Here is a 101,087-nt window from a genome sequence, read left to right as displayed (position 1 = left end):
CAGGAAGCAGTCCTACGTGCTCTGTCCGCCAGGAAGCTCCATGAGACCAGCCTTACGTGGTCTGTCCGCCACGAAGCCTCCATAAAACCAGCCTTACATGGTCTGTTTACCAGAGAACCTCCATAAACCAATTGTATGTGGTCTGTCCACCAGACAACTAGACTCACTGGCAGTTTTTCAGAGGATGCTGCACACCATACGTCGTGCATTTTCTTCGATAGCTAATAATGAATACAGTCGGGGAATCGCCCTTATAGACCATGCTGTGACTATGAATCATACAACTTGTCCGAGGTTGGACCACCAGGGTAAGGGGAACTTTCGCAATACTTATGATTATATAAAGGGAATATAAGTTATGATATTACATTATTGCGTGTCATGTTTCAAAGTTATTTATGAAAAAGCACGTTACTACATGCCAGAAACACTACAACTGATTTGCTGAACCCCTGTCTGCTATACTCTAGGAAAACTAAGTAAAACAAATATTTTGTTATCAATAGATACCCGTATTAGAGCATGTTCAAGTATATCTCCGTGTCAAAGTACGACTTTACGTCGTGTCATATCTTATATATACATGAGAGAAGATTTTAACATAGTTAAGATGCTGTGTAGATTATCTAACCGGGTACACCATGACACTTGATAGCGGAGATTGTGGGGGGCAGTGTATATTGATAAAATACCGCAGTATGGTACAAGATAACACATCAGAAAACTAGATGCACCCATGTATACAAAAGTATATATATATATAGGAAGCATAAGCAATCTTAAAATACAAAGAATTGTTTTATCAAGAAATCTCGGATAAGCTCGCACTTTTGAAATGTATCCATGCTATAACTGTTCACTTTAGCATGCATATAAAATCGCTAAAAATAAAAAAAAATCAGTTTTGGTCATTTTGTAATTATATATAATGTGCAATCTTAGTTACGATATGAATGTTAACAGACCCATTATTTAAATCTAACAGGTAATACACCTTTAAACTTTTACCTTTAATAGTCGTATCACTAGGTTGCTAAGGTATTTTTAGAACACGGTGAAAACCTGTATTTCGACATTTTCGAAGTTTGAAGGTCATAAATGGTTAATAGGCTAAGCTATATTTAAAAATTGGCTGAAGCTATATTGTTGCATTATTTTTTGAAACACGAACGTAGCAAGATTAAACATAAATGAAATAAGTTACACAGTTTCAAATATAAATTCAGGTGCTATGTGATTTCGCTTATTTATTCCACATTACTGGCACAACTGAGAAATTAGCTTAAACATAGCTTTGGTAAAGACCCTAAAGCGCTTCACGTGAAAGGATAATTTAAAAAAATAAATGAACGACCAACATTGTTAAAGGCGAGCACGGTGAGGATGATAGTAATAATCATAGTTTAGGTTAAGGGCCTTTTTTTCAAAATGTTCTGTTATACATATACATATTGATTTTTTTTCATAGGGTCGTTCTATTACAATACATTTGGTTTGAAATTATTTTTGAAAAGTACATATTTATTTATAATATTAAAACATCAAAGTGTTAGAGTCAAATTTGAGAAATTGTAAATCAAAATTTGCATTATATGTCCTCTCTCCAAAACGTATGATTTTACGAAATTCGCATGATATGGTTATTTTGCACAACCTATAACACTTGTTTTTGTATCAATTTTACAAGTTAATATGCCTGAATGACTTGCCTGAATGACTTGATTCAGACTAAACTGAAATATCTTTAAATACACAAGGTGCACAACCCTGGCGCCATCTTTTCATGAATTATGCTCCCTTTTACTTAGAATTTAAGGTTAATATGATGCATTTTCACTATATCTCAGTTATTACGAAATGGACTTGATTCAAACTTGAAGTAGTTGTTCCACGTCATCACCCACATCATATGACACAAGGTGCATAACTCTGCACCAATATTTTATGAATTATCCCCCCTTTTTGCTTAGAATTATACTTATGTAGTGTTTTGATACACTTTATCTGTACCTCTCTTATTACTTAATATTTTTGACACATACTCAACTACTAGTATTGTGCGATATCTTCATCCACCATTGGAGTCATTAAACACTCCAGTGACAGCTAGAGTTTCCTCAAATGTGCCCAGTTTCACTATCCAGCATCGAAATTGTCGAGCGCGCTGTCCCCTGTGACAGCTCTTGTTATAACTGCCCTTGACGTCTTTCCTTGAGAACTTTATATTATACCCGTATGACCTGTTACAAAATGATTGAATTATATATAAATGAAAGAATTGTTTCATCTAATTAATATGTACGTTACCTAATATGTTGTCTTTAAATGGAATAGACAGTACCTCCTCAGTACTGGAAGTAATGTCATTGTTTAACTTACTAATATTAATGAATATGAAGATATAAAAGGGGACTATAATTTCAAAATCAAAAGGTTACGTTACTACTACTACTTATTATTATTATTATTATTATTATTATTATTATTATCCAGCTGGCTTACGGAAAGTCGGTGGTTCTACCCAGGTGTCCGCTCGTGATGAAATAATGCACGGAGGGGCACCTGGGGTCTTCCTCCACCATTAACGCTGGGAAGTCGCCATATGACCTATCATGTGTCGGTGCGACGTTAAAAAAATATATTATTATTATATTGTTAATCTAAATAAAGTTACACGAGATACTTTTGTTGTTGTCTTCAGGTCGTGCCGATGTATGTCCATGGAAAATAAAATATGAAGCATTTTTATGGTGGAGGTAAAGAAGACGAGGTATAATAAGATAGTGATGATGGTGATGATGGAAAATGACAAAGGTGTTGACGAGGAGTAGGAAAATTACAATGGAAATGACAGTGATATTGATGAAAATTATTTTCTAACATATCGTTAAACAAAACAGCTTACGTTTTTTTTTTTTCAAAAAAGGGAGTACCTTGAAACAATTAAAATTGATAATATTTTCATACCTTTTCTGAGCCTATAACCAAAACTTACCGCTGTAAGTGATATGTACACCCTGACCTTATAATAGGGAAGTCGTCACCACTAGAATACGTGATATGTACACCCTGACCTTATAGTAGGGAAATCTTCACCACTAGAATACGCGATATGTACACCCTGACCTTATAGTAGGGAAGTCATCACCACTAAAATACGTGATATGTTCACCCTGACCTTATAGTAGGGAAATCATCACCACTAAAATACGTGATATGTATACACTGACCTTACAGTAGGGAAGTGATATGTACACCCTGGCCTTACAGTAAGGAAATCATCACCACTAGAATACGTGGTATGTTCACCCCGACCTTATAGTAGGGAAATCATCACCACTAGAGTACGTGATATGTGCACCCTGACCTTATAGTAGGGAAATCGTCACCACTAGAATACGTGATATGTTCACCCTGTCCTTATAGTAGGGGAAGTCGTCACCACTAGATTACGTGATATGTACACCCTGGCCTTATAGTAGGGAAATCATCACCACTAGAATACGTGATATGTACACCCTAACCTTATAGTAGGGAAGTCATCACCACAAGAATACGTGATATGTGCACCCTGACCTTATTAGTAGGGAAGTCATCACCACTAGATTACGTGATATGTTCACCCTGACCTTATAGCAGGGAAATCATTACCACTAAAATACGTGATATGTTCACCCTGACCTTATAGTAGGGAAGTCATCACCACTAGAATACGTGATATGTGCACCCTGACCTTATAGTAGGGAAGTCATCACCACTAAAATACGTGATATGTGCACCCTGACCTTATAGTAGGGAAATCATCACCACTAGAATACGTGATATGTACACCCTGACCTTATAGTAGGGAAATCATCACCATTAGAATACGTGATATGTGCACCCTGACCTTACAGTAGGGAAGTGATATGTACACCCTGGCCTTATAGTAAGGAAATCATCACCACTAGAATACTTGATATGTTCACCCTGACCTTATAGTAGGGAAACCATCACCATCTAGAATACGTGATATGTCACCTGACCTTACAGTAGGGAAGTTCACCGTATAATACTAATGTACACCCTGACCTTATAGTAGGAATCATCACCACTAGAATACGTGATATGTTCACACTGACTTACTGAAAGATATGTCACCCTGACCTTAGTAGGAAATCATCACCACTAGAATACGTGATATGTACACCCTGGCCTTATAGTAGGAAAGTCATCACCACTAGAATACGGTGATATGTATACATACCTACTGGTGTCACTACTATAGTGGAAGTCATCACCACTAGAATACGTGATATGTACACCCTGACCTTATAGTAGGGAAATCATCACCACTAGAATACGTGATATGTACACCCTGACCTTATAGTAGGGAAATCATCACCACTAGAATACGTGATATGTTCACCCTGACTTTATTAGTAGGGAAGTCATCACCACTAGATTACGTGATATGTTCACCCTGACCTTATAGTAGGGAAGTCATCACCACTAAAATACGTGATATGTTCACCCTGACCTTATAGTAGGGAAGTCATCACCACTAGAATACGTGATATGTGCACCCTGACCTTATAGTAGGGAAGTCATCACCACTAAAATACGTGATATGTTCACCCTGACCTTATAGTAAGGAAGTCATCATCACTAGAATACGTGATATGTACACCCTGACCTTATAGTAGGGAAGTCATCACCACTAGAATACGGTGATATGTATACACTGACCTTACAGTAGGGAAGTGATATATACACCCTGACCTTACAGTAGGGAAGTCATCACCACTAGAATACGTGATATGTACACCCTGACCAAACAGTTGAAAAGTCGTCACCACTAGAAAACGTGATATGTACACCCTGACCCCACAGTTGAGAAGTCATCACCACTAGAATACGTGATATGTACAACCTGACCTTTTATTGGTAGTAAGGAAGTCGTCACCACTAGAATACCTAATATGTACACCCTGACCTTATATGAGTGAAGTCATCACCACTAGAATACGGTAAGTATGTCAACTTTGAAAGAGTACGTAAGGTATATATACCCTGAGACTATAGTCAACTCGTTTCTGTTAGAGTACGTAAGGCATGTAAACTAGATCTCGAGTACTTAGGTCTGTGCATCTATAGGAGACTGTAGTTAGACACTGCTTCTGGAAAATACGCTCTCACGTCAGTACTTATAGTTTAGACATTTTGCTACTTGATAATACGTTTTCACGTCAGTACGTATAGGATATACACGCTGACTGTAGAAAACACATTATCACGTCAGTACGTGTAGGACATACACGCTGACTCTGGAAAACAACGTTTTCACGTCAGTACGTGTAGGATATACACACTGACTCTAGAAAACACGTTATCACGTCAGTACTTATAGTATAAACACACAGTACGTGCAGGATATACACGCTGACTCTAGAAAACACGTTTTCACGTCAGTATTTATAGTATAAACACACAGTACGTGCAGTATATACACGCTGACTCTGGAAAACACGTTATCACGTCAGTACGTGCATGATATATACGCTGACTCTAGATTTGTTTGTTTTGGGTTTAACGCCGTTTTTCAACAGTATTTCAGTCATGTAACGGCGGGCAGATAACCTAACCAGTATTCCTGGATTCTGTACCAGTACAAACCTGATCTCCGCAAGTAACTGCCAACTTCCCCACATTAATCAGAGGTGGAGAACTAATGATTTCAGACACAATGTCGTTTATCAAATAGTCACGGAGAACATACGCCCCGCCCGAGGATCGGACTCGCGACCCCGAGATCCGTAGACCAACGCTCTTACCTACTGAGCTAAGCGGGCGGGCTCGCTGACTCTAGAAAACACGTCATCACGTAAGTACGTGCAAGATATACACGCTGACTCTAGAAAACACGTTATCACGTCAGTACATGCAGGATATAAACGCTGACTCTAGAAACACGTTATCACGTCAGTACGTGCAGGATATAAACGCTGACTCTAGAAAACACGTTATCACGTCAGTACGTGCAGGATATACACGCTGACTCTAGAAAACACGTGATCACGTCAGTACGTGCAGGATATAAACGCTGACTCTAGAAAACACGTTATCACGTCAGTACTTGAAGGATATACACGCTGACTCTAGAAAACACGTTATCACGTCAGTACGTGCAGGATATACACGCTGACTCTAGAAAACACGTTATCACGTCAGTACGTGCAGGATATAAACGCTGACTCTAGAAAACACGTTATCACGTCAGTACTTGAAGGATATACACGCTGACTCTAGAAAACACGTTATCACGTCAGTACGTGCATGATATACACGCTGACTCTAGAAAACACGTTATCACGTCAGTACGTGCAGGATATAAACGCTGACTCTAGAAAACACGTTATCACGTCAGTACTTGAAGGATATACACGCTGACTCTAGAAAACACGTTATCACGTCAGTACTTGAAGGATATACACGCTGACTCTAGAAAACACGTTATCACGTCAGTACGTGCATGATATACACGCTGACTCTAGAAAACACATTATCACGTCAGTACTTGAAGGATATACAAGCTGACTCTAGAAAACACGTTATCACGTCAGTACGTGCAGGATATACACGCTGACTCTAGAAAACACATTATCACGTCAGTACGTGCAGGATATACACGCTGACTCTAGAAAACACGTTATCACGTCAGTACGTGCAGGATATACACGCTGACTCTAGAAAACACGTTATCACGTCAGTACTTGAAGGATATACACGCTGACTCTAGAAAACACGTTATCACGTCAGTACGTGAAGGATGTACACGCTGACTCTAGAAAACACATTATCACGTCAGTACTTGAAGGATATACACGCTGACTCTAGAAACACGTTATCACGTCAGTACGTGCAGGATATAAACGCTGACTCTAGAAAACACGTTATCACGTCAGTACTTGAAGGATATACACGCTGACTCTAGAAAACACGTTATCACGTCAGTACGTGCAGGATATACACGCTGACTCTAGAAAACACGTTATCACGTCAGTACGTGCAGGATATAAACGCTGACTCTAGAAAACACGTTATCACGTCAGTACGTGCATGATATACACGCTGACTCTAGAAAACACGTTATCACGTCAGTACGTGCAGGATATACACGCTGACTCTAGAAAACACGTTATCACGTCAGTACTTGAAGGATATACACGCTGACTCTAGAAAACACGTTATCACGTCAGTACGTGAAGGATGTACACGCTGACTCTAGAAAACACGTTATCACATCAGTACGCGAAGGATATACAAGCTCTCTCTATAAAATACGTTATCACATCCGTACGTGAAGGATATAAATGCTGACTCCAGAAAACAAGTTATGACGCAAGGATATTCACGATGCCTCTAGAAATCAGTTTATGAAGTATATATACACGCTGACCCTAGAAATCACGTTATCACGTCAGAACGTAGTGTATACACGCTACATCTAGGAAATATAAACGTTACGTGAAGAATATGCACGAGAGTCCATGAAAATATGCACGATCAGATTTTAGATTTAGATTCAGTGTATAAATATGTACCGTTAGACTATATCAAACTGTCTGATGAAAGTCCTGTTAATCTCTTTATAGCAAACTGTCTCGAGAGAGTTCGTGAAAAACACTAGATAACCAATTATCTCAGGAACAGTCCATGAAGGAAAAAAGTAAGATATCATTAGTATACCTGTGTTTTCTTTCATTCAAGTAATTGTTTGTTAACGTAAGGTCTAAACTAGAGTTCTTGTAAATACATTGTACATAATTTATAACTGAACTCTAGGAATCCCGATTTGAAGAAAGTTTTAATGTTGAACTTAGCCTGTTAGCGACGAGAAGTCCCAAAAGTAATTGCAAAAAGCAGCAATTTAGCTCGAAGAAACACTTTTTCGAATTGTGTTAAAATTCAATCTTTCTTACCGATCACTTGCAGCATAGCCTTACATGTAAAGTGATCTAAAAATGGAATGAGAACACAATTAAATTAAATTAAATTTGCAAGCATCGTTCTTCTCCTGCGGTTAAAAATCAGCCAATTAAGAAGTTTTCATTTGTCTTTCGTATTACCTCAAGCTGTGTAGATACATGTATTAAATTACTGTCACTGAAACATTGTCGCATTTGAATTTTCCTGACTCCTTTCCTTTATCAGTAAAAACAGAATGTTTAAAAGATTTAAACAAGTATGGCGTACCGTTAGGGTCGAAAATGCCGATTTAGCTTTAAGACAATTCGATTTAGTACGACCCAGGGTCGGACATATTCCAATTAGTATGACCCTGGTTGAGAATTAGCTTAAAGCTATTTCATTTAGTACGACCCTGGGTCAGACAATTTCAATTTGTATGATACTAAATCGAATTAGTACGACCCTGAATTAAGACAAATCTATTTAGCTTTAAGACAAATCGAATTAGTACGACCCTGGGTCGGACATATTCCAATTAGTGTGACCCTGGGTCAGACATATTCCAATTAGCTTTAAGCTAATTCCGAAATAGTATGACCCTGAATTAAGATAAATCTATTTAGCTTTAAGACAATTCGAATTAGTACGACCCTGGGTCAGACATATTCCAATTAGTATGACCCTGGTTCAGACATATTCCAGTTAGCTTTAAGACAATTCGGAATTAGTATGACCCTGAATTAAGATAAATCTATTTAGCTTTAAGACAATTCGAATTAGTACGACCCTGGGTCGGACATATTCCAATTAGTATGACCCTGGGTCAGACATATTCAAATTAGATTTAAGACAATTCGGAATTAGTATGACCCTGAATTAAGATAAATCCATTTAGCTTTAAGACAATTCGAATTAGTACGACCCTGGGTCGGACATATTCCAATTAGTATGACCCTGGGTCGGACATGTTCCAATTAGCTTTAAGCTAATTCCGAAATAGTATGACCCTCAATTACGGCAGCCATCTTTAGTACGACCCTGGGTCGGACATAGTTACAATGAGTATGACCCTGGGTCGGACATATTCCGATATGTCTGACCCTGGGTCGTACTAAATATGAAATAGCTTTAAGCTAATTCCGAACCTGAGTCATACTAAATATGATATGTCCGACCCTGGGTCGTACTAAATGAAATAGCTTTAAGCTAATTCTCAACCAGGGTCATACTAATTGGAATATGTCCGACCCTGGGTCATACTAAATCGAATTGTCTTAAAGCTAAATCGGCATTTTCGACCCTAACGGTACGCCATAAACAAGTTATATTATGACAATATTGAAAGTTATTCTTTACTATACATGCTATCGCCAATAAGTTTTCACAGCATAATCCCTATATGAAACAGTATGTATCAATACACACCCGGTGTGCAAGATTTGACGTAGCCCCAACACATGCCATGAATATACTACCACTTTAGATTTCATACAGTTTGCCGGGTTGTAGTGATGAATATAGCCAGTCTATCCCTCTGGCCCGTGACATTCCGTGCAGAAATACATGTACACTACTGACTAGTGTACAAATTAAACCAACTACAGCTAATGCGGTCTCAACAAATCGAGTCTGCAAAATTCACTATTAGCTTTGTCATCAGTGCTTCCGAGTGATCTACTTTTCAGATTTTGTTTATATATTATGTTTAACTTATTATTAAGTTAATAAGTATATATATATTTCAAGAATTTTACAAAGCAGTTGATAATTTTAGGTTTTATTTATCAATAACATCCTTACATCTTTTAACGATGTTTCAGCAAAAAACTTTTTAGTTACAATACAGTATGTTCTTTGATTTTTATGCCTCGAAGGTGGGTATATTGAACTCGCCTTGTCCGTCCGTCTGACCGACCGTAACTTTGTAAATTCTTATCCGGGCTGTAACTCTGCCATCCATGAAGGAATTTTGAAATAGTTAATTGGCATAAACATTAACCTAAATGAGACGACGTTTCGTGTTCAATACTCGAACTCCAAGCTGCAAGTTCATGGTCACACTTAAGTTAAACGTTAATAGGCTCTGTTTCGTGTCGGGTTCGTAACTTTGCCATTCATCAAGAGGTTTTGAAATTACTTAGCATAAATGTTTATCTTAATGAGACGACGTGCCATGGGCAAGAACCAGACCCTAGCTCCAAGGTCAAGGTCAGACTTAGAGTTCAAATGCTAACAGGATCTGTTTTTGTGTCCGCCCATATTTCTACCATCGTTGAAGGGATTTTGAAATATCTTAGTATAAATGGTAACCATAATCAGACAATGTGTCATGCGCAAGACCCAGATCCCTTGCTCCAAGGTCAAGGTCATAGTTAGAAGTCATAGGTTAATAGGATCCTTTTCGTGTCCGGTATATAACTCTGTTATCCGTGAAGGGATTTTGAAACAACTTTGCATAAATGTTTACCATAATGAGGCAATGTGTTACGCTCAAGACCCAGAGCCCCAGCTCCAAGATCAAGTTTACACTTAGAAGTCAAGTCAAAGTTGAATAGGGTCTGTTTCATGTACGGTTCGTAACTTTGTCATTCATCAAGGAATTTCGAAATTACTTGGCATAAATATTCCCCATAACGAGAAAATGTGTCATACATAACAAACAGACCACTAGCTCTAAGGTCAAGGTCACATTTAGAGGTTAACAGTTTACATGATGTGTTTCTTGTCCGTTCAATAACTCTTTCATCGATTAAGAGATTTTAAAATTACATGGCATAAACGTTCCCTATATTGAACTGACGTGTCAGACAGACGCCCAAAACACCTAGCTTCAAGGTCAAAGTCACACTTAGACTTAACATTGTATCTTTCTTGTGCGGTTAATTACTCTGCCATTCATCAGAAATTACTCGTCACAATTCTTCCGTATGATGAGCTGGTGTGTCGTGCTCAAAACCCTGACCCTATCCCCAAGGTCAATGATACCTTCGGAGAACTTGTTTAATCTGGTCGCAAAATGAGTCATACCTAAACTATTCTGGCATATTTTGCGCAGACGACTGTATCATTTTTGGGCACACTTCGGGAGCGTTTGTCACTAATAGTGCCAGCTCTTATTTGAGCTTCAATTCTAAATACTTAGTATATTTTGAGAGTTATATATACTTGTATTTTTCCCTATAAAATGTCAAGGTCAGTAGTGGCTGTTGTTAAGTTACTTTAAAGACACACCACAAAATCACTGTAATCTTTTGTATTTCCATGATGGTAATTATACATTTATTTTTGTATGGAGAAATGAGAAATAACAAGTATCTAGTTACAATTTGACAGTAACAGATATAGGGTTAAGACAATGTATTTGATGTATAAATATATTCTTCAATTAATGTACTAGTATGCACGATTATTTGCACCAAGTTCATGTGAGAGGAAGAAGTAGACTACTAGGTATTGGTTGGTCTTTAACACTTCTAATTTCTTGAATACCGATGGATAAAAATAAATGCTATAGCCTATAATTAACGGTTAATGCGAATACGATAATGTTACACACCGATAGCCACACGAGAACTACATGCAGATATAGACTTGCCATAGTTCGCTTCTGCGAAAATATAAAGTGGTAATATTGGACTGGGAATTCATAGCATGCGAACAAGTAAGACCTCTGTGTGCAAGGGTTTTTTTAACAAAGTTCTAAGACGGAAAACGTATAAAACGACTGATATCTGGTGTGCAAGATTTGGCATAGTGTCGATACGAACCAGTATACAACGATGTACATGAAGGTTTCACATAGTGTCGATACGAACCAGTATAAAACGATGTACATGTAGGTTTCACTTAGTGTCGATACGAACCAGTATATTACGATGTACGTGTAGGTTTGACATAGCCCCAAGACGAAACAGAGCAAACGATAGATCTCTGTTGTGCAAGGTTCCACATAGTCCTAAGATGAAACAGTACACTAAACGATAGAGCTCTGGTGTGCAAGGTTTCACATAGTGTCGATACGAACCAGTATACAACGAGGTACCTGTGGTGCGCAGGGTTTGACATAGCCCCAAGGCGAAACAGAGCAAACGATAGATCTCTGGTGTGTAAGGTTCCACATACTCCTAGGATGAAACAGTACACTAAACGATAGAGCTCTGGTGTGCACGGTTTCACATAGTCCAAGGATGAAACAGTAAAAAACGATAGGTCTCTGGTGTGCAAGGTTCCACATAGTCCTAGGATGAAAAAGTACAAAACGATAGATCTCTGGTGTGCAAGGGTTGACACAGTCCTAAAATGAAACAGTACAAAACGATGGCGCTCTGGTGTGTAAGGTTTCACATAGTCCTTGGATGAAACAGTTTGAAACGATAGACCTCTAGTGTGCAAGGTTTCATATATCCCTAGGATGAAACAGTAAAAAACGATAGATCTCTGGTGTGCAAGGTTTCATATAGCCCTAGGATGAAACAGTAAAAAACGATAGATCTCTAGTGTGCAAGGTTCATATAGCCTAGGATGAAACAGTAAAAACAGATGGCTCTGGTGTGAAGGTTCACATAGTCCTTGGATGAAACAGTTTAAACGATAGAGCTCTGGTGTGTAAGGTTTCACATAGTCCTAGGATGAAACAGTAAAAAACGATAGATCTCTGGTGTGCAAGGTTTCATATAGCCCTAGGATGAAACAGTAAAAAACGATAGATCTCTGGTGTGCAAGGTTCCACATAGTCCTAGGATGAAACAGTACAAAACGACAGAGCTCTGTTGTGCAAGGTTCCACATAGTCCTAGGATGAAACAGTACACTAAACGATAGAGCTCTGGTGTGCAAGGTTTCACATAGTTCTAGGATGCACAGTACAAAATGATTGAGTCCTCTGGATGTGTAAGGTTTCACATAGTCTAGAGAAACAGTACACTAAACGATGACTCTGGTGCAAGGTAATTAAAACGATGATATCTTGATGTGTAAAGGGTTCAATAGTCTAGGATGAAACTAAGACACTAAACCGGTAGATCTCTAATGTTTAAGGTTTCACGTAGTATCGATACGAGCCAGTATAAAATGATGGACCTCTGGTGCGCAAGGTTTGACATAGTCTCAAGAAGAAACAGTGAAAATGACAGATCTCTGGTGCACTAGGATTGAAATAGTCGCCAGGCAAAACAGCACACATCATAGATCTGTGGTATGCAAAGTTTGATATTGCACCCCCCCCCCAACCCCAACCCAACACACACGACAAAAGTACAAACCAGTATACCTCTGGTGTGAAAAGTTTGACATAGTCTCAATACGAACCAGCATAGAACGATAGACCTCTGGTGTGCAACCCAAACAAAACAGTACAAATGATAGATCTGTGGTGTGCAAGATTTGAAATAGTCCCCCAACCATAACAGTATAAACGATAGATCTAGGGTGTGCAAAGTTTGAAAAAAGTCCCTGGACCAAACAGTACAAACGATAGACATCTTGACTTGGGTGCACATTTGGACCTAGCCTTCATGAGAACCATCATAGAAAGATAGACCTCTGCTACGCAAGATTTGAAATAGTCCCAAGACGAAACAGTACAAACCATAGACCTCTGGTATGCAAGATTTGAAATAGTCCCCAGTCATAACAGTACACACGGTATACTTCTGGTGATCAAGATTTGAAAAACAGTGCAAGATCTCTGTTGATCAAAGTTCGGCATTGTCCCAAGACGAAACCGTGATAAACGATAGACCTCTAATGTACAAGGGTTGACAATTGTACAAAACGGTTAATCTCCAATGTGCAAGGTTTGACATAGTCTCCATTCGAATCATTATACAACGATATAACTCTGGTGTGAACCGTTTGACATAGCCCTCAGACGACCAAGTATACAGCGATACTTTCTGGTGTGCAAAGTTTGACATAGCCGCCACACGACCCAGTATACGGCGATACTTTCTGGTGTGCAAAGTTTGACATAGCCGCCACACGACCCAGTATACGGCGATACTTTCTGGTGTGCAAAGTTTGACATAGCCGCCACACGACCCAGTAGACAGCGATACTTTCAGGTGTGCAAAGTTTGACATAGCCGCCACACGACCCAGTAGACAGGGATATTTTCAGGTGTGCAAGTTTGACAGTCCTCTGACGGCCCAGTATACAGAGATACTTTCTGGTATAATTAGTTAAAGTATAAACATTTGAAGTAAATACAGTATGTTAAGATTAAATATTTTACTGAAATACGGGGAATGGATCTCTTCAAATTACGATTAAAAAGTTATTCTTCTTCGCATACTTTCAAACTTTGGAAGCATTGAATGCGTTAAGCCGGTATAGTAACAACCTTAACTATTGATAAAATGAGAAAAGTCAATTTTACAGATGATCCTCCCATTTCTGGTAATTCGAGTAATTAAAGTTCTACAAAACTTTTCACAGAAAAAAACTCTTATGTTTGATGTAGACAAGGATTTCCTTGGCATTTTCAGGAGTCAGGTTTTTCTTGAACGAATCGATATTTGACAAATTTACCAGCGCCGAAAACATGGAAAATTCTATCTTTCCTTATCAATTATTCACAAAGCAATTTTGGTGACACAAACCGCTATCGTTGCTAACGACAAAGTGTCGGTTACTTTTAAGATATATGCATGCAACGCCTGCAGCAGACGAGAGGAATATTGTGTGGCGGGAATAAAGACGCGTGACAGTTCTACCTGCTGACGGCGGCCACTGATCTAATATCGGCAAGGCCAAGTCTATACTGGTAAGGCTAGTATACAGAGATGGTGGGAGTTTGGACAGGGCTACTAAAACGGAGGCATTTTTCTGTTAGGCAGCGTCTCCTCTTGTCATCTTTGGTATGCATTTCCGCGGTTACTTCATCTAGCTGACCAAAACAGCACATAGATAAAGGTCTTTACAAAACAGGTACACATATACATGGACATGGCATGATTAGAATTAAATATATACAAATATATAGGTTTGAAAAGAAACAGGTAACATGATATGAAAAGAAACTAGTATATATGTACGTGATATGATCAGGTATATGGTATCGAAAGGAACAGGTTAGATAGTATGAAAAGAAATACGTTTGCAGTTTTATTAAACACTAATTATTTTGCTGGAAAAAAACTCGCCAATTAAAGAGTGGTATCGACAAAACTGATGGTAGTAGCACAGTTTCATATTAAACCATTATAACGTTTTACACTGTTAATTTTTTTATGATATTTGACAGAAATAATTAGTTAATCGATTCCCCTTGTTTCATTTCTTCTCACTATTTTAAGTTATCTAAAAATTAAAGCTACGTTGTAGTCTTCTCCGCTATTTTTTGGAATCCAGAAAGCGCACTGCTCGCCATTCCTGTAAATTATTCATGTAGTCAATTTAGAAATACCCCATAGACCTCTAAAACAGTATGAGAGAAGAAATATATTTCAATAAAGAACGGTTACCATGGTAGCGTCCGGGCCAATATTAGCTTCCTCAATCATTCACGGAGTTAATTCGGATAATAATAGAGAAATATTGCCGCGAAATTGAGTCAACATGGAAAACGGGTGTTATATTTTAGTGATCTAATACCAAAAGGTTTTCATCTCCTTTGTACACGTGTGTAGTACTTATGTTTAGTAGTCAGGGGCGGATCTAGACACCAAAAAATTAACATGACAATAATTTCGTTTTTCTGCGAGATTTTAGTGATACACACTATGAACCGCACAGTAATTTAATAAACTTTACACGTATTACAATGTATTATTTTTTTTAGTATTCTCTTTCAATATATTAGAGAAATTGAAAAATGAACTTTCAAACCAAAGATACTCAAAATAATGAGAAATTGCCAGAATAAAAATAAATACACAGAAATACAAAAGACGCCGCATGCGCGGTTTTAATTGGGAAAAGTATGCAGCTGTTATAGCTTGTCATCATAATCATCTGAGGTACTGACAAGCAGTACCGTGTTATAGGTACTGGCCAGCAGTACCATGTTATATGTACTGGCCAGCAGTACCATGTTATAAGTACTGGTCAGCAGTACATGTTATAAGTACTGGCCAGCAGTACCATGTTATATGTACTGGCCAGCAGTACAATGTTATATGCACTGGCCAGCAGTATCATGTTATAAGTACTGGCCAGCAGTACATGTTATAAGTACTGGCCAGCAGTACCATGTTATTTGTACTGGCCAGCAGTACCATGTTATATATACTGGCCAGCAGTATCATGTTATATATACTGGCCAGCAGTATCCTGTTATGTGTACTGGCCAGCAGTATCATGTTATATGTACTGGCCAGCAGTACCATGTTATATACTGGCCAGCAGTACCATGTTATAAGTACTGGTCAGTAGTACCATGTTATAAGTACTGACCAGCAGTACAATGTTATATGTACTGGCCAGCAGTATCATGTTATAAGTACTGGCCAGCAGTACCATGTTATAAGTACTGGCCAGCAGTACCGTGTTATATGTACCGGCCAGCAGTATCCTGTTATATGTACTGGCCAGCAGTATCATGTTAGGTATCGAAAGGCAGTGGCATGTTAGGTACCGGCCACCATTGCCATGTTAGATATCGAGGACAGTGACATGTTAGGTATCGCCTGCGGTATCATGTTAGATATCGACCAGGAGTGTCAAGTTAGATATCCACCAGTAGTATCATGTTAAATATTGACCAACATTATCATGTAAGGTATTAACAGGCAGTGCCATTTCTAGTAGACGCCAGCAGCATCAGGTTCGGTAACAACAGGCAGTTTAAGTATCGACCAGCAGTATCATGTTAACTTTGGGCCAACAGTGTCATGTTAGATGTCGACCAGTAGTATCATGTTTAATATTGACCATATTTATCCTGTAAGGTATCGACAGGCAGTGTCCTGTCTGTTATCAGCCAGCAGTATCGTGTTGGTAACGACAATCAGTGTCATGTTAGGTATTGGCCAGCAGAACCATGATAGATATCGACAGACAGTGTCATGCACGATATCGGACATCAATATCATGTTTGATATTGGCCAGCAGTTTCATGTTAGGTATCGGACAGCAGTGTCATGTTAGGTTCAGCAGTATCATGTTAGGTAACGACAGACAGTATCATGTTTGGTATTGGCTAGCAGTATCATGTTAGGTAACGACAGACAGTATCATGTTTGTTATTGGCCAGCTGAATCATGTTAGGTATCGGCCAGTAGTATCATATTAGGTTTAGCAGTATCGTGTTAGGTAACGACAATCAGTGTCATGTTAGGTATTGACCAGCAGAATCATGATAGATATCCGACAGCAGTATCATGTTTGGTATTGGCCAGCTGAATCATGTTAGGTATCGGCCAGCAGTATCATGTTAGGTTCAGCAGTATCATGTTAGGTAACGACAGGCAGTATCATGTTAGGTATCGGACAACAGTGTCATGTTTGGTATTGGCCAGCAGTATCATGTTAGGTAATGGCAGGCAGTATATTATATTAGGTATCGGACAACTGTGTCATGTTTGGTATTGGCCAGCAGTATCATGTTAGGTAATGGCAGCTAGGCAGTATATTATGTTAGGTATCGGACAACTGTGTCATGTTTGGTATTAACCAGCAGTATCATGTTAGGTAATGGCGGGCAGTATATTATGTAAGGTATCGGACAACTGTGTCATGTTTGGTATTAACCAGCAGTATCATGTTAGGTAATGGCAGGCAGTATATTATGTTAGGTACCGGACAGCAGTATCATGTTTGGTATTGGCCAGCAGTATCATGTAAGGTTCAGCAGTATCATGTTAGGTAACGATAGGCAGTATCATGTTAGGTATCGGACAACAGTGTCATGTTTGTTATTGGCCAGCAGTATCATGTTAGGTATGGCAGGCAGTATATTATGTTAGGTATCGGACAACAGTGTCATGTTTGGTATTGGCCAGCAGTATCATGCAAGGTTCAGCAGTATCATGTTAGGTAACGATAGGCAGTATCATGTTTGGTATTGGCCAGCAGTATCATGTAAGGCTCAACGGTATCATGTTAGGTAACGACAGGCAGTATCATGTTAGGTATCGGACAACGGTGTCATGTTTAGTATTGGCCAGCAGTATCATGTTAGGTTCATCAGTATCATGTTAGGTAACAATAAACAGTATCATGTTAGGTACCGGACAACAGTGTCATATTTGGTATCGGCCAACAGTATCATTTTAGGTATCGGACAACAGTGTCATGTTAGATATTGGCCAGCAGTATTATGATAGGTATCGACAGGCAGTGTCACTTTAGGAATCGAGCAGGATTTAAAAGGAAATAATTATTTAACCCATTTTTAAAAGAAAGGATAACATCTGTTTTTGAGAAACGTATATGTGAAGAAATGAGATTGATTACAGCTAATTACTGTCAATGAAAATTTGGTCTGTGTGCACGTTCTATATGAAGGCCCTAGCTGTCTTAGACAGCGAAGTTGATCATTCTGTTAAAACTGTGAAACAAGTGTAATCATTCGGGAAAAATCTTACTCGCCATTATCACATCAGTCTGCGTCCATCATTGCTTAAATTGGTGTTCTGAGACCGATTGTCATCGTCTCTCAATACGGCATACTGAAAGTGTCTCGGCATAAAGTGTTGTTTTTTTTTTTCACTGCTATTATTTGAATATTTTCCAGTATACGCAACCTCTTCAATGACTCCAGGAATTCTTGAATCAATGTTGGATTGAACCAAACCAGAAGCCTCGATCCGTCTGTGTTGTAAATAAATCTTTGAATTCATCATTAATAAGAAACTTGCAAAAGTATTTCCACCCTTAAAGTATAAAAGTTTCTAGCATCAGTATTTAAATGACATTTTGGTAAGGCTTTTTTTGTGTTTAACACCGTCTTTCAACAGTATTCAGTTATGTAACGACAGGCAGTTTAGCTAACCACTGTTCCAGGATTCTGTACCAGTACAAACCTGTTCTCCGCAAGTAACTGCCAACTTCCCCACAGCAGTGAAGGAAGAATGATTTCAGACACAATGTCTTCATCATATCGTCACGGAGAACAGGATGGAACTCTCGACCTCCGTAGATGTGCGCTCTCCATATTTAACTAAGCTGGCGGGCGGTAAGGCTGTTTATCCTGCTAAATGATTTAACAGTAAATATATCAGGTTCTGTTTTACACTTGCCTGCTAGAATCCTCTCATACCTTCCGCCATACGGCGGACAACTTGTAAAAGGAACAAGAACAACACGTAAGTTTCATCAGTCATTTTATTATCAAAAGTCCAAAATCTAGCACTGCTTATCAATTACATTTCACATTAAGCCAAGCTACTGAAACAACACATCAACTCATAGATACTGAATGTAAAACAACCAACCAACATAGATAGATTACCTCCCATTTCAGATTCTAACATAGCCAAACATAATCCATATTTCATTTCCCCCCACAAATTATACTTAATTTCAAATCATGAATTAAATTCACTTAAAGTGAAATAAAAATTTGGTATTAACTTATAATCAAATATTCTATTACCTGAATTTTCTACTGAAAACATCATCGGGAGTTTTTTTTATTGGGACGTTGTAGGGGTGGGGGGGGGGGGGGGATACTGTCCAGGTGGAGATTTTTTAGACATGAAAAAGAAGTGAAGCAAAAATTTGTCTTCCAATTTTCTATTATCTCAAGAATGCCATTATCACATCAGAGAGAAATTATGGTCAAGAACTGTTTGTAAATATACTGTAAACCCCATGATGGCCTGTCCTAGTTATAGTCCCAAGATCACTTTGACCATTGGCTTACTGACCCCTAAATCAATATGGACTGCCTAGTGACTGTACAATCAATCACCCTATGAAGTTTGTGGACTGCTGGCCAAAGCATTCTGTAGTTACTGAGCTGAAACCGTTTTTAGTCTCAGAGTCACTGTGACTTCAATATTTGACCAACTGTCCCCAAAAAAAACAATAGAGACAGACAATAATACTATGTAGTTTGAAGAAAATTGGCCAATAGGTTCTTAAGTTACTGAGCGATAACCATTTTCAGTCTTGATATCGTGATTTTGACCTTTGACGTACTGACTCCTGGAACAGTAGGGAGCATTTACTGACCACAAATCACCCTATGAAGTTTGACATCTAGGTAAAAGCATTTTTGACTCACTGAATGGAAACCATTTCCAGTGACGAGGCGGCTGTGATCATAACCTTGACCTGTTTATTCCAGAAACAATAGGGGTCATTTACTGAACACAGTCATCACGTTAAGTCTGAAGACTGTAGTCTAAAGTTGCATTTTGCTTACAGAGAGGAAACCGTTTTCATCCCAACGTCACTGTTACCCCGACCTTTGATCTACTGACTCACAAAACAACAGAACCCATCTATTGACTACAGGCCATCATCCTACAAAGTTTAATTATCGTGAGACAAAGTGTTCTCTCTCCTTAATAAAACCAAATGGTCTATCAATCGTCGAAATGACAATGAGCAAAACAAGATATTCCCTGTTCCCTGAAGCAGGCATAAAAATATGATCAGAGCATGTAAATTTTTTATTAACCCATGTACAGTCGTTTGGACTGATGTCTTAAAAACGTAATTCATTGAATTAAAGTTCCGACAGCAAAGCAGGGCTTACATAGACAGTCACAATGATCAGGTAAGTTGAACTGTTACATGAAGCAATATCAAAGCTAATGCCTTTAGCAGTTGCACACCCCAATTCGACTACAGCTTCAAACATAGTTTAAATGGAGCAACTTACAGACATTGTATTAGGCAACTAAATGATACTTATGTAACATTTCTTAGCCTTTTATGGGTTAATCCAGGAGGAAAAAGAGACATATTGTTGAACTTATAACAATTTATGTAATCATGTACAGATAAATTCATGTATCATTATCAACTGAATCAGGTATTTCATAAATCACTTTGATAGGACACAGTCAAACTGTGCTACAGCTCAATTCTTTGAGACCACCTGATATTACAGACTATTATCTTTATTCAGATGTAAACATTTACAGTGGGGTTTAACTGTGTGTAAAGAGATAACAGGGCTGCATCAGGCTGTTGGTCTGCAGAATAAAGCTGCCTCAGTTAAAATACAATGTATTTCTACAACACCTGCAGCTACCAACATTTAAACTAAAACAAATTAATTTATCTCAATCGAAAAAGGAAAGATTCAGCTGAGTCAAGGTGTCTGTATTACTCTGGGGAAATCAATTTGTTACCAGTTATAGAACCTTAATTTTCAGCGTTTCCCTTCAAAAAACATGTCCACTCTGTTTAGTTACCAGTTACCAGACCCATTATGTTGAAACAAGGCATATAAAGATTATGTTTTTGTCTCTTCTAAAGGTTGTCCCTATAAACAGGTTTTAGTGAATATATATACATGCAGTACTCTATAGTTACAGCAATGATTTAAGCTGACAGCTAATTCTACACAAGTCTGAAATAAAATCTGATCATACCATTAACATTGATAACAATAATAAATAGTCTTAACATGTAAGAGTTGACTTAAACATTTCTACACATACTGTTAAAATCTACACCAATAAATAGGAAGTTAATAAATAGAATAAATAGTAGTAAAATTCACAACAACATGAACACATAAAAACAGAACCAGACTTTTAATTCTCAACATAAAAACAACTTTATGTATATTTCTGAAACCCAAAACAAGCTCACTCTAAATGAATACATATTGCTAGATTGCAGGAATCATTTCTGAATTCTTTCAAGTTATAAAGTGTTAAGCAAGCAGTTTATTTGAGGAAACCATCGGTCAAACTTAGTTTAGTCTACAGTGATGGGAAATATTCCTATATAAAAATAATGTTAAAACTTTCTTGTGTTTCCTTGTATTTACTTCCTGGAAACAATCAACTGTATTATGTAGATGTTAAGAAGATGTGAACATTAAAACATTCGTACAGATGGACGAACGAATGAACAGACGGACAGGACAATCACTATATGCCTCCCGCATCAGTAGATGCCGGGGGTCATAAAAAGTTATAACAAATACTGTACAGGGGCATTCTCTAACTTGAAGTGTGTTGAAAACATGAATGATGATCTCAGGAAAAATGTTATATGTTATCATTTTAAACTTGACCTATCTGTATGTTAACATCATTTTAAAACTTGACCCATCTGTATGCTAACATCATTTTAAAACTTGACCTATCTGTATGTTAACATCATTTTAAAACTTGACCTATCTGTGTGTTAACATCATTTTAAAACTTGACCTATCTGTATGTTAACATTTTAAAACTTAACCTATCTGTGTGTTAACATCATTTTAAAACTTGACCTAACTGTATGTTAACATTTTAAAACTTAACCTATCTGTATGTTAACATCATTTTAAAACTTGACCTATCTGTATGTTAACATCATTTTAACAATTGACCTATCTGTATGTTTACATGAAATATTCAAAAGGTGTTTTGCAGCAAAAGTAATAGTCTCAATAATAAACAATTATTTTGAGTAATATTTACAATTCTTTGATAACAAATATCCAACATATTTTCCCTGGAACTTAAAATATGCCTCTATGTAAACAAATCTGGATAAAATCATTGATCTAAGAGTTTAGCTAATACTATGACAGCTTTAGACATATACTAAACACCATTTTATGGTATATAAAACACAAACACGACACTGAACAAGTTTACAAAAATCAGAATTTGTTCATAACGGCAGTTTACAACATTGTGAACACAACAATAAAATACAATATGCATCTGTGGTGCAGTCACATCTTTTTAAATACTTGCTCTGAATGTAGGTATACACTGGTTATACACCTTAGTTCATCAACTATCAAAAATCATCATATACACAATGAAAATCACTGTTCAATTTGTTAAACCAGTGTGTATTGCTCTGCAATTATACACACACATATATATAATATACACAACAACTGTGTACCTTAAGTGGCATATAACATTTCCTGAAATTTAAATCTGTAAAGTCTGCAAAGGTTCATTTCATTTTTTTACACTTAGAAAGTCTATAAACTTATATATTCCTGGAAAGGTCTTTTAATCTCTAAACAGATAAAACAGAACTGATCACAGTGTTGACTATAGAAGACTGAGGACACCGAATAAATATCTTGCCTTTTGTTTGCTTATTTTGTGTTTTGCTGTTTTTCAACAAATTTTCAGTCATGTAACAGCTGACAGTTAACATAACCAGTGTTCCTGGATTCTAACCCAGTATTCACATGTTCTCTGCAATTAAATTCCAACTTCTTCACATGAATCAGAGGTGGAAGACGAAATGACTTCTGATACACTGTCTTCTTTCTTATTATAATGGGAGAACATACACCTCACTTTGGGATCAAATTCTAGACCGCCTATTGAGCTAAATGGGTGGGCTTAAATCTCTTACCCAGCATCAAGTTTTGAACAAGGCTGACAACCCTGACAGTACACAGAAGCTTTATTGTTGTACAGTTTTCCCTGCTTGTTGGAACCATGTCACAGATCTTTCATACCCATTCTCAACTTAAGATTATGCCTGACAAAAGTTTATATGATCAATTTTGTTTTATCTGTCTAGATATTTAAAATACCGTTCCAAAACACTGAATGTTTATATTCTCTTTAAATACAGTTGCATAATAAAAAAGATACAAACCTTTTAAGATTTAAGCAAATTAAATTTTACAACGGACTACAAGTCATCACACATTAAACACAAGTTCTTTGTAAATGTCCTCAAGTTGGCCTGTCCAAGGTAGATGGATGAGTAATTCTCAGTCAGTTTGGTATGACACAAAGACGTGCAATCAAGTTTCACAGTCAAAGACCCAGGCATTCTCCAGATACTGATAACAATTAATTTATGAAGTTTGTCTACTGCAGGCCAAGGTATTCTTATTGAATGGGAACTGTTTTCAGTCTCAAGGTCACTGTGACCTTAACCTTTGACATACCGATCTGGAAAACTATACGGCCAACTACTGAACACAGGCAATCACCCTTTGAATTGACAACTGTGAGACCAAGCATTTTCTAGTTGTTATCGAAAACCAAATGGTCTAAGGACCGACCAAAAATTATCAAAACAACATATCCAATCTTTTTTAAAGGGGTGCTTAAAAATGTTGATGCAATCAAATTCTAAATCATGTCTAAAAATCAACTTGATTTGTGGATTATTTATATTATTACTAAGCAAATACCTCAAAAATAATTCACACACTATATTATATTTGATGATATAATAGACAATTTTTCATTTTGCTATAATGTCATCAAAACTGTGAATATCGCACAAGCGTATGGAAACTTGCCCTGTAGAATTATATTTGATCAAAACATGCAGAACTAACTTGATTTCAGAGTTGATATCACCCTACACCTTATCTATTCCAGTAATCTCTACACCAACATAACCAGATCTGCATTGAAAACACAGGTGCTAGTTATATAATTAACCATTTTTGAGCCACACCTTTTGTCTTTCAAAATAATGTTAGTACACAAAAATATAAATTGTTGTATCAAAATGTACATGTACAGTGTAGTCATAGAAACATTAACTGATGTTCAATTTGTATATAAACGCAACTTAAAAGACATTTCTGTGACTAAATCTGAATCAATAAATAACAACAAAAATTTACACGTAAGAGAAATTTACAGAAACTTATCCTTAAAAATTCTCTAAACTTCTGAACTGCACAGCAATCCAAACAAAAAACTTATAAATCTAAAAGGAAAAACATCATAAAAGTGTAACACTGACCTCTCCAAATACCGAGAAAATAAAACAATTAACAATTTATCAAGGGATGCATTATTCTGACTTTATTCATTATACCTTATCAGACATTAGTTGTGTCTGAACAATAAGCTCTCATAAAGGTTCTCCCTTATTCCACCACTTTATAATGTTCTTACATATAACATCAAATCTGTTCACAACAAATCAAGCTTAACACTTAACACATACATTCAAAGTAACTTCTCTACTAAAAATACATTATAATATATAGATTAAGTTACTGTTCCTAACATCCCCCTCACTGTTTCCTATGGCAACCACATCCCATCTAGCCTGTTTAACATATCAAAAAAGACCTTCTTAACTTTCTAAATTGTTTCCCCATCCCTCTTGTCAATCAAAATCCACAAGATCTCCAGTAGATTCTCATGGTAACCCTTATCATCCATCTTATCAGTAAAACATTAAAAACTTCCAGTTTTCAAGTAATGATTCCCATGGAAACCTGATGTCATTTAGCAATTCAGTTAAAATCTCCCTGTATGATGTATCTCCACAATTCTAATGGTGACACTATATCGTCTACTGTTTGATTCACCTAATGTGTGACAGTTTTTCACAAATTGTAGCTTTATTTTCCAAGATCAAGATATTAACTACATACCATTCTAAATGTTTCAAAGGGTGGTAGTAAAATCTTCTTGAATTTTTTTTTAATTTTACATTTTTTGGCATGGAGATGTTACTCTTATGCTAGTTTCATAACAATCAATCAAAGAATAAAGCCAAAATTTAAGTTTAAACAAGGCAGTCTGAAGGACAGCTATATCCCCCGCCGCTGTTATGGATGGTGAAAGAGTTGATGGCATTGGGCGAAAGCATCAATGTTGTTAAGTATATTTTATAGTCCATGTATGACGACATCAATGAATTTGAAAATCCTTCATGGGGTTTAGGAGATACAGAGCGGACACAAAATGGAAGGCTCAAACCTTTGACCTTGCACTGTGACCTTGACCTTGAGCCAACATGGCTAATTCATGAGTTCTGCAAATCGTCTTGATGAGGTGATCATTTGACCCAAGTTTCATGAAAATCCTTCAAGGAGTTTAGGAGATACTGAGCTCAAATCTTGGCCCTTGAGCGGACATGGCTGACTCATGAGTTCTGCACATCGTCTTGATGAGGTGATCATTTGACCCAAGTTTCATGAAAATCCTTCAAGGAGTTTAGGAGATACTGAGCTCAAACCTTGGCCATTGAGCGGACATGGCTGACTCATGAGTTCTGCACATCGTCTTGATGAGGTGATCATTTGACCCAAGTTTCATGAAAATCCTTCAAGGGGTTTAGAAGAAACAGAGTGGACATAAAATAGAAGGCTAAAACCTTTGACCTCGAGTTGTGACCTTGACCTTTAGCCGACATGGCTGACACATGAGTTCTGCACATCGTCTTGATGGGATGATCATTTGACCTAAGTTTCATGAAAATCCTTCAAGGGGTTTAGGAGATACAGAGCGGACACAAAGTGTTACAGACGGAAGGACGGAGACCATTCCTATAACCCCCCCCCCATCACTTGTGGCGGGGGATTAAAAAAGCTGATTTTTTTTTTTTTTTTAAGATAAATGGAAATTTGATCAAGTCAGTTTGAAAATTTAAACAGTTCATACTACCAGCCTGATAGCTCTAGTTTTACTTACGTATAATATTAATAGATTTTTCTTACACATAAACAGAAATCAAGACAACACTTTGTTACAGTAAAGGAGGATCAAACAGTAACTGGGCACCATGTTAAAATCTCCCAAATTAATCTGAATCTACAGTAATGATTCTCTGAGTTTCCCTACGTCATCTAACAATTCAGTTAAGGTCTCCAGTAATAATTCTAATAGTGACACTACATCATCTAACATTTCAGTTAAACATGTAAAAATCTTTCAGATCTCCCCTAATCTCCCATAGAATTCTAATGGTGACACTGTAATTATCATCTACCAGTTAAAACATGTTAAAATCTCCGAAGTCTCCCTCAATCTCCCTTAACGATTCCCAAGGTAACCCTATGTCATCTATCAGTTCTTGCTGTGAAATTTCCTCTGATTTGTTTTGTCCATTTTCAACAACCATTTCAAGTTCTTCATTCGCTAATTTCCCTTCAATTAACAGGTTTTTTAAAGTACTTGTATTTTCACCTCTGTTAAAAGCACCATTGTTATTAAACAGCCCCATTTCTGTACTAGTCACTTGAAATCTTTGAGTTTCATTAAAATCACTTGTGGGGAGGGAAAAGTCTGGTTTGTTCAAAAGCTGGCTGCTTTCATTTAAATTTAAATTTGCTGACTGATGATTATGTAAAGATGACAAAGCCTTTTCCTGATTGGCTGTTCCAAAATGGGATGATGCATGAAAGGACGGATCTATATTTAGCACAGTGTCTGATACAGGATTTGAAATGAGCATGGAATGTTCAGGATAGGTGTTTGAAAGCACACTTTTATGAACACGATTTTGTTTCAGCACACAGTTTGTTTGTCTCTGATCAAACAAGTTCTTTTTCATTAACTGATTATTTGCATACATGTTCACATCTCCGCTGAAATTAAAATCTACTGTAGCACCATTGTGATCAATGTCTGAAGTGGAGATATTTGACTGGCAATTATTAACAGTAGCGGACACATTACTGAGATCAGTTTCAACAGGAATCATCTCACTTCCTGCATTTGTTACCAGGGAAACTTGATTAGCTGAACTTAAAATTTCACTTCTGAACAATGTTCTTAAACCTTTACCACCACCCTGTGTCTGCTGAGACAGTTTCATAAGTTTTTGTGCAAAAGGTCCCAAACTGTCGGATGTTTGTTCATTTCCCATGTTTGCCAACAACGACTGCTGCTGGTCAAGTTGAGGAATTTGTTCTTGAATTGGATCAATTTTGTTCAACATTTCGGACGAATGACTTTGGTTTATTGTTCCATCCTTTGGAGGAGAGGATTTCTTCAAGTGTTTAATAGCTACTTCATAAGATGGTGGATCAGCTGATCTTGGAGAGATCATAGTGATATCTGCACCAGCAATTGGTTGATTAGCATCTACAAACAGAGCACCAGTACTGTCTTTACTTCCTGGACTCTGTTCCACACTATTATTTGGTAGAGTTACCACTGGTTTTATTGGGGTAACATATCGAACATCATGATGAGATCCTTGAATTGGAATAAATGCACTATGAATTGAAGACCTAAGCTGATTTGGATTCATGCCAAGGTTATTCATCTGACTTGTTGCTATGGAAACATTCTGTTGATGTACAGTCAATTGTGGCCTGTTTGGAGACTGTTGAGGAGACAGCTGTTGAACTGGACTAGTATAGTCTGTAACCATAGTGATTGGTGACTCAGCAATAGATGGCTTATATGTCATATGACCTCTTCCTTGACCATACACAAGGTCAGAGTGATCTGCAACTGACACTGGTGTTGAATTCAATATAGGACTAGGACCACTGCTATGATAACCAGAGTCGGAAAATGGTGTTTTTGAGACAAAACGGTCATCTGCATCGATGGATGATTCCCTGCTCCTATTCTGCAGAATACTTTTGCCTCCAGCAAGTGGATGTTTACCGAAGGAAGTATCTTGTGGACTGATAACATCATGTGGTGTATCAACAGGCTTCTGCAGTGAATGCTGGATACTAGCAAGATATGTACCTTGTTTAGACTCTCTGTGACCTGCATCTCGCATTTCCCTTCTTCTTACAGGGGAGAGTATTCCAAATGAAGTTGGTGAGAGCATCTCTGCACTCTGATCTGTAACCTGCGCTCTTGGTGACATAGATGAAGCTCTTTGGTTGCTATGGATATGACCTACTGGTGGTGCCATTGGTGATACGGGGCTCTGCACTGGTGAGGCAAAAATTGGCAAAGACTGACATCTCTGACTAACAGATGATATCTCTGTGTTAAGTCGCAAGGTATCTTTTAAGCGAGTGTTTGAGACAGGAGGTGCCTTAGGGACAGTGAAGTTACTGTCGTCATTTGAAAGATCACGTAAAGTCTTAGAATTTGAAATTTCTTTTGCATTTTTACTTTGACTTCGAGAAGTAACACTGGTTTTATTTCCGCTTTGAATGGAATTGTCAACTTCAAATTTAAAGTTCAGCAATTTTGGATTTCTATCTGCTTTCATTGACTGGTAATTTCTAAATTCTGGTTCAGACATTACAGACTGGTTTTCTTTCTGTCTCTTTTCTATAGTTTCATTGATCCAGTCTGCAACTTCACTAGGCAAACCTGACGGCTCAATCTCCTGGTTTGAACTTCTGCTGCTAACTGTAGCTACACTGGATGGCCTCTGGTAGGGTTTTCCTCTGTCTGTTACTACAAATGATTCTGCTTTCAGACTGGCTTTGCTTCCTGGTGAAATCTGACCAGTCTTTTGCTCATCTGTAGTTTTTGTGACTGATTCATTACTTTCAATTTCAACTGCAAAGCTTGGCTCTGCTTGTGTCAGGAGAAAGTTTTTCACTCTTTCATCAAGATACTGCTGTTGCTTAATCAACTTTTGCTGGGACTGTCTCAGTGTCTTTGCACTTACCCCAACAGAACTGGACTGGTTCTTGTGCGACTTGTGTTGTGGTTTCATGGCATACAAACTGTTAGGGAATGATTCAATCAAAGCTTCTCGCTCTAGACTGTGTATATCTGGACTCTGTAACCCTGGTAAAAGAGATCCGCCTCCTGCCTTCAATGGCTGCTGCTGTTGCTGAACCTGTTGTTGATGGATCTGTTGAGGATGATACTTGACCTTAGTCTCGGAGTCAAGTTCAACAGTACAAGACTGTGTTCTTCTAGGATTCATACTGACAGATGGCTCACTGTCTGGACTAAGGACAAATGATACATTATGAGAGTCTTCATTCTCCTCTCCAGTCGAATTCAAACGCTTGAAATTCTGTCTTGCATGAAAATCAGATGACTTCCTTTTCCTTGCTCCTGATGGAGTTTCCCTTCCATAAGAACCAGCACTTTCTGGTCTGTTTAGACTGAGATCTGGTGGTTGTGAAATTCTAACAGGTGTTTCTCGACCTAATAACACCATACTGTCCTCTTGAAAAGGTGACGTTATGTTCAATTTTTGTATTTTTCTTGGTGTTTCAAGCCACATTTGATCAACTATATCAGTTGTAATATTCACATTCTTATTTGCATCCATTTCACTAACCTTACTTTGATTATTTCTATCAGTCTTATTTAAGTCTGCTGCAGATCTGGTCAAATTTTCACTCAAATCATTACTATCATCTTCCTCACAAAGAATAGGAGTTATGTCCCTGTCTTCACTCATTGGAGAGAATTCTTTAACTTCAGTAGAACCTTTATCTGCAAGTCCAAATTCATTATCTTCTTTACCATTTTTTGAGTCACTAAATGATATGTAAGTCATATTAGAATTCTGAGACTGATTCATTAAGTTTTCAGAAGGAGCAGTGTTCATTCCTGAGGAAGTTTTAGCTTTATCAATTTGATTCATTCCCATACTGTCAGCTGTTGAATTTCTATGATCCTTATCAGATATACTCATTTTACTTGTAAGAGACGGATTATCAGCTACACATTGTTGACCAACAACTTGCTGGAGCTTAACTTGCTGATTATTCACAATGATCACAACTTCACTAGCTGGTATGTTACTTGACCCTGCCTTTATTCCTTGGAGAGTGCTCAACGTCTGTCCACTTAGTGATATGTTTTGTTGATATGGTAATCGTATGCTGGATTGAAATTTCGCTATAGCTTCTGCTTGCTCTTTTGCTCGCTTTTCTTTTAAAATTGCAGAAACTGGTCGCTTATCTTTATCATAGGTAGGAATGTCTGCTTTTGTTTCTTTCTGTGGTTGTGCTTTATTTGGAGATGCTTTTGGGCGAATTGGGGTAAACTTTGTGCGCAACTGTTTAGGAAGATTCTGCATACCTTGGGCAACAGATACGATACATTCACTTCCTGTTGTTTTGGACATTACAGATGATACAGTCACATTTGTACCATCTCTTGCCTGATTTAGAATGTTTATAGTAGACCTAGAGGAATCAATGGTCGATGTTTTAAATGTTAACTCTGTACTTCCTGTACTACTCGCTTGCTTAAATATGGCAGATGCAGGTACGATATTAAACAATGACTCATTGTTTATCATTTCTGATGGATTCTTTGTTGGACTGGTTTGCATATCTGTTGGCAATGCAATCATTGTAATGCTTGCAGACTGTGACACAGTCTGACTTGTCTGAGTCTGTGCTGCAGAAGGAATTATTATAGGTATTGCCATAGCAACTGACTGATTAATGCCGGAACCTTCTTTCCTGCACAAGGACTGAACCTGTGAAAAGGGAACAAAAGCACTTCTCCCAGGGACGGTTGACTGGTTTACAAACAAAGCAGTTTTGGATTTTCCTAAATGTCCCAAGGACTTGTTCAAACCAGACGGATCTTCTGATTTATTCTCTAACATTTTCTTTAGACTGAGATATCCAGTTGATTTTGACAGTTTATCAGCAGAAGATTCAGTCACATCTGTTGAAACACTGCTTTTTGTATTGTCATTGTTCACTTTTTCTGACACTGTGTTTATGTTATACTGGGACTTGTTGTCACCACTATGTTGTGCAACTAAATCATCAAAGTCAATTTTTCGTACATGAGTCAATTCAGACTGATCTGTTTCCATGCAATTCTCCGGTGTCTTAGCTTCACAAATACTCTCTGTGCTCATTGGTTTATATCCATCAAAGTCCTCATCACATTCTTCTTCCTTTTCATTTACTAAACTCACACTCTCTCTTTCCTTTGATAACTGACTTCTTGCCAAAGGCTTCTCTACATTTTGCTGTTGATCGTTTTTCCAACCATCATGGGATTTCATCGTATAAGCACTCTTGGCATTTCTTACATTAGCAACATCATGCACTGTTACACACACACTAACTTCATTTTCTACATTTGACTGAGAAACAGTAACAGAACCCTTGCCATGACTTTCAATTGTCTTTTGTTGTTGCCATGGTGACACAGATTTTCTTGGTGACTGAAATTTCTGTGGAGATGGTGCAGGACTAGAGAGTGGGCCTGGATTTCTGGGAGACTTGAGTTGTACTGCAGATCCTGATGTAGACAATGGAGTAGCAGATTTTCTCTGACTGGATACTGGAGTTTTAGATCCAGGCATGTTACTGCTGTTGTTACCATGACTAACTATCTGTTGCTGAATCTCTTCTCTTAATGCCTGAAAACAGAAATAGAGAAACATTATTACACAAAATGTCTTTTCTCCCATTCTCATGTTAAGGTTTTTGTCTCTATATAACCTACAGGCTTTTGAAGTTTTTCCTCAGTAAGTCTATGTAAAAAAGTGACCCCCATAGATGGACCCAATTTTGATCCGAGGGGCATGGTCTAAATAAACTTGGTAGAGGACCACAAGACCATGCTACATACCAAGTTCTAACCTTGGGATATTGCAGATTTTTCAAGTTATTCTAATCTACCCGGTATGTGTAAAGTAAGTGAACCACAGGGCAGGCCCATTTCTGAGGGTTTAATCCGGTCATGGTTTAAATACACACAGGTAGAGGTACACTACACAATGTCACATGCCAAATATCTATGTTTTGGGCTTTTCAGTATTTGAGCCTTTCTTACATAAATCTATGTAAAATAAATGAACCCCCAATTTTGACCCAGGGACATGATTAGAACAAATTTAGAAAGGGGCCACTACAAAACTCTACAAGGCAAATATTTAAGCTTTTAATCTTACAGTTTTTGAGAAGAAGATTAAAAAAAATAATTGTATGTCTTTGTAAAACATAATCCCTTGGTGGGTAAATTTTGACACCAGCTTCATAATTTGAATAAACTTGGTAGAGGACCACAACAAAATGCTAAAAGTCAAATATTTAAGGGGTTGGTCAAATGGTTATAGAGAAGAAGAATTCTAAAGTTTTTTCATGTAAGTCTATGTAAAGTAAATAAACTCCAAGGAGAGGCCTTGGTACATCAGACAATGATACAAACCAAAATATTTAAACTTTGGGCCTTGAAGTTTTTCGAGTAGAAGACTGTAAAGTTTTCTTTTGGTTGCCACTGCAACAAGTATTTCTGCATGGAATGGAATGGAACAATTGTGGTAGCTTAAACATTAATATTCATGGTGGATAGGGGGAAAGATGCCTATTTTTCATGGATTTCAAGACTGTGTTAATCAATGGAATTTAATTCTTACAAATAACTAATATTTCAAGTAACTTTTTCTTTAGAATTTTAAATCTATGAACATTGGATCAATGTTTGAGTCATGAGACCACATCAATCATTAAACAAGAGGACCATGATGGTCCTGAATCACTCACCTCTTCCCACATGACCCAGTTTTGACTATGACATCGTTTTTTCTATTATTTGACATAGTGACCTAGTTTTTGAGCTCATGTGACCCAGTTTCGAACTTGACCTAAATATTATCAAAATAAAAATTCTGACCAATTTTCATGAAGATCCATTGAAAAATATGGTCTCTAGAGAGGTCACAAGGTTTTTCTATTATTTGACCTATTGACCTAGTTTTCGAAGGTACGTGACCCTGTTTTGAACTTTGCCTAGATATCATCAAGGTGAACAGTCTCACTAATTTTCATGAAGATCTCATGAAAAATATGGCCTCTAGAGAGGTCATAAGGTTTTTCTATTTTTATACCTACTGGCCTAGTTTTTGATTGCATGTGACCCAGTTTCGAAAATGACCTAGATATCATCGAGGTGAACATTCAGATCAATTTTCATGAAGATCCATTGAAAAATATGGCCTCTAGAAAGGTCAAAAGATTTTAATAATTTTAGACCTACTGACCTAGTTTTTGACCGCAGTTGACCCAGTTTCAAACTTGAACTAGATATCATCATGATGAACATTCAGACCAACTTTCATACAGATCCCATGAAAAGTATGGCCTCTAGAGAGGTCACAAGGTATTTTTATTATTTGACCTACTGTCCTAGTTTTTGATGGCACTTGACCCAGTTTCAAACTTGACCTAGATATCATCAAGGTGAACTTTCTGACCAATTTTTATGGAGATCCATTCACAAGTATGGCCTCTAGAGAGGTCACAAGGTTTTTCTATTTTTAGACCTACTGACCTAGTTTTTGACCGCACATGACCCTGTTTCAAACTTGACCTAGATATCATCAAGATGAACATTCAGACCAATTTTCATACAGATCCCATGAAAAATATGGCCTTTAGAGAGGTCACAATGTTTTTTCTATTATTTGACCTACTGACCTAGTTTTTGATGGCACATGACCCAGTTTCGAACTTCACCTAGATATCATCAAGATGAACATTCAGACCAACTTTCATACAGATCCCATGAAAAATATGGCCTCTAGAAAGGTCACAAGGTTTTTCTATTATTTGACCTACTGACCTAGTTTTTGATGGCACATGACCCACTTTCGAACTTGACCTAGATATCATCAAGGTGAACATTCTGACCAATTTTCATGAAGATCTCATGAAATATATCATTATGGCCTCTAGAGAGGTCACAATTTTTTTCTATTTTTAGACCTACTGCCCTAGTTTTTGACCGCACGTGACCCAGTTTCGAACCTAACCTAGATATCATCAAGATGAACATTCAGACCAACTTTCATACAGATCCCATGAAAAATATGGCCTTTAGAGAGGTCACAAGGTTTTTCTATTTTTAGACCTACTGACCTAGTTTTTGATGGCACGTGACCCAGTTTCGAACTTGACCTAGATATCATCAAGGTGAATGTTCTGACCAATTTTCATGAAGATCTTGTGAAATATATGGCCTCTAGAGAGGTCACAAGGTTTTTCTATTTTTAGACCTACTGACCTAGTTTTTGAAGGCACGTGACCCACTTTCGAACTTGACCTAGATATCATCAAGGTGAACATTCTGATTAATTTCCATGAAGATCTTGTGAAATATATGGCCTCTAGAGAGGTCACAAGGTTTTTCTATTTTTAGACCTACTGACCTAGTTTTTGATGGCACGTGACCCAGTTTCGAACTTGACCTAGATATCATCAAGGTGAACATTCTGACCAATTTTCATGAAGATCTTGTGAAATATATGGCCTCTAGAGAGGTCACAAGGTTTTTCTATTTTTAGACCTACTGACCTAGTTTTTGATGGCACGTGACCCAGTTTCGAACTTGACCTAGATATCATCAAGATGAACATTCTGACCAACTTTCATAAAGATCCCATGAAAAATGTGACCTCTAGAGTGGTCACAAGCAAAAGTTTATGGACGGACGCACGGACGGACGGACGGACGACGGACACCGCACGATCACAAAAGCTCACCTTGTCACTTTGTGACAGGTGAGCTAAAAAAGCAAATACAAGACTTAAGTTTCTGTACAGAAAGCAAAATGTTTTATCTTTGTACACTAAGAAAATGCGGAACATGTTCTTGATCCAATATCACTCTGACTATGCCTGATCTGTATGGTACTATGGTATTTCTCAGAGTCTTAAGAACAGGCTCCAGGTTACTCAGAACAAGATCATTAGGTTTGTCCTTAGACTTGATCAAAGAAGTCACATTAATACAGAGCACTTCTTACAGTTGGGCAGGTTACCTGTGTTTTTAAAATACATTCAAGTTCTGCCCCTTCTTACATGAATGAGTATTTTACTCTAGCCAGTTCTGTACATAGTCGTAATACCAGGTTTAGCAATGGGTCGTGCTTCAGTATTCCTAAAGTCAAAGGATTTGGTAAAAAGACATTCTTCTAAAATGGTTATTCTTTGTGGATTACATTGCCACATGATGTTAAGAATTCTGAAAACATGCAGCAGTTCAAGGTTTCAGTTAAAACCATATTTTGCATAGCTTCTAGTTTGCAATTATTGGTATTCTATGTTAGTAATGATTCTTAATTGTCTTTCAATATGTTTAAATTCCCAGTCACTGTATATGTGATATTTGAAACTCTTTAATTTGTGTTGTACCATACCATATATTTGATATACTGAAAAAAATCAATCAGTCATGTCCTCACAGAATAGTCATTCTGGCAAAAAGCCTGAAATTTTATAAGAAGGAAATAAAATGATTGTAGAGTCTGACAGAGAGACAGAGCATCAGGTGGGCATGTTGCCTACTTCTATGTCTGTCTGACAAATTGCAACTAGAAATAACCGACTACAGAGCTTTCAATCTTGGAAATTAATCTAACTTTTGAGACTAAACAATGATATAATACCCTGATGTTTGTATCTGGTTACAAATCTATTAAGTCACAGTTCTTATGTCAAGTATACTCTTCACATAAATCAGGCTTTCTTTGAAAAATATTTGTAAGCTAAGAGAGACTTTTTGTTTTTGTTCAGTTGCTAAATACTCATAGTATTTCAGTTACATATGGATTTTGTGTTAACCTGATTCTCTAACTTGTACAAGGGTTGAACAAGATGCAATGTCACTGCATCCATGGGGCATTACTTTATAGTGGTATCATTATGAAGGTCATATCAAGTTGCATGATATTTCAATTCAGATTACACAGGTATATACTGTTTTCTAGGATTGTATTGTTTCAAATACTTTAGTACATCAAAATTCCAAGCAAACCTCTGACACTATTTTGATGCACGCTAAAAAAATGTTATTTCATAGACAGAAAAAAAAAAGACAATCGCCAATTACCATCCAACTATGAAATCATAATAATGTCTCATCAAGTCTTTCTGTCATATATCAATAAAAATTTGGTGACATAATCACAGGTTAAAGTTCACTAACACCTGTAACTACTAAATGCCAACTTCTGATGTCAATAATATCAGTGCCATTACCATGCTTTCTGTGAATGTCTGTAATTCGAGAAATATACAATGTACATTTTTATGACACTTTAAAAAAAAATAATGATGAAAGATCAAGGTATCTGTGTATGAACTGTTTTCGTTAATTTACTATACACATTTTTGTCTCACCAGTGACAGTACGTCTTGATCAACCCTGGTATTATCCTGTATCCACAAATAAATGGCAACTTCCCTACACACTAGACATACTGTTTTCAATCAGTCGTCATGAAGAAAATATGCTTCACCTGAGACTCAGTCCTATCAACTTCTCACTGCAAGTGTCTACTTATTAAGGAAACTGACAGACACAAAAATAACTGGCAGGATTTGGGAAGACATTTGGAAGGCATTCCAATGGCTCAAGAAAGGTTTAACTCATTTCTTTTCAATATTACTCTACTTGAAATTCATTTTGAATAAAGAACAATAAGTTTAATCACCATAGCAACACTGTTATCACCATAGCAATATTTTCTATTTTCAGATTCAAAGTTAAACAATTATACATAAAGAATAATCAAGTTTCTAGAATTTCAAGTTGCCTACAGCCATTCCACAAGTATTAAAATCTATATTAGAGAGATTAATTCTGTTCATATCAGTTTGCCGGGAGCTTGCGAAGAAAATTAAACTTCAAATATTCAATTCTTACTAAAATTTTACTTTTACTTATTCAATTTCATGTAGTAAATAGTAGTATGTTTTAACTCGGCTAATAGGGCACTCTGATATTGCAGAAACTCTATACAGAACAGTATTTTCCTAGTGTGATGAAGATCCATCAAGTGGTTCATGGAAGAAGCTGCTTTAAATTTTTCTATGCTTTGATGGCACCTATCTCCAGTCAAGTGGAACTACTGAATAAAACTGAGAAAGGTTCATCCAATGATGCTCCGAACCAAGTTTAGCAAAGACAAAGAACTTATTACTTTCTGCTCTGGCAACCATTAAACAGGGTTACACAGAATCATTTAAACAAATTTGAGAGATACTGCAGAACAAACTTGCTGAAGAACCAACAAAATGCTCATGAGAAGTTTTTTAAAACCTTTTTTTCTACGTTTTTGTATAACAAGGACCCCAACCCCATAAGCAGTGCCAATTCTGACCCCAGTAACATGGTCTGAAGACTTGGTAAAAGACCACTAAACAATGCTACATGCCAAATATATAAGCTCAGGGTATTACAGTTTTAGACAATGTTTTTAAAAAGTTTTTCCTGTACAAGTCAATGCAAGACAATTGAAGCCCAGATCAGAACCTAAGAATATATGACTCCAGAGGCATGATTTGAATAAATTTGGTACAAAACAAACTTGGTGCAGAACCACTACACAATACTATTTACCAGACATCTATGCTCAAGGCATTACAGTTTAAGACAAACAAATTTTTTAAGTTTGTCAGATATAAGTCTATTTAAAGGTCCAATACTAAGGAAAGTGAACATTTTAATTTCTTTTAAAAAGCACAGAAACTATTTCATTTTATTGGAAAATGAAAGTTGGTATGTAGAAATTCGAAATAAATTGCAGTATATGTACAATTATTTTTCTATGAAGTATGAAGAAAGTTAAAAAGACCTGGGGGGTCATTCTGTCGATTCATTGAATTTTTCACATAATACACATACATTTCTTTGAGTTCCAAAGACCTTCTGTAAATTTTGACCTGCCAATCTTCATTATTTAGTGTCTTGCAGAAGTCTATGCACTGGCTATGAAAAAAAGTCTCACTTTCCCTTAGTAATGGACCTTTAAAACAAGTAAACCCCTGGACGAGGCCAATTTTGACATCAGTGACACGATTTGATCAAATATGGTACAGGACCACCTCACAATACATCTTGCGCGGAAACAGTTTTTAAGGTTCAGGCCCTTGTAACCTTGACCTTTCATCCCAACTAGAAATTGTGTCCAAAAGACATGGATGCCCCAACTTACTGTGCAATTCTCTATATAAAGAAAACTATCAGAAGGGCCATAACTGCAGTAAAATTATTTGCAGAAAAAAATCCTTCCTATATGGTCATATGCACATCAAGATTGTTCATCTGTGAAAGTTTGGAGCAAATCCGGCTAATAGTGTGGGAGGAATTGGACACAAAAGATATACTCCATATAGCAAAAACTATCAAAGGGCCATAACTGTAGTAATCCTTCCTTTATGGTCAACTACACATCAAGCTTGTTGATCTGTGAAAATTTAAAGCAAATCAGGCTAATAGTGTGGGAAAAGTTGGACACACAAGATTTTGGGACATACATACGTATGTAAAGATACACTATATGCCCCCCCCCAATAAATGTGTGGAGGCATAAAAAACAATACAGGTCATCTTTCTCATAATCCAAACCATACTACCAAGTTTGAAAGTTCTGGATCAAGTGGCTTTCAAGTTATTGTGCAGAAACTGTTTTCAAGGTTCAGGTCTGTGACCTTGAACTTTGACCTACTGACCCCAAAAACTACCAGGGTCATCTACTTCATAAGCCTAGTCATGCTATCAAGTTCAAAGGTTTTGGGTGAAGTGGTTCTCAACTTTTTGGGCAGAAAGCATTTTCAAGGTTCAAGGCCCCTGTGACCTTTTACTTTGACCTACTGGCCCCAAAACTATAAGATTCACCTTCTTCATGAGCCAAATCATACTACAAAGTTTGAAGGTTCTGGGTCAAGAGATTCTCAAGATATTGGGTGGAACTAGTTTTTAGTGTCAAAGACTCTCTGACCTTGACCTTTGACCTACTGACACAAAAAAACTACTTTATAAGCCTAATCATGCCACCATGTGTGAAGATTTTTGGGTAAAGTGCTTCTCAAGTTACTGGGTATTATCAAGTAAATTTTATAAGACAACTAGAGGATCCCAACTGTTTTCGAGGTCAATAGGTCAAGTTTACTGTGACATTGAGACTGAAAATGCTTTCTAGATTATAAGTCATAAAACAGGAAAGCTTTGCCTTTCAAACATAACATAAGTACTACTAGAGGAAGATTCGCATTAATTTTGGGGGTCAGTTGCTCAAAGGTCAAGGTCACAACAACCTGACTTAATTTCTGGTTTATGTCTCATTTCCAGGCTCTAAAAACCATAAAACAGCTATAGCTTTCAAATTCTAACTGACTTAGCACCACCTGAGGAGGACCTTTACTGCGTTTGGGGTCATTTGTCAAAGGTCATAGTAACTCTGACACTGAAAATGCTTTCCAAACCACAAGTCATATAGTATAACAGCTACACCTTTCAAACTTCACAAAAATAGTTAGCACCACTAGAGGAAGATCTTATAGATTTTGGTGTCAGCTATTTAAAGGTTAAGTTCACAGGGACCTAACTATTTCTGGTACTTTTTTTGTTACTGGACTCTGAGCCAGAAAGTATAATAGTTACTGCTTACAAACTTTATATGATGGGTTAACACCACTTGAGGAAGATCCTTTTTACTCTTTGGGGTAAGTGATAACCACACCCTACCCTGCTTTGTTTCACAATCAGTTCAGTTACTGTATTTTAGTTTCCCTCATCCATATCCTGCATCCTCAACATTCCCCTCTCTTCCCCTGTTGTTTACTTTCATTTCAGCTTCTTAATATTGTATTTTAGTTTCCCTCATCCATATCCTGCATCCTCAACATTCCCCTCTCTTCCCCTGTTGTTTACTTTCATTTCAGCTTCTTAATATTGTATTTTAGTTTCCCTCATCCATATCCTGCATCCTCAACATTACCCTCTCTTCCCCTGTTGTTTACTTTCATTTCAGCTTCTTAATATTGTATTTTAGTTTCCCTCATCCATATCCTGCATCCTCAACATTACCCTCTCTTCCCCTGTTGTTTACTTTCATTTCAGCTTCTTAATATTGTACTTTAGTTGACCTACTGCCCTTTTCCATTCTACTTGCAAACCGGCATGTTATGCCCTATTATTTAGATGCAAAGGAAGGGAGACAACATCATATATTAACTCCTTTCAAACTAGTAACAAGTTAGCTCCCCTTTTATTTGATTTTGAACCGTTTTAGAAATGAGCAAAAGGAGGTCCATGTGTCCTTCTTATTTTATAAGACTTAAATGGGGATTAACAAAATTTTGAAAGGTCAGCAATTAGAAAACTTTTTTAAAATATAAACAAAAGTAAAAAATTATGAAAATATTAAGTTATAATCCTTCTTAAGTATGGATAGTATTTCTTGCACTATCCTTTTAGAGTTTCCCATATAGCTATGTACTGAAAACTGGTCCTGACCCCTGACTGCTTTTCTTTACTAAAAGCAACCTCCGCGCAGTAATAAAAAAACTAATATTGTCAAAACAATCATCCCTGCCTCCAAGCAAATCATGTGACGATGGTAGAACCATGTGATACTAAAATTGTTTGTTTGTTTGTTTGTTTGTTTTAGGTTTAACGCCGTTTTTCAACAGTATTTCAGTCATGTAATGGCGGGCAGTTAACCTAACCGGTATTCCTGGATTCTGTACCAGTACAAACCTGTTCTCTGCAAGTAACTGCCAACTTCCCCACATGAATCAGAGGTGGAGGACTAATGATTTCAGACACAATGTCGTTTATCAAATAGTCACGGAGAACATACGCTCTGTCCGAGGATCGAACTCACGACCCCGAGATCCGTAGACCAACCGTCTACCTACTGAGCTAACCGGGCGGACATGATACTAAAATTGTGATACACTTGACAACACCTGGTAAATCAAATCTATACATTGCCATAATCTACAGGCAAATTGTCAATTAAGTCACAATGTTTAAGAAAATAATGAAAGTATTTAATGTATCTATATTTTACAGTATACCATTCATCATATTCTCTTACTACTCAAAATACCGTCAAATAATTTCATTGTTTACACTTTAGTTTACCAATTATTTTCATATAATGTGGCTGGATAACACCTACGTAGGCATTTCGTGAAGATGTAACTTTTATGTGTTATATGTAAGGTATATGATATAAGCAGTTCATTGATGCCGGTAGTCACGATCCTAAAGTCAAATTAAGGCCAAGAAATTAGGTCAAAGGTCATTAAGTGCAGTTTTTACAAATTTCACTTATATGGCATCATATCTTCGCCATTTGATGAAAAAACTGAGCAAAAATGGTATTTAATTGAAGCCAATGTATTTAACTAAGAAATAAAATCACTATATGCAAATTAGCTCATTTGCATATTAATTAATATTAATGAAAGCGACAAAATCGTACCAAATAACGATAAAAATTGGCATGCAGATGTACAATATTTATTGTTTTATATATAATTTTCATGATTTGAAAAACAGAAAGGTAACAAATGATATGTGGGATACTTATCTATTGATAAACGCAACTGTTTATATCGCCATCATATGTGTTTTATGTGTAGATACTGGATGGAGTGGGTGGGGTGAGTTGACTTCTGACCAACAGTTATCTTTAGCACAATTGTGTATTTGTTTTCACAAAAGCAAGGCATTTTTTTTGTATTAGGTACATATCTGCCGGCTATTTCAAAATGTGAACCTATGTCACACAGCCAATATGGCTGCCATTTTTTCGAAATGGCGACCAAGATGACCACCAAAGGTAAGTATGCATATATATCAGCATTTACATATGTTTAATGTAATTTATTGCAGTATTAAGATTGATAGATACAATTGATAATAAGACCATACGCCATGTAGGCAACCTCACATAACCAATATGGCGCTCATTTTTCAAAATGGCTGCCAAAAGACAATATGTTAAGGTTTCTTTGTATACATTATAGAGTTTACATAGTTGTTTTATGTAGTTTAGTATAGTTTTGTGATTGAAAAAACGTTACTATTTTAAATCAGGTTGACACAATCTCAGACATCCAAAAAGACAGTCACTTTTCACAATGGCCGTCAAGAAGTCAGTATGTTCAGTTTTTCTAATATATCAGGTTTTGCAGTATTTTGACGGATAATTAAACAATATACTATTTAAAACATATATTGGGTTTACAGACAGGATAGCCTAAATTGGTATCAATAGTATTCTTGGTATAACGACTGGGCACCCATTGTATCTAGAGGTATAGAGAAGGCAACTATGGATATCTTCGGTATATCGGCAGGCAAACTTGGCTTTTCATACAGGCCACTATGGATATTCTTAGGATACAGACAGGCAAACTGTGTATCAGTGATATATAGTCAGGCCATTTTTGCTATCATTTGTTTACAGACATGCCATCTGGGCTAAATATTAATGCCACTATCAGTATCGAGGGTATACAGACATGCCACTCTGGATATCTTGTGTATACAGACTGGCCCTTTTTGCTATACATACAGTCATCTAGGAAAAAATCTGGCTAAACATATAGGCATCAATAGGTAGCCTGGTAGAGACATAAAATGGGTATCCTAGTTATACAGGAAATTATCCTGGGTATACATACATGTACATTCCACTATGGGTTGCACGCCCGCTTAGCTCAGTAGGGAGAGCGTTTGTCTACAGATCGCGGGGTCGCGAGTTCGATCCCCGGGCGGGGCGTATGCTCTTCGTGACGATTTGATAAAAGACATTGTGTCTGAAATCACTCATCCTCCACCTCTGATAATTCATGTGAGGAAGTTGGCAGTTACTTGCGGAGAACAGGTTTGTACTGGTACAGAATCCAGGAACACTTGTAAGGTTAACTGCCTGCCGTTACATGACTGAAATACTGTTGAAAAACTGCGTTAAACCCAAAACTAAAAACATATCTACTACGGGTTTTTTTAGTTATACAATCATTCATTCTGCGTGTTTTGTGCATACATTTATAGCCACTCTGGCTCTGGCTATACATACAGTCCACTAAGGGTAACTTGGCTATACATACAGGTCACTATGGGTATCATGGGTATACAGAAAGGCCTATCGGGGTATTCTGTGTATACAGACAGGTCATATTGGCTACACATGTATACATACTGGCAAATACTGGTATACTGTATATATAGACAGGCAATTCTGGGTATTCTGGACATACAGAAGGGCCAACAGAGTTTCCTTGCAACTCTGGATATTCTAGGTATACAGGCGTATCATCCTGGCTATACAGTTGTATATATAGGCTACTAAGGGTATCTTTGATTTACATAAACACCATTGTAGGTATCTTGGGTATATAGACATGCCATCATGGCTATACATTCAGGTCACTTTGGATGACATTGTTATACAGACAGGTTACCTATGTATCCAAGGTATAGGGCCATGCCACTCTGTGTACTCTGGATATACAAACATGTCATCGTGGCCATATATACTGGCCATTTTGGATATCCCGGTTTTACATATTAGCCTTTCTGGGTAAAAACACCTGGGTATAAAGGCAGACCATCGTTGCTATACACTAGGCCAGTGTATGCTTTGAGTATGCTTGGTATATAGACAGGTCAGCTGAGTGCATCCTAGGTAGGCCACCTTGAGTATCCTAGGTATACAAACAGGCAATCCTGATCGTTTTCTTAATGTCACCACTATGAATATCCTGGGTATAAATACATGCCACCGATGTACCTTAGGTATAGAGGCAGGTCTATCTGGGTATCCTTGGTATACTGTCAGGTCTTCTTGGCTATAAATACAGGCCACTATTGGATCCTGGGTACCGCTATTTGTAAACTTGCTATACATAAAGACAACACTGGGTATACTGAATATATAGGTCTTCCTGGTTATATATACAGAAAGCTATGGGTATCCTAGGTGTACAAACAGGCCTCTCATGGTATCCATTGTATACATACAGGCTATGAGGGCTATATATGTATGCCAATAAGGATATCCTTGGTATACAGAAAGACCGCCAATGTATCCGAGGCATACAGGTCACTCTGGGTATCCCAGATATACAAACCTGTCAGGTTAGTGATACATACAAATACACTAGGAGTGTCCGTGGCATACAAAGAGGCAACTATCGGTACCTTAAGTATAGATGCAGGCCATTTTGGGTATCAGGGTTATACAGACCTACCACGTGTGCATCCTGTGTATACAGACAGACCATCATAGCTATACATATATGCCAGTTTGGACATATACTAATTACGCTTCACAACTTTGCATCGATAGCGTAAAATAATGGATCTAAGTTTGCATGCATACAAAGGATACCACGGGTGACATGTATGACTGTATTCCTATAATACCCGAAGTAACATATCATATACTAATGTGGATTGCAAGACGAAATGTGACAGTTCAATGTGCAATTTCTACCGATCCAACAATGTTTACATGTTTGAATGTGCATGCGAGGCTATTTATATACCAACTGTAGAAATGTACATGGCAACGAGGACAATAAAGTTGTGACATTTTTAAAACAATGTCCTATGGTATTGCAAGATTGAACTGTGTTAACAATTCCTATAGTTTTTTTCCTTTCATAGAATTTTTTTAAATTCACATATATATGATATGAAATTTTGTGCTGAAAACAATGAACAAATAAAAACAATAGGTCACCAGGCTCGTTTTTGTGAAAAATTGTTTTGAACACACCCACTGTTGCTGAAACTGCCAGCAATTTTTCAACATTTTCATAATTTTCTGCTTTTTTATAAATACCAACCAAAATATACATCAAGACAGCACAATAAGGTTTTTTTCTTTTTACAAATTTATTATATACTTATTTGATATTATAGCCATATTTGTAATACTCTATCCTTACAGTAATTGGTACAAATGAAAAAAATATTGTTTCATATTTACTTTTGTGAACTTTTTTCAATGAAAAATACCCATAGTGAAGAATATTTTTTTAAATTTTGAAAAAACTCTTTCATAGAATTTTTTCTGTTTTTCTTGTGTATAGATAATTGTATTGTGAACATAACAAGAGCTGTCCGTAAGACAGCCAAGCTCGACTATTCGAAATATTGTCCCAGAGGCAAGAAAATATTACCTAAAAAGGTTAAATATCAAAAGAGATTTAAGTTCAAAAGGGGGTATAATTTGACCAAAATGCATATCAGTTATGGGACTTGCCGCTATCAACTAGTTTTATAACCCCTAAGGCACATGTGAAGTTTCAATTCAATAACTGCATTAGTTTTGGAGATAGAAACTCGCATGTAAAACTTTAACCAGAATTTTCAAAGTCCAAAAGGGGGCATAATTTGCCCAAAATACATGTCAGAGTTATGGAACTTGATCCAGTGAGGTTAGTAATTGATCTAGAAAAAGAAAAAATAAGTTTCAAATCTATATGCCTTTTAGTAATAGCTGTATGTACTTGCACGCAAAACTTTAACCAGAATTTGCTAAGTCCAAATGGGGGCATAATTTGGTCAAAATGAAGGTCAGAGTTATGGAACTTGACCCAGTGAGGTTGGCAATTGATCTGGAAAAAGAAAATATAAGTTTAAAATCTATATGCCTTTTAGAAATAGCTGTATGTACTTGCATGCAAAACTTTAACCAGAATTTTCTAAGTCCAAAAGGGGGCATAATTTGGCCAAAATGAAAGTCAGAGTTATGGGACTTGCTGCTATCAACTAGTTTTATAACCCCGAAGACACATGTGAAGTTTCAAATCAATATCTGCATTAGTTTTGGAGATAATAACTTGCATGTAAAACTTTAACCAAAATTTTCTAAGCCTAAAAGGGGGCATAATTTGCTCAAAATACATGTCAGAGTTATGGGTCTTGACCCAGTGAGGTTGGTAATTGATCTAGAAAAAAAAAAAATAAGTTTCAAATCTATATGCCTTTTAGAAATAGCTGTATGTACTTGCACGCAAAACTTTAACCAGAATTTTCTAAGTCCAAAAGGGGGCATAATTTGGCCAAAATGAAAGTCAGAGTTATGGGACTTGCTGCTATCAACTAGTTTTATAACCCCGAAGACACATGTGAAGTTTCAAATCAATATCTGCATTAGTTTTGGAGATAGTAACTTGCATGTAAAACTTTAACCAAAATTTTCTAAGTCCAAAAGGGGGCATAATTTGCTCAAAATACATGTCAGAGTTATGGGACTTGATCCAGAGAGGTTGGTAATTGACCTAGAAAAAGAAAAAATAAGTTTCAAAGCTATATGCCTTTAATTGATGGCTGTATGTACTTGCATGCAAAAACTTAACCAAGGTGTGACGCCGACGACGACGCCAGGGTGAGTAGAATAGCTAGACTATTCTTTGAATAGTCGAGCTAAAAATGGCTAAAAATGTATGGGTCACCAGGCTAAATTTTATGTTAAGACCGCTAGAATACAACACCTGTTAGGACGGAAAGTGGCGCGAACCTGGCCAAATTGATTACATGTATGTGCGCTAGAAGTTAAAAAAAAGTTTTAAAAATTCTTAATTCTTTCTATAATTGAATACTAAATAATCTGAAAGGTGATATTGACTTATCAGTACTAAGTCAATTATCTTACATTATATGAACAACACTGTCTTTGTACTAAAATGCGATGTGAAACACAACCACAAAAATAGCAAGATATCTGTCAGGCATGATACTTGTCAATACAACATAAACCAGTATCAACATTTGATTACTGATAAAACTTATCAAAAAATGTTATTTCATTCAAGAAACCTCATATCTAAGATTGTCTGTAACATGTTTCGACAAATGTTGACTTCAGTTCAGTTTTCCATAGAAAGTGTCGGCTGCGCAGAAAGATGCGCATAAAAAACCATAGGAATTCCCTTTAACTACGTTGTGCAGTATTTGAATAAGTGTTTTAAAAATACTAATTATATTCTTAATGCATGGCATATTTACAAGCTTTATTTGGACATTTATAAAACTGATAAAATTATTATCAGTGGTTAATAACAGATATATGTGTACTAATCGAACGTTTTAAATGCATATTTGATACATTTTAATTAATATTCATGAGTATGCAAATGAGCTGAAAAACTCTTAATTAAAATTTATGAAGAACATTAATCCAAAACCAAAACATCTTACTATCCCAAAATATGGTTTATATGTGAGTTATGTAAATAGTGTCAGTGTTTTTAATATTTGTTTTTTTTTTAATGATTAAAATACCCCACCCACTTTTGACAGTATTTACTCTTGCAAATAATAAATAATGCTACAAATAGATATATATTTATATAAAGTAATGTTTCAAATGTAATTCTGCTTATTTTTGTCCATTTATAAACACAAATAGTGAAGATTTGATCTTTGTATTATTTGAAAATATCATTTTTAACGAATTATCTGCCCATTTTTTAAGATTTCATGAATTTTCACAAGTATGTAAATGAGAATTTTTTTAATTAAGTGTTTGTTAATAAATGTACAAAGTCCTGGCTTCATTTTGATACTATTGTTGTTATTCTACACCGATAAATGACCAAGATACAAGATATTTTATGTGACACACATGAAAATATGCACCGAATGACCTTTGACCTCGTTTATTGCACTATAAAGGGCCTCTCAAGGGTGACTACCGGGCAAGTCTTTCTTGTGGCACCTAGTAGATAACGTATAACATGGTAGTCGTCCATCTTCAGAGAATGCCTACGCAAGTCACAATTTTGAAAACTCTAGGTATACTATTTTTAGCAGGTGTGCGTCCCAACACCAACACCAGAAAAAGAATTAGTTTTAGTATTAGCAGTGTCTACTGTACCAGTGAGGGGAAGTAACACTGTGTTGGTGTTTGTCCTAAAAGAAGTAAGTCAATTTGCATGGGCTAGTTCTCCAGAAAAAAAAACATTTTTAATATATGAGAAATGTAAGAAACAGAAGATGCCTCAATTTCACTTGTGTGTATACAGCAATGTGCCAAAATATATCGTCAATCCAAAATATCTTATAAGCAAGAATTTTCGAAAAAGCTACCTCTGGTAAAAGTAGGCATTCCCAAATCAAAAACACTGTTTTCCCAATTCTGAACTAAAAATTCCCATATAATTGTAAGCTTGAAGGGTTTTCTGTTGCTACTTTGTAAGCTTTATTCTAACACGATCTGGAGCAATTGCTATATAAACATATAGCGAAATCGCCTATACATGAATCTACGATAAAATATGGTTGGCTGTTACATTTCACCCTCTATGATTGTGGCATAAGAGATTCTACTTCAGTTCCATTACATACAAATTATTTCAGGGCCAAACGGTTGAAAACAGCATTTCAAAAACATAAATATGATAAAAAGTCATACTGACGTATGTGTAGGACCGTAAAACACGTTTCGATCTCTACGAGCGAATTCAATTAGCTTAATTAAGATTCAGCGGTGACGTCATAAATGTATGACATAAAGTATGACGTCATAATGATGTGACGTCATATAAACTTAAGCTTGTAACTTGTAACACAGGGTCAACTCCCCTAATTTGATGATTCTCTTCATAATTAGTTTGCGAGCTGTTTAGATTACTAAATTATAAATACATCTCAAAATTCTGATAAAAAGAACCAAATATCTATACATTCCATTGGCTATGCAACTCTTTCTAACCATAGGGGGTAAATTGTAACAGCATATGACCCGAATGACGTATTACGCTGAAAATGTAGTACTGTAAAATGCGAATTATTTGCATTGTTAGAATCGAAATAATAAATATGTTCCAATAATTTTATCAATTAATAAAACATGGGCAGTCGTTCGGATGCGAATGATTAAATCACTCGTGCTACGCACTCGTGTTTTAATTATTACGCATTCAAACTCCTGCCCATATTTTATTAACTGATAAAATATAGGAACAGATTTATTATTTCTTAAATAATGTGTAATTAGACTGAGTTAACAACAGTTTACAAATATCCAAACAAGAGGGTCATGATGACCCTGGATCACTCACCTGAGTAATATGAGCTACATGTTTCAAATGTCAAACTGATGATAAAATATTTAGAAAGTCAGTAGGTCACATTCATGGTCAATGAAATTCAGTTTTACGATTTGTGTGCAAAACTGTATAAGTCATCAAAATTTCAAGGCTGTATCTTAAAAAACAAAGAAGTAGGTCAGTAGGTCAAGGTTACAGTCAAGTGACATCATATTACTTGGGGTCATCAGGTAATTATAATCAAACAATCTTGGAAATAGGATCAGATAATTTTTTAAGTATTTTTCCTATATAACTCACATAGTGACCCTAGGGTGGGGCCTCTTTTAATCCCAGGGGCATAATTTAATCAATTTTGGTAGAGGACTACTAGACAATGCATCAAACCAAATATCAAAAGCCTAGGTCGTATGGTTTCAGACAAGAAGATTTTTAAAGCTTTTTCCTGTATAAGTCTCTATAAAACTTGGGACCCCCAGGACAGGGCCTCTTTTATCCCAAGGGGTACAATTTGAACAATGGACCATAAGACAATGCTACAAACCAAATATCAAAGGTTAAAGTGTTGTGGTTTCAGACAAAAAGATTTTTAATCCTCGGGGCAGAGCCATATTTGACCCCAGGGGATAATTTGAACAATCTTGGTAGAGGACCACTAGATGATGCTACATACCAAATATCAAAGCCCTAGGCCATGTGGGTTTGTACCAGAAGATTTTCAAAGTTTTCCCTATATAAACCATGTGACCCCCGGGTGGGGCCATATTTGATCCTAGGGGGATAATTTGAATAATCTTGGTAGAGGACCACTAGATGATGCTACATACCAAATATCAAAGCCCTAGGCCATGTGGTTTTGTACAAGAATATTTTCAAAGTTTACCCTATATAAGTCTATATAAACCATGTGATCCCCGGGGCGGGGCCATATTTGACCCTAGGGGGATAATTTGAAAAATTTTGGTAGAGGACCACTAAATGATGCTACACACCAGATATCAAAGCCCTAGGCCCTGTGGTTTTGGACAAGAAGACTTTTAAAGTTTTTTCCTTTCGGTTGCCATGACAACCAGAGTTCTGAATGGAATTCAATTCTTTGAACAATTTTGAAAGGGGGCCACCCAAGGATCATTCCCGTGAAGTTTGGTGTAATTCTGCCCAGTGGTTTTCAAGATTTTTTTAGAAATTGTTGACGGACGACGGATGACGGACTACGCATGACGGACATCAAGCAGTCACAATAGCTCACCTGTCACAAAGTGTATCTTTATATAGTTTGTGCTAAGTTTCAATTTTCCCAATTTAATGACATTTTCCTAATTCAACAAGTGTTGGTGACATTTCCAAACTGATGTAAAGATGGCTTTTGGAACTGAAACCAGCCCAGTGAGAGAATGGGAAAAAGCCCTGTCAAATTGCAGAAGCTATGCCTGGTACTTCTAACAGACTGTCATTTCAGGTAAGCAGTATAGGAGGATCAAACCTGCAACTCTTGCTCCGTAGCAGACTCACAACTTAACCACTGAGATCTTAAGATTAAGGTCAACAGTTTTCTGCTGGACAGCATGCATGTAATGTAATCTGATTGAACTCACCTGAGCCTTTACTTTCTGCTTTTGTATTTCCTTGTTTTGTTGTAACTTTCTCTGTAACAGTATATTCGTTTCCTTGTGTTTGTCTCCACCAGAGTTTGGCTGACTGCTGAATAATGCTGAATCTGAAAATATACATCAGTAATACATATTCCAAATGCACTCAGTCTGACAATACACCACTGTAATACAAAACCACAGTGCCTCCTCTGTGCTTGGTTGACTACTGAATATAATTTTTAGTCTGATAAAACACAATACCACAGGAATTCAGAATCAACATGGTATCCACCAGTGCTTGGCTGACTGCTGAATAATGCTGAGTCTGAAAATATACAACTGAAAAACACAACCAAGTGTCTCCTTTGTGCTTGGCTGACTGCTGAATAATGCAGATCTTATACAAGAGGCCCAAAAAAATGAACCTAAGTCGCTCGCATGAAGAGGACCTTGATCATCTGATCTTGCTTCTGACCAAGTTTGGTGAACATCCTTAAACAAGTTCATTAAAATAAAAGTTATTCAAAGCTTTTTTTCATATATTTTGCTGTGGTGGCCTACAAATGTGTTACCATTAGAATAAACTTTAGGATAAGTTGTTTTTTTCTTCTCTTTTTAGTTCTGGTGTCCCCTAAAAGGAACCATGCAGATTTGAACAAATTTGGAAGAGGACTTTACAATCGTTACAGACTTATGGCTGTTGGCCGACATACACACTTAATAATGATAAACAGGTCTGCAAAGTTTCAAGTGCTCTTACAGTATTGAAGTAAAGCGGACAAAAACAAAAATTTTAACCAAGAAATTAAATTTTGAAAGTAAAAGAGAGCCATAATTCTGACAAAATGCATGTTAGAGTTATGGTTCTTGGTCTACTTATTCACCTAATGATGATAAACTATTGTGCAAAGTTTCAGTACTTTTTGGGAAAAAATGGACCTAAACAAAAATTTTAACGAAGAAAATAAAATTTTCTACGTATAAAAATGGCCATAATTCTGACAAAATGCTTTCAAAGTTATTGCTTTTGGCCTATTTAGTCACCTAATAATGATAAACAAGTGTGCAAAGTTTCAAAGCTATAGATGTTATAATTTTTGAGAAAAGGTGGACCTGAACAAAAATTTTTACCAACGCGAACGAACAAGTCACAACAATACCTCTTACATTTTTTTCAAAAAAAAAACTAAGTTCTGTATAAGTGAGATTTACTGTAAATGTGTGATGTATACTGTACCTTTAAGGTTATATTTTCCACTCTCTTGCATTGCTGCTATCAGAGTAAATGCTGCCACAGACTTGGTATTGACAAATGCTTTCACAATCAGATGTTCAGCAATTTCCTGGATACCCGAGAATTTCATATCAAGAAGTTTGTCCGCCCATTCACAAACAAGCTGACAAGATGACTTAAACATCTCACTGTCAATGGTGTTAGAATCAATCTAAAATATACAAAATCTATATATATGTATCACCATCTGAGAATGATAAATTATACATGTAGGTTTTTTATGAGAGTTTAAGATTTTTATACAATGTCAGGTAAACTAGAACTGTCACAGGAGTGACGAATACCCCCACAATACGGTCTTGTCACAGAAGAATGGCAACCATAAGAAAGACATGGCCACAAGAAGGTGCAATTTAAATCGAACTTGACCTGTATTTTATGATCTTACACCTGTATACCAAAAGCATTTAAATCTGTCAAGATCTGTCACTGGAGTGTTTAATGACTCCAATGGTAGATGAATATTTCACAACAGCTTTAAAAGTCTGTGTTAAAAAATATCAAATAATAGGAGAGGTACAGATAAAGTGTATCAAAACTTCAACCTGAAATTCTAAAAGGGGGGCATAATTTATGAAATATTGGTGCAAGAGTTATGCACCTTATCTCATATGATGTGAGTGATGATGTGGAACAAATATTTCAAATTTGAAACAAATGCATTTCGTAATAACTGAGATATAGTGACGTAATAACTGAGATATAGTGAAAATGTATCCAAATTAACCTTAAATTCTAAGTAAAAGGGGGCATAATTCATTAAAAACTGATGTCAGAGTTATGCACCTTGTGTAACATAATGTGGGTGATAAGGTGGAACATCTATTTTAAGTCTGAATCAAATCCATTTAGTAATAACTGAGATAGAGTGAAAGTGTATCAAAACTTTAACATGAAATTCTAAGTAAAATGGGGGGCATAATTTACGAAATATTGCTGCAAGAGTTACGCATCTTGTGTTATATGATATGGGTGATGATGTTGAACAACTATTTTAAGTTTGAATCAAATCCATTTAGTAATAAAACCCTTCCAGGCACATAGGTTATGGAGCAAAAACCAAATATCTAACCTTTGACCATGAATTGTGACCTTGACCTTTGACCATCAGGCATAGGTGATGTGTTCTACACGTCCTCTGGTCTTCAGCAATAATAATGTGAAGTTAAATTAAAATCCTTCCAGGCATATAGATTTCGGGACGCCACACAACGGGACATGCCAAACTAACTCCTATATAGCCCCCCCTCAAACGTTTGGTGGCGTTATAAAAATCTTAAGTGAAACAAAATAATCTGAGGTAGAAAAAATAAGCAAATAGTTACATTATCTATGTTGGTTCACTTCATTTCCACCTACAGTATATGCATCTGTGTAATCCCTTTGCTTTTACACTTCCTAAATACTAAAACTAACCAAAGACCATAACCTTAAAACTGTGAGTCATGATAACATTTTATTGAGCATCAACTAGGAAAGTTCAGTCTTTGTACATTTGTAGTAAAACAGGACACATGCCATTGTTCAGTGTAACAGATTGCTGAATATTTTACTGCAAACTAATCATTCTTGATTTATTATTGCTTTTGCTAGCACACTGTGAAATAATTCAATTTCGTGAGTACAAAATTTCGTGGTTTTGATTGAAATTGCTGGTTTGTGGGGAAATCAATTCGCAGATTTCAACTTTCAAAGGTAAAAATAACAGGGATTTTTCTGTTTTGTTGCCTACTTGGGATTTAATTTTTTGGGTTAAAACAACCACAAAATCTGCAAAAATGAGTTCCTTATTAATGTTATTGATTTCACAGTATCTTAAGTATTATCTCATTTGTTTACCAGTTGCATACCTCAATAGTTTTTGTAGTAATCTCTAACTCTGGCAAGGTGGGTGGAGCATGCTCTATCTTCTTTCTCAATCCTCCATAGAAATACGTAAATCATTGTTAAGGAATAAGTCAATATGTGAATTTATTTAATATTTAAACTGCATGTGATATATTCTTTTCAAATTCAATGGTTTTAAAGCGACTGGCCTCCAGATCGTTCGACAACAAAAAATAATTTTTTTTAGATATCTTGAAATAAATGCTATATTTCTTAAGAAGGCTTTAAAACTTAATTACTGACAAACTTTATGTTACGGGAACACATGAGAATTTGCTGTTTTTACTACTTTTTACAATGAAAATCAAAAAGCGTTTGTCAGACTTTTACTCCAGGTAAACTGTCTCAGTTATAAATATCTATATTTTGAAGTCATTATTCACTACTTCAGCTATTAGTTAAGACGATGGGAAAATGTCCTTATTGCTGCGGCGGTCCAGGGTTTGATTTCCGATGCGGTCATCTTTTTTTCTTGATTTGGAATTTTAGAAACAAAAATTCATATTCTAATGTTCATAATATGACCAAAGTTCAATTTGAAAGAAAGATTATTTTTAGCCAAATCTGGAGGTCAGTGCCTTTAAGTACCATCACAAGGCCTGTTTTAATGTTTTGTCCAATTCCACTTCAGGCAATATACCTTTATGTTCTTTAATACCCAACATCCTGATTGTTCTATTTAAACAATTATTTGTACTGTGCAATAACACAACAATACTGAACATATAACTGTCAATTTATACATGTACAGTTTTCTCTATGAAAGGATATTTGGATTGCCCCCTTTGTCCAAGTCTCCTGGTGTTAATGTCTGGGAACACTTGTTTCATCATCTTTCCAAAGTCTGCATTACATAATGGACGTAAGTCATGATGTTCACAATATTGCCTGAAACACAACATAGTCTGAATTACACAGTGAACGTAGGTCATGATGTTCACAATATTGCCTGAAACACAACATAGTCTGAATTACACAGTGGACGTAGGTCATGATGTTCACAATATTGCCTGAAACACAACAAAGTCTGAATTACACAGTGGACGTAGGTCATGATGTTCACAATATTGCCTGAAACACAACAAAGTCTAAATTACACAGTGGACGTAGGTCATGATGTTCACAATATTGCCTGAAACACAACAAAGTCTAAATTACACAGTGGACGTAAATCATGATGTTCACAATATTGCCTGAAACACAACAAAGTCTGAATTACACAGTGGACGTAAATCATGATGTTCACAATATTGCCTGAAACACAACAAAGTCTGAATTACACAGTGGACGTAGGTCATGATGTTCACAATATTGCCTGAAACACAACAAAGTCTGAATTACACAGTGGCCGTAGGTCATGATGTTCACAATATTGCCTGAAACACAACAAAGTCTGAATTACACAGTGGCCGTAGGTCATGATGTTCACAATATTGCCTGAAACACAACAAAGTCTGAATTACACAGTGGCCGTAGGTCATGATGTTCACAATATTGCCTGAAACACAACAAAGTCTGAATTCCACAGTGGACGTAGGTCACAATGTTCACAATATTGCCTGAACAATAATCATGTCAACATTGTAAAAACATTATGCCCCCTAAGAATGCTTGGTAGAATAATAAAGAAAGTCCAAAAAGGGGCATAACTCCAAAATAATCTAACATAAAAGTGTGCATATGTACATTTCATGTTGATGTACATCAAGTTTCATTTCAGTTGGACAGAAACTGTAGGTGAAGTTGAATAACAATATTCTGATGTAGCTGTAACATTTCAAAGATCAACAAGAGCTGTCCGTAAGACAGCCAAGCTCGACTATTCGAAATATTGTCCCAGAAGCAGGAAAATATTACCCAAAAAGGTTAAATATCAAAAGAGTTTTAAGTTCAAAAGGGGGAATAATTTGACCAAAATGCACATCAGTTATGGGACTTGCTGCTATCAACTAGTTTTATAACCCCGAAGGCACATGTGAAGTTTTAATTCAATATCTGCATTAGTTTTGGAGATAGAAACTTGCATGTAAAACTTTAACCAGAGTTTTCGAAGTCCAAAAGGGGGATAATTTGCCCAAAATACATGCCAGAGTTATGGGACTTGATCCAGTGAGGTTAGTAATTGATCTAGAAAAAGAAAAAATAAGTTTCAAATCTATATGCCTTTTAGAAATAGCTGTATGTACTTGCACGCAAAACTTTAACCAGAATTTGCTAAGTCCAAAAGGGGGCATAATTTGGCCAAAATGAAGGTCAGAGTTATGGGACTTGCTGCTATCAACTAGTTTTATAACCCCGAAGACACATGTGAAGTTTCAAATCAATATCTGCATTAGTTTTGGAAATAATAACTTGCATGTAAAACTTTAACTAAAATTTTCTAAGTCTAAAAGGGGACATAATTTGCTCAAAAAACATGTCAGAGTTATGGGTCTTGACCCAGTGAGGTTGGTAATTGATCTAGAAAAAGAAAAAGTAAGTTTCAAATCTATATGCCTTTTAGAAATAGCTGTATGTACTTGCATGCGAAACTTTAACCAGAATTTTCTAAGTCCAAAAGTGGGCATAATTTGGCCAAAATGAAAGTCAGAGTTATGGGACTTGCTGCTATCAACTAGTTTTATAACCCCGAAGACACATGTGAAGTTTCAAATCAATATCTGCATTAGTTTTGGAGATAGTAACTTGCATGTAAAACTTTAACCAAAATTTTCTAAGTCCAAAAGGGGGCATAATTTGCTCAAAATACATGTCAGAGTTATGGGACTTGACCCAGAGAGGTTGGTAATTGACCTAGAAAAAGAAAAAATAAGTTTCAAATCTATATGCCTTTAATTGATGGCTGAATGTACTTGCATGCAAAAACTTAACCAAGGTGTGACGCCAACGCCGATGCCAGGGTGAGTAGAATAGCTAGACTATTCTTTGAATAGTCGAGCTAAAAATAGGCCATAACTCCAAAATATAACTAGAGCTATCACTAAAGGTGATGAATGTACCCCCCCCCCCCCCCTCCCCCGCATGCACTGACACAGTACATTGCAATTTGACGCACACAAGATTGCATAATTATGTGGACTGTATATATATAGACTGTATATATACAGTATAGTAACAAAAAACAAAGTCCCATAACTATGCAGAATATTTATCTAAAAGAATGTAACATGCACCATGGGGATGAGGAGAGATGGTGCGCACAAGATTGTGTCTATGTATATAGTATAGTAACAAAAAAACAAAGTCTCATAAATATGCAGATTTTTTTTCTGAAAGAACGGAACATGCCCCATGCACAACTACTGTTGGTACTGATCACTTGTGTGAAGTTTCATTAAATTGTGTCAAGGGGATGAGGAGAGATGGTGCGCACAAGATTGTGTCTATGTATATAGTATAGTAACAAAAAAACAAAGTCTCATAAATATGCAGATTTTTTTTCTGAAAGAACGGAACATGCCCCATGCACAACTACTGTTGTTACTGATCACTTGTGTGAAGTTTCATTAAATTGTGTCAAGGGGATGAGGAGAGATGGTGCGCACAAGATTGTGTCTATGTATATAGTATAGTAACAAAAAAAACAAAGTCCCATAACTCTTCAAATTTTTTTTCTAAAAGAACCTAACATGCCCCATGCACAACTACTGTTGGTACTGATCACTTGTGTGAAGTTTCATTAAATTGTGTCAAGGGGATGAGGAGAGATGGTGCGCACAAGATTGTGTCTATGTATATAGTATAGTAACAAAAAAAAACAAAGTCCCATAACTCTGCAAATTTTTTTTCTAAAAGAACCTAACATGCCCCATGCACAACTACTGTTGGTACTGATCACTTGTGTGAAGTTTCATTAAATTGTGTCAAGGGGATGAGGAGAGATGGTGCGCACAAGATTGTGTCTATGTATATAGTATAGTAACAAAAAAAACAAAGTCCCATAACTCTGCAAACTTTTTTTCTAAAAGAACCTAACATGCCCCATGCACAACTGCTGTTGGTACTGATCACTTTGTGAAGTTTCATTAAATTGTGTCAAGGGGATGAGAAGAGATGGTGCACACAAGATTGTGTCTATGTATATAGTATAGTAACAAAAAAAAACAAAGTCCCATAACTCTGCAATTTTTTTTTCTAAAAGAACCTAACATGCCCCATGCACAACTACTGTTGGTACTGATCACTTGTGTGAAGTTTCATTAAATTCTGTCAAGGGGATAAGGAGAGATGGTGCGCACAAGATTGCATCTACGGACAGACGGACAGACAGACAGACAGACAACCTGAAACCAGTATACCCCCCCTTAAAACTTTGTTGTCGGGGGGTACAATAATGAGACATGAAAATCTCAACAAAATGTATATAACCACTCCATGTTGATGATGGATACCAAGTTTCATTTAAACTGATCAAGTAGTTAAAGATTCTTATATGAAAAGTCCATGCACATTTCTATTAAAACTAAATTTGATGTTATGTCCACAATGTCAAATGGACCTACTATATTTGGCATCATACATGCACCCTGAAATAGTACTTCCCCATTTCATCTACTTGTTTACATGAAATACAAATCAAAATCGAAATAATATATAGCAGAACTATGTTTTAACACAATGCCACAATACGAATTGGTTACAGACTGCATGCAGAATTCACTTGGACTATGCCCTAGTGAATTTATTCTGCAAGTGTATAACCTAATGGTATTGTTTTGATATGTTAAAACAAGATTCCACTATATATTATTTCTTAATTCTCTTAAAAGACAATGTTTATATTATGACTTTCAGATGCTATTTTCTGATATGACACAATCTTTCATTTATTTTTTTTGTTAACAGAATTTGGGAAATACTTCCTTCCATTTGGGGAAAAACAAATTTCTTCAGCTGAGGGGACAGACTACGTTTTCAGAGACAGTTTATGACTGAAAAAATTTCTGCATCATTTGTGCCAGTATTTTAATGTTAACCTTTATTCATCAAATAGTTATCCTTATCAAACAGTTATCATTTGTATGCTGACGTTAACCTGTATTCATCAGACAGTTATCATTTGTATGTTGACGTTGACCTTTATTCATCAGACAGTTATCATTTGTATGTTGACGTTAACCTTTATTCATCAGACAGTTATCATTTGTATGTTGACGTTAACCTGTATTCATCAGACAGTTATCATTTGTATGTTGAGGTTATCATTTGTATGTTGACGTTAACCTGTATTCATCAGACAGTTATCATTTGTATGTTGACGTTAACCTGTATTCATCAGACAGTTATCATTTGTATGTTGACGTTAACCTGTATTCATCAGACAGTTATCATTTGTATGTTGACGTTAACCTGTATTCATCAGACAGTTATCATTTGTATGTTGACGTTAACCTGTATTCATCAAACAGTTATCATTTGTATGTTTGCATTTACCTGCACATTAGTCATCTAGGTATTGTTTTGTATGATGGCATTACATGTCCATCATCAGGCATCACTTGTATGTTAACATTTACCTGTACACATAATCCTATGCATAAATTGTATGTTGACATTAACCTGTATATGATCATACACTTTGGTATCATTTGTATTCGGACATTTACCTGTATTCATCATACACCTCTGCTTTAGGCATACAAACATCTCCATGTTCTTCAAGGTGGCTCTTTATCCAAGTGAAAGCCTCTCCCTGCTCTTTCCTGTTTGACGTTGGCAGGCATGATGGTGGTGTTCTGTAGTTAAGATTACTTATAAATCATACATTGTATTCCAATACAATTTCTTAACCCTTATCATGCTGGACACCATTGATTCTGCCTTTGCAACCAGTGCAGATCAAGATCAACCTGCACATACATTTGATCATGATCTGCACTGTTCGCCATTCAGTCAGTATCCTTTTGGTATGCACCACTTTTAACAGTTAATGGTACTGTCCAAATTGACAGATGGACAAGTTCATTATAGAAATTTGGCAGGGAAAGGATTGATAATGTATTTCCTACATTGCCTCATGTTTTTATTTCGATGTAAATGAGGTGTGGAACCAAAATTTGTAGTCCTGTTTGGCGCCATATAACCTATACTGTGTTGGTGCGCCAAATAAATACATTGCATTTAGCTTACAAGTAGTGCAAGGACAAACTGGTGGTATCTTTATAGGTCTCATGTATGTACATGTAAACCTTAAAGTGAATGTATTTTCTAAGTCATTCTCAAAAGAAGTATTCTGCAACAAAAACTTAGAAAAATATTTTCATAGGTCACCTCCAGATATCCATGTCATGTGTTTGTATTCCTACATGTTTTATTTTACTATGCATCGATTTATGATCTTAACTATACTTTCAATCATTTTGATTTTTAACCTTTACCCTGCTAATTTCTAAAATGGACTGGTTCATCATTCAATTTAACAGCATCACTTATTATTCAAATGGGTGTTCACTGAAAATTTACTGAATAGCGAACAGTACAGACCATGATCAGCCTGCATGGATGTGCCGGCTGATCTTGGTCTGCACTGGTCGCAAAGGCAAAATCACTTGCTGCTAACAGGCTAATGATTAAAAGCACACTGCAGAATATCAACATATGGGTAAAAATCTCTTTTTGTACTAAGATTTTGTAAATTCCTTAAACAATTCAGTTAAACAATTCAGTAATCACTTTTTTATTTTCGCTTTAACCTAAAATTTAAAACTGCTCTTTAAATGCAAATTATCCTGTTAATACTATATTCTTTTATCAGCAAAATGCCTGTATATCTTTGTTATGTAATTATGACTTGTATAAATTAGCATAATATTATGTTCCTGGCATACTCACAGTCTACTTTGGTCTTCCTGGACAACCCCTGTTGGTAACTTAAGGTATAGCAACAACTTCTCCACATCTGTCAAACTGTGAATCTCACCCTGTCATTACATATATATCAAGTAAGATAAAATAATATTTATGTCACACTGACTCATACAAAATCCTTTAACTGAAAATTAAGGAGACTAAACAGTGTTAGCTTCCTAGCACAGAGGCCAAAAGTTAGAATTCTGATAAGCTGATTGTTACACCAGTTCCATCTCATCAGGGTTCGCCGAATTTTTTGAAAGCAACTCGTCCTGCAGGATGAGCTGCCTAGAATTTTCTCTTCCTGCAATTCACTATTATATATGATAAAAAAAATATTTTTTACAGACAGCATCTTTTTCAAAGTCTGTTGAAATGGTAAATACCAGAATCTACTTCTAGACTATTGAACATCTAGATCTTGTATGATTATTATGTTGTACCTTAACAGTGCAGGATAGATGTTAAAAAATAGAGTTTCGAACAACAAAATCAACTTCTGTTTAAGATCATTAAGCTATCTGGATCCTTCACAACTCTGTTTTAGTTGGATGTATTATATATTTTTGTTAAAAAATTACATTAAACCTGCAGGACGAGTGCTACAGCAAGATCCACTTGCCCTGAGTCAAAGTCTACTTGTATACTATGTACGAGCGGACAAGTGGATTTGTCAAGCTCTGCTTACATGGCTTATGATTTGTAAATGTCAGATATCCAGGAAGTAGTAATCAAACAAAGAGTGTGATTTTCTTTGGATTATACTGCGAGTGTTTAAGTATGTTTATTTAAATATTATGTAACTATTCTACTAAAACTTCAACCAAATGCTTACCAATACCCTTGTTATCCTAGCTCTGCCCTCAACACTGAAAACACAAAAATATTCTTTGAAACATCAACTATAAGGAACACTGATATAATTCATAAAGATTTTAACATATTTTTTGTTCCTATTTAATTGCCCAAATGTCAGATGGTGATGTACGCAGCTGGATGTACGGTCATGAGAAATATTGTAAATGCTGTATACTTACAAAAACGGTAGTATATGTTTCTTGTGATCTTTCATATACTTTACAAGTTTGCCTGACTGACAACTAAGTACAATTTTTAGCTTGCTAGCACTCCACTTTTACCTGCCCAGGGCAAGTCCTTAAGGGTGAGCCCTGTATTGTAGCAAAACCAGTAACCAGACACCTAGTCCTCTTAGGGTTTTCTTACATAACTCCAGCAAGAATGCAGGCATGCGTAAATATATGGAAGCCAGTATTTAAGACGTTCATTTTGCATTTGTGAAATTCTTTTTGTAATTAATTTATTGTGAAAATTAAGGGTTTAAAATTTCTAAAAATTTGCAAAAATGCACTCGTCTGCAACCACCTGGAAACTTTGGCTTGCCTGAAACAACGACGAAGAATGTTAATACGCTATATGATCTTTAAATGCTCACCTAATAGACGACTCTAACCCATCTTGAATTTTTCCGTATCTTTTACTGCCTTCATCACGTGCTGATGTAAAGCCGCTGGAGTCTCTAGATGGTACAATAATTTGCTGAGAATGGCTATGCAAGGTTCCATACATTATGACGTCATTTTTATTTCATTTGAATTAAAACAGTCCAGCTCGAATGATGATTCTCCTACATTTTTGTTTTTATTTCAATAGCATGTTTTAAACCAATGTGAATTGTGATTTAAGCGCAGACATTCATGGTTGTTCCTCTTTACCATAAACATTCTACGACCTATTTTTGTATTCATAGAAATCAGTGTTGTAAGAAAACAATTGTTCTGTATGCACTTAAATGTTATACTCCCAAGCTAAAATTCTGTCACATGTTTAATTTCATCTCCATCTTTGTAGGACATTTAAACATGATTCATAATGAATATATTTTTATGTTCATGATCATGATGATGTCTGTGGCATGAACATATCCATTATTTTTTCTTTGAACGCTGAACATTCTCAAACAACTTCAACTGGTCAACGTTTGTAAATAATGCATGGACATATATACTACATTAATGGATTGATCTTTCTGTCGACCTTTCGATGATTACCACAAAAAATCTGAATTCGTCGTTAATGTAAATAACATTTCTCTAAAAATGCTCAAAAATGTCTATTTATAACCATCTGCGCATGCGTAATGTCAAGACTCACTTGCGTATGTCGTAAATGTACACAAAAGGGATTTCGCTAGTAAGAGGCTCAATTATGAATTATGCGGTACCAAATACGTCCCTATTCAGTAAATTCCTGATGACAGCGACTACCACTACGATCATATATTTATGAAAAAACGGCCGTAAGTGCTTATCGACCGACAGACCTACCTAATGAGGTTACCTTTCCCTACCCTACCCCACTATGCTCTAACATTTCCTACCTACCCGCCTACCTATACCTACCTAACTTCGCTTTTCAGGGACGTAGACGTTTCAGTTTGCGTCAAGCTACGAAGATTATTGGTATAAAAAAATTGACGCAACAAAAAGTGAGAGGGGACGTGTTAATGATTAAATGATAAAACCAGATGTGAAGACCAGTAATGGTAAGACATGCAGTCAGCAAATTTAAACTGCTCAAGAGTTTGGAGATAGGACTATAGCCCTACATGAGCCCTATAGTAATTATAATATTTGAACATTCACCAGGTTGCATATATAAACCTGTAGGACAGTGGATAGTAATGGCAGGATTTTCTAGTTAGAGGGTAAAATGTCCTTCAGTAGGGATAAGATAACAGTTTAATATTAACTAGCTAATAGAAGCTATTTTCCAACAAAACAAGACTATATCCCTTACCATTCAAGCAAACATTCTATAGAGAACGCAAATTAATAAATATATGATAATAAAGTTAAAAAGCATTAGCACATATAATGATCCCATTCACAAAGAGTCGTACGACTGAGACTAATTGTGTATTTACAAACATATTAAAAGGTGCGGGAACAATGGTAATCAAGACCGACGGTCTAAAATCAAATTAAAGAAAAAGATGAATTAAGAAAAAAGGATGGCAACCTGCATGATCATTTGAAATTATGTCACAGTATAGTGACTTGATTTCGGAAGGTGAGGAAATTATTGAGTAATTCCAGGGCCTAAACGTGTGACCCTTCACATAAAGGGCGAGAGCTCTACCGAGAAGTATTATCAGTATTATGCAGGTAGTATTGTGAGAGAATAGAATCTTTCTTTCTTGTGACGTGTATACTGTGACTGGACATTCGGAGGTCCATTACCCACTTTTCTAATGTTTTAAGATTATTTTGGGTTTTTTATTGTTTGACAGAGACAGGTGACATAATATATTGAAAATTTTAATGTCACCTCCAAGTAAGCGGACTTTGGACTGAAAATTTCGCGAGAGGTTGTTTATATATGAAAGGAAGAACAGACACTTAAGCACGGAGCCTTCCGGAACTTCTGAAGAGAGAGATATGGGTTCTCAATTGAAACTTTCTATTTCTACGAGAATACTCTCAAAAATCAATTTCTGATAAATGTTGGGAGGTAACCATATTAAAGTCGGTTGTCCAAGAAGAATTTTACAACTTAACACGGAAGGCGCATAGTAAAATTTGTAAAGTTATATGAAGCGAATACATTTACATACACTTTCATGTGCGGTACTTTTCGGGTATCCAGCTTGTAACTACCTGAACAAGGGTCAAAACCTAACATAGTGTCTGCGTATGTCGAGGAGTGACAGTGAGTGTTCTTGGTACATATATACAACGATGCACTTAGAACTATTTCGCTTTAATCCCTCAATACCTTGTTACAAACCACCATGATTCGGCCCTGGTAATGTGAGAGGATGTGGTGACGTGTCAGAAGCTGGCAAACCCATATACTTATATCGTGCTTAACTAGTAGAGATGGCCTTTTACAAAGACAGATCACACAAATTACAGAACATCCTATATTCGAGTATCTGTCTTGCTCCATAGAGGCGTCCGTAATTTATACGGCGTTCTTTAGGCGTAAAAAAAAATTGTTTGTTTCCGGTATCCCGACCTACCCTAAATTTTTGGCCCGACCCTACATGTTTTTATGGCCTTGGAGAATATTTTTTTCAACTTTTTAGCAAAAAGATGCAAAACTGCACTTTTAATGCTTTAAACATGGCCAGTGGTGTTAGAAATCAACTTACTGATGCTCTAAAGGCATAACCCCCTAATTTGTAATCATTTTTTGACAAAAAAAAAAATAATTTCCGAAAAGTCTCCCTTAATAAAAAAAATTTCCAAAAAAAAAAAAAAATCCGACCTACCTACCCTAAATTTTTCGAGCATGTTACCGGAAACAAAGAATTTTTTTTTTAGGCCTTATAGAGATCTTATTTGAGTCAGTGACCAGTGTTTCGTATGAACAGTTATAAAGTACAAATCAAATACAAGATATTGCAGTCTGATTTTAAAATATTCCAACATTAAAAATACGCTTAATTGAAAGTCAAGTAGGTTTTGTACCAAATTCGTACATCGCTGTTTGGTGCCATGGTTACATACGCCAGAAAGCTGATATTGTAAAGCTTACTACACTCGAACATTCCCAATTTAAGCTATTTAAACTAATTTGAAGAAAACAAAGAAGAATAGTTCGGAAAGATCAGTTTTGTATGCGCCAAGAAATGTACGAAGAAGCATAATTTATTTTATAGGGTAGGGACAGAATTTATGAAAAAAATAACTGCATATAATTTGTATTGTGCCCCCCCCCCCCCCCCCCCCCCCCCCCCCCCCCCTTATATCGATCCAGTTCATAGCAGCTACAATGCCAGTGGACCCATTTAAGTAAAACGTATCATAAATAGTAACTTTAGAACACCAAGAAATATCAGTTGCTTTGATTTTATTTGAAATTACATTTTCTTTCAAATTACCTCATTACACGTCACTTATTATATGCAGTGCAGAGGGAACTGCTGACTACCTTAGTACATATACACTATAGCGCTCATGAAAAACTGCTGGCTACCTTAGTACATATACACTATAGCGCTCATGAAAAATTGCTGACTACCCCAGTATACATACAATATAAAGCGTAGAGGAGACTTTTGACTACACCGGTTTAGATACAATAAGGTACAGGGGAAACTGCTGACTGCTTTGGTACACATACACTATAGCGCTGACGGAACTGCTGACTACCTCAATATATATACAATATATAGCGTAGAGGAGACCAATGACTGCACCGGTATAGATACAATAAGGCACAGAGGGAACTGCTGACTACCCCAGTATACATAAAATATATAGGGTAGAGGAAACTTCTGACTACATTGGCATAGATACAATAAGGCACAGAGGGAACTGCTGACTACCCCAGTATACATAAAATATATAGGGTAGAGGAAACTTCTGACTACATTGGTATAGATACAATAAGGTACAGAGGGAACTGCTGACTACCCCAGTATACATACAATATATGGGGTAGAGGAGACCACTGTCTACACCGGTAAAGATACAATAAGGTACAGGGGGAACTGCTGACTACCCCAGTATACATGCATTATATAGGGTAGAGGAGACCTCTGACTACACCGGTATAGATACAATAAGGTACAGAGGGAACTGCTGACTACCCCAGTATACATACACTATATAGCGAAGAGGAGACCACTGACTACACCGGTATAGGTACAATAAGGTACAGAGGGAACTGCTGACTACCCCAGTATACATACACTATATAGCGAAGAGGAGACCACTGACTACACCGGTATAGATACAATAAGGTACAGAGGGAACTGCTGACTACCCATGTATACATACAATATATAGCGTAGAGGAGACCACTGACTACATCGGTATAGATACAATAAGGTACAGAAGGAACTGCTGACTACCCATGTATACATACACTATATAGCATAGAGGAGACCACTGACTACACCGGTATAGATACAATAAGGTACAGAGGGAACTGCTGACTACCCATGTATACATACACTATATAGCATAGAGGAGACCACTGACTACACCGGTATAGATACAATAAGGTACAGAGGGAACTGCTGACTACCCATGTATACATACACTATATAGCGTAGAGGAGACCACTGACTACACCGGTATAGATACAATAAGGTACAGAGAGAACTGCTGACTACCCCAGTATACATACAATATATATGGTAGAGGAGACCTCTGACTACACCGGTATAGATACAATAAGGTACAGAGGGAACTGCTGACTACCCCAGTATACATACAATATATAGCGTAGAGGAGACCTCCGACTACACCGGTATAGATACAATAAGGTACAGACTACCCCAGTATACATACAATATATAGGGTAGAGGAGACCTCTGACTACACCGGTATAGATACAATAAGGTACAGAGGGAACTGCTGACTACCCCAGTATACATACAATATATCGCGAAGAGGAGACCTCTGACTACACCGGTATAGATACAATAAGGCACAGAGGGAACTGTTGACTACCCCAGTATACATACAATATATAGGGTAGAGGAGACCTCTGACTTCACCGGTATAGATACAATAAGGTACAGAGGGAACTGCTGACTACCCCAGTATACATACAATATATAGGGTAGAGGAGACCTCTGACTACACCGGTATAGATACAATAAGGCACAGAGGGAACTGTTGACTACCTCAATATACATAGAATATATAGCGTAGAGGAGACCTCTGACTACACTAGTATAGATACAATAAGATAGAGAGGGAACAGCTGTCTATCCCAGTATACATACACTATAGCGCAGACGGATCTGTGCTTTTTTAGTTCGACTATAAGAAGACTATGAAGAGCTACTGCATTTACCCATTTACAAGCGTCCGAATAAGTTGCGAAACGTAAAGGTACATCAGCCCCATAACGCATTATTAAAAGTAGCCTCTTATCGACATAATATTTATTTGATTTAGCTCCTTTTCTCGTTTAATGCCAGAATAGCGTTAACACATGCTTGTTTCATATTTTATCGTAAGAAAATTCGTTGGGAACGGTCTGTGTTAAGCCGTAATGGACTTGTACATCAAACAATCTTTCGCAATTTTGCCAACGCTCGCATACACAAGGCACATAGAACCAACGCTCGCATACACAAGGCACATAGAACCAACGCTCGCATACACAAGGCACATAGAACCAACGCTCGCATACACAAGGCACATAGAACCAACGCTCGCATACACAAGGCACATAGAACCAACGCTCGCATACACAAGTCACATAGAACCAACGCTCGCATACACAAGGCACATAGAACCAACGCTCGCATACACAAGTCACACAGAAACCAACGCTCGCATACACAAGGCACACAGAACGCTCATACAGCATAGAGCATCAACAAGGCACAGAACCAACGCTCGCATACACAAGGCACACAGAACCAACGCTCGCATACACAAGTCACACAGAACCAACGCTCGCATACACAAGTCACATAGAGCCAACGCTCGCATACACATGTCACATAGAGCCAACGCTCGCATACACAAGGCACATAGAACCAACGCTCGCATACACAATGCACATAGAGCCAACACTCGCATACACGCTCACCTGCACAGTGCATGTAGAGCAACCGTTCACATACACAAGGCACATAGAACCAACGCTCACATACATAGCGCACATGAAGCCAATTCTCACATACACAGCGCGTATAGAGCCTACGCTCAGACACATAGCGCACACGATACCAACACTCACATATACATATTATTAAGAGCCAACACTCACATACATAGCGCACATAAAGCCAACGCTCACATACATAGCACACATGAAGCCAATGCTCACATACACAGCGTGTATAGAGCCTACGCTCAGACACATAGCGCACATGATGCCAACGCTCACATTCATAGCACACATCAAGCCAATGCTCACATACACAGCGCGTATAGAGCCTACGCTCAGACACATAGCGCACATGATGCCAACACTCACATACATAGCACACATCAAGCCAATGCTCACATACACAGCGTGTATAGAGCCTACGCTCAGACACATAGCGCACATGATGCCAACGCTCACATATATAGCACACATGAAGCCAATGCTCACATACACAGCGTGTATAGAGCCTACGCTCACATACATAGTGCACATAATGCCAACACTCATGTACACATTTTACTAAGAGCTAACGCTCACATACACAGCACGCATGATGCCAACTCTCACATACATAGCGCACATTATGCCAACACTCGCATACATAGCGCACATACAGCCAACACTCAAATACACATCGCACAAAGAGCTGATGCTCACATACACAGCGCGTATAGAGCTAATGCTCACATTACCTAAGCACATGTTGCCAGTGCTTACATACAAAGCACACATAGAGTCAACACTAACATACACATCGCTGAAAGAGCCACTGCTCACATAAACAACGTGTATAGAGCTAATGCGCACATATACAAAGTGCACAATGATATGATTCTAATACTCACATTCAATACGAAAATAAAGCCAACGCTCACATACACAAGGCACACAGAGTCAACGCAGACATACGCCGTTGCACACACTGTGCAAATACAGTCAACGTTTACGTACATAGGACACAGAAAGTCAACGCTCATAATCCTTGACAAAACGCAAATAGGACTTACGCTTACATACACATCGCACTCAGAGCCAACGCTCACATAAATAACGCACATGCAACAAACACTCATATGAACAGCGCACATATAGCTTACGCTCACATACATAGCGCACTTTTATCCAGATACACAACACTAACATAGAGCGAACGTCCACATACACAGCACTAACAGAACCAACGCTCCAATACTGAGCGCACATAGAACTAACACTTACATATACAGCGCACATAGAGCTAATGCTCACAAACATAGCGCACATAGAGCTAACAGTGCACTTTGAACTGACGCTCACATATACAGCACACATACAGCTAACGGAGCTCGTTGAGCTAACGCTCACATACACAGCGCACATAGAGCTAGCAACGCACACAGAGCTAATGCTCACACACATGGCGCACATACAGCTAACAGTGCACTTTGAACTGACGCTCACATATACAGCACACATACAGCTAACGGAGCTCGTTGAGCTAACGCTCACATACACAGCGCACATAGAGCTAACAACGCACATAGAGCTAATGCTCACACACATGGCGCACATACAGCTAACAGTGCACTTTGAACTGACGCTCACATATACAGCACACATACAGCTAACAGAGCTCGTTGAGCTAACGCTCACATACACAGCGCACATAGAGCTAACAACGCACATAGAGCTAATGCTCACAAACATGGCGCACATAGAGCTAACAGTGCACTTTGAACTAACGCTCACATATACAGCACACATACAGCTAACAGTGCTCACATACACAGCGCATATAGAGCTAACGGCGCGCTTGAGCTAACGCTCACATACACAGCGCACATAGAGCTAACAGGACACTTTTAGCTAACGCTCACATACACAACGCACGTAGAGCTAACAGTGAAACTTTAACATTCCTCGGTATTAAACATCAATTTAAAATTATGTGTCGAACATGCATCAAGTATAGAAATAGTCAAATTTCTTTTGATTTTCAGAACAGTTGCGCTTATTAACGCCGCTTGTTGGCGAACAATGAAAATAAAGTAGGGATAGTTGGTGACAATCTAAAATTAACATAACTCTATACAGACGGATATTTGCAATGCGGTATAAATCTCTGTTAAAGAGCACTTAAGATTCATTCAAATGGCGGCTCACAAGAAAAATTATTGTCGAACAAACAGATGTCTTTCTAAATTTTGCGCCCAGCAGCTGAGTGCCATGGTTTTCTACCAGAATGCATCTCACAGCCATAGCTCAAAAGTGCTGGTGTTTAACATTGTTCATATATACATATCACGTTTAGTTCACAGATGGTAGTACTTTTATGAGTGAAAATATCTCGAGTATATCAGAACTTGACAATAGGTTATTAAATCACATACTTATCTTCAAAATAGTGATATAATATGTTTCTGATTTGTACAACTGATAATTGTAAAGAGAAAGCGGATCAGTTCTTATTGTTGCATACAGTTAATACATGACTTAATGTGGTAACATCGTCAAAGATAAAACAGTTCCTGCAGAACTTCCTTCCAGCAAAATTTATGTCTTAAAAATAAGGATAGAGCATATAATTTTATTAGTACGAGCTCCAATTTCTAATGTTTTATAAGTCAGGGAGGTTAATAACTGAACTTTCTGAATAAATGTTCAAGTTTTCTTACAAAATACGGACGATTTTAACTGACAAACTGACACAATATGTGCAACTCTAAAAAGTCTTGTCAGGCGAATTATCAAAAGTCATATTTTATTATCATATCTGGTTAAATTTAAAAAAAATCTAACAGATGACATCATTTTATTTAAACTGCAATTCAGTTAATTTTAGAACTACAGTAATCAACGATACATCTTTCTCATTATCGACAATAAAAAGGCGCTCGACCGTTATAATGACGTTTTCTCTCGATACGATCTTCCTCCAGCTAATCGAATTGCTTGGTCTGTCACGTGACATACTACTGCTACTGAGGCAAACGACAGCTTCAACTGTATGGAAGTCAAAGACAAATGTTTCTGGCAGAACAAATAATTCTAAAATGCAGTTATATCGTGAGTAATGATTTATAAACATGAGGAGTTGACAGATGACGAGAAGAGTAACCGCTAAAACAGTTGACATGTGTGCTGTCAAAAAACGGTGTTTTATATGTAATATAACCTTAATATAATCAATAAAAGCACATAGAAAACATTAACAGTAATTATACATATAATAATTAATATCGGGAGAGTTATAGCGATGTCTGGACTAACTGTCATATTGGAAAAACCACACAAAATTCTTTAAAAATATCGTATGCAACTTGGTTTGTGCGTTAAGGCATTTATTGTATTAAATGCGCATTATTAACACTTTACAAGCTAAGGATGTTGAATAAGTACACCAAGTAAGAAAATAATAACTGCATAAAAGAGTGAAGCGGATATTAAGAACTTGTACAAACAGTTTAAGCAATAACGGATGTGGATTAGTAACTAGACCAGTGTCGATGGGCTACTAAATTTCTAAAGTCGGATACCAACATATAGCGATGGATACAGACATTCCGGGTAAGTGTATAAATGTTTTATTTTTTTGCAATATACCGGACCAAGACTTAATCAGTGGTTCTCAGCTAAAACTGTAAATGATAATGGAAAATTGAAATCTAAGATAAAAAGAGTTTTCGACTCATTTCTGTCTACAAATCTTCCACTTTCTGTCTACAAATCTTCCACTTTCTGTCTACAAATCTTCCACTTTCTGTCTAAATCTACACGCGTATCCTAACTCAAAACCACACTAGCTGTATATCTTTATTTGTCAGAAATAAAAAATAAAGATAAAATAGATGTCAAACGGTCATCCGCACTATTGGAAACATGTATAAGCAGAATGTATACCAGTCGCGGGAGTATGGAGCAGGGCGACAATTCAAAATAAATAAGTTTCAGTGTGTTACGTGAACGTTGCTAGTTTCGGACCACGTTGAAATAGTGGTGAGTCGCTTACATGTATGCACATAACAAACAGGCATTGGGCTATTTCCAGCGATCAAATGGCCGGTAAATGTTAAAGACGTATTATATAAAGATCATTTTTTCGGATAAAAGTAAAATCTTTATTCTTTTAAAAATATATAACACAAATCTCATGAACTTGTTCCAACCGAAGAAAACGTTTTATAACAATGATTGTTTTCTGTTGTACATGTTTTATTTATCATGTTTGTTCACAAATGTGTATGCAAATTCACGCGTTTTAATCACATAGAATGTTTTCCTTAACAGCCTATGTAATTACCGATGCAAATTTTCTTATTTGAAACCGTAAAATGTTACATTGAAACTTTAACCCTTCTTGGTTATGGCGTTTTAATGATAGATCAGGGAGTAAATTTGATGAAATACCCTAATTTCGACGCTTACGCTACTAACACCACATTATAATCTACCAGTTTTGGCCTCATTAAGTTTGTAACAAAGATTTCAATGTTGGTGTAAAATAACGGGTGCATGTGCATTTGTAATTTTCACGAACATCATTATAATAATTTCATTTTCAGTCGCAGTTTTATGAATATTTAACAGAATTAATACAATCAAAAAGGCAGACAACAGGAATATCAAACAAACTCGAATAAAAAGCGCCATCTGCCTACGATTTGTCGTCTGGGACTTGAGCACTTCAGATCATTGCGGGTGCCTTTCATCGAGATCTTGTAGAATTAAATTTACCGAGGAATAGCCACAGTAATCAGTGTATAAAATGTCTTCTATTAATGGCACGCTTTTGTATTCTGTATTGATTTACACAATGACCGCTACCCTCGGGAATTTTAGTTATTACAACTGACTTCTCCCGGAGTGACATACAAACGGGTACTCGGGTACCCGTGAAATATATTATCGAAATTATTATTTCGTGCAGTGTAAAAAGATTATATCTTTACAATGATTTCCCATATTTGATGACTGTATCACAGAAACTTCCTTAGCTTTTAGCCTGAAAACAACATATACTTATATGTAGGCGTCTTTTATTGTGGGCAATCGAACATAATTTATCTGTTACGTAATTGCTGTAAGGAGAAAAAAGTATTATACAGACAGGTAATTTTGGTACAAAAGTACTTTAGACGACAAACAATAAGGCGTACATGACTATTTACCTTCAAATCTGGAGGGATATCACCCACTAGAGTTCCTATATTTATACACATATTTCTCAGTTTGTCTTTCAAATGCTAGTAGGTCTGTGGAGGATCTCATGACAAAGAATGTTTGCCCTCTAGGGATAACTGGTTCATAACAGAATATATATCTTTCAAATGTCGCTGTAAAATTTTAATATTGGTATTTCAATTCATATGAGTTGTCAGATAGTTCAAATTTCAATCTAATATAGAGATTATTGATTCCATATAACGGTTGCTTAGCAACACTAGAAAAATACCAATTCTATACTGTGCCTGAAGACATGAACATGTCATTAATTACTGCAATTGTACTTGATTACTAGTGAATAATACCCTTATAGGAAACTGACAGTCGCGGAGTCGGGATAATTACGGTAATGATCTCTAGTACAAGGGTAACAAACTGGGTAAACAGTTTAAGTATAACATTATGTTAAAGTAGAAACATTTTCAATGTCCACATTTACTGACACTTGGTTCGCTAAATCTTACTACCTACGCCACACCAAGATGTCAAATCTTCGTCAACACAGTCCTGTAGCGACAACAGTGGTATTGTCTTTATTGGTCAGAGACCACCAATTCAAAAAAGTAGGGAACTTGCTGGGAATGGTAAGTGTATACTGGATAGTAACGTCTGTGCGTTCTATTGGTCATCATGTAAACAACCCAGGAGTGATATTTTTCAAAATGATATTTTCACTGCATTACAGTATTTTATTATACATTTGACAAAATTGTACATTATGTGTATGAAAAAAAGTTTTATCAACAAATTTCTCCCCATGTCATGATGTAACAGGGCATCCATTCACACAAAATTACTTAATAAAGTATCACTATTATATTTTCGTCCGAATTTTGTGAATAAGATAGTCTGAAAACTGTATTAGATATACATGTTTGATGTATGAAGCCGTACACGCCATAATGTTACAATGTAAGTCTATGGGAAAACAATTGGTGGTCTCTAACCTTTATCGGGACCTCTTCGTCGCCATCATCATCACCATCATCATCATCATCATCATCCATCCATCCATCCATCCATCCATACATCCATGCATCCGTCTACAAATCCATCCATCCACCAACGACAAAAACCGACATGAAATGGTATATTCTCTGATTATGCACGTGTAATAATCTAACAACATTTGCACCATCGGGCTGAAATATAAGAAAATATACCAAGCAAAAGACGTGCAAACAGCAAAGGACAAAATGGCACGAACAGTAACACAAACATCAGCAAGACTATAACTGTGGAATCAAAAATAACTTGCGGCAAACAAATAATGATAACAAAAGGAATTACAAAGTTGAGAAGTCTGTATATTTAAATTACACACATATACCGCTACATATTCTACATACATTCAAACGTTATTATATATAAAACATACAAAGAAGGGAAACTTTAGAGTGGTGAGCATAAACCATCTTTCAGTTGGAAAATTAAGATGCGTGTAGTGAAGAAAAGTCAGCAATATTGTTTTCGTCCTCGTCTGACCGATCATTTAGTAAACTGATTGATATTTTCAATGATTATTTCATCCGAAGTTCAAACACCTGGCCGCAAGGTAATTTGATGCACGATTACCCTTTCATGCCGCGAAACATGCGTTTAAATTGATGTTGCCGCGTTAAGGTTGACTACCTTTATGGTAAAGATGATATCATGCTTTAATAAGCAGGTACTCCAATGTTTGTATCGATAACGGTAAACTGACCAAAAAAAATCAGTTATTGAAAAAGGTAGAAGTTTTGATTATGATGAGTTACTTTCCATTTTTTATACGTTGACTGCTGGTGCATTTTGTGATAAATATAGTATAACATGCGTTAAGTGCGCCTTAAGCCATTAATTCATAACTAATGCTGATATTTTCTATGAACCTCTTTATAGCATTAACCTTAGATGATTTTATATATTTTCGGACGAATCCTGTATTTTAAGAAACTGGGTTTTCATTTTCTTTGTTTGGGCGAATAGTTTTTTCTTTGTTTTCATCAATCCGGATTTCTTTTTCAAAATGATTTCCGATTAGTTTTGTGACATTTAATCAAATACAAAGAAACCGTTGGAAAATCAATATTATCATTTTAAGGACTTGACAAACGGACAGATGTTACTGTGGCCAGATTGTAACTAAAGCACAAAAACTCATTAGCATTTCACACACATGTTCTATTGACATTTAAAACGATTATATGGGCGGTATAGATTGACACAACCGTTTTAAGGGACTTGCCTTCAGATTAACTTCACAATATTTAAATAACGAGAATTAGCAATCATAAATCATAAATCAGTGTTATTTACGTTGAAATGTTATCCGTATAATATTATTTTTCCTGTATAACACCATGCTTTTACTATGCAGTATGTGATTACCGCTGTAGAGATCTTTTCTTAATATGTTACGGACTTTATGAGCAATACTGGCTTTTAATCGCCTTTGTTTTTAATTGTCATATACATTTAGTACATTAAAAAAAATTTGAATCATGTGACATAATTCTTATTTTAAAGTATGTCCTTTTAAAGAGCTTGTGAAACCTCATCTAAGAATGATAGCCTAACTTGGTGTTTGCATCGTGGTATGGTATTTCGCGTAGCATACACGTTATAAATATGAATATTAATTTTTCTAAAACATAAATTGTCCAACGAAAAAATAGAAGCGTGAATATAACACAATGAAAGTAAGATATGTATGAAATATAAATGTATGTTTCTAAGATATTTTAAATTACCGCAAACGCATTTACCTTCTTATTTTGTATACAAAATATATATCATTTCTACACATAACCTTGTCAAAAGCACACTTTTGCGTGCCATAACTATATATAAGTTTGTCAAACGCACTTTTTATATCAGTACCACGTAAAACCTTGTCAAGGGCATATTGTACATCATTTTTTTACGTATAACCTTGTTGGAGGCACATTATGTAGGGAAAACCATATGTATTAGCTTCAGAGATGTTTATATACTGTTACGGACCACCAGAAAATAAATAAGCGTCAGTTAAGTTATGGCAGCCGGAAATACGTATGTAAACAAATGGCTTCAAAAATGTTTTTCACCAGTGATATTTCTTTACGACTATTTTTATGAAAATATGGAAAATTAAAGTAGTGAAAAAAGTACCCACACCTTTTCTTCCAAAATATACAGGTCCTACCGGTAGGTGGAACATAGATTTGCCAAAGAAAGTTCATTACTACATCACACTCCTTACAAATACATGTAAAGAAACACCAACACCAACTATGCACTGACTCTAAACATACCAACCCATATTTAACTTAGATCTACTCAATGCGTTAGTAGATAGTATCATGATAGTTTACAGATATAAGGGCAGATAACCAAAGCAAGAACGTGTGATGTGCGCGCGCTATCAGCTTAAGGGGAGAGAACCTCAAAGATGTGATGAATAGATAATCACTGATTTTCGCAGCGATAATTTTGTTGAACATTGTTATGTAATTAGAGTACATATGTTTCATAATAATGTCGATTTGTTGTCAGTTGTTTCATGGTGCTACTTCATAACATGTTGTAGGGGTATGTGTCACCAGAGAAATACTAATCAATCGGATTTTGCTAAATCATATCATCAGGAGCCTGGATCTATATATTATATACTTTTTATAGAAATTAACATGGAATAAATTGTGATGAGTATTCCTATTATAGGTATATTAACACGCGTGCTTTTGTCTTATCGACTTCACAGCAGTTTTTGTGGTATAGCGCCGACACAATTTCCACTGACAAAAGTACATTATAAAATTGCTGTGAATGACGATTTCTTCTGACGATGTTTTTGAAATATAAGTTTTTATGGATGTTTGTAAGTTTTCAAAATAAATCAAAATACAAGAAAATTACAAATCTATATTAACTTTCCCATCAGTGTAAACTTTGAACTGAACTAATTCCATATTTTTGAAATGTGTGGAATATCTTGTTCTGATAACTTGATAAGAGAGATCTGGTTAACAAAACGTCCAGTCTTCAACGCATGTTTAAATGACAACTATTTTTTTTACTAATTTCATTTCAGTGAAGTGTCCATTTCTACCAGTATCACATTTCCATGACAACCTGATGGCGTCATCACTGTCTAACACAGTCGGTAGTGTTGTAGAGTTCATCTGTACCGGCACCGACGAAATCTTGTCGGGACCGTCAGTTCTAAAGTGTACAACAACAGGGAAATGGAATGGCTCTGTCCCAACATGTGTAGATGAAAATGGTACGATCTATTAAATTCTGGAGAAATAAAACACCATTAATCTATGGAAACTTACGAAATGCTCACTGTCTTGTTAAAACATGTATAGACAATATATCTAATAAGGCCAAGCATTACTAAATACCTTCTAGAAATCCAGCTATTTAAAAAGACTCTATCAAATGATTATGTTCATGAACAAAATATTATAAATATGGCGTTTTATAAAGGGAAAATTGAAGCGAAATTCTATATTTGATTCTATATGTGTATGTTTCATGTTGTAGTAATTAACTGTTTGCAATGTTTACCTCATTTAACATACTTTTGTCATGAGCGAAAAGATAAATTGTATAATTAAAGTAGACATATGACCTAGCAAGGTCAATGGAATATCCGTAAACAATTCCGTAACGCGGACATGATAAACCAGAAGTGACAGAAGCTGCCGGAATAAGTTGACTTGTTACATATTTATGTTGTTTGGTTTTTTTTCTGACAGAAATATCAACATCTACTGTATCTAGCACGACAGGGTCTACAACGATAACACCGACAGCTAGTCCGGCGGAAATACAGGTGGAGACAGTCCTGATAGTTCTATGGGTAACTGGAGGTCTCCTCTTGGTGACGCTAGTCGTCCTGATGACGTGTATACTTACGTCACATAAGAAACGTCAAAGAAACAGGTATGATTTCTGTTAAGTGAGATTTTACTTTCATATTTTATGTCTACATACAGTATGCACGTACATAAGATACAGAGATATTTAGTGTACCCTAGATTTACAAAGTCTCTTTAAATTTTGAAATCATTTTTTCATATTGACATTCATATTTTTTCTAAGAACCCAATTCCATTTTTGGCTAATTAAGCCACAGATTGGTAGCAACATTCGACAATATTTTTGTTATTACTACCAAATTGTGTTCATACCATTTTGAGGCGTAACATTGACTGCTAGAGTCAGAGGTAAGGGCTCATAAATGTAACTTTTTATAAAAAGTGCTATTATAAAACGTTTTTATACTGTTACAAATAAAAAGGACTTAAGGACTAAAAGATTAGAATGTTTGCGTTATCAAGTGTTTCACGCATTTGCGTTTGGTGTAACGTATGGTAATTTTCTAGGAAGTTGTAGCAAGGTGCAATGTTAGTTTTAAATCGACTAATTATATTATACAATGATCTGATTTTCTGTATTTTAAAGATCAGAGAGGGCTTCCCCACGTGGACAAGGAAATCCAAGGCATGGTGGTGTAAATCCAACATTCTCAAACTATGACGAAATCTGGACGTGGATTCCTGTATTGACGGACAACGATCATTGCCGAAATCAAAATAGTGCCTCCGCAATAGAAAATAGTGCTACTCAAACAAACAGAGAATTAATGAGAAATTTAAGACTACCTTCTTACAACGAAGCAGTAAGTGTTAGTCCCCGCGAATACAGATCTTCTAACGAAAGACAAAATGTGTCTCAAAGACAAAATGTCAGTCCAGGTCAAACTGTGACACATTCTAATGTCCAAAGACAGTCACAAGGAAATGTACATGCAAACGGCAATAATAGAAGAAATACCACAAGATTAACAAACGCGAATAGAAATTCTAACAATCGTGAAAGAGGCAGTCACATACAAAACGAAAATAATCAAACAAGATGTCAAATCAGAGTTGACACAAATACAACTGTAAATTCAGCTGAACAGCACCATTATGAAACTATTCCAGCCGACATGACCGTACAGCCAAATATTCGAAGAAATCCAGAAAACGTCACTCGCGTGAGGGTCACAACTTCCAGTGGTTCTGCCTTGCAACAAGCACGTGATCTCGTTAATCAGTCTACTGCGCATGACCGACGTCCTCAACCGTCTGCACCAGAGTATAATAACGCGTCCGGTGAACCGAGAACTGGACCAGGAGAAAGTAGTTCTAGAGATTCTAATCGTCGTCTAGCTGTTCATACAAATCCGTCCGCAGAATTGTTGAGAGGAACACAGGTTTCACGTTCTCAAGTACATAGATCAGCACAGAACTGTCATCGCAGCTCTTACGGTATGTCTGACAAACTTTTTTAAGATATGAAAACTTAAACGTAATTCTAGATGCCACGGGCAACACGTCGAGCCCGCCCTTTGACCCCTAACTGTGACCTTGACCTTTGAGATAGAACCTGAGGACAAGATCTGATATGACCTTTGACCTCCAACTGTGACCTTGACCTTTGAGATAGGAAACTGGGGTTTGCGCGTGATACCCCGTCTCACTGAGGTTAACATTCATGCCAAATATAAATAAGATTGCTCCATGTATGTCAAAGTTATAGTCAGGACAAACAAATCCGGACGGACGGATGCACGGCATGCTCATACACAGAACAAACATTTGGATGACTAAATCTTCGCTTTCGCAAGCGGGTTCGACAAGTATTTAATATGTGATAACGATGTAAACAATAGATTTAGAAGATTATGGTTGTATCTATAGCTGTACATTTTCATAATGATGTGTATTGTTGATAAAATTGACAAGTACTCACAAAATAGCATTGTATCTAAAAATACCGTCTAATATAATGTGATGCTATGCCAACATTAGGGTTTGTTTTAAATATTTAAGATTTCACCCTCTGAGAATTTAATTTACAGATTTTCGACACAGTGAGGCGAGTGTGTTTGAATATTATGGTGACGGTGGGCGCCGAGGAAGAAGCAGCATTCCATCTACATATACTGTCATCCATGATCCGCCTCCCCCATACAGTGTTTTCAGGTAAATATCAGTCCTACCTTCTATTAGTTATGCGGTGCTTGATAGATTCTCATTGACTAAACATTGTTGTTTAAAACTCTACATAGTAGTATGATATAAAATGTTTCATTCCCTCCACTAGACTACTATATATGGAAGGTTATATTCATGTAAAACGTTTGCTTATTTAGCCTATCTATGATATGTTATAAAATAACTTGCGAACCCTTGACTATTTTACAAACGTCGTTGCAAAACCTGAAAATGGCAAATTCCAACTCGCGGCTCCCAGCTCATAATAAGACATTAAACTTAGAAAAGCTTTTTTTAAGATACGGACTGAAAGCATCATGCTTCTTTACCGTCTAGCGAATTGTTAAAACGTAAGAATCTTAAATCATTTTAAATTGCACTTCATTACCATACCCAATAACCACACTTAAATCCTTTCCAATATGTTTCTTGGTTTAACAGAGAGCCTTCTTGCCAGGGACGTGTCACAATTTCCGACCCGACAGCGTCAAGAACGTCTGCACCTATAGCGGTAACGTCGTTTCGCACAGGGTGAGTTGAAAAATGTTTAACATTAAGAATGGTAAAAGGATATTTTCGTATCACTCATTGTTATTGCTCTTCTACTACCCGAACAGTTTTAATTCCATCAAACACAAACATGAACGCTCAACATTATGTTAGTACAATGCATCTGAACCTTTAATCATGTCATAGCTGACCCCTAACTATTTCACATTATATTCTTTCAGATTAGAAAGTCAGTATTTCTAGACAAAACTATCTAGCTGGGATACATCAAGTGGTCTACTAAACGGTGCTACTAAGTCTAGACATATCGACACTAGCTGGCCTTTTTGGCACCACCTTGTGTGGCCGTTCCTTCGTCACCATAAATTATGTTTTCAGAATTATATGTATGTACTCGTTTGTCAAGTTTAAGATATATGTTTAGAGATAAATACATTGTCAGTGCTTGCCTTTCTGTATTGTACACCTCTTTTTGCAAAGAAATATGTTTCTCGGTGTGAAAACTACATTTCTCCGTCTTTTTGAGACAGCTGAACTAGATTGAAACAACATTCAGGCATAGTTCATCACCTGGATTGATCAATGGTCAGTTCCTCTATAGTTTATGTTGGACGACATGAAATGTTTTTGTCAATTAATTATTCACATTTTATTATTGTATTACAGTATTAGTTTTTGTGCCAAACTTTGAAATATTGAAATGTGCTTTTAGCACATTATTATACATTGTACATTTCATATTATCAGTGTAATCCTTATATGGAGATATTTGTTTCTTAATATATCATTATGTTTATATCTATATAATTGTTTTGACCATGTTTATTTGATCTGTTCCATACGTGCCAATGTTTAATATTGATGTAGATTTTTTTTATTTGTGAATGTTAAAAAATCAAAACATATTTATCACGTTTGACGTCGCGTGAAATGAATGAAATAAAGCCATTGCACCATTATTTTGACGTCGACGTCGATTTAGGTATACGATACGTTGGTCGAATTGATTTTGACTATGATAGGTATAGAATGAGTCAACAGCATTAGCTAACGTGTGGTAGAAAGAATATTAAATGTGTGTCTTTCCACACTGATTTTATTAAACTCGTAGAATAAAAGTAATAAAATGCTCAACTCGTTTAATAAAGTCTCTTTTTATGCCAAATATTAATATCATGTAAATAAGCTTTCTATGTAATATATAGAGGATATTTCTTTGTTTCAGAGTAAGATTGAAATATTTTCAACGAGTGAACACCAGATGCAACATTTTCACAAGTGAACAGTAAAAAAAATCACTTTGAAAATACCAGATATATTTCACTCTAACAATTCGATAATTCGCTGAAAACATGTTATAAAAATGGGATACGGACACCTACCATTTAGTTCCACATGCTCTAAATGTATGTTTGAGATGGTGGTTAATAAATTTACGATTTGTGTTTCACATAGGGCATATTTATATCTTAAACTTCTGCCAACCTCGTCCGAACTGAATAAAACTGTTTCTCAATGAAAAATAGAATCACATAAAGGCACCAGGTTTTCAGTATTTAAAATTCTAAATTTTCTTTTGTCATTAAAATGCAATCTATCTTTGAAAGTTTCATTCTAAATTTCAATGTCAGTGTTTACTGAGGTGGTTAACAGAAATTGAATCATTAGGGACAAGCGTGATATAGGAAACGAAACAAAATTTATATGTTAAATACATGTCGCATGGTTAAATCTTCAGTATATATACAAGCATTCCTTTGCAGATTTGTGAAGAAGTAGAATATGAATATGTTTCATATAAACATTGCAAGGTAAACATTATACTTCACATAAAACAGCCAATAGGATCCACCCCATCTCATACACAGTGTTCTCCCCTTACAGTTAAGAGACAAATAGGGGAGGTAATCTCTGTGTGGAGATGATGCGGTATAAAATTCTTTTAGCGTTATAAAGTTTTCAGGATGTTTTAATTATTTCTACATACTTAGTTTTTTTTATGTGTTTTGTTCCTTATGAGCTTTGGCATTGATTCCTACATGGAATATTTGCCCCCAGCATTGTGTTGTGCCAAATATCCTACGTCTTCCATTATTATGTTATAATCATATCTTTATTTATATGTTTTATTCATATTCTTTATGTAGTCCTCCCGTTGTATAAATAAAATGATTAAAAGTAATCGTTTTGGTTTTGTTCTACTGTTTCATATGTAGGCTGAGGAACAAATGGGACCTAAGTTGATAAGGTGTCGGCCCCGTGAAAATTCAGATTGGAACTACTGCAAGGGTCAAATTAGACACCACTATCCATGTTAAACACTGGCATCCGTGTTAGCCATCCCGCTAGTATCGCCCATTTTCATACAGGGTTGTCATTACAATCACTGACTATTACAAAATTCCTTTCCGTCCTAAGTTTTTAACTCCTTTGAATAGACATGATCACAGGTTCCATTCCAACTTCCAAGGTTTTTAGCCCATTTGAACAGACCTACCTACAGGTCTCAATCTAACGTCCAAGGTTTTTAGCTCACTCGATTAGACTTCCCCTGAATGTCTCATTCTAACGTCAAAGGTTTTTATCCCATTGGAAAAGACTTTCTTTCTCAAACCCTTCAAACGTCAAATGTTTTAGCCCACTGTTTGACTTACCTGCAGATCCCTTTCTAACTTCAAAGGTTTTTAGGCCAGTGGAATTGCCTTTTTTCTTCAGATCAAAGGTTTTAGCCCATGGGAATATATTTTCTTTTAGATCGCCTTAAATCGTCCAACATTTTTACCCGATTGAAATAATCTTTACTCCAGGTCCTCTTCTAATAATTCAAAGAAACATTGAACCTACCTAACCACATTCTTGCATCTTCCCCACAACACTAGCACATTTTTCAGTCCCTTTCTCAACGGTGATGGACCGAGGAGGCAGTTCATCACGTTTACTTTAATTAATAACCATTTTGCCTTCACATGCAAAATATATAACTCCTCAAAAGGGATTATTAAGATAAATAATTAGATTAGATTTTTTCTTTCGATAGATATTAAACAATTGCCTACTTGCATTTTTCGCTCACCTGAGCCAAAGGCTCATGGTGAGCTTTTGTGACCGCTCATTGTCCGGCGTCCGTCGTGCGTCGTCCGTCCGTCAACATTTCCTAAAAAAGTCTTCTTCTTGAAAACCACTGGGCAGAATTACACCAAACTTCACAGGAATGATCCTTGGGTACCCCCCTTTCAAAATTATTCAAAGAATTGAATTCAATGCTGAACTCTGGTTGCCATGGCAACCGAAATGAAAAACTGTTAAAATCTTCTTGTCCAAAACCACAGGGGTAGGACTTTGATATTTGGTGTGTAGCGTCATCTAGTGGTCCTCTACCAAAATCATTCAAATTATCCCCCTAGGGTCAAATATGGCCCCGCCCCGGGGGGTCACATGGTTTATATAGACTTATATAGGGAAAACTTTGAAAATCTTCTCGTACAAAACCACATGGCCTAAGGCTTTGATATTTGGTATGTAGCATCATCTAGTGGTCTTCTACTAAGATTGTTCAAATTATCCACCTAGGATCAAATATGGCCCCGCCCCGGGGGTCACATATTTTATATAGACTTTTATAGGGAAAACTTCGAAAATCTTCTTGTACAAAACCACATGGCCTAGGGCTTTGATATCTGGTATATAGCAACATCTAGTAGTTCTCAACCAAGATTGTTCAAACTATCCCCCTAGGGTTAAATACGGCCCCGCCCCGGGGGTCACAAGTTTTACATAGACTTATGTAGGAAAAAAAGTTTAAAAATCTTCTTGTCTGAAACCACAACACTAGACCTTTGATATTTGCTTTGTAGCATTGTCTTATGGTTCTCAACCAAAATTGTTCAAATTGTACCCCTTGGGTGAAAAGAGGCCCTGCCCTCGGGGTGCCAAGTTTTATATAGACTTATATAGGAAAAAGCTTTAAAAATCTTCTTGTCAGAAACCATACAACCTAGGCTTTTGATATTTGGTATGATGCATTGTCTAGTAGTCCTCTACCAAAATTGTTCAAATTATGCCCCTGGGGTTAAAAAAGGCCCCGCCCTGGGGTCACATAGTTATTATGTGAGTTATATAGGAAAAATACTTAAAAAATCATCTGATTTTATTTCCAAGACTATTAAATTATAATTACCTGATGACCCCAAGTAATATGATGTCACTTGACTGTGACCTTGACCTACTGACCTACTTTCTTGTTTTTTAAGATACAGCCTTGAAATTTTGATGACATACACAGTTTTGCACACAAATCGTAAAACTGAATTTCATTGACCATGAATGTGACCTACTGACTTTCTTAATATTTTATCATCAGTTTGACATTTGAAATATGTAGCTCATATTACTTAGGTGAGCGATCCAGGGTCATCATGACCCTCTTGTTTGTCTTTAAAATTAGATTTGTAGATCTTATATTTGATGTGTATCGTGCCCATTCCAACAGAATATGCCAGTCACTATACTTTAGTTTATGTGATAAAACGTGGCTGGTAGTTCAATCCTCTTTTCCTGATGACAGTATTCTGACGTGTAGGCCTATGAAAATAAGCTTTAACATAAAACACAGAAAACTCTTCATCAAATGCTGCTAGGACAGTATACCGTGAATAATTGCAATAAATCAAAGTTACTTCCCCTTTTCCTAGTACAAATGGTGTTTTCCGCGCAGAATTTGAATTGACTGAAAAATCACACACTGACAGGTAAGTCATATTAATTTTAATCTAATTTAAATAATTTAAATATTGTGCTACATTTGCGTTAGATGTGTCCATTGCCAGTTTAAGAAAACGCCAGCTGCAGACCTATACAGCCTGTAAATGTCATCCTTAAAAATGCCCTTGTCCTCCCACCCCACCCACCACTGCTGCTCAGTCTGCTGCAAGCGGGTTTGGGGGTATAGAGGTTTTGTATTTGTGTAAATTTTCATATCATTCTTTTACTGACTTGCATATAAACATTCTGACATACCTTTGAAATGTTTGCTTGTAGTGTTATTTTTCATATGTCATCATATGATTTTTCATGTGTCATTATCATATGAAAGTCAAAGAGCTCTATCCTCACAATACTGACTAAATCAGCGTGTCTGTAATAATAATCAGTGAATTAAAACTATTTGACAGGAATTTAAAATGCTGAATGATTTTGAAAAGAGTGTGTACATTATTACTTCAATTTTCAGTAAAAGAATCCTGGAGTTTGTTTAGATGTGGATTTGGAACTACTAATAGAAAAAAAAAAGCTACCTGTACACACTAAATCAGCACATATGCAGGGGCCTAAACAATGGGGAGAGAGAAACACATGAATTTTCTTTTAATTTTAAAATCTGAATGTTTTGAAAAGAAAAGACGTTTTCCATCTCTTATATATATTAAAACTACTTCATTTAATATCTTTGAATTGGAGCCACCATTGTTTCTAACTACTAAGTATCCTCTATACCCTAAAACACTGTAACACCCCTTTTAGCCATAATACAGCTCTGAAGTATCTGTACTTTGTATAATCAAACTTCAGAGTTATGCAGACCTTTTAGAATATGAACCGAACATTCGCTTTCATATTTGTAATAAATAAAATATTTTAGGTACTCTCGAACAAGGCTTACAGCTGCTTAATTTAATCATACGGTCTTACATGTTCACTGACAGTGGTTATATGCCATTAACTTAAAAAAGTCGGGTCTCGTGAATTATTTTTCTCGAATCCGAAGTAACTTGTGGTTTTTCTACAAAAGAGCATTTAATACTGCCAGCTGTATGTTATAAAATTTCAAATTTTTTAATTCGAAATATGGACTTATCCGTTTTATCCGCCAATTCAAAAATCTATGCCAGTCTCTTTAAATTTTCATGGATTTGATAATTAGGGGCCTAATGTTCAACCACTGTTACAGGTGGGTGTATATGCCAAATTATAGAGTTGTGTCTGAACAATAAATTGATCAAATTCATAATAAATGTTTTAAAGTATGATAGTGCGATATCAATCAATCAATCAAGTTTATTGGCAAAATTCAGCAATATAAAATTGCCTTTGGCCATTTACAAAACATAATACATTATGGCAAAGACAGGTACAAATACAAAAACATTTCATTTGCAATATATACATGTAATAATCACAGAAACAGTTTATTGTTCAAGGGTATTAATACGGATATTCATAGCTTCTTTTATATATTTGGCTATGTTAACTAGTTTAGTTTTATTATTAGTTGACATCAAAGAATAGTATTTCTGTCTACTAGGCCATGATACATTACCTAGATATTTCTTTCTAATATCATGATATTTTGTACAGCATAACATAAAGTGGTATTCAGATTCAATCATATTCTTATTACACAAAGCACATATTCTATTTTCCCTTGGTATGTTGTTATATCTACCAGTTTCTATGGCTAAGTTGTGTGAGCTAAGTCTTATACGAGTAAACCATTTTCTAAGTTCATCATTTGATAATTTAACAATATAACTTTCAAAACAAAAAGTAGTTTTAAAGTTACAATAAGTATCTAGCTTAGCACTTTCATTTACGGATGCATTCCAATCTTGCATGTATTGATCGAATAATCGTGTCTTAAACATATCAAATTTATGTATATCAACATTAAAATTAACACGTACATTATGATATCCTAAGTGGTCAATTATAGAGTGTATTCGCGTTGTCCAACAATTTGAATTAACGTTATTACACAAGTCAATATAGGCTGTATGGGTAGGTGAGTTTACATTTTTCATGATTTTAAACCAGAATTTCAGTGCTCTGGACTTACATATTATTGACAAAGGAAACCTTCCGAGTTCCCCATATACAGCACTGTTTGGGGTTTGTTTCTTAACACCCAATGTAAATTTACAAAAGCGCATGTGGAGTTTATCAACATCCTTCAAATTATACACACCCCAAACCTCGGACCCGTATGTCAATATTGGAACTACCATAGTGTCGAATAATCGAAGTTTGGTCTTAACATCTAAATTCACTTTATCAAACAATGATAATAAATTACTATAGGCTCTTAAAGCTTGATCGTGTAGCGCCTTGACAGCTTCGTTCATAGATCCAGTGCGAGTGAATTTCACACCCAGGTATGTAAAATGCTATCAATGCTATATCAATATTGCACCTTCGCTTTTCCCAACGTGCTACCTTTTCGACTTCAGGGTGCAATTACACAGTACAATAGTTCGATGTTAATATCGCATTTCTGAATCGTTATATCGTAATTTCATCCTTAAATCACGAGATGACCTCGCATGAAAAGTAACTTGAGTCTGGATTATATTTTGTCAAAGTTATGCTCAATTCTCACTTACAAATTTTGGTTAAAGTTTTGCATTTTAGTAGGTGTCTCAAACACTGCAGGGCGAATGCTTCTAAACTTCACTTGTATTTCTGGTAACATACGAAGACCCCGCACATCAAGTTACATAACTCTAGTTTTATTTTGTCAAAAGTAAGTCCTTTTCTAACTTGGAACGCATGTAAGAAGGGCAGGTTTCTCAGAAACTGCAAGACAGAATGCTTTTAGTGTCTTCGGCATTATGAGATGATCTTACAGGACAAGTTTCGTAACCCTAGCTTATATTTAGACCTATTTGATTTATTGTAAATCAGTAAATAACTGTTATAAATACGTATCAACTTGCGTACCCTGTCTTGGTAGAATATTTTCTCTAAGATCATCTATATGAACATAATCCATGAACTCGTCTGACAAGTATTTTTTCTATTTCTTCTATTTGATAAAGTTTATCTGATCAACCACAGATTGTTTATTTTCAAAACCATTTTAAAATCGACCTCCAAATGTTCCCCGTCTTAGACTGGCGATATATTTGTGTCATTTATCTACCAAGTTCAGGTTTAGTGGTTGATCTGTTTTTATTTGCTAAATGTTGGTGTATATTACTTATTATTAAGTAGGTTTTGAAAATGTGTCATTATTTGGTAAGCTAATAAGTATAAAATAGGGAGAATATGATTATTCATCAAAAACAAGAAAATAAATTTCGGTAACTGTGACTCACATTTGAGCCACTGGCCCCAAAACAGTAAGAATCTTCCTGTAATGGTAATTAATCAGTGTGTAAAATTCTAAGCTGTAGCTATTATACTTTCTGAGGTAGAATCCAGAAACCGGTTTCAGTCTCGAGGTCACGGTAGCTATTGAACTAAAAAAAACACAATAGGGATCGTCCTCAAATGGTACTAAGTCGTACTATAAAGACTGAAAACTTTAGCTGTTATATTTTCTGAAACGGAAAATGTTGACGGACGGACGGACATCGCCATCACATTAAACGACCCGGTTTTCTTTTCTGCTGGCATGGCAATAAAATGTAAACTTCCAAAATAGGAATATTATGTTGTCGGAACTTTTGAATATATTTAGTAATGATCTCTGTTTTTTTGTGCAATTTCAATCATAGATACATTTACATGTACTCCTACGATCATACTATATTTCTTCACTGTCTTTATCCACATCTTTATCAGTATAAAACCCAAATTCATACTGAATGTCGGGCAAGTACGTGATCTTGGCTTTTTAAATTACCTTTATTGAAACCAAAAATATAATTTTAAGTTTATACACTGTCAGACCGTTTCACATATTTTTAAATCTACATATAGCACTTACTACAATGGGCAGCTTGGACGTTAGACCCGTCTGATGTTTGAACAAAACAACAACAACAGCTACACGGTATTTTCGTCACTTATTAGCTATAGTGTCGGCGTTGGTTAAAGCGGAATTTTGCACACTTTTCTAGTAAAAAAAAATTTCTAGTGAAATAGACGTTTTGACAAAAAGGGTGGAGGAAATGATAGTTTTAACCCAATATACCAAACTGTTCCTATTACCAGTACGAAATAATAACTTTCCAAATATGACTTTTTTTATTTTGACGGCAGTCTTTTTAAGAAAAGTCAAACTGCACGAAGGAGTTGCTTCCCTTCCACTTTAGAAATATCTACATATTGGTAAGGGAGATCACTGAATTGGAATTTGAAGAAAAGAACTAATATTTTATTAGTCCGATTTCTTTATTTCTAAAGCATCAACTTCAAATTCTTATACAGCATTATCGTTAATTTAACACAAATATGCACAGCAACCGAAGATTGCTTTTATAAAACAGTCACTAAAACACACTATGTGCAGTAAAAATTTGTTTAGGTCCATTTTTTCGCCAATCCTGTAGAAGGTATAGCTTTGAACGTCATCATTAGATGAAGCAGTCAAAGGACAATTACATGCGCTTGTATTTCGTCAGAATTATGGCCATTTTCTTTGAAAACAAGAATTTCTTGGTAAATTGTTTAGGTATGCTTTCTTGAAAACTAAGCAATAGGTTTGAAACTTTGCACACTTGTTAATTGTTAATAAATGAATGTGTTGGCCAAGACTCATAACCCTCGCTTTCATTGCATAAGAATTATGGCCTTTTTTGTAGTTACAAAGTTGCAATTTCTTTGATAAAATTTTTATTTAGGTCCACTTTTCATGAATACTATAAAAACGTCAGCTTTGAAACTTTGTATATTTGTTTATTTTCACCAGATTGCTTAATTTAGTATGTAGCGTACGTCGAAAACCATAAATCTTATCTGAATATGGCCCTTTCTAACTTAGAAAATTGGTATTTCTCGGTTATTTTTTTTTTCAGGAACACTTGTGTTGAATACTGTAGCTTTGAAACTATACATATGTATTTTTTTGCAAGGAAGGCCAAGAACCATAACTCTTTTCATGCATATATGGGCCTCCGCGGCTTAGTGGTTAAGGTGGCTGAATCAATTGTCCCTAACTGATGTGGGCTCGAGCCTCACTTAGGACGTAGAATTCTTCTTGTGTTGAAGCCATCCAGGGTCGGTGGTTCTACCCAGGATCCCGCCCGTGATGAAATAAAGCCCGGAGGGACACCTGGTGTCTTCCCCTACCACGAATATCTGGAAAGTCACCATATGACCTATAGTATTGTCGGTTTGACGCGAAACTCAACATAAAAACACAAAACGTTTCTTGTTTGTTGCCTTACGTCAAGCACTTACAGAGGAGCGGTGGCACCTAAAAACGGAGCTCTTGTTTTAACCATAGTTCTGTGAAATTGTTTCTCAGTATTTCTTAATCCACCTCTCTCACCCCAATGCATTCGCCCTTCCGCTATCCCGGAAAATGCAGTTTTTTACCGTTTTCTTTCAAACTTTCAGTTTAGTTTCTTAGTATGATTATGCTGGCCCTCACCGCTGAGTATAAAAGAAATAAACTTTACAATGCATTTTACTTTACTTACTTGTGTTCATGATACACTTCTTTTGTTCAGCCGCCATACCTGACCACGCCGGTGTTTAGCTCGAGGATTGAGGAATAGTATTTTAATCATTGGGGCGTCGGCGGCGAAGTCAGATAAAGTTGTTTTTGCACTAGTAATTCTTGATAGGATTTAGTGTAGATTATGGGCATTTAACTCAGAAAATTCTGTCACTCCTGCCCAGTGAAAAAAAAATCATATGCAATTGTTTTATATACACATATGAAAGTACCATACATGCATTTTCTTTTTCAGTTTAAAGTTTCGTCTTTCCTAAAGGCACTCCAGAATGAGGCAGTGTAGTTCAGGACATTCCCTGAAACTTCGATTGAACAAGAGACTGAAACAGCTGAAATCAAAATGTAGCCGAGTACAGCTAGATTTGATACGGCTTGAGCGTTCAAATCAATCTAGTCGTGTGGATAATGGGAAGGATCTTGCTGTTCGTTTTCAGAACGATTCAGAAGAAGAGAACGAATGTTTTGGACAGGTTGATCAGACAAATTTTATTAAGCAGAAAAGTAATACAAACGTGTCAAATGAATGTTTAGATTTTGTTGATATAGGAGGTTTTGGAAAAAATAGTCGACTTAGTAGACGAGATGCTCGAGACAATACAGTATTGCAATATGGAAGACCAGCTGGTGCATCTGAAGACGATACAATATCACAGTCTGGAACACAACACTCTATGTCCGAAGATGAACAGACTACATCTGATATACAAGACAATGTTTATGGAGAAGAACAAATTAGAAATAACAGTAAGAAGTCGGTTGGCACAACAGATTGTTTTACTACTTCAATGTCACAGAAGAAAGCGAAAAGGAGATATAAGTGTGAAATCTGCAAAAGAACATGTTCATCATTTGGAAACTTGAAAAGACATATGTACATTCACACTGAGGATAAACCGTTTTCGTGTGCTATATGTCGGAAAGGTTTTATACGTAGAGAGCGTTTGAAAGAGCATATGAATTCATTTCATGAAAGCCAAAAGCCTTATTCTTGTGACATTTGTAACAAAGCCTTTTCTTTGAAGCAAAATTTGAAAGCACATATGAATTATCACTTACCAATGCCGCGATATACCTGTTGTTTATGTAATAAAGACTTCAAATATAGAGGCGACTTAGGTAAACACATGAAAAGAGTACATAATGAACCTGTTGAGGTCGATAAAAACTTTCAAATATTGGATCAGGATGACAGGATAACACAGAAACCATCAAAACACGGATCAGCTGCAGAATATGACCAGATTAAAGTTGGAACGACATTTAGTGCAGATAAAAAAACAGAAATCGAACACAGGTGTGATATATGCAGGAAAACGTGTTCATCATATGGAAACTTGAAAAGACATATGTACATTCACACCGATGATAAACCGTTTTCGTGTGCTATATGTCTGAAAGGTTTTATACGTAGAGATCACCTGAAAGATCATGTAAATTCAGTTCACAAAGACCAAAAGCTCTATTCTTGTGACATTTGTAACAAAGCCTTTTCTTTAAAGCAGAATTTGAAAGCACATATGAATTATCACTTACCAATGCCGCGATATACCTGTTGTTTATGTAATAAAGACTTCAAATATAGAGGCGACTTAGGTAAACACATGAAAAGAGTACATAATGAACCTGTTGAGGTCGGTAAAAACTTTCAAATATTGGGTCAGAATGACAGGATAATACAGAAATTATCAAAACATGGATCAGATGCAGAAAATAGCAAACTACAACCAGATAACCACATCTCTGAAGATGATACCGAGATAGATGTCAGTGAACAAAACAATTTAAGTTATCAAAACGCTTACCGAACAAAGGGAAATGTTGATAAATATCGAGATGAGATGAAAGTGGTAGACACAAGTACAAACATTAGTAGCAATGACATTCAAGGAGTGTATAGACATAAAGATACCGATATTGAAAATAATAATGCTAATAGATGTGATATATGTCAACGAACATTTTCTTCTCATTGTCATCTAAGGAGACATATGGTTTTGCACAGCAGTAAGCTGCCCTATACATGTACAATGTGTAGTAAGGGCTTTGCAAGAAAAGATGCACTGAGGTTACATACGTCAAGTGTTCATTTTGGAAAGAAAGCGTACGAATGTGACACCTGCAAAAAGAGATTTGTAACGAGTTGCAACTTAGAAGAGCATAGACTTCGACATTCATCAGTCAGGAACTTTCCATGTAGTACTTGTGGGAAAAGGTCCAAAACAAAGTCTGATCTTGCAAAGCATATCAAGAGAAAACATCCAGAGAAAACAACAGTGTGTAGTCAATCAATATATGGAAAGAATAATATTGAGAGAGTGAGTGCATCTCCGGTACAAAAACCGGATACAGACCGTAGCCGTATTCGTGTACATAGCACCTGTATTGAAGAGGTGAAATCACCAGAAGATATTGAACTAGTGGACAACCCTAGAGGTCACAGTTCTACAGTTATTTTACATTCAGATACCTGCCAACTAAATGGAAGTGATAAAACAGTGCAGTTGGTAGATGTTTTGGAACATGAGTTAAGCAAGAATGATACTAGTAATGACGATTTAAGTGAGTCTGAAGGCGGGCATGGTACCATACCACTTCCGGTTTCAGACAGGCAGGAACTTGATTGCGCTGACATAATAAATCATGTTACGAATGAAGATCAGAACGTGTCTATCAGAAACGATGAGGAAGAAGAAAAAAATTCAGAAATGGAGGGCGAGGACATGCATACATGTAAGATATGTGATAAGGTTTTCACGTTGCATGGCAATTTGAAGCGGCATTTACTCACTCATTCTCGGATCAAACCTTTTGTTTGTTCTGTTTGTGGTGAGGGATTCACGAGGAAGGACGGTCTCAGGGTGCACATCTACTCCGTACATACTGGATATAGACCTTACAGCTGCAGCGTTTGCCAGAAAACATTTACGACTAAACAACATCTAAAAACACACGTGTTATGCCACTCAGTGGAAAGAACATTTCTTTGTGTACATTGTAACAAAGGTTTTAAAACACAAAGTAACTTGTGTAAGCATGTCAAACGAGTCCATTCTGTCGATAAGCAGATGACTGGCGTTATGGATCAGGAGAGAAAGTATGTTTGTTTGAAGTGTAACAAAAGGTATACAAGCAGAAGTGACTTGAAGAAACACACGAAGAGATGTCTTTCAAATAATGATAGGTATGTATGTATTGTCTGCAAGAAAGATTATATAGAACTGAAATCCTTTGAGCAACACGAAGAAAGGCATAGAATGGATATTAATAATGTATACGAGTGTGTTGACTGCTTGGCAGAATTTATAGGCTACGATGAAATGAAAGACCATGCAGTAAGCTGCAATCAGAAAAGCAGTAACTCGTCTAACTGACAGTTTTGATATGAACAGTGGTATGTAAACATTTTGGTGGCATTGACAATTAAAATTTTAGTTATGTAAAAACTAGTTTGATCATGGAGATTTTTCATTGGATAGTATTATATGAATATAAAAGTTTATGCAGGTATAAAAATCTTGATTATTGTGAACATCTTTATATTTTGTTATCATAAAAAGGTTGTAGAGACATTTAAAACTAACATTGTAACCTGTAACATTGCTGATTATGATAAACATTTGGTTGATAGGGTTTAAAGGTTGTACTTGCATAAAAATATTGATTACACAGCAACGTCTGTTTATGATAAATATTATCATCCCCAAAATATTATGAAATGATACATTTAGATTTAGAATCATTTCCCTAACCCCTCACCAATATGTATCTAAACCACTTGTGTTGTAGAAATCTTTATGTGAGGAAGCTTTCCAAATTTAGTCATCACCCTTCAGTCAGCGTCGGTGTCTGCCACAAGCAGATTTCTCTAAAGCTGCCGTACCAAATGTTTTCAGTTTTCAAACATGTCTTAGTCACCTTTTAGCATAGAAATTTTGTGAAAGTTTAACAAGTAGGCATGTTTCTCAGAAATTTCTTGACTTAAAAGTTTTCAAATTCTACATACATTTTTAGCATCAACATAAGATGACCACTCTTGGCAGGTTTAATAATTGACAAAATCATTTCCCTTTTCTCTTATTATCATGTAGTGTTTTCGTTTTATCTAGATATCAAGATTACATAATCAAGAGTTTGATTATAAGGAAAAGTTTTGTGTAAATAGTTTAATAGAAAGGTTGCACCATTATTAAAAATCTTGATTTCTCAGTAATATGCCTGATCTTGGTGAAAATATCTATATGGAAAGTTTTATTAAAATGGTGAAAGTAAAATTGACTGTGTCAGATTATGATGAACATTTTTGCATGGATATTGTTATCATTATATCTAAATATGAAGGCAGTAACATTAAAAATCTTGATTACGCAGTAACTTGCCTATTTATGATGGACATTTTGTATTTGAAAGTATCATCAAAAGACAAATATCCGATTAATACATACATAATATATTAATGTATTTTCAGAGTTGAAATCACATTCAACACATTAATTACACAGTAACTATTCTGGTTATTGTGACGGCTTTATACAGACTATATTATCTAATAATAGATCTCGCAGTGACATGCAAAAGATATAAAACTTTTATTTTATGATAATAATTTCATTGTTTTACAAAGTTTTATTTTATAATTATAGTTTTTTTTTGCAAGTGAATGCATCAAAGAAGAAAGAAGTGTAAAACAATGCCACATATTTTAATTATGTAGTTGTTTATTGTAACACTAATGATCACACCTAAATGTCATGACTTTAATTACAACTTGTTTTGTTTGTACATAAACATCATTGTCTTTATTGTTTTATTTCAAAATAGGACTTTGTACTATCTTTCTCTGACAAATAAATAATGATAACTCTTGTTTTACCCACATACCATTTACACGCAAGTTATGTCCCTTGATGTAAATTTTGGGTTTTAGTTTGCTATTATTTACACACACATTTAGCGTTTTGAATATCACGTAGAACAGTTTGAATTTTTTTCAGTTGATTATAACTGAAAAATTTATTCATTGTTTCAAACCAGAATTCTACCTGCAGATTTGGTTTTTAGCTCACCTGTCACATAGTGACAAAGTGAGCTTTCATGATCACCCTTCGTCCGTAGTCAGTCAGTGCGTCCGTGCATCAACAGTTTCTTGTCTGCACGATGTTGGTCTCATTTATGATTTTATTTTAACCAAACTTGCACACAACTTGTATCACCATAAGATCTCGGTTCCTTTCTTGAATTGGCCAGATCCCATTATGGGTTCCAGAGTTATGACCCCTGAAATGGCCAAAATTATCAATTTTGACCTTGTCTGCACAATAGCAGCTTTATTTATGATTTGATTTTTACCAAACTGGCACACAACTTGTATCACCATAAGATCTTGGTTCCTTTCTTTAACTGGCCAGATTCCGTTATGAGTTCCAGAGTTATGGCCCCTGAAAGGGCAAAAATGAGCTATTTTGACCTTGTCTGCACAATAGCAGCTTCATTTAGGGACTTATTTGAAATTTCATTATTGTCATTAGTTGATCTGAGCCAATCAGGGTAGATAACTTTGGACTGATTTTTTGTCAAATTACCTCCCTTTATTTATCCCCCCGCCAAAGGCGAAGGGGATATTAGAAATGCTGTCCGTCCGTGCGTGCGTCCGTCCGTGCGTCCGCAACGATCTTTGTCCGGAGCAAAAAAAAAACTCCAAAAGTACTGGAGGGATTTTCTTCAAACTTCATACACTGATAGAACACATTAAGAGAAAGTGCAGTGTGCAAGAACAATAACTCTACCTTGCCTATTTTTGAGTTATTCCCCTTTATCATATTTTCTTAAAAAATTTTGTCCGGAGCATAACTCCAAAAGTACTGGAGGGATTTTCTTCAAACTTCATACACTGATAGAACACATTGGGAGGAAGTGCAGTGTGCAAGAACAATAACTCTACCTTGCCTATTTTTCGAGTTATTCTCCTTTATCATATTTTCTTAAAAAAATTTGTCCGGAGCATAACTCCAAAAGTACTGGAGGGATTTTCTTCAAACTTCATACACTGATAGAACGCATTGGGAGGAAGTGCAGTGTGCAAGAACAATAACTCTACCTTGCCTATTTTTTTGAGTTATTCCCCTTTATCATATTTTCTTAAAAAAATTTGTCCGGAGCATATCTTCTTCATGCTTGGAGGGATTTTGATATATCTTGGCACAAATGTTTACCACCACGAGGCAAAGTGTCATGCGCATGAACCAGGTCCCTAGGTCTAAGGTCAAGGTCATACTTAGAGGTCAAAGGATACAAGAATGAAAACCTTGTCCGGAGCATTTCTTCTTCATGCATAGAGGGATTTTGATATAACTTGGCACAAATGTTCACCACCACGAGACGGAGTGTCATGCGCAAGATCCAGGTCACTAGGTCTAAGGTCAAGGTCACACTTAGAGGCCAAAGGTCAGATACAAGAATGACTTTGTCCGAAGCATTTCTTCTTCATGCATGGAGGGATTTTGATGTAACTTGGCACAATTATACAACATCATGAGACGAAGTGTCATGCGCAGTTCCCTTCTTTAGAATTACTTCCCTTTGTTGTTACTTTAAATAGCTTTTATTGTAACTTTTTCATTACTAGTCATAGGGAAAAATCGAGACCACTTTTCTGTAGTACAACTTGCATGCTATATCCAATTTTGAGGTGTATTTTGACCAATCTCTACCTAATAAAGATTTTTGTATGGACTTACATTTTTTTTAAGATTAACTTCCCTTAGTTGTTACTATAAATAACTTATATTGTAACATTTTTATAATTGACCGTAGGGAAAAAAGAAGACCACTTTTCTGTGGTACAACATAGATGTTACTCTCCAATTTTATGTGTATTTTATTATATATCAGGTATCTCTTCCTGGTCAGGAGTTTTTTGTGGACTTAAAAAAACAGAAGACTTACAATGATTACTAAACAACCACAAAATTAACATTCCATTTGCAAATACAGCTGCTAGAAAGCCTATTAGCTTTCCATTCCTTCTTTTTACAGTAGCCATATAGAAAAACATCATAGCTATACTCTTCATGAAAATTAATAAAATTTAGCAGTAAACCACATCACTACTGACTTATTCTTTCTTCCACATCTTTAAAACCCCTGATGCGGACCACAACTAAACAGTTCTTCAAAGCTTTCCCCAAAATTAATACTTTCAGACACTAACTTGCCAGGAACTTTAGCCTTCAATTATAATATGCCCGGCGGGGGGATTAGTCATGTGTAACATGACTCTTGTTTCAAATTAAAATGGGTATTTCTCCGTAACTAATGAAGATACTGATCTGAAATTTCATTTATGTCAACAGATTTATTTGGCAGATCCTTCTTTTGTTCACTTACAATATTTTTTTTTAATTACTTCCCTTTTACGTTACTATAAATAGCTTATCTTTAGTAGCTTTTTTATTATTGGCCGTAGGGAAAAACCGAGACCACTTTTCTGTGGTACAACATGGATGGTACCTCCAATTTTTAGGTGTATTTTGACATATCTGTACCTTGTAAGATTTTTTTTTCTTTTTGGTTAAATATCTTCCCTTTGTTGTTCCTGTCCTTTAGGACTTAGATATTTTCACAATCTTCTGTGGACAAAGTGAAATAGTTCTCTGGAAGTTACAAGTGTTATGTATATTTTGATCATTCAAATGGCATATTTTGTATCGTCTTCTTGGCCGACTTTTGTATTAGCTTTAAATTTCTACAAAGTTAACAATATATACAAGCGTTTTAGAAGGAGTTAGTACCGTAAAACTCTTTGAACGCGCTTTTTTATTTTTCGTACTAGCTCCTAGTAGCTGCTGACATTTACTTTCACAACAAAAAAACACTAACCAGTTTTATTTTTAGCTCCTCTGATTTTTTGAAAAAAAAAAGATGAGTTATTGTCATCACTTGATCGGCGTCGGCGTTGCCTGATTAAGTTTTATGTTTAGGTCAGCTTTTCTCCTAAACTATCAAAGCTATTGCTTTGAAACTTGCAACACTTGTTCACCATCATAAGCTGACCATGTACAGCAAAAAACATAACTCCATCCTGCTTTTTGCAAGATTTATGGCCCCTTCTGTACTTAGAAAATATCAGTTTTCTTGGTTAAGTTTTATGTTTAGGTCAGCTTTTCTCCTAAGCTATCAAAGCTATTGCTTTAACACTTGCAACACTTGTTGACCATCATAAGCTGACCATGTACAGCAAAAAACATAACTCCATCCTGCTTTTTGCAAGATTTATGGCCCCTTTTGGACTTAGAAAATATCAGATTTCTTGGTTAAGTTTTATGTTTAGGTCAACTTTTTCTCTTAAACTATCAAAACTATTGCTTTGAAACTTGCAACACTTGTTCACCATCATAAGCTGACCCTGTACAGCAAGAAACTTATCTCCATCCTGCTTTTTGCAATAACTATTGCCCCTTTGGACTTAGAAAATCAGTTTTCTTGGTTGAGTATTATGTTTAAGTCAGCTTTTCTCTTTATCTATCAAAGCTATTGCTTTGAAACTTGCAACACTTGTTCACCATCATAAGCTGACCCTGTACAGCAAGAAACATAACTCCATCCTGCTTTTTGCAATAATTATTGCCCCTTTGGACTTAGAAAATCAGTTTTCTTGGTTGAGTATTATGTTTAGTCAGCTTTTCTCATAAACTATCAAAGCTATTGCTTTGAAACTTGCAACACTTCTTCACCATCATAAGCTGACCCTTTACAGCAAGAAACATAACTCCATCCTGCTTTTTGCAATAATTATTGCCCCTTTGGACCTAGAAAATCAGTTTTCTTGGTTGAGTATTATGTTTAAGTCAGCTTTTCTCATAAACTATCAAAGCTATTGCTTTAAAACTTGCAACAGTTTTTACCATCATAAGCGGACGCTGTACATCAAGAAACGTATCTCTGTCCTGCTTTTTGCAAGAATTATGGCCCCTTTTGGACTAAGAAAATATCAGATTTATTGGTTAAGTTTTATGTTTAGGTAAACTTTTCTCCTAAACTATCAAAGCTATTGCTTTGAAACTTGCAACTGTTGTTCACCATCATAAGCTGACTCTGTACATTAAGAAACATAACTCCATCCTGCTTTTTTGCAAGAATTATGGCCCTTTTTGGACTTAGAAAATCATGGGTAGGACAACTTTTCTATTATACAAAAAAAAATCAGGTGAGCGTCAGCACCCACAA

General features: G+C 36.2%; 3 protein-coding genes across 3 annotated transcripts; 2 read left to right on the top strand and 1 right to left on the bottom strand.

The window, feature by feature from the left end:
* Positions 1-19,196: 19,196 nt before the first annotated feature.
* On the bottom strand, positions 19,197-63,227 carry LOC123541920 (uncharacterized). Its single transcript, XM_053530925.1, has 9 exons — positions 62,548-63,227; positions 61,930-61,963; positions 61,077-61,165; positions 59,852-59,980; positions 55,017-55,133; positions 54,209-54,293; positions 52,302-52,509; positions 51,068-51,189; positions 19,197-32,024 (listed from the first exon to the last, which is right to left on the bottom strand). The coding sequence occupies exons 1-9, from the start codon at positions 62,679-62,681 to the stop codon at positions 26,739-26,741; spliced, it is 6,204 nt and encodes a 2,067-aa protein (XP_053386900.1). The 5' UTR covers positions 62,682-63,227; the 3' UTR covers positions 19,197-26,738.
* Positions 63,228-77,992: 14,765 nt separating this feature from the next.
* LOC123542356 (GATA zinc finger domain-containing protein 14-like) lies at positions 77,993-82,725 on the top strand. Its single transcript, XM_053531523.1, has 6 exons — positions 77,993-78,186; positions 78,668-78,854; positions 79,377-80,227; positions 80,821-80,944; positions 81,398-81,487; positions 81,688-82,725. Exons 1-6 carry the CDS (start codon positions 78,039-78,041, stop codon positions 81,707-81,709), a joined length of 1,422 nt encoding a protein of 473 aa, XP_053387498.1. The 5' UTR covers positions 77,993-78,038; the 3' UTR covers positions 81,710-82,725.
* Positions 82,726-86,157: 3,432 nt separating this feature from the next.
* Positions 86,158-97,803, top strand: LOC123542472 (zinc finger protein 271-like). Its single transcript, XM_045328365.2, has 2 exons — positions 86,158-86,214; positions 92,101-97,803. Exon 2 carries the CDS (start codon positions 92,135-92,137, stop codon positions 95,234-95,236), a length of 3,102 nt encoding a protein of 1,033 aa, XP_045184300.2. The 5' UTR covers positions 86,158-86,214; positions 92,101-92,134; the 3' UTR covers positions 95,237-97,803.
* The last annotated feature ends 3,284 nt before the right edge of the window (positions 97,804-101,087 follow it).

The sequence above is a fragment of the Mercenaria mercenaria genome, chromosome 19 (assembly GCF_021730395.1).
Source record: "Mercenaria mercenaria strain notata chromosome 19, MADL_Memer_1, whole genome shotgun sequence".
NCBI classification, from domain to species: domain Eukaryota; kingdom Metazoa; phylum Mollusca; class Bivalvia; order Venerida; family Veneridae; genus Mercenaria; species Mercenaria mercenaria.
The sequence above is the reverse complement of the archived record's forward strand: the minus strand, read 5'-3'. Positions and strand labels throughout refer to the sequence as shown.

Excerpts from the sequence above, each read along its gene's own strand:
- LOC123541920 (XM_053530925.1), bottom strand. The coding sequence starts at position 62,681 with ATGTATGGAACCTTGCATAGCCATTCTCAGCAAATTATTGTACCATCT. Across the intron at positions 61,166-61,929 it reads CTAGGATAACAAGGGTATTG|GGTGAGATTCACAGTTTGAC; the intron begins GTAAGCATTTGG and ends ATGTAATGACAG. Across the intron at positions 55,134-59,851 it reads GAGGTGTATGATGAATACAG|GCAATATTGTGAACATCATG; the intron begins GTAAATGTCCGA and ends GTTGTGTTTCAG.
- LOC123542356 (XM_053531523.1), top strand. The coding sequence starts at position 78,039 with ATGGCGTCATCACTGTCTAACACAGTCGGTAGTGTTGTAGAGTTCATC. Across the intron at positions 78,855-79,376 it reads AAGAAACGTCAAAGAAACAG|ATCAGAGAGGGCTTCCCCAC; the intron begins GTATGATTTCTG and ends TGTATTTTAAAG. Across the intron at positions 80,945-81,397 it reads CCCCCATACAGTGTTTTCAG|AGAGCCTTCTTGCCAGGGAC; the intron begins GTAAATATCAGT and ends TTGGTTTAACAG.
- LOC123542472 (XM_045328365.2), top strand. The coding sequence starts at position 92,135 with ATGAGGCAGTGTAGTTCAGGACATTCCCTGAAACTTCGATTGAACAAG.